At 37.8% G+C, this 144,179-nt stretch overlaps 2 protein-coding genes and 1 non-coding gene across 40 annotated transcripts; 1 reads left to right on the top strand and 2 right to left on the bottom strand.

The window, feature by feature from the left end:
- Nucleotides 1-19,058: 19,058 nt before the first annotated feature.
- IPO8 (importin 8) lies at nt 19,059-86,987 on the bottom strand. Of its 3 annotated transcripts, XM_067008964.1 has the most exons (26): nt 86,655-86,987; nt 80,986-81,067; nt 75,777-75,933; nt 73,044-73,202; nt 71,889-72,045; nt 66,739-66,828; nt 64,916-65,010; nt 64,385-64,469; nt 61,943-62,077; nt 60,175-60,274; nt 56,941-57,017; nt 56,533-56,649; nt 55,271-55,360; nt 53,796-53,961; nt 52,588-52,748; nt 51,635-51,760; nt 49,400-49,466; nt 46,056-46,181; nt 45,355-45,452; nt 40,243-40,338; nt 31,060-31,280; nt 28,343-28,548; nt 24,541-24,744; nt 22,161-22,277; nt 20,926-21,062; nt 19,059-20,774 (listed from the first exon to the last, which is right to left on the bottom strand). In XM_067008964.1, exons 1-25 carry the CDS (start codon nt 86,736-86,738, stop codon nt 20,965-20,967), a joined length of 3,114 nt encoding a protein of 1,037 aa, XP_066865065.1. In that variant the 5' UTR covers nt 86,739-86,987; the 3' UTR covers nt 19,059-20,774; nt 20,926-20,964. The 3 variants fall into 3 exon arrangements, with proteins under 3 accessions (XP_066865065.1, XP_058936966.1, XP_058936967.1); XM_059080983.2 differs by having other exon boundaries at nt 19,059-21,062; XM_059080984.2 differs by having other exon boundaries at nt 19,059-21,062; nt 80,986-81,038; nt 86,655-86,955.
- Nucleotides 86,988-96,990: 10,003 nt separating this feature from the next.
- CAPRIN2 (caprin family member 2) lies at nt 96,991-138,339 on the bottom strand. 36 transcript variants are annotated; one of them, XM_067008999.1, is made up of 19 exons: nt 138,233-138,339; nt 136,620-136,876; nt 134,600-134,662; nt 127,126-127,212; nt 123,135-123,373; nt 121,755-121,837; nt 119,549-119,716; nt 118,558-118,601; nt 116,979-117,653; nt 114,353-114,475; nt 112,440-112,521; nt 111,342-111,397; nt 108,389-108,493; nt 106,939-107,085; nt 103,345-103,513; nt 101,807-101,986; nt 100,998-101,098; nt 99,112-99,175; nt 96,991-97,915 (listed from the first exon to the last, which is right to left on the bottom strand). In XM_067008999.1, the coding sequence occupies exons 2-19, from the start codon at nt 136,860-136,862 to the stop codon at nt 97,347-97,349; spliced, it is 3,198 nt and encodes a 1,065-aa protein (XP_066865100.1). In that variant the 5' UTR covers nt 136,863-136,876; nt 138,233-138,339; the 3' UTR covers nt 96,991-97,346. The 36 variants fall into 36 exon arrangements, with proteins under 36 accessions (XP_066865100.1, XP_066865095.1, XP_066865099.1 ...); XM_067008994.1 differs by having other exon boundaries at nt 101,807-101,989; XM_067008998.1 differs by having other exon boundaries at nt 138,179-138,291.
- Nucleotides 110,233-110,344, top strand: LOC131767561 (U6 spliceosomal RNA). Its single transcript, XR_009338765.1, has one exon. It is a non-coding gene; the product is annotated as a U6 spliceosomal RNA (small nuclear RNA).
- Nucleotides 138,340-144,179: the final 5,840 nt, after the last annotated feature.

Consider the following 144,179-nt stretch of genomic DNA (forward strand, 5'->3'; position numbering starts at 1 on the left):
TAAGTTTCATCTAAATAAAACACAAGGGTAAACTGATGAGAAGTTTTGCATTTCACACAGTTATATTGTGAGCAATTTTAAAGAAAAACAGTGTATTAATAAAACTAAACCTTTTCCTAACTCGAAAGATCGCACATCTTTGCCAGTCTTTCATACCTTAAATGTGACTCTAAAATGCTATGAGATTGGTGAATACAGCCGAATGAAAAGTTCTGACTGCACCTCCACAGACAATTTATTTTAACATCAAAGACACAGAACAATCCCCACCCCCACCCCGCCCGCCTCCAGCTTTCATTTTCTCATCCTCACGTGTTGATTTCCACAGAATGCTGCAGATGCACAGCCAGGCACAGAGAAGCTATTAAAGAGAAATTGATTTGACTCATTCTTTGGCAGCAAAGAAATTCATTTCATGGGGACACCACTCTGTGCAGCATCCCAGCTTCTCAGGCCCCTGCAGTACATTAAAGCCTTGTTTTCAAACCTAGGTCCCTCTGTGGGGCCTTACTTTCCATTTCACCTGAGAGTCAGTTATGTATCTGAGTAGAGTTGCCACGGCACTTCCTGCATGATCTCTTGTGAGCTAAACACCCCATTTCTTTTTACCTCTTCCTCATTTGCCCTGATTTCCTTACATTTCTCTTTCTGCTCACAGCGTTTCTATCACCTCTGAACTATCAGCTTTCTCCCTTAAAATAAAGCACCCTAAATTAAACTCTTTTTTCAGGTTCAGTAAATTCAGGGTAAAGTTAAAATATATTCTTCCCTTGCTCTGGACCCTATATCATTTTTCTACCCCAAAATGTCTTCTTTGTTTGTTCGTTTTGCCTCCATACAACTTTGGCTCACATTGGGGATAAAGTCAACCGAAACCTCTGGGGATTTGTATTCACGGGAATTTTTGTTAAATCAGGTCTCACCCATCTGGCAGCTGTGTAGCCAATTTCTTCTTGGTTTTTGTTTTGTTTTGTTTGCGGTACGTGGGCCTCTCACCACCGCGGCCTCTCCCGCTGCGGAGCACAGGCTCCGGACGCGCAGGCGCAGCGGCCATGGCTCACGGGCCCAGCCGCTCCGCGGCATGTGGGATCTTCCCGGACCGGGGCACGAACCCGCGTCCCCCGCATCGGCAGGCGGACTCTCAACCACTGCGCCACCAGGGAAACCCTGTGTTGCCAATTTCTTAAACATGAATCGAAGGATTCGTACTTATCTGTACTTTATTTCATCTTCCTGACATTAGTCTGAAATTTTAGACTTTGGGGGACTTTTTTTTTTCTTTTTTTTTCTGACATTCATTGTATAAACAATACTCTCTAGCTATTTTAATTGAGCCAATTTGCTGTGAATATTTTCTGATTATTCATTACGTCATTGATAAAAATCCTGAAGAGATCAGAACCAGACAGCTTAGTACCCTCTTTCCAAGTTGATCTCTATCTTGATTGAGATTGTTGGTATAGTTTTTCAACTAGCTATGACTTGACCCAAGTAATTATCCTCCAGCTCACATTTCTTAGTCTTGTCCCCAAGGTTGTCGAAGATACTTTGTCAAATACTGTGATGAAAGCATTCCTCTGATCGAGGCTAATGGACTCTATCAAAATGAGTCTAGAATGCCCTGTTCTTATTGCTTCTACTGACTGCCATTTCTTGTCCTCAGTGACAACAAAACCAGGGGTGTCGTACACCTTCCTAGTATTTTTCTGCAACTGATATTATAGTCATCTATTATTTCTAGATCCAATTTTTCAAAAATTTTTAAAATTAGAATATTATCCATTAACTATAATACTCTAAAGATTAGGCTATACTCTAACAACATATTACCTAATATTTGTGTACTACATTTCAAATATTTTATCACACTTGGATCTCACTAGGATACTTAGAAAGTCCATGTTTGTAAGGATGAGAATACATGGAGTAACATACCCCCAAATGTGGAGAGGGTAGATAATATGGACTTGAGAGTGAATTTTGAAGGAAAACGCAAAAACATCGATGGGTACAAAATATGAAAGTGGAATTTAGAGAGCCTACTGGCCATAGTAGAGAATTTGAGATGGGGGTATATAAAAACAAAGTAAGAAGTTGAACGGAGACTGTATAGAAAAGGGTAGTAAGATCAACATTGGAGTCCAATTTTGATATTGGTAGATAATAGGGAGCAAAAGTAGGTTTGCAAGGAGAGGAACTACGTAGGGTATTGGGGGCTATTAAATACATTCTGGCTATAGTGGCTGAGAGCTTGGATTTGGGCAGAGGGTGGTAATGGACAAAAATCTGTTGTTGAAGATTTCATTGCACTCGGGGATCGTTTGAGTATGAGAGGTAAAAGGAGAAGAGAATTACACAATTAAGAACTCCAGAGCAGGGCACCCAGAGGACTTGAGAAGATTACTTGTAGCCATGGGGAAGCTGGGGAGAAGCAAGATTTTAGGAAGAAAAGAAATAAGATCAACTGTCAACATTGATTTTTTTTCCATTACGAGAGTGGTAAAAAATACAATTGCAAGCTTGGAAAAAGAGAAAACAAAATAAAAATTCACATCTGATCTGTCATCTGAACACGCAACTATTATCATTTTGGTATATCTCCTGCAGGAACTTTGTAGATGGTTCAATTCACATGTTGTTATATTAAATTACATTATATATAATATTACACACATTTTCAAAGTGGCTACAAGGAAGTAAACCACTTTAATAGTTTTTTTTTAGTATTTATCAAGCTAATGTATCATAAGTTACTTTATTCCCTTTCTATCGGTTATTCAGATTCCTTTCAATTTGGAGAAGGGGGAGCAATGAACATACTTTCCAAAAATATATCTTGATTTATTTCTTATTATGGATTCCTAGAAGCAGAATTCCTGGGTTAGCATATATGAATATATTTCATGACTCTTAAGACGTGTTATTAATTTGCTTCCAAAAGAGGAAGTTTCACTTCCACCAGCAGAGTTCAACACTGAAGTCTCGAATGCTAACGGGACATATATACTGTAATGGCATATAAACAACTGAGAGTGAGAGAAATTGAGTCTGTGAATATAGATTTAGGACTTTTCCATATACAAATAATAAATAAAATTAAACAGAAATTCTCCAAGGAAGTGAATAAAAGCGAAGAATAATTTTGGAAGATGAACTTTAAAGGAACATCTTTTAACTTCTCATTTTAAAGATGAGGTGCACAGAATTAAACGGCTTGCTCAAGGTCATGTAATAACAAGTGATGAGGCTGGTGGGATGCGGGGAAGGGAAGAGAAAGGGAGGTCATAAAAGAGACTAATGAAAGTACGTTGCCTTAGAAATTAAAGACTAAAACTTTCCCAAACAGAAAGCACCACTGTGTCAAAAAGCAACAAAGAAATCCAAAAAACTGAGAAAGGAAGATAAATTCTTGGATTTCGAAAAGGGGTGGTCCCCGGCTGATGGATTCTTTTCTGATCCTCCTTCAGCAGTGAGAACCGGCTGTTACCCAGCTTCACAGACAGACTTTTAAATATTTACAACCCCACAAACATTATAAGCTGCCCAGCTCTGCCCCCAGGTGATACTCATCAGCAGTAAAAGAAAAAAAGAAATCAAAGATTTTTATGACTCTGACCACGTATAAATGACTAGCCTCAGGCATGTGAACTATTAAAAAAAAAGAACTAGGTTAATTAACTTAACAGTACATGCAATCAAATATTTTCCTTTCGTGAATTTTGGTCTATGACTTCACCCAGCACAAGAATAAAATGAAAGCTGGACCGATAAAATCTAAATCAGCAGTATAGACCTAGACTGAAGTATCCAGGGTCAATTTCTCTTCTTCTGCAAGTACAACCCCTTGGGTATTTTCAGACAATCGTGCTGCTCTCCGAGTCGGCAAGTCAAAATAAAGTGTGTTTGGCTTTATGGATTCCAGAAACAGAAAGAGGGTCAGGGTTCCTGGAAGTATAGAAAATGAAAGCAAACCTGTCTGAGTATGGGTCTGGAAAAATAGGAAGCTGCAATTACCTGTCACACGGTTTGTTTTTATTCTGCCCTTTCAACGGCTCCATTTCCACGGTTTCCTGACAGGGTTATACCTCTGTGTCTGGCTCATGGTCATGTCACACTTTTTTTTTAATTTTTACAATGCTTGGCATTTCCTCTTTAAAGTGATACTTCTCTTCTGCTTAAATTGTCACTGTGCTATGTTGGCCACACTCTGCTGGGTGCTGAGAAAACCTCAGATTAGGAAAAAAACATTTGCTGGGTAGGTGGGTGAGGAGAATGCCGGATTAAATTATTCATTTCAACTGTGCATGAAAGATGGGCTAGTGAGCAAATACCAAAACGTATTTCTCATAAAATGTCCGTAGTGGTGACAGATGAATGGGAGAACTGTTTTGTAGAGAGCATAAAAGAAGAGGTGTCTCTGCTTTATTGTTTCAATTGGTAAGACTGGAATGGCATGTTTCTTAGAAAAATAATTAGCCTAAACCTAAACTTCCTGGTCCTCAACTTCCTAGCATTGTAGTACTTGGAAAATCAGTTGGTTGTTGGGGGGCCTGACCCGGGACTCTGGGCTCACGTCACGGACCAGCGTGGAAGGATTTCCAGAAGACGGTTCAGACACGTGACCACGACGTGGGGACACCGGGAAAGTTTCCAGGGGTGGTGGCCCACAAGCCCATCTCCCCTTCACTAGCTTGGAATCCCACACCCTACCCCTTCCGTACTGTAGGCATACCCTATTACACACCATCCATTAAGTAAACGCCCATTTCTCCTCCAAGCTCTCGCTACTCGAATCACAAGGAGAGCTTTCCAACTGTATCAGTTACGCCAAGAAAGAAAAGAATTTTCAAGAGTCCTTTACCTTCTTCAGAAGATCTACTTTTCCCTTTTTCTTCCTCAAGAGAAAAAGCACAGCAGAGTGGGTGATTACAACATAAGAAGGTCACGTGCCCTGTGTTCCGTTCCCTCCCCACGGCTCACTTGCATCCTCACGCCACTGTGAACGCTTCTGATCCCTGGAGAGGAGCCCACAGCACAATGCTGCTCCTGGACTTGCTGCTCACAAGGTTAAGTCGTGTGAGGCAGTGACGGGTCGGAGACCCTGGTGAACAGCAGACAGCCTGGCTGTCAAGACTGTTCTGGAGATCACATGGGGTGTTTTTTTAAGTTTTCTTTTCATCTTTTTAAAATTGAAGTATAGTCGATTTACAATGTTGTTCCAGTCTCTGCTGTGCAACAAAGTGACTCAGTTATACACAGGTATATACATTTTTAATTCAAGATGTCCCAGATGTACTTTCTTGTCCTCCTGAACTCAAAATGTCAATAGAGAACACAAATGGGCAGGCTTGGTTCACAACCTTCTAACTTGATGAATTAAATGGAAGATGAACTGCTTGAAATTGACTACTTAAAAATTACTAGACTATTGGGCTTCCCTGGTGGCGCAGTGGTTGAGAGTCCGCCTGCCGATGCAGGGGACACAGGTTCGTGCCCCGGCGCGGGAAGATCCCACATGCCGCGGAGCAGCTGGGCCCGTGAGCCATGGCCGCTGAGCCTGTGTGTCCGGAGCCTGTGCTCCTAAACGGGAGAGGCCACAACAGTGAGAGGCCCACATACCGCCAAAAAAAAAACAAAAACAAAAACAAAAACTGACCTGCCCAAGAAATCTATTTTTATTCTTGTGTATAAAATTGCTAGATATTCTTACTACTCATCTATAAGCAACATAATACAAATTAGGAGTTACACACATTAAGAAATTAAAAACCAGAATAGACCTCAAGAGAATAGTCTTTCTATTTCAACAACAGACAATCAAACTTCCAAGTCAACTCACTATCCACTCTATTTATCTTACCAAAAATATACTGAGTCCTTGCTTTGTGTTTTCAGGTTTATGAAGTTCCTGCCCTGCTGCATATGCCACCTGCTGCATATAGATTTGTCTGTGGGGTGTCTCTTGTCTCCTTCCAGTCAAATTTGCATTCTAAGGCAGCCCATCTGAAAAAATTACTATGCAAAGAATCACCATTCCAATAGGGAAAATGTATACCAAGTTCAGTTATCCAAGTTCAGAAATCACCCTAGGAAGCTACATAGGAGAAAGTTGCCTAGAATAGAGAGACCTGATTCTACTTCCCACTCTGACCTCCTCTTGCCCTGGGATCTTTTTCAAGATTCTAAACTTCTTTGTGCTTTAGCTTCTGTATCTGTAAAAAGTAATTTCATCTATCTGGGTTTATCTCTTATAACTCATAGGGGTTTTAGGTAGCCAAATGATTTTTTTTTTAATTTGCCAGAATCACATGAGATCATATACACAAATGTTTTAATCTATACGCTGCTCTAGACATACGAAAAGTAACATTGTTATAATTATATGGTTTAAAGTCTTAAGTAAATACTATCAAAATAAAATTGTAGCCTTAAAAGAAATGTTCAGGCTTTAACTGGCACATACTTATTTAAAGCAGTATCTTCAACTGCTGTGTTCCAACGTAGAAATTAAGAAAGCCCCTTAGAAATTGCTTCAGGATGATTTTCTTCATATTAATAGGATACAGATACTGTATTTGAATAAATGAGTTACTGATAATCTCAAAAATGTCATATTAGCTAGGATGTTGGCCATCAAAAAATTTTTACTAAAACACCTCAAAAAGCAAAAGAGATTAGTTTTAATTTTTATTGATTATTATATTATTGTATATGCAATTATATTATACATAAAAATTGTCTTCATTATTGTTGCTTTCTTGTTAATTTCTTTGAGGATGAAAGTAAATAGAAAAATGGTCTAAAGTTAGGCAGTGGCAAGGAGAAAAACTTTTAAAGGAAGCTAATTTACAAATAATTGATGGTATGACTTTAATAATGAGGAGAATGATGTGTCAAAAAAGAGAGTAAAGAACTCAAGAGTTTTATAAATAAGCGCTGTTTTGCTCTTACTAACCCGTAAGAGGTTAGAGGGGATCCAGAGAAGGCAGTGGCCCATTATCAACAGGCCATCAAACTTAGCCCAAGTCATCCCCAGGTGACCATGACAAACCTGGAGAGACTCTACAGATCACTGAGGGAGAACATTATGGCCAAAAAATGGTACAAATGATAAATTCACTTTGCAAATTGTTCAGAGAGACCTCAGCATTGCCCATCAACTTTTTAATTAAAAATTAATTGGATGAGATGTGCTCTTAGGAATATTAGCTAATTTCATCTATTTGGATAGTATCAATTTTCTTTCTCAGGAAGAATAATATATATGCATCCCCTTGTTCACTGCAGGATTATTTACAATAGCCAAGATATGGAAACAACCTAAGTGTCCATCAATGGATGAATGGATAAAGATGTGGTATATATACACAACGGAAGACTACTCAGCCGTAAAAAAGAAAGAAATCTTACCATTTTTCAACAATGTGGATAGACCCTGAGGGCATCATGCTAAGAGAAATAAGTCAGACAGAGAGAGACAAACACCATATTATCTCACTTACATGTGAAATCTTAAAAAAACAAAAACAAACAAAAAAACGAGCTCATAGATATAGAGAACAGAATGGTAGTTGCCAGGGAGGGAGGGTCGGGCTGGTAAAATGGGTGAAGGAAGTCAAACTTCCAGCTATAAAATAAATAAGTCATGGAGCTGTAATGTACAGCATGGTGACTATTGTTAGTAATATATAATATACATTATATACAATATATAGTTAATAATACTATATAATACTGTATTACGTATTTGAAATTGCTGAGAGTAAATCTTAAAAGTTCTCATCACACACAAAATAATTTGTAACTGTATATGGTGACAGATGTTAACTAGACTTATTGTGGTGATCATTTCACAATATATATAAATATTGAATCATGAAAGTAATCTAATGTTATATGTCAATTACACCAAAACCTAAAAATACATAACATACAAAATATTATAAATGATATCCTAACTACTGACTGGTTAGAACATGGGGTTAATAAACCCAAAGCTGGAATTAATTCCATGATGGGTATTAGCAACTTTAACAATGGCGGTAGATGAGAGACTGTGCAGGGGGCAGAATCCATTCATCCTCTTTGATGGGAACAACCCCTATTTGTAGCTCAATAGAGGGAGGCATCCTTCCCTATACACAGAGGGTGACATCATGACATTTTCCTTTACCTTTTTCTTCACATAATCTCAAAGCCCATGTTGGCACAAGACTCAATCCATGGACGGTCCTCCCTAATTCTAAATTTAGACCTTTTGGAAATGTACCTTTAAAACAACGAAATGTGTTGCTCTGTGATGCAGGTGGCACACAGAGAGGCGAAATTACCCACCTCGGGTGCACTACGTCACCACAGTGGTGGGTGAAGAGGTCCTGCAGATTCACAGGAAGCTGCAGCTCTTCTGTTCCTCACAGGGAACCCCCTTTGCCACTGGCGAGTAAAAGACCACCAGAAAAAAGGGACTGGAACTGGGGAAATAAGTATGACTTGTGACATCGGGAGGTTTTGGTAACCTTCAAAAAGGAACCAGAATATCTGTAGTGTATCTATTTTATAAATATTAGTATGCCACTCATGTTAGATCCATTTGCCAAGTCACAAAAAAAGTTTCATCTCATGAAAAATCTCTTTAAATAAGCTCTTCCTTCTCATAAGAAATGTAACCAATGAAACTTTTCTTACAAACACACTGTTGTGTGAAAAGTATAAAAAATTATTTGGTACTGTGGTTCTGGGTCATGATTTGACATATTTAGTCAACTTTTCATTTAAAAGCTCAAGCTATTTCTGTGGGTTCCTCTTGGCCATCATTGCTAGTCACTCACACACATGCACACACGCACACAACTGTAAACTGTGGTACATACAGCCCTATGTGTCACTAAATAGATACTGAAAGTTTTTGTCAGGATAACAAATATATATATATATATATATATATATATATATATATATATATATATGTATAGCATGCATATGACATATACATTGTAGTGTAAGGTATTGTTCCTAAGGAATTTTTCCAATGCCGCTATTCAGGGATGCCTTATTTGATAAACTAATAACCAAGTGCCTTCTAAGCCAAGGTCAGGGTGGTTTTGCAGGCTCAGGTTTTGACCGTGATGAATCAGATGAGAGAAGCTGAAAAGATGTCCAATCACATTGTGTCAGAGGAGCCTGGGTGCCTTGAATGCTATCGCCTGTTGTCTGCCATCCACAGCAAGCGGGAGAAAGCACTTCAAGAAAGCCACTCTTTGCAGTTGCGTTTGGACTCAGAAGTAGAAAAAGAAGTGACATAAATAATTCATAAATTTGCACATTGGAAAGACTGAGTAGTCTTGAATATTGTCAAGTGGTATATTATTCTCTTTTGCGGAAGCTTTTCACAGATAAACTATCTATCTTAAACTTCCCTTTGAAAAGGCACGATTATATTTTAGCTCACCTCTAAGCTAAAGATTTCCTGTGGAATTATCTCATCTTGTCCTCGGTGATCTCTATAATAAATAAAGACTAGCATCTGTGCACCGTGTAGCTTGTCATCCCCACGTGGATACATTTAATCTTGATAACAATCCTTCAAAGCAGGTGAATCACCTTCCGTAGAAGCTGTTATTATTTATCTCTATTTTAAAAGCCATGCAACCATAAATTCATGAACAAACTCAATAAATATTTTTGAATGTCTGTTATGCACTAGACACTCTGTGGGCACCAAGAATTGAACAATGAGAAGAAAAAAGATACTGCCTTTATCCTCATGGAGCTCACAGTCCAGAGGAGGAGACAGGTATGAAACAAGTAATCACAAAACCAAGGTAGGGGGCTTCCCTGGTGGCGCAGTGGTTGAGAATCCGCCTGCCGATGCAGGGGACACGGGTTCGTGCCCCGGTCCGGGAAGATCCCACATGCTGCGGAGCGGCTGGGCCCGTGAGCCATGGCCGCTGAGCCTGCGTGTCCGGAGCCTGTGCTCCGCAACGGGAGAGGCCACAACAGTGAGAGGCCCGCATACCGCAAAAAAAAAAAAAAACAACCAAGGTAGGATTTACAGCCATGCTCTCTGATGTCATAAGGAGCGCCCTGGTCCCTGAAGAGCATAGAATCAGTGGACCTGAGTGGCCTGGAAAGTCAGATTTCCCTGTGGAGTGATGTGGAAATGAGGACTGGGTGACGAATAGAAGTTCCAGAGAAAAGAGGGTAGCAAAATAGCACATACTAAGGCCCTGTGTCGACAGTGAATGGCCTCTCCGCGGGATGGGTGTATCTGGATGTTGAACATCATGAATCCCTTGTTCTTCTTTTTTTTTTTTTAACTTTTTTTTTACTGATCACATGGATCATATGGATCATATGGATCACATGGATCAGGAAGTATTACGCAGCAATTACAAACTAATTCTTATGAACTCAAGTCCTAGTGGAAAGCCTATTGGCTGATTTTTATCATAGTTTTCTCAAATGTCAAGAGTAAAGAATTACTTTTAGGAAAATACGATTTTCCTATCTCTTATATCTATCTCTTTTTTTCTTCCTGATTTTTTACTGGTAAATGATCTTGCTTTTTCTCCCCTTTTTTTTTCAAGACAAAAACTACCTTTGATGAATCTTCCTGCCAAGAAGGGCTACAAATTATTTTGGATCTATCTAAGAAAACTGAAGATTCACCATCTCTTGCCCATTTTTCTCCACTCCATACTCAACACTTGTCCACTCCTAACCCTTCCCCTTCTCCTTTTCCCCAATTGCTACCCCCCCCCATTATATGGCAGGAGACTTTCGTTAGGGCTTCCTCCACAGGGAGATCTGGGGGATCCACCTGTCCCTCCACCAGCATATGCCCTTCCGTGGAGAAAACAGAGCAAGGGGAGAGTCGGCACTTTCCCTGGTTTAGCTTCTTGCTTATACTATCACAGCAAATGTTTAAAGGTTTGACTGTTTCTTTCATGTGGGCTTGTCGTCTCGGTCAGCTACTCCCACACCTGGAAGCTCAGCTCTCTCCAGCTCAGCTGAGCTCTTGAGAATTAAACAAAACAGACAGGGCCAGAGGATTCTGGGAAGAGGGTGGAGGAGGAAGCACCAGAAACGAGTCTCCCCACCTAGACAACATTTGCACTTGCAGAACCTGTCCTGTGGGACAGCGCCGCCGGTGCCTCTGGAAGAGAAAAAAGTGATTGGAGGCCTCGCTTGCACACCAGCAAGGGCACAACCAGCGAAACTTTCCTCTCACTCTGAATTCACGGTGGCATATTTGGGGACATATGCCGATAACTCTGCTGCTGAGACACTTGCATCTCTGCAGAAGAAACTATAAAGGGCAACTAGGGAGGGGCGGGCACACAATTAATGTTTTATCCATTTATGCTTGGTTTCACTTAAGCTTCTACTCATACCTTTTCCTACACTTGCCACCAGGGGAATCTAATTCCACCTCTCAGCCTTTAATGTCCCAAAATACAAGAGCCTGGATGCTACAAAGGCAGAGCACTTATTCTTAAAGGAGTGAGATGTTTCGAAGTGGGCAAGCCCTCCAGGGGTAAGGCAACTGGGGAATGCTACCAAGAGAAGGCTCATTTGCGTCTCAAGAGACATGCAATATTTAAGACATACGTAAACTGAAAAATGATCATTCTTGATCTGAAATTCAAATTGAATGAGGTATTCTGCTTTTCACTGTCTGTTGTAAATCTGGCAATGCTCCTTCAGCTGGGAACACTCACCCATATATTTGTCATTTTTGTGCCATGCCATGGAACAACCAGATGGAGAATATTCAAGTCAGCATGTGTCACCTTCCTACTGGAATCTGGCTCCAGTGATGATATGAAAGAAGTAAGTTACATCACCCCACCCTTGAGGAGTTGGAATCCAGAGAACTGGGCAAGTTCTCTGTGCAAGGCAGCCACTCCCCAAATCCTTGTAGACGGTTGAGGGAATGAATGATGCTGTGGGACATTCATAGGATTGCTAGGAATCTTATTGTAAGATTGTAGGAAACAACAGCTACAGATCACAGTGATTTTAGATTGTTTTTAGAGAGCCAGATGATCCTGGTAATAAAGTTTTTTTGGAAAAAAAAAAAGATATTCTGCAGAGAGATAGGAATTCCATTTTGAGGGAAATAAATCTGATTGAACTAAAAAAATCCATACTAGTTGGGTGTGTTTCCCACTGCAATTTAATGAATTAGAAGCTGCAGTTGCTGGCCCATTGTTTATTTGGTTTTCTTCCCTCTATTTGGATGAAATTTGCCACTTGTTCATGGGTGGTCCAAGGGGAAGGTTTTGGAATTAAGGAGAAAAGTGCTGAGTATTTACCAGGCATGAGGCCTGCGCCACATTTTGAGCTGAGAGCCATCAACTGAATTGGATTTCAGGCCCAGTAACATTGGTACCATACTGCTGTTCACCAGTCTTTCTGAAAATACGTTCAACTCCAGTGAAGTCAGCTATAGCTTATGGAGACACAAGCACTGTGGGCGACGCGGGGTGGACAGTGACTCACTAGAGGCTGCCCATAAAAAGCCTGGAGAGGGCTTCCCTGGTGGCGCAGTGGTTGAGAGTCCGCCTGCCGATGCGGGAGACACGGGTTCGTGCCCTGGTCCAGGAAGATCCCACATGCCGCTGAGCAACTAAGCCTGTGAGCCATGGCCGCTGGGCCTGCGCGTCCGGAGCCTGTGCTCCGCAACGGGAGAGGCCACAGCAGTGAGAGGCCCGCAAACCGCGCGCAAAAAAAAAAAAAAAAAAAAAGCCTGGAGAGCAGGAACCCATGCACTCCTGCTGCTGCAGATGACCCCAGCGACCCCCCCCAGTCCCGGAAGCAGCTCTGTAACCAAGCAGGACCCCCCATGCGGCCTTTCCGAGCAGGAACCCCTCCCCCTGTCCTCCACCTGCCTTTGGCCTGTAGAAGAACTTCATTCAGTCAAAGAATAAAGTTAATCAGAGAAGAAAATGGAGAAAGGGAAACAGTCAAGCAAGACAAAATAATGATAATTTAGCCATTAAACAAAGTCAAGGACCTCCATTTCCTCCTCAAGGGCTCTAGATAATATTCTGAGGCGTGTCTTGGAGCTGTTTGGCAGATACTGAAACCCCCGCCAGGTGGAAGAAGTTAACTGTATGCTGCCCACAAGCATGTTGACCCCAGACAGTTTGGAACCAGGATGATGATGCTGACTTGCTATTATGTCACCACCAACCAATCAGAAGCATGTCCACGAGCTGATCACACACCCCCAAACCCCCCTTCCTCTTCCTTTTTTTTTTTTACATTTTTATTGGACTGTGATTGCTTTACAGTGTGTTAGTTTCTGCTGTACAACAAAGTAAATCAGCTATACGTATATATATATATATCCCCTCCTCTTGAGCCTCCTTCCCACCCTCCCCTTTCCAATCCCCTAGGTCATCACAAAGCACCGAGCTGATCTCCCTGTGCTATACAGCAGCTTCCCACTAGCTATCTATTTTACACATGGCAGTGTACATACATTAATGCCACTCTCTCGATTAGTCCCAGCTTCCCCTCCACCCGCTGTGTCCACAAGTCCATTCTCTACGTCTGGGTCTCTGTTCCTGCCCTGCCACTAGGTTCATCAGCACCATTTTTCTAGACTCCATATATATGCATTAATATATGGTATTTGCTTTTCCCTTTCTGACTTACTTCACTCTGTATGACAGACTCTAGGTCCATCCACATCACTACAAATGACTCAGTTTTGTTCCTTTTTATGGCTGAGTAATATTCCACCGTGCACTGAAATGAAGAGTAATATTCCACCCCACTCTCCGCTACTAGAGAAAAGCCCACGTGCAGCAATGAACACACAACGCAGCCAAAATTTTTTTTTTAATGTTAATAAAAATAAAAATATTCCATTGTATATATGTACCACATCTTCTTTATCTATTCATCTGTCGATGGACACTTAGGTTGCTTGCATGTCCTGGCTATTGTAAATAGTGCTGCAATGAACATTGGGGGTACATGACTCTTTTTGAATTATGGTTTTCTCAGGGTAAATGCCCAGTAGTGGGATTGCTGGGTCGTATGGTAGTTCTATTTTTAGTTTTTTAAGGAACTTCCATACTGTTCTCCACAGTGGCTGTTATCAATCTACATTCCCACCAACAGTGCAGGAGGGTTCCCTTTTCTCCACACCCTCTCCAGAATTTATTGTTTGTAGATTTTTTTCATGATGTCCATTCTGACTGGTGGGAGGTGATACCTCATTGTAGTTTTGATTTGCATTTCTCTAATGATTAATGATGTTGAGCATCCTTTCAGGTGTTTGTTGGCAATCTGTATGTCTTCTTTGGAGAAATGTCTATTTAGGTCTTCTGCCCATTTTTGGATTGGGTTGTTTTTGTTTTTTTATATTGAGCTCCACGATCTGTTTGTATATTTTGGATATTAATCCTTTGTCAGTTGCTTCGTTTGCAAATATTTTCTCCCATTCTGAGGGTTGTCTTTTCTTCTTGTTTATGGTCTCTTTTGCTGTGCAAAAGCTTTTACGTTTCATTAGGTCCCATGTGTTTATTTTTGTTTTTATTTCCATTTCTCTAGGAGGTGGGTCAAAAAGGATCTTGCTGTGATTTATGTCATAGAGTGTTCTGCCTGTTTTCCTCTAAGACTTTGATAATGTCCAGCCTTATATTTAGGTCTTTAATCCATTTTGAGTTTATTTCTGTGCATGGTTTTAGGAAATATTCTAATTTCATCCTTTCACATGTAGCTGTCTCACCCTGTCTTTAAAACCCTTTCCCTGAAAGCCTTTGGGTAGCTCAGGTCTTTTAAGCACTAGCTGCCCTGGACTCCTTGCTTGGCACCCAGAAAAAAATGCTGCCCTTTCCTTCACCACAACACAGTGTCAGTAGATTGGCTTTATTGCACACGTGGCATGTGGACCCAAATTTTGTTTGCTAAGAGCACCATCACTTCTCCTCCCGACTGCCCCATCAACATACAAACGTGCTTCTATTTCTTCCATCTTAAATTTAAAATAAAATAAAACTTCCTTTGAACTGTACTTCTCCTGCTCTATTTCTTTTCAACGAAACTCCTAACAAGATTTTTCTAAACTCACTGTCTCTAATGCCTCATCTCCCATTCTCTCTTAGACCTGCTCTAATCAGACTTTCCATCCACCCATTCCCAGGTCCCAGATACTGATCTTGTTAAGTTCACTGCTAACTCCATGTAGCTAAATTCGGTGTCCATTCCCAGCCCACAGTGTAACAGATTTAACAGCAGTATTTGAAACCATTCATGGCTACCCCTCCTTGAAGCACTTCCTTAACTTTCAAAACCACATAGCTGGGGCTTCCCTGGTGGCACAGTGGTTGAGAGTCCGCCTGCCGATGCAGGGGACACGGGTTCGTGCCCCCGGTCCGGGAAGATCCCACGTGCCGCGGAGCGGCTGGGCCCGTGAGCCATGGCCGCTGAGCCCGCGCGTCCGGAGCCTGTGCTCCGCAACGGGAGGGGCCACAACAGTGAGAGGCCCACGTACCACACACAAAATAAATAAATAAATAAAATAAAGCTGACTAAAAATTAAGATAAATGGTAACACTTGAGAACAAATGCCTAACATCTATAAACACAAATGTAAACTGAATCTGAGCTACAGATTTTGTCATATCCAGCTTAGTGTGAAAGTAGAAAATCTACACTATTTTAGGGAAATTTGGGTATCATAGGCAGTCTTCAGTTTCAACCTATTGTAGAATCTTGGGGTGGGGAGAAATCTTGGAGATTACCTAGTTCTGCCTCATATCGGATGTCAGCATTCTATTTCCTGCCAATCCAGGGTATACTATTTACTTTCATAGTACAAAGCATAGGCGAGTGTTTGTAAACAGTGTGTTATCTACAGCACTATAACAAAGTGTCACCAGACTTAGCAGCTAAAAACAACAACTGTTTACTGTCTCACAGTTTCTGAGAGTCAGGAATCCAGGAGTAGCTTACCTGGATGATTAGGATTTAGGGTCCCTCATGAGGTTATTATAGTCAAGATGACAGCTAGGTCTGTGGCCGCGGAAGACTTGACAAATTTGAAGCATCTGCTTCCTAGTTTACGCATGTGGCTCCTGGCAGGAGGCTTCAGTTCCTCACCATGTGGTCCTCACCGTCGGGCTGCTCATGATATGGATCCCACCAGAGCACATGGAGAGAGGAGGGAGAGAGAAAACACACCCAAGATGTAAGTCACAGATTTTCATAACCTAATCTTGGAAGTGACATACCGTAACTCCTACATGCCTTTGCTCTCACAGTCCAACCATGGGACAGTGTGAGAAGGAACAGCCCAAGGGATATCAGAGTTCATTGGGGGTCACATCACGCAGGCTGGCTACCACAAGCAAAGAAGAAGGATCCAACTGGAGTCACACAACTCTAGATCCAAAGTTTAGGCTGTGCCGTATTCTTCAAATCTTGGTTAAAAAGAGAGGTTGAAGGCCTGTCAGAAGCAGGCACAATGAGAAAGTAAACAATCTGCTTATTTAACTTGTCTCTGCCTTCAGAGAATCTCTGGCGATGGTGCCCAACCACAACCCCACGAAGGGACTGGCCAGAGGGAGTGGCCTGGAGCCCCCGCTGTAAGGAGGTCTGGGACCTCACTGGGACACACGGGAGACACGGGGCCGGGCAATGAACCTTTCCAAGTACAACTCCTCCTTTACCTACGAAATGAACACTAGTCTTGTTCCCACCAAAGCAGACAACACCCTCACGAAAAAAATACTTCTTTCTGGCATCTACCAATGTCGAACATTCTAATTTATGTGAAAATGCCCCCAATCCTGGCACCACCTAGCTGAGGGTTGTCCGACATCAGCAGCTGCGGGGAGCTAAACATTAGGAAATTGAATTTGTAGTTTTGGTTATTGGGAATGACCAATATTGGGTTATCTGGCTTGGAAAACTGTAATAAATGCATAGAGTTTCTTATTTTGAAAATAGAAGTATATGATTTTTATTAATAAAAAATCAGTTTCTCCCCAACTCCACCAAATAAATAGAGCAAATAACTTAACAAAGCAGTTAAATAAAGTACTTAAATACTTAAAGGGGAGATCAAATTATTGGCCTCCTTTAAATATATGTTTGACTGTAGCCAGGAAAGCAAATAATTAGATTTTAGGTGGGATATATTGAGTCCTCCTGAATTCTCCAATGTAGCTATTACCAGAGTCTTCTTTGGGGGGACCTGGTACCAATGATAAACCCACTGTAAGCAAAACACTATGCTCGGTGCTGGGGTTTCAGCAGTGAGGAGGTCACAGATTTGGCTCTAACAGCTTATATTGCACATTATTTGATTATAAGTGGGATACATGATCCAAAGTTGACTTAGGGGCCCTTGGAGCAGAAAGGCTTCCATAAGGAAGTAATATTTATGTTCCAAAGTGAAGATGAAGAGGAATTTATCAGGTAAAGGACAGAGGGGAAGAGGAGAAAAGAGCATCAGTGAGCCTGGAGGGAGAAGAACCCAGTGAATTGGAGGTAGAAGGCAGTGAGAAAAGGATGAGAGTTGAGGTAGAGCCAATCAATCACTCAGGGGCTTTGGGGCCACGTTAATGATTTTATCTGCATCCTAAAAGCCGCTGAGAGGTCTTAACCTCTCAGGTTAGTGATACAACCAAGATTTGCGTTTTGAAAAATCATTCTATCTCGTGACTAAGTAAGGGCAGTGAGGTGGGCGTAAGAGCGGAGGTAAGGGGTGAGGGTCAAGCTGCAGCAGGACAGAAAGACTGCAAAGGGGGAGAAGTGAGGGGACTGTCCTCACTCACTAGGCAGTGAGAATGGTGTGTCACTCTTAACTAAGAGCTCTGTGGGGGACACAGGTGCCCAGGAGGCTTTGCTGTGTAGTTCTCATCCCCCCCAGGTTTCCCCTTCAGGCCCAAGGAAGCCTTTTGGAAAAAAGTCTCCGTAAGGTCACTCCTGCCTGAGTTGCTCTCAGCTCCAGGCATGTTCCAAACACTCTGGGAAGCCTCCGACTCCTAGCTCTTGAGAGGCCCCTGTGTACTTGTGAAATCTTTTTGGCAAATTAGGTGATCTCCAAGGTGAACTTCCTCTCAGGTGCCCTGCAGGGAGCATGTGCATTCGCTCACCTCCCCACCTGATGGCAGAGCCTTGTACACCTCTCCTCCCTCTACCAGCACTGCTGTCTGCCCCAGGCTCTCCTGCTGCCCAGCCGCTCGAAGTTCTGTTGCATACACACCTCTACAGGATCAGCCACACTTGCGCCGTTTCTGCTTCTTCCTAAAGACATAGTCCAACCTCTTTTTCATTGATTTTGTGGCCTTACTCACAAGTGAGACGTTTCCAACCCACTTGTACCTGATCTCGATGGAGAGAGTGAAATGGGGACAGGAAGGGTTACCATTTAAGGCTTATCTGATTTTTTTTAATAGATAAAACACACGCATACACACATGTATATATACATACAAATGCCGGTGGTCTCTGATCACATGGCCGAGTTTTCCTAGATTTCCTCCGTAAATTTATTACAATTTTCAGTCTCCCCTGCTGAACAGAAAACTGGACTGTAATTCACTATATTAAATAAATGACATAATTTCGTTGTTTTCTTTCTTTAGAATTTTCACTGATTAACAATTTACTGGTTCAGTGTGGTCTTAACATAAATTAGAGGTGGGGAGGAGGAGCTTATTGTCATGCTAGCTACACATTTGAGAACCAAAAGGCCAGCACTTACCATTCCACTCCTAATTTGACGGCAGCCCATCAGAAAATGGCTCCACCTCAGGCATTTTTTCCTTTCCTTCAAGGTCCTGATGTGGTTGAATGACCTTGCTTTTTCAGAGCTTCTGCAGCTCTTATTTGGACACCTTGGTTGGGGGCTCGAGCCCCCAAGCACTCCTCAGTCTTCAGCTGTTCCTGATGAGCACTTGTTACCCTCCCGGACCTACGGTCACCTTGCTCCAGGTGCCCAGGAGTCAGGAGTACACACACTGATGGGTTTTTATCACCTGCATAAAGCACCTCCACATTTCAGAAAACATTCCACACAGAGGAGTTCAAGATCCTGGGAATCAGTCCGCATTTTATTTTACAGTACATTCATATGAGTTCCTGCCTTTCCAAGGTAATCGTATCACATTCGGGTTAGCACTGCTGGTAACAAAACTGTACAACTACCCTGGCTTCAAAAACAAAGATAGGATGATACACATTAACACTTCTTTCCCTTTAATACTGCAGAAGACAATACATCACAAAAATAACATCACATGCCTTTTACAGTCCAGTGTGAAGGCATGTCACTTATGTTAAAATTAAACCATTTGGGACATGAGGGGAAAAAGAAGGGCTTCAAAGCTGAAGATCTCTACAATCTCCCCCATGCCATCTTTCTCTTCTAACCGCCAGCTGGCGCATTCAGCATCAATGCCTTGGGAGGAGGGGGCAGAAGAAAGCAGGGGATCATTTAACTCTGAAACTCACGGCTTCCTGGGCTACTTCTGTAAAAAACCACTTCAACAACCTAAAATTCTAACCAGAGTTCATATTAACAAGGGATGGTAATAGAGAAAGCACCTGGAGAAAATGCCTCCAGTGACTGATGGAAACTATAAGCCGCAAAACATTTCACAAAAACGGACAACTGTATCATATCCAGAAATATATTCAATTCTGAAAATCCACTTTCGCTTTACTGAATGAAAACACTGTGACCTATGTTCTGGTGTTGAATCAGTTCAGAGAAACAGCTGTAACCTCCACCTGCGATATTTATCGTGGGCTGTCTTGCATCATTACCAGGTCAGAGTGCAGCTGACTGATAGCCCCGACCCTCGAAAAATATAAGAAGCCAAACTGAGTTCTAATGAAAACGAGGACAGATTAGATAGGAGAAAATTCAGATGTGTGAGGAAAGCAAGAAGTTAGATTTACTTGGGTCTTTTTCCTAGATTAAAAAAATATTGTTACAAAATGTTTTGGACCCGGCTCCAACACAGCTGGAATGCTAAGTTGCTGAAAATGCAAGCCCCCATCCAGAAAGACAGTGTGCTTACGTAGCACCTTTCTCATAGAAGTCCAATGTGCTTTAGTGTAACTGTCAATTAATTGCATAATTAAGTACATGGTTCAGAATATACTTGGACTGATTGTTAATTTCAGTGATGAGAGAGTCCCTGCCACTTTGCTGCCAAGAAATTTTTGAGTCCTGAACTTACTGGGTTATGAATGAAATCAATATTCATATAGGCTGACTCCAAAGAAATACCACCCCTTTCGGGGCTGAAAAATATGATGGAAGAGAGAATAAGACACTTCTTAGGAAAGCCACGTCTTTAGGAAACAACACCTTATGAAAAGCCAGAGCCAGTGCATATGGTACAACCCCTGAAGAAAGCCCCCAGCAGCAGTGGGAAGCAGGGGGGGAGCAGTGATGATTTTGAAACCAGAGTGACTTGTAGCTAACTTCCTAACAGTAAATTCACATAGTGAAGTGCAGAATAAGTCAACATATAGCCAAGGTTTACATTGATCTAGAAATATGTTTTATGCCTTAAAAAAAATGGCAATGCACTCCAAAAAAATTGTTTCAGATAATTCATGTACAACAGAAGGCACTGTTATTCGCATAAATCCATTGATTCTGCATGGCAAAACCTGAGACGTGCAATTCCATCCAAGCCTCTAAAGCCACCTTGGTCATTCATCCTTTGGAGCGTATGCTTCGTCCTTTGCGGTCCAATGATTTTGTTGTTCTTTAATTTCATACATTACAGTAGCTGCTTAAAATATATATTTCAGGGTGAGAAAGGTCAAAGGGGATGCAGGGGTGGAGAAAGGTGCTGCCGGACGCCAGGCAGTAACTGGCGCAGCAGGTGGCACAAAAACAGCCCCGGCCCCCCTTGACCCTCTCCCTTTTGGCTGACGTACCACGTAGCGAGGACATTTGGTCAGTTGATCTTCCTTCTTTCAGTTGTTGGTGGGCATAGTCCCAAAGTTAAATGCAGAGAGGACTCCTTTGTTTTCAAAGGTGAAGCCTCCCTGTTGTTCAATCTTCTTCTTTGCCTCTAGCATTTGCCAAGAGAAAGTGGGGGAAAAGAGAAGAGTGTTTAAGGTGACAAAGTTGGAAATAACCTCAAAGGAGCCAGATTCTGTAGAGTTAGTACTGTGAAGGAATATGAATCATGGTATTAATTATTCTGCCCAATTGAACATTAGCCTTTAGTAAACCTGTGTCAGTAAGTATCATCGTCTTGGTGTCTGGGGATGCGGAACCAGCGGACACGGAACACACGGATACAGAGGGCCCGCTGCACCATTTTAACAGGGGACACAAGCATCCTCAGATTTTGGTATCCAAGGCAGGTCAGGGAAACAATCCCCGCACCCCCACACACAGATACCGAAGGAAGACTGTAGTTATATTTTCTATCTTGGAAAGACTATTTGCTAAAACTGAGCAAAATAAAAACAAGGCTCAAAGCTAGTGTCTATTGCTGAAAGGGCACTCTGACTTCTCACATCAGGAGGGCCGATACAGAATCTGTACAGGACTTAAAGCCTAAATCCAAGCAGAAGAACCTGGGTTCTATACTCTAGATTCCTATTCCATGATGTTCCCCACTAAAATACTTTTGTAATTATAAAATCTTCCATTAATTTTCTGGGAGGGACCATAACAACGTCCGTGTAAAATAATTTCTCCAGCTCAAAAACTGAAAATCAACGAGAATCACCCACACATGAAGCCCAACAAATAGAAATGGAGAGTATTTCATTTCTAGGAATACAAGCTCCCTGCAAGAACTCGTAAAATGCTTTTGACCCATCTGCTGTTTAGATGCTTAGGTGGGTGACCCAGCTGATTAACTCTCCCTCAGCAAGATTCATCCCAACTTTTACATCTTACCTTTGGCTCCAAAATAGGATAAGGGTGTGAATAAGACCACCACTAAAGACACATTAACACATGGTGTTTCACAGAGCTAAGATATCATGAATGATTAAAAAGGTCATACAATAATGATAATTCCTTATTATCTTGAAAGGTTGGCCTCTAACAATTTTTAGAACAGTACTGAGGTGCCACCAGGCTCATAAAATGAAAGCTGAATACCGTCACACTCTGACACATGCACTCCGATCTAGAAACCATGCTGGCTGACCTGCTACCGTCCTTCGGTGCTCAGCCAGTGTGTACACCTCCTGTAGCGCCCTCCTCTGATCCTCACTGAGCGGTGCCATCAGCAGTTGGTACCAGGCAGCATCCCGATTCTGCACAGCTGTTGTATTTTGGGGGTGTGTTGAGGGAGAAGGGAAAATAAAGGAGTCCAATGACAATGATTATTTCAGAGAATAACTAATAACACAATCAAATTACAATGAAATGATCACAGACAATAGGTGATAAAACTTATTCCAACAAAGGATTACTCCTGAGTACTCACTTTAGTACTCGACCTACGGGGGGCTATAAAGGAAGGTCGGGACATCACAAATCTCTGCTTGGCCTAGTTCTCTGCTCCCTCCCCATCTCCTCTTCTTCCTGGGTTTTTACAAACTATGAATGCTGCCTAAAATCCAGAGCTTGGGAAACACCTTACTCACTTGTGACCATTGTCCTCAGGAATTAACATGCTACCTGCTCCTTCAGCATCACTTCTATACCAAAAACTCAAATTTGTACCTTTAGGCAAAACTGTTCCCTAAGCCTCCTGGACTTTTACTTTGGATAGCTCACTTCAAACTCAGTACAGCTGTAACCAAATTTAACATTTTACCCCCCAAACCCTCCTTATCTCCCCACTTCCATCACTAGTTCTATCAGTCCCCTAGCCAACCACTGTAAATGACTAACATCTTTAATCATGCTCTCTCCACGTCCAATTCTGTGCTGCTTTCTTGATGTCTTTCACTGATAGGCTTTTTCCCATCAAATGCCATCCTTCCACTCCAGGGCCCTATTACTCCTAAATCAATAAAGTAATTTCCTAACGCTTGGTCCCCGAGTCCAGCCCCCTTCAGTTCTCTTTGGACATCATCATCAGATAATACCCCTGAAGGAAACTATCATATCCCCAAGGTCACCTCTTTATAGAAAAGCATTCAAAAACACTCTAATGGGCAATGGGATGAAGACAATCTCAGTGCAGAATTCAAGACTGGGGGACTTCCCTGGCGGTCCAGTGGTTAAGACCCCTGCTTCCATTGCAGGGGGCACAGGTTCGATCCCTGGTCAGGGAACTACGATCCCACATGCTGCACGGCCAAAAAGAAAAAGGAAAAAAAAAAAAAAAAAAACCACCAGATTTCAAGGCTTGTACGATTTGGTACAATTTTACTACTTCACAGAGCCTTTAAGCAGTGGTCCCTATATGCTGACTGAGCCAAAGCTGGCTGCCTAGCTCTTGAGGAGCATTTTCAAAATACATATCCTGAGATCCCACCCAAGACCTAAGAGCTTCTTTGTTGCCTATGGTGCGCACCCAGGTCTGGAAGTAACTGCTTTAGAGCGTACCCTCCACATTCCAGTCTCCACAGTTACACTCTTCTCTTCCTCATGCTTTGGAATATCATTCCCTGTACTCTCTACCTCTTGTTCCTGCTGAATTTCAATAAATCATAGAGGTGGTTCATTAATGGTATTTGTAACAACCAATACTTTGGCATACTAAATAATGCCAATATATTACGCTACCATTGCCTTGTTAGTAACAATATTTTATACACAAGGATGTTCAATTTAATATTGCTTGTAAAAAAAAAAACCTGGAAATATCTTATATGTCCATCAGTGGAAATAAGCTAAATTATGGTACCACCATAGAAATATGATGTAACTATAAAACCACCAATTTAGTGGGATTTTTTTCATTATAATTTGTTTATAATAATTTTCTAAATGCTTTCATTGGCTTATTATTTACTTTTAATTCTATAAGTTTTCCATTTATATCTCTCATTCTTCTACTGGGTTATTGGTCTTATTCATTTATAGAAGGCCTTTGTAATCTGTGGGTCTTAAGCCTATGACATGTACATGACAAATATTTTCTCCCAATCTTTGAGTACTTTAACTGTATTTCTAGTGTCCTTTGCTGTACAAAACAGGTAAATTGCTTATGTAGTAAAAATCTACTCTCTTATGGACTCTGTTCATTCACATGGGGATTGTGAACTGCTAATAAGTTTATGGCCACAATTTTTAAGCAACATATGTGAGATACTTCATTCTGCAAAAATCCTCATCCATTTATATCTAGAGGATGAGCAATATATGCAGATACTCTTGCCTGTAATTACTTTTGTGAGGATACCCTGCAGCCTCACCCTGCCACTTTACAACGATTAAGGTTGCTGGGATTGGGTGATGGATGTTTCATTATGCTATTTGCTCTCATTTTGTGTATGTCTGGGGATTTCTATAATTAAAAATAAATTAAAAATTTAAAGGGAATCTAAACCAATTTGGGGGAAGATCCCAAAACAACTTCTAATAGGTGGAAATGAAAAACATATCTGAAGATTCAGGGAGTAACAACATACTCAGCAGGGCTTGTGTAAAAAACTGATATTCATCCACACTATTGTCCAGGTCCAGTGGAGTGCTGAATCCCTCAAGGGCAGTTTCTTCCAATACTTCTTCATCCCAGTCATCATCATCTTCCTCCTCATCTTCACCTCTTCCATTATTTGACTGCATTGCTTGAGCAGTTACATTCGTCTCCTCTTCATCACTTGAAATCTCTTCTGTGAATCCATTATTTATTTAAAAGGAAGCAAAACACATAAGGACAAAATATAAATTCCATAAAGAAAATAAAAATTATAAATGACATTCTAGAAATGGAAGAACGGCCAAATAATTTTATGTAAAATCATAAAAATAAGCCTTATCTTTACTGTAGTTGCTAAACTGAAAATGACTTTATCCTCCTCACTCAAAACAATTTCTAACTATCTCTAAAGATGAACATTATTACTGTTTTACTATGGCTGCTTCACATCCATTAATATAACATATACTATTTAGCCACAGATTCCCAAATTAACTTTTTTGTCAAAAAAGACATAAAATGATTATGTATTCAGTGCATGTGTTTTAAATAACAATGACATCCCACTGAGAATTTGAGTCTCTTAGCAATTAACTAAGTTGATTATGAACTGCTCGGAAATGCTCAAATGAAGAGGTCATTTCTGCTAATAGAAACAGAAAAATATAGAAATACAGAGGAAAAATAATTAGCTATATGTGGGTTAAAAACATTGAAAGCTGAATTGTATATCCCCATAGATTCAGTTTCTATTTTCAGGGCTGGTCTGTTCCAAGCAGTTAGTCCAGTATTATAAATAACTGGAAGACAGTAAATGCAGAATGAAATCAACCTAAGAGGAGAAACCTGGAGTAAACCCAAACCAGGCAATATTAATCTAAACCTAGTACTATAAAACACACCATACGGAAACACCTGGATTCAACTGCAAGGTAGTTTTAGGGATAATGCAAGAAACCATAGTTTTGACCACATACATGAAAAAAAAAAAAAATATATATATATATATATATACATATATATGCATAATAACAAAGAAAGCAAGAGAAACCTTCACCGGTTAATCATCCTACACCTCAGTAGGAAATTCAACAAGAAAGTCTGAGAAATTACTAGAAAACTTCCCTCAAGTCATAATAATTTTAACCCATTAGAGAGCAAAGCGAGAAATTATAAAGAATGCAACATACTGAAAAAAAGAACTCTGTGAATGTCTGCATATATTTAGCAAAATAAACAATTACAAGAGACTCACTTCAGAGCTAAAGATACACACAGACTGAAAGTGAGGGAATGGAAAAATATATTTCATGCAATGGAAACAATAAGAAAGAAGGGGTAGCAATACGCATATCAGATAAAGTAGACTTTAAAACAAAGGCTATAACAAAAGACAAAAAAGGGCATTATATAATGATAAAAGGATCAATAAAAGAAGACAATATAACATTTGTTAACATATACACATCTAAATATATAAAACAAATATTAACAGACATAAAGGGAGAAATTGACAATAACACAATAATAGGAGGAAACTTTAACAACCCACTTACATCACTGGACAGACCATCCAGACAGAAAATCAATAAGGAAAGAGTAGTCTTAAATGACACATTAGGTATAGGTAATAGGTATATACTTAATAGGTATCTACAGGACATTACATCCCAAAATGGCAGAATATACATTCTTTTCAAGTGCACATGGAACATTCTCCAGGAGAATGCTAGGCCACAAAACAAATGGCCTACAAATTTAAGGGGAAAGAAATTATGTTAAGCATTTTTTCCGACCACAGCAGTATGAAACTAGAAATCAATTACAGGTAGAAAAATGGGAAAAACATAAACATATGAAGACTAAACAACATGCTACTAAAACACCAATGGATGAATGAAGAAATCAAAGAGGAAATCAGAAAATACCTTGAGACAAATGAAAATAAAAACAACTTTCTGAAATCTACAGGACACAGCAAAAGCAGTTCTAATAGGGAAGTTTATAGCAGTTCAGGCCTACCTCAAGAAACAAGAGAATCAAAAAAACAAACAACCCAGTCCGAAAATGGGCAGAAGACCTAAATAGACATTTCTCCAAAGAAGATATACAGATTGCCAACAAACACGTGAAAGAATGCTCAACATCATTAATCATTAGAGAAATGCAAATCAAAACTACAATGAGGTATCATTTCACACCGGTCAGGGGAATATCAGTTTCTTCAATAATAAGTGGTGCTGGGAAAACTGGACAGCTACATGCAAAAGAATAAGATTAGAACATTTTCTCATGCCATGTACAAAAATAAATGCAAAATGGGTTAAAAACCTAAATGTATAACCAGACACCATAAAACTCCTAGAAGAAAAGCAGAACACTCTTTGACATAAATTGTAGCAGTATTCTGGGGGGTCTGTCTCCTAAGGCAAAGGACACTAAAGCAAAAATAAACAAATGGGACCTAATTAAATTTAAATGCTTTTGCACAGCAAAGGAAACCATCAACAAAATGAAAAGACAACCTATAAATGGGAGAAAATATTTGCAAATGATATGCTACAATAAGGGGTTAATATCCAAAATATATAAACAGCTCATACAACTCAATGTCAAAAAACTAAATGACCCAATTTAAAAATGGGCAGAAGACCTGAATAGTCATTTTTCCAAAGAAGACATACAGATGGCCAACAGGCACATGAAAGACATTCAACATTGCTAATCATTAGAGATAGGCAAATCAAAACCACAATGAGATATCATCTCACCCCTCTTTGTAAGAATGGCTATCAACAAATAACAAATGTTGGCAAGAATATGGAGAAAAGGGAACCCTTGCACACTGTTGGTGGGGATGTAAATTGGTGCAGCCACTATGGAAAATGACATGAAGATTTCTCAAAAAACTAAAAGTATGATCCAGCAATTTCACTGCTAGATATATATCCAAAGAAAACAAAAACACTAATTCAAAATGATACACACATGCCAAAGTTCACAGCAGCATTATTTACAACAACCAAGATAAGGAAGCAACCCAAATGTTCATGAACAAATGAATGGATAATGAAGATGTGGTGAGATATGTGATGGAATATTACTCAGCCATAAAAAAAGAATGAAATCTTGCCATTTGCACCAACATGGATAGACCTGGAGGATATTATGCTTAATGAAGTATGTCAGAGAAAGACAAATACTGTATGTTACACTTATACATGGAATATAAGAAATAAAAGAAACAAATGAATATAACAAAACAGAAACAGACTCACAGATACAGAGAAAAAACTAGTAGTTACCATTGGGGAGAGGGAAGTGGGGAGGGGTAAAATAGAGTAGAATATTAAGAGGTACAAACTACTAAGTATAAAATAAATAAGCACAGGGATATATTGTACAGCACACAGAATACAGCCAACATTTTATAATAACTTTAAGCAGAGTATAATCTATAAAAACAGTGAATCACTATGTATGCTGTACACCTGAAACTAATATAATATTGTAAAGCAACTATACTTCAATAATAAATAGATAAATAAAGTTATGAATTGTTTATTTCTAGAATTTTCCATTTAATATTTTTAGACAACTGAAACCATGAAACCAAAATTGTGGTAAGGGACTACTATAATTAAGTCAAACAAACCCAAAATATTTGTTAAACGTGTAACAGGCCAAGAAATGTACACCTGTTTCATGTTTCCAAATAGACTAAAACTCAAAGAAAACACATACTCAAATCACAATCAATTCTAGCATTCATTGCAATTAGAACACTTTACCATTTTCTTCCATATCAGCTTTCTCTGCTTTTGAGCAATCTTCCCGGTTTACCAGTTGTTTGGTAGCACAGACCTGCTTTAGGCCAAGGAAAAGGAAAAGAATTGAGGGCACAATCTGTCCCACCACAGCATCTACTCCAGGAGGTCGATTTTGCAATTCCAAAAGAATACTCAGTCCTATTATACACATCTTCCGGTCATGATGCCTACAAATTATAAAGGTGAAAAAAAATGTGCACATGAGAAATGAGAACAAATTCCGAAGAAATTACAAAAAGAAATGTCCAAGGTGTATTCTAAGGTTCATTCACTGGAGTTACACAGAGGTATCTCCATTTTGTACTATATGAAATCCTATGTAAATCAAGTTTTGTAAACCAATTATCATCATCAAAGACCTATAGGAGTCTGCAATTAATATGGTGAATCTTGTGTAGTATCAATTTATGATAATACAAATGCTGTATCTGGGCCTTAGCATACCAACTTTTTATTAAAACAAGAATACCTGTACATGACAGCATAAAATTCCTATCCAATGGAAAAAATGAGGAGTCCCTTAGACTTTGTCTTCATTGGATTGGTCTACAAGGTATCTTGGCACATACACTGTATACTAACCCCAGGTGCCAAAAGCTCCTCCAAAAACTCAGCATCTAATAAGCTGAATTTAATAGCTATAAGTAAATATATTAAATGTCCTGTTCTGTAAAACAGGATAAGGAAAATTTAATTCTGAAGGAAAAATGTTTGACCGATATACATTATATACATTTTTGTATGAATGTTTCTTCGAAATTGTTTAAAACTAAAAATGTTAAGAATTAAAAGATTTTCTATATTAGTCTAACACTTAAAATTGCAGGCATGAACAAAAAATTCACTGGTAGTGATTCAAAATGAGAGTAATATACAACAAGCCCAATGACAAATATATTACTAGCTTCTATTATTCTTCATTATTTCCATTGCTTGATTGATTCAAGTTACTAATGCCAAAGAATAGTATACTGTAACAGGAACTGTGCTTGACCTGATGACTTTCTCATCCATGTAGCCTCTAACTAGCAGTGTACACCAGGTGTCAAATGGATCATAGTACAAAAGGTGATTATCGAGTGGGGCTCTGAAGAATCCAAGGGAGCACAATCCAAGCATGCCCAATCTATACAATAGCTGAGGCGGATTTTCTATTTTTGGAAAATTGCTTATAGATGCTACTAACTATAACTGTGAATGAGTAAATCTCTACTCTCTAAATCTTTTTTTTTTTTTTTTTTTTCTTTTGCAGCACGCGGGCCCCTCACTGTTGTGGCCTCTCCCGTTGCAGAGCGCAGGCTCAGCGGCCACGGCCCACAGGCCCAGCCGCTCCGTGGCATGCGGGATCCTCCCAGACCGGGGCACGAAGCCGTGCCCCCTGCATCGGCAGGCGGACTCCCAACTGCTGCGCCACCAGGGAAGCCCTCTACTCTCTAAATCTTTGTCAGAGATAACTTTAAGCACAATTTCCTTTTAAAGTATGCTCTTCCTTTCAAAGCTTTAATAAGAAATCTGAATCAGGGACAAATTCCAGTCTCCTACAAGTAGAAAAATTAGAATACACATAGCAACTTATAACTATGCTCCCCCATTCCTTTTCTACCATCCTAATTCAAGCCCCTCCATCATCTCCCCACCACTTGGCAATGTCCTAACTACTCCTGTTGAAATTATTTTCCCCTCAGTAAATTTTTCTAAATGACATCTTACAAAACTTAAAAAGAACACTAGTTATTTCTAATGTTTTGAACAAATTAATCAGCAATTTAGCTCAAATTCTAGCACAACAGGGTCACTTATATATGTTGGGTCACTTGAGGTGGGTCTATAACTAACTACTATTTAGGATCTCACTTTTCCTATGTTGGGAAGCTAGGAGAGTGCTTCACATAAAGCCAAACTCTCCTACCAGGGTAGGACCTTGACTACAATTAACAATCTTCTGACCTCACATTTGAAAACGGGCTCCAGTGAAGTCTTTATATCTTTATCAGACCAGTACTTTCCTTAGAAACACGACTCTATTTAGAATGTTGTTACCCATAGACACTTAATAGTCATGGAATCCAACTGGATACTTAATTCTTGTCGCCTATAGATATAACAATACACATAAGTCAAAAACAAGTGGGGAATGGCTATACCTAATTTTCAGAGCCTGTGTTCTTTCCAGTAGATTACACTGCTGAAACACATTCTTAATTCTCTAAGAATTTAATATTATGTTAACAATACACTAAAAATAATTCTTAAAGGGCTTCCTTGGTGGCCCAGTGGTTGGGAATCCGCCTGCCCGTGCAGGGGACGCAGGTTCGAGCCCTGGTCCAGGAGGATCCCACGTGCCGCGGAGCAGCTGGACCCGTGCGCCACAACTACTGAGTCTGTGCTCTGGAGCCCGCGAGTCATGACTGGTGACACCCACGAGCCTGGAGCCCGTGCTCTGCAATAAGAGAGGCCACTGCAACGAGAAGCCCACGCACTGCCACGAAGAGTAGCCCCCACTTGCCACAACTAGAGAAAGCCTGCGTGCAGCAGTGAAGCAGCCAAAAATAAATAAAAAATAATAATAATTATTAAGATATAAAAATTATCTCTTTATAAGCTACTATATGTACATATTTAAAAGTCAACTTTCCAGAACAGAAATGCAGTGTAAAATCGAAAAGACACATACATACCCAAGAAAACAATCTGTATCATTCATCCACTGATTTATAAACTGTACAGTTACAGGTCCAGGGTTGTGAGGCAACTGAATTCGTTCTAAAGTATGTAGCAGCAAATCAGGGTTGTAGTACAAGGCAGCAATTGCAACCTGAAGACACATAGTACGAAGCTCACTAGTTTTGACCCCTCGGGTTAATCTCTCCAAAACAAGTTGAACAAAGAGTGGAATGCACTAGAGGAAAAAAGAAAAAAAGAAATCAAGTAACTTTTATAGAAAGCTGAATGTTGGTAAAGTGTTATCAATAAATCAGATACTCTTAATGACAGTGAAACTTTTGCTTGTTTAAATCATTTTTAGAATTATTAAACCCAGAGAGCTTAAATGGCCAAAAAGAGGTCCTACAGTAGTGCCGAAACGTCTCCTTCCCTTTTATGTGAAGATTACATTTAGTTGAAGATTGTTCTACAAGAGTCCACGCTCAAATAATGGCAATAATCCAAATGTAGACTTAGTCACTTCCATGTTTGAGTTAAAATGACTAGGGTGGAATTTTTCTTTGATAAATCAGACTGGAAATACAGCTGACCCTTGAACAATGCAAGTTTGAACTATATGGATCCACTTAAATGCAGGTTTTTTTCAATAGTGAATACTAGAGTACTACACTATTCACAGTTGGTTGAATCCGCGGATAGGGAGAAAACGTGTATACCCAGGGCCAACTGCAAGTTATACATGGATTTCTGACTGTGCAGAGGGTCAACGCCTCTAACTCTTGCACTGTCCAAGGGTCAAGTGTAAAAAAACAAAAATGAGACTAAAAATAAACATGATGTGACCAGAATTTCTCTTGAGAAAAAAAATTCCTAAAAAAGTCACAGGGATGTAATGAACGACATGGTGACTAAACTTAAGAATACTGTATTGTACATTTGAAAGTTGCTAAGAAAGAGTAGACATTAAAAGCTCTCATCACGGGCTTCCCTGGTGGCGCAGTGGTTGAGAATCCGCCTGCCGATGCAGGAGACACGGGTTCGTGCCCTGGTCCGGGAAGATCCCACATGCCGCGGAGCAACTAAGCCCATGAGCCATGGCCGCCAGGCCTGCGCGTCCGGAGCCTGTGCTCCGCAACGGGAGAGGCCACAACAGTGAGAGGCCCGCATACCGCAAAAAAAAAAAAAAAAAAAAAAAAAAAAAAAAAAAAAAAAAAAAAAGCTCTCATCACAAGAAAAAAAATTTTTTTAACTATGTATGGTGATGGATGTTAACTAGACTTATTGTCATGATCATTTCACTGTATATTACAAATACTGAATCATGCTGTATACCTGAAATTAAGATAATTTTATATGTCAAATATATCTCAATAAAATTTTTGAAAAAGAAAATTCCTGTTGGTATAAGTAAAAGACTGAAGAAAAATAGATTTCATACATTAAAATCCTATGACTCCAATTCTAAAATACAATACTGTTTAATTTTATTAGAAATATTTCTTAACAGTTACATTCAATTAAAAGGGATGGGTTAACTGTGGAAAACAGATGGAGATTTCTCAAAAAACTAAAAATACTACTACCATATGACCCAGCAATTCTACACTTGGGAATATATCCAAAAAAACAAAAACAAAAACACTAATTCAAAAAGATACACGCACCCCAAGGCTCATAGCAGCATTATTTACAATTGCCAAGATATGAAAGCAACCTAAGTGTCCATCAACAGATGAATGGATAAAGAAGATGTGGTATATATACACAATGAAATACTACTCAGCTATAATAAAGAATGAAATTTTGCCATTTGCAGCAACATGGATGGACTTGGAGGGCATTATGCTAAGTGAAATCAGTCAGAAGGAGAAAGATAAAAACTGTATGATATCACTTATATGTGGAATCTAAAAAATACAACAAACTAGTGAATATCACAAAAAAGAAGTAGACTCACAGATATAGAGAACAAACTAGGGGTTACCAGCAGGGAGAGGGAAGGGGGAGGTGCAATATAGGGGTAGAGGAGTAGGAGGTATACATTATTAGGTATAAAATAAGCTACAAGGATATATTGTACAACATGGGAAATATAACCAATATTTTATAATAACTACAAATGGAGTATAACCTTTAAAAATTGTGAATCACTATATTGCACACCTGTGACTTATACAATATTGTACAGCAATTATAGTTCAATTTTTTAAAAGGGATGGGCTAAAATGATTTGTGTAAAATAAAATTCTGAGGTCTTAATATAAGTTCATTTTTAAATTAAACTTTAAAAATCAAAGTTTCAGGGGAGAATGGGATGAATAGGTGGAATACAGAGGGTTTTTAGGGCAGTGTAGTGAAACTAGTCTGCATGATACTATAATGGTAGATACATGTCATTATACATTTGTCCAAACCTATGAAGTGTGTACACCAAGAGTACACTCTAGTGTAAACTGCGGTCTCTGGGTGATAATGATGTGTCAGTAGGTTCATCAGTTATAACCAATGTACCAACCTGGCGGAGATGTTGATAATGGGGAAGGCTATGCATGTGTGGGGTAAGAGGTACAGGAGAAACCTCTGTATCTTCTGCTCAATTTCTCTGAGAGTCTATAACTACACTGAAAAATAAAATCTATTAAAAAATAATCAGAGTTTCATGTAAAAATTTAAGACAAATTCAATGTTTCCCTTAGTAAGCCAAACTGTTAAGTACATTAGTATCAGAAGAATACTAGACTTGTTTAGGATGATATATAATATCAAACACATGACTATATGTGGTACTTTTAAGATTGAGATTTTTATAAAGAAATGACTAGTCTGATTAACTCTATTGATTTTGTCTCATATTCTGATATAGAGCACATATAGGACATAGGCTCTATTAAAAATTATTACTGCAGTTAAATAATTACTGTGAATCAATGAAGCCAAAATAAAATGCAAACTAAGTTTGAAAAACTTTTTGATATGCTTTAATAACAAAGCTTCATTTTAACAAATATCTACTATTACATGCAAAGCCATTAAGAATACAAAGAAACTTTGAGGTTTCAAAATTAGTAAAACTAAAATGATCCATTTATATTAAAATAAAGTCAATTATGGGGATTGATTATGCAGAATACCTCCATATACTACTATGGAGTGACCTGTAAGATATATTATTAAGTGAAGAAGGCAAGATGGAAAAAAAATATATTTAGTATGCTACTGTTTAGGAAGGTGAGGAGAGAATGGATATAACTATTTGCTTTTTTTTTAAATGAAAGGATGAACTAAAAACTGGGGGGTAGGGGAGGGTAGAAATGGGGAAAGAAAGTAATGGTAGAGGGGACAGGAATGGAAGCTAGATTTCCCTGAATATACCTTGTTTTGTAAATTAGACTTTAGACTGTGCATGTTTTATTCACAAAAAATTTAAGCAATCCCTAAAAGTTAAAATAAAATGAAATAAATAATCAAACAAACAGGGATTATGTTAAATTACTTTAAAATTTATGATTTGACTTGTTTGGCTATAAATATCCCTCGCATATGAATATACCCTTGAGATAGAAGGAGCTACTAAAAAATCTTAAACTGTTAATAGTAATCATATGTTGGTGATAATATATACATATTAGTGGGGTAAAGTAAGTGAGTAATTATGATGAGAACCAGGATTTTGGGTGTGCGAGATACTGATTAGGATCAATTAGGTTAAGTAAAAATAATGTAGTCCTAAATTTGAACTGGAAATATCTGTGTCTACTTATGATGCATTAATCTTAAGATAATATATTTCCTGTTTCTCTTTTGTGGAAATAAAGACCAACTCAATAGCAAGGAATATCCCTTGTGCAGTCTTGGAGTACCATTTCCCAAGGCAGGGTAGGAAATGTACAAGATGAACCTGGAACATCTAATCACACCAGATAGCAGAAAACTTCCAAAGGCTATGAGAGTCAGGTCAAAAGCACTCATATGGCAAACTCAAGAGGCTCCCACTGGCCTAAGTTGAAAGAACTTTGTATACCTGAAATATACGGAATATATTTGATGTGTATCAAATAAATTTGAATCTGTAAGTTCAAATAATACTAAAAAGCAAAAAAAATAAATAAAAAACCATAAAAAACACCTCACTGGTCATCTTTGGAGGATGCTCCAAAGATGGAGCATAAGTAAACAAACATATTGTCTCAATCATGACAAATAAAGGCAAATTCTCAAACTATGCCTCAGAGTAATCTAATAATTGATGAGAAAACACCTCTCTTCATAGAAGTAATTCCACTCATAAAGGAAGAAGGAATGATAGAATTGGAATATCATCACCAACAGCACTAAGATTATAAGACGAGAGAAAGCCATTCTGTCCCTAGTAGAAATACACAACACCACCTATGAAGTATTCTTGCCAAAAAATCACAATTGAATCCAACCAATCCTCTAGATCTAACTACCAATTTACAGGAAATACTGAGGAATTTAATTCTAAGGCATTACAATCCTTCAGCACAGTAATGGTAACCTCACTAACATAAGACAGTGAGTTAACTCACTTAACTTTCTGACATAGAAATGCTCGGGTACCAAATTTCCAACCCCTCTAACAACCCACTTTTAGGAGTAGAAACCCACTGTACATACATTACATATGAAATTCTTACTTGGTAACTTCAAATGAGTCTATCCAGCTAAAAGCAATTCTTTTATTCAATTCTTCTTTACTACTTACTAGACTCCTCCAAACTGAAATTTCAACTTTTTTCATTTTCTACAACTCTTCCTATTTAACTGTGAAAACAAAGCCATTGGACTTAAGCTTCCACATCCCTTATTTCTACCTCAAGACAGACCTCTATATCAGCATTATCTAAACAGCACTGTCACAACCGTTAATAGATGTTCCTTGGGTGTGGAGAACAAAAAGATTCCACTGTTAAATTAATTTGGAAAACACAGAATACTAACCACTCCCTTAGGCACATTTCCAGATAAAGGCACTAAGAATTCAAGCAATAATGAAATGAATTTTGTTTTATCCAGTTTTCCCTAGACCATTGAATACACTTTTTAATGAACACCTACTGACACCATTAGATGGTCACCATTTGAGTAATATGACTCTATTCCCATCTCCTGGTATCTACACTTTGTTTCTGTGAGAAAGATCATCTATTTTCCAAGGTAAACCTGTGCTCACAGGCTTCTCCCTGCCCTCATCTTATGTCTTGTTTTTTCTGGTGTTTTCTATGCAATGTCTGCAATGACTCCCACTATGAATCTTGTTCTAATCTTCCACTCCCAACACTACTTGCTTAGAACAGAACTAATACCTTCAGACCTCAACCTCACTGAAGATGAAACAGACATTCTCAGAAAAACAAACAAACAAACAAACACAGAATTCATTGCTAGCAGACCTATCCTACAAGAAATACTAAAGGAAGTTCTTCGGGCTGAAAGCAAGTGACCCAGAGGGTAATTCAAAGACAAAGAAAGACAGACATACATACAGACAGACAGACAGACAGAGACACACACACACACACTCCAGTAAAGGTAATTATGTGATTATAAAAAATAGTATTTCTTTCACTTTCTTAACTGTTTTAAAAAGCAATCACATAAAATAACATTTTATAATTGTATTGTTGAAACTATAAAATGTAATATATTCAACACTAACAATACAAAGGATGTAGAAGCAAGATTCTACTGGAATAAGGAAATGACACCAGATGGTAACTTCAACCCACAGCAAACAAATAAAGAGAACTGAGAAATGGTAAATAAGAAGGCTAATATAACAAACTGTAGATATATACTTGGTTACCGTTTTTCTTAGCTTCTTTGAAATAAAATTACAAATAGAAATAATTACAAACAGTGTATTGTTGGGTTTATAAAATATATAGATGCAATATATATGACAGCAGTAGTACAAAAAGGGGGAAGAGGGAATAGAGCGATATAAGAATAATGCATCTATATCTCACTAAAAATTAGGTTAATCTCAATCTGAAGTATATTCTGATAAGGTAAGATATATATGGTAAGCCCTAGAGCAACCACTAAAAAAAATGTTTAAAATAGTGGGAAAAAAATTAAAGGAATTAAAATGTAACATTAGAAAATATGTACTTAATTCAAAAGAAAGCAGTAAAGAAAGAATAGGGGAACAACAAAACATGAGACATATAAATAAAAAATAAAATGACAGATTGAATCTATGTGTAACAGTAGCAACAGTAAATGTGAATGGGTCAATTCAAAGATACAAATAGGTTGGAAGTAAGAGAATGGAAAAAGATATATCATGCAAACAGCAACCATAAGAAAGCTGAAATGGATATACTAATATTATATATACTAACATCAAAACAAACAAAAAGTGTTACTAGAGATAAAGAGAGACAACTTTAATGGTAAAAGGGTCAATTCATCAGGAAGATAAAACCATTATAAACATACATACACCTAACAGAGCCCCCAAATACATGAAACAACAACTGACAGAAATAAAGGGAGAACTAGATAATTCAATAACAGTTGGAGAATTTAATACTTCACTTTTGATAACAAATAGAACAATTAGGCAGAAGATCAGCAAAAAATAAGACTTAATCAACATTATAAACCAACTAGATCTAACAAACATCTATAGAACACTCAGCCCAATAACAGCAAAGTACATATTATTCTCAAGTGCACATGGTACAATCTCCAGGACAGACTATATGCAGGGCCATAAAATAAGCCTCAAAAAATTTAAAAGTAATGAAATCACACAAAGTATGTTCTCCAATTACAATGGAGTAAAATTAGAAATCAGAAAGAATTCTGGTAAATTCACAAACATATGGAAATTAAACAACACACTCCTAAATAACCAGTGGGTCCAGAATAAATCACAAGGGAAATAAGGACATATTTTGAGATGAATGAATATGAACATATGCCAAAACTTATGAATGTAGCTAAAGCAGTGGTTAGAGGGAAATTTATAGCTATCAATCTCTATATTAAAAATGAATAAATATCTCAATCTAATAACCTAAACTTCCACCTCAAGACTCTGGAAAAAGAAGAGCAAGCTAAACTCAAAGCAAGGAGAAGGGAATAAATTATGAGGATTAGAGCAAAAACTAATGAAATAGCAAACAAAAAAACAGACAACAAAATCATAAATTGGTTCCTTGAAAAGATGAACAAAATTGACAAACCTCTACCTCAACTAACAAAAAGGGGAAAAAAGAGAGCGAGAGAAAGAGAAGATAATAATTACTAAAATCAGGAACAAAACAGGGTCATTATTACCAACCTACAAAAACAAAAAGAAATATAATGAAATATTATGAACTGCATGCCAACTAATTAGTTAATTTAGATGAAATGGACAACTTCCTAGAAAGATGCAAACTCCTACATTAACTCAAAAAGAAATAGAAATACAAGTAGACCTATAACAAATAATGAGATTGAATTGGTAATTTTAAAACTACCCACAAAAAAAGCTCACGCAGATGGCTTCACTGCTAAATTCTAACATTTAAAAAACACCAACCTGCAGAAACTCTTCCAAAAAATAGAAGAGGAGGGAGCACTTCCCAACTCATTCCACGAGGCCAGCATAACTCTGATTCCAAAGCCAGACAAAGATACCACAAGAAAAAAAAAATTACAGACCAATATCTCTTATAAATACAGGTACAAAAATAGTTTTAAAAAAATACCACCTAACTGAGCCTAGAAATATATATAAAGGATCATACTCCATGATCAAGAAGGATTTACACCAGGAATTCAAGGTTGATTTAACATCTGAAAATCAATTAAAGCAAAACACCATATCAACAGAATAAAGGACAAAACCCACATGATCATCTCAATAGATTCAGAAAAAGCATTTGATAAAATTCAACACGCCTTCATGATCAAAACACTCAACAAACCACGAATAAACAGGAACACACTCAATCTGATAAAAGACATCTATGAAAAACCCACAGCTTACGTCAGACTTAATGGTGAAGGGAATGCTTCCCCCCCTAAGATCAGGAACAAGACAAAATGTCTCCTCTTGCCACATCCATTCAACATTGCACTGAAGGTTCTAGCCAAGGCAGTTAGGCAAGAAAAATAAAATAAAAAGCACCCAAGTTGGAAAGGTAAAACTCTATCTGCAGATGAGATGACCTTGTGTACAGAAAATCCTAAGAAATTCTCTGAAACTCTATTAAAACTAATAAACAAATTTGGCAAAGTTGCAAGAAACAAGATAAATATAGAAAAAATGTATTTTTAAACACAGGCAATAAACAACTTGAAAATAAAATTAAGAAAACAATATCACTTACAATAGCATTAAAAAGGATAAAATATTTTATGAAGATTTTAACGAAAGAAACTTGTACTTGAAAACTACAAAACATTTTTGAAAAAAATTAAAGATGACCTAAATAAAAGGAAAGACATCTCATGTTCAGGGATTGAAAGACTAAATATTCTCAAAGTGACAATACTTCCCAAAGTGATCTACAGATTTAGCACAATGCCTATCACAATCCCAGTTGGCTTCTTTGCTCAAATTGACAAGCTGATCCTAAAATTCATATGGAAAATCAAGGGACTAGAATAGCCAAAACAATCTTACATAGGAACAAAACAAGAGGACACAAACTTCCTAATTTCAAAACTTACTACAAAGGTACAGTAATAAAGATACTGCAGTCCTGGATTAAGGACAAAAAAATTAATCAAATCTGAATGAGAATCCAGAAATATATCCTCACATTTACAGTCAATTGATTTCACAAAGTGTGCCAAGATAATTCAATGGGGAAAGTATAGTTTTTTACCAACAAATGGTGCTGAGACAACTTGATATCCACGTGCAAAATAATGAATTTGTACCCCTTCCGCAAACCATATTCAAAAATTAACTCAAAATGAATTAAAGACCTAAATGTTAGAGCTAAAACCATAAAACTCTTAGAGGAAAATCTTTGTGAACTTGAATTTAGCAATGGTTTCCTAACTATGATGCCAAATTGCGTTGGGTATCTTTGTATAGGATTTGTACCAGTAAACACAAACTATAGGCTATCTCTATAATTTTCCATCACAATATAAACAAAACATCAATCAGAAATGCACATTTTAAATGTAAACATCAAGTAGGATGTTTTCTATACTTATATTACCTGATCAATTCCCCTTCCTTTGCACTGAAGAATGATGACTTCAAGAAGTTTGGCTGCATGACATTCTGCATCTTCTCCTGCATCTCCACATAGTACCTGCAGTAATTAAAATTTCACTCAGCAGTAAATAGCAATTGCAAAAAATTTAATCAAGTCTACATGAAGTAAATATCACATAAAAATTCAGCCATTAGAATCTCAGTGTTGCTTGCATCATAAGTTTACCCTGCCAACCCAAAGAAGGAAGTTCAAAATGAAGTTCACCTATCTTCTTTATCTACTCTGATTCCTTATAAGGTGTAATAATTCAGTTATTTAACTTTGGATTAATAAAATAGGCTATATGAGTTAACTGTCTAGACAAATGAAGCTTCCCTTTATGGAATGCATCAAAACAATAAAATACAATGAAACCAAAAGAAAACAAAATAATCTTCTTCTTAAACAATTAAATAAACCCTGTGCTTTTCTGTTCCTTTTGAATTCTTGTCTATATGCATCCAGTTTTTCATAATGAAACCATAAATTTAATATTACACACCTTTTAATTTCCTAATTTGGACTTCATAATTTGAAGTACTTTCCATAGACATTATAACCACTTAGGACTATACAGTATTACAGAAGATGAGTATAACAAAGCTTACCAGCCTGTTCCCCTAATGTCAATTCTGTATTTTCACTGATATGAACAATTATACAGTGCACATGTTCATACACCGAATACAGTAGCCTTATAATAAGGTTCCCAGAAGAGAGATTTATAGAGTAGAGGCATGCTTATATTAGAAATAAAGAAATATGGAAAAATTAATAAGGGTTCAAACACAAGACATAAGAAAAAGAACAGACTTAACCCAGAGAATAAAAGTAAGATAGAAATTAGGAATATAAACAAAAAGAGGCACAACAAAGAGAAATCAAAAATAGATTCATTAAAAAAAGACTTAATGAAGTAGACTTTTGCCAAAATTATTTTTAAAAAGCAAAGAAAGCAAAATTTTAAAACATTATGAAAGACTATATAAATACAGATAAAGGAAAGATTAAAAATGAGAATACTATGAACAATAGTATATTCCTTATATATTTGAAAACTTAGATGAACTGGATAATTTCCTAGACAAATACAATGTAAGAAACCTGAATTTAAAAGATATTCCAGATAAAGATGACAGATTGAACATCCCCATTCAATTTTATCCCTTCCCAAAGGCCATTAAAATAAAGGTAAAGATATTTTAGAGGCATATATCCACAAAGACAGAGAAAAGGAAAAAACACACAGCTATAAAATTGCAGAAGCTGCAAAACAGATGGATCAGTGAGCTGAAACATAATCAGGTAGCTAGCAAAACCAAGAACCAACCCTATTTACATAAACTTAAAATTCTGCCTCTAGAGCAGTTTCTAGATCTAGATTCTAAACATGTGGGCTCTGGAACCAGAATGCCTTGGTCTAAATCCTAGTTCTACCATTTATGAGCTGTGTTTTTAGAAAAGCTATTGGGTAGGCCAAAAAGTGCCTTCAGTTTTTTAAGTAAAAATAAAAGACACATTTTTCATTTTCACCAAGAACTTTACTGAATAACGTATTCACCCTTTCGTTCCACTACCTTCTGCCATTTTTCAGGCAACTTCATAATTCCATCTTCCCAAAACTTTTTATCTTTTTGAGCCAAGAACTATTCCAGGTGCCTTTTACAGTCTTCCAGGGAATTGAAATTTTTTCCATTAACAGATTTTGTAAATACCAAAATAAATGGAAATCCAGAGATGCAAAGTCTGGTGAATACAGCAGATGAATCAGAACTTCCCAGCCAAGCTGTAAGTTTTTGCCGGGTCATCAAAGAAACGTGCTCTTGCGTTATCCTGATGGAAGATTATGTGTTTTCTGTTGACTACTTCTGGACGCTTTTCGTTGAGGGCTGCTTTCAATTGGTCTAACTGGGAGCAGTACTTGTTGCAATTAATGGTTTGGTTTTCTGGAAGGAGCTCATAATAGAGCAGGGGTCCCCAACCCCCAGGCCACGGACCAGTACCTGTCCACTGGTCTCATCGCTCGCATTATCGCCTGAACTCCACCTCCTGTCAGATCAGCGGTGGCATTAGATTCTCATAGGAGTGTGAACCCTACTGTGAACTGCGCATGCAAGGAATCTAGGTTGCGCGCTCCTTATGAGAATCTAATGCCTGATGAGCTGAGGTGAAGCTGAGGCGGTGATGCTAGCGCTGGGGGGCAGCTGCAAATTCAGATTATCATTAGCAGAGAGGTTTGCCCGCACAGAGACCATAATAAATCAACTGCTTGCAGACTCGTATCAGAACCCTGTCAGTGAGTGGCAAGTGAAAACAAGCTCAGGGCTCCCACTGATTCTGCATTATGGTGAGTTGTATACTTATTTCATTACCTATTACTATGTAATAATAATACAAATAAAGCACACAATAACTATAAGGCACTTGAATCATCCCAAAACCATTCTCCCACCCCGCCCCCGGTCCGTGGAAAAACCGTCCTCCACGAAACCAGTCCCTGCTGCCAAAAATGTTGGGGACATCGAGGACTGCCTTCCAATCCCACCATATACACAACATCACCTCCTTTGGATGAAGACCAGCCTTTGGAGCCGTTGGTGGTGGTTCATTTTGCTTGCCCCACGATCTCTTCCGTTCCACACTGTTGTACAGTATACACTTTTCATTGCCCATCACAATTTGTTTTAAAAACAGAACGTTTTCATGACGTTTCAGTAGAGAATCGCATGCAGAAATACGGTCAAGAAGGTTTTTTTTCACTTAACTTACATGGCACCCAAACATCAAAGCAATTCACATAACCAAGCTAGTGCAAATGATTTTCAACGCTTGATTTGGATATTTTGAGTATGTCAGCTATTTCCCACGTGGTATAACGTTGATTGTTCTCAATTATTGTTTCGATTTGATCGCTATCAACTTCAACTGGTCTACCTGACCGTGGTGCATCGGCCAGCAGGAAATCTCCTGCATGGAACTTCGCAAACCACTTTTGACACGTTTGATCAGTCACAGCACCTTCTCCAAACACTGCACAAACGCATTTCAGTTGCATTTTTACCTTTCTTGAAATAATAAAGTTTAATATGCCAAAAGTTGCTTTTTTTCTTCCATCTTCAATATTAAAATGGCTACACAAAAATTCACCAATTTTGATAAGTCTTTTTTTAAACTCACGGTGATATGACAGCTGACACATACAATCTAACAGAATTGTTTCAAAGGAAGTTAAAGACAACTAAATGCTACTAGAGCCATCTTACGGAAAAAAAACAAACGCACCTTTTGGCCCACCCAACATTTAACCTCTGTACCTTAGTCCCCATCTGTAAAAAGAAATATAGTAATATACTTATGTCATAGGATTATATGATACAGAAAGAAAAAAAATCAGCCCCTTTTCCCAAAATTGCATTTACTTGGTTTCTTTGTTTGCTGGTTTTGTTGGTTTGAGGTTTTTGTCCCCCCACAAAAGGAAGAGAAACAAAATATAGTACAGTAGCTTACAAAATGGACTCTGGAGCCAGGTTACCAGGATTCAAATCTGGCTCCAACACAAAACAGCTATGTGACTAGGTCAGTTTTCTAAACCTCAGGCACAATGCAAAATGCCTGTCTCCTCTTTGACAAAAGGTGATATAATGTTGTAAAGATTGTATAAAGTGCTTAGGAAGTACCAGTGTACAGTAAGAGTTCAATAATAAGACCAGAAATGAGAAATATATTTACCTACTCGACAAGTAGAAGGACATCACTGTGAACGTCACTTTTACTATATCTGCTATAATACAGAGCAACTGTGAGTTATAAAGGACCATGTAGGATTGTTATGTTTTCTACCTTTGCTTTCTCTTCCCCTTTCCCTCACTAGCAGCTGTCTCTATAACTTAGGAAAAAAACTGAAGACAGGAAGGTGATTATGACTTAACAAGCTGGGTTATTACAGAGCTATATGAGTCTTCAAAAATCGTGATTCTACTCCTAGTGTTTACATGTGATGAAACTTAGTGACTTCCCCAAATCTCCCAGGCTCTTTATAACTGAACTGAGACCTCCATCAGATAAACTGATTATCAGTTCAGCGCTTTGTAACAGTCTGGTACACATCTCTTCTAGGGAGGAAAATAGGTTGTACACTAGCTATCTTACTCCCAATTCCAAGGCCAAACTTAGGTTTCTGGCTATTTGAGCTTTCTAAAATCTGCCATCTCTATGCAATACAGTTTTATATTTATGTATATATTGATACATATATTCACCTAAAAGAGGAGGAAAGCATTAGTCAACAATGATTCCCAGATATAACCAAGAGGGCCAAATCTAACTTGTTACAAAGATAACATAGTAGAAAATCATGTTTGTGCATAAATACAACAGTAGCCATTATGTGGCTTACCAATTATCCTGTATTGAGCTAAATGATGCTGTTTTTCCAACTATTCCAATTTTTTGTCTTATGATATTTATGTTCAAATTACCTATATCTAGTGTCTTCTAATATATACATTCAATTAAAAGAAAAATCAATAATTGACAAACTGTGTGGGATTTTCCTAGCACTCTTTTTTTTTTTTTTTTTTTTTTTTTTTGTGGAGCACAGGCTCCGGACGCACAGGCCTAGCGGCCATGGCTCACGGGCTTAGTTGCTCCGCGGCATGTGGGATCTTCCCGGACCAGGGCACGAACCCGTGTCTCCTGCATCGGCAGGCGGATTCTCAACCACTGCGCCACCAGGGAAGCCCCTAGCACTCTTTTTTAATCAAGGAGCAAGTCTGCATTTTTGAAAGAAAAAACACAAAGAAAATTATTTACCTAAGCATTATAAAGTACACAGCTATAAAAGTAGCCAACATTCTTAAGTATAACACACAATATGAAATTTTCAGATTTAAATTCCAAACTCCATTTGAAAATACAAAATGACAAATATATGTTGATGAGAACAATATAGAACTAAATGTATAAGAAACAAATTGAGAGAGTACCTGAAGTAAAATACAACATTAATAAGTAAACATTGGTAAGTAAACCATTAGTAAGATACACTATGACAAATGATTAGGACATGCTTACCTTTCTACACATTGTAAAAAGTATTTCTAAATGCTTTGGATTTGATAATAAAGTATCTGTATCTATTGTCACATAATTATGCAGAAGAGGCATCATGTCTGGAAAAAAATTCGAAATCCCAGTGAGACTTGAATAACAGAAGTAGACATAAATTATTACCACTGGAAGCATATTTCTGTAGCACCCACACATTACTATCTTCCCTTGCAACCACAAAATGCTAGAAATGAAAGTGTTAAATCCACCTTTTTTATAAATGAGGAAAATGTGGATCAGAAAGACTAAAATGCTCATCATTTATTATAGTGATTGTTATTAATTTTCTTCTTCTTTTCCATAGCACTTATCACCATCTGACATACCGTATATTTGCTTACTTGGCTGTGTGTTTCCTACCCTCTCCCTCCCCCAACTAGAATGGAAGTGTCAAAAGGGCAAGGGCTGTCTATTTTGTTCACTGATGTATTGCTGAGCTTAGAACAATATTTGGAATATAGTTGATATTCAGAAAATATTAATAAATATATGGACATATACTCGGACTGCAAAGTAATTTAAGATACAGTAGGCAATATGGTCTCCCTCCTACTACCTCTATTCCTAGGGCTGGAAAATACTCCTATGATAGCATCACCCTTTACTTGAAAATAATATCTATTTAGACACAGAAAAGCAAAAATGTTACACGGTCAAAGTCATACCTGTAAAATATTCAAAACAATCCTGCTGAAAAATCTCATATAATATACCTAGAAGTTGCCACATTTGAGGAGAAATACCATGGCAGGTTAAACTATATGCCAGTGAAAGAATTTCTTCATAGAATTCTAGAAAGAAGAAAATCTCCAGTTAGAATCCCAGGAAATAGCAAAAATTAAGCACAAAGACCACTCAGAAGAGGATTTAGGCTATACATTCACACATGTTTTACATCTAATGTACTTTTGAGCATCTGTTTCTCAGCATTCACATCTTCAGCTACATCTATTTGCCACCTTCCGTTTCTTACCAAGATCTGCCCCCTACTCAATAAGACAAGCCAAAGATTTGTTTTTACTAAACTTACTTATAATTCTGAAAAATTATATTTTTTATGTTTTGTAATATAAAAAGTATAGTTTATATATATATATATATATATATATATATATAAAACTATATTAGAAATGGATACAAGAAGGAATAGATTATTGTATGTGGCTCCTACACAGGATTTTAAATTTACAAACAATTAATGTTCTTCAGAGAGCTTAACTAATCTAGGTGAAAATACCTGTCCATCTCACATATTTTTTACAAACTATATACTGGACAGTATTTCATCAATTTACAAAGCTTGTAAAATTTGTGCAGTATTTCTTAATTTACCTCAAGACAATAATCCTCAAAGTTAGAAGAGTCCAAAGGGAATGTTCTTGCATTTGTACACATATTTATTATTATTATCCTCACTCAAAAGCAAATTATATCTAAACATACAATCAGAAAACACAAACCTCAATACAAAACTTTCAAATAATTCCTACCATGTCACTGAACAAAAAAGTCTAACTTCAAAGTTTATTATTTTTTTCCCTTCTTATTAAAAGGAACTAATATTCACCCTGGAAGTTTGAATAAAGTTTTTTTATGTAACATTATTTAAAACTTAATTCATTCAAAAGCTAGTAATATAGATATATGCCTTACCAAAAGCAAAATAAGACGGAAATCATAGATACCGGGAAATAATTTGTTATGTAAGACAATCACTTGAAATATAACCAATTGTCTGAATAAAAAATTTCTGAGAGTTCTGTTCAGGAAAGCAAATGCCTCTTCCTAAAGTGAAGTCTAAAAGATAGAAATATTTCCTTTCACATTCGTGACAGCTATGGCATGTGTGCATTACCTGCTACTCAGATGCTCAAGACCAGGACTCTGAATCTTGAGGGAGAAACTAGAAGGCACAAAGCTGTTCCAGTTTTTGGGGGCGGGGGTGCGGGGGACAGGGTCTGTGTTGGAGTCTGGACTATGGCAGGCAGCAGCCTAGGACCCAGTGTTGACAAAGGCAGCAGTGGCCTTCTAAGCAGACCACTTTTATGGCAGAATCCTGGCTGGCTCTGGCCAACTCCAGCCTTCCCACTGCTTTGGTGTGCTACGACTATCCTTCCGCTAAATTCCACTTCTGCTTAAATTGACCGGAAGTTTTTTCATTTACTCTCAACCAGGAAGACTGACTATTAGGGTAGGATGGTTTTACTAACTTTGACTTACTGCATAAAATAGAACAGTTAAATCAGTAACAGCTAAGCCTGGCTTCGAATAATAAATCAATTTCATGAGTAAATTAGCAATGAAAACAGGCAAAGGAGGGAGGGAGAAGTGGGACAATGGAAAGAGACTGGACCACGGACATAACATGGTTAGACGACTGTGGCGGGGGTCCTGGATTAACAGATTCAGCCCATGACATCTTCCAGAACAAGTTTGGTTGTTGTTTTTTTTTAATCTGAGATCTTGCATAGCCAAATATTGGTTCAAAAAGGGTCACTAACATTATGTGCATCAAAGCTGAAAACTAAGAGAGATCAGCTACCACCCTGGGACTAGGGATGAGATTAGAGGAGACAGGCAGCTGAAACCATGGCTTTCTCCTCCGGCCACCACACCCAAGAAATAGGCCCCTTTCCTTTTTTTAACATCCTGATGTTGTAATTGCTCAAATTATTTGGTGTAGGCAGATTACAGAAGGTTGATATAAACTACTTCTCTTTGCTTTACTTTACAGTTTTTTCCTCGATTACTTTAAATTTAAATGGAGATTACATCCTTGCAACTTATTTATTTTATACCTAGTAATCTGTATCTCTTAATCCCCTTCACCTGAAATAAATAAGTTACAATCGTGTAATGCACAGCACAGGGAATATGGTCAATACTCTGTAACTTTGTATGTAGCATATTCTATAAAAATATCAAATTACTACATTGTAAACCTGAAACTAATATAATATTGTAAATCAATTTAAACAATTCACATGTTTGAAGTCCTTAAAAAAATTTTTTTAATGGAGAATTTTCAGTTACAATCTCTTCCATGAATAAGGACATAAGTGAATATACTCTTTTTGAGTGTATCAGAATCTCTGGAATTATGGTGCAGGAATCTTCATTTTAACTAGATCCTCAGTGATTCTTATGCACACCGAAGTCTTAGAACTACTGCTTTATAGCAACTATTTCAAAAGCAAGGAGTACCCTTGGCAGGGTGCAGGATAATCCACTGAGATGGGAGAAGAACGTCATTAGAACACTTAGTGGATATATACATATATATTTAATCTCATGTTTTTACATTTCTATTTTTATGTATGTAAATGTAGTATAGTAACATGTATATTGCCTATAAATAGGTATACAAATATTATTCACATATATTAGAAGTACATGCTCAATTTTTTACTACTGGTGTGAATGATAAAAAGTTTGGAGACAACTGCTCTTAAGCAGTAACATGCTTTTTGTTCCATCTTTCTATCTATACACTATACAGGTTGCATTTCCCTCATGCCCACAAGATTTGGGGCTGGCAACTTCAAAATGCTTGGATGCTATGAAAAAGTTGCCTCCTCTACAAATTCCAATCAGTGTACAACATCCAGCATTAGCTACTGATTCTACTCAGCAGTCAGGCACCATAACAGATAACAGAACAATTAATTCACACTTCTGATAGGGTATATGTCTATCATTTCACATTTTTCAATCCCAGATTAAAGTAACCTCACCTGAACCTCATCCCAGTTCCTCCTTTCTAAAAAACTTTAAATTCTCTGTTCTTTAATAACTCCAAGACCAAAAATTCTTAACTGGATATGTTAAGCTTACCTCTAAATGAAAATCTGGGTGCCTATTATCAGAAAGTATATCTACAAACTGAACAGAATGCAAGCCTCTCTTTCTCAAAACTGTCCATCTTGTTGAACTTGAAGGGCTAAAATGCATTTTTCATCACATTTAAAAATAGTCCCAATTTACCTTTTTATTCTACCTTTGAACTTACCAATTACATGTTTCTGTAAAACAAGATCAATGATCCGTAGACAGATATTCTCTAACTGCTGAGTAACCTAAAGACAAATTTTAAACACTTAGTTTAAAATTCATCATAACTCTTAATTTAATCTATAAATTTAATATTATCCCAACAAAAATACCAACAGGACTTTCCTGAGAAGAGAAATTGAGAATTCTAAACTTCATGTGAAAAATTAAACATGCAAGAATAACCAGGAAATTCTGAAAAGTAGACTAATGATAGAAGTGGCAGTTAAATTAATAACCAAATTAAATTACTTCCTTATCTCATATTTTACACCAAAATTAATTCCTAATATATCTAGGATTTCAATGTGAAGACTTCAGCCATAAAAATACTAAGCATCTGTTCCAGATTTCTAATCCCGCTCTTCATACATTAAGTATTTGTACACGTGTAAATATTCCTTTTAAGGAAATCTTATTTTCGAAGTTTGCTTTTAGGAAGTCAAAGTTCAAAATCATAAGACTGGTAGTCAGGAGACCAAGATTCCAGCCCTTGTTTTGCCTCTAGTTACCTATGACCTTGGTAAAGCCATTTAGCTGAAGACTTTAAGTTTTTTCATCTGTAGGTTAAGGAAGCTGGATTTGATTAGTGCATCTCAATTTTCACCCATGCCTCCCTTGAAAATCACAATAAGGTCACATGCTCCTTTAACTTTACGTGAAATTCAAAATAAAATTAATATCAAGAATTTAAAAATTAAAACAAAAAGATAAAATGCTGTTTTGTCTTCAAACTAATCCTGCTGCTCATGCTACTACTGCCCATCCCCCCCACACACGTATTTGGGGAAACTTGACAAGGCGATGTCTAAGTTCTCTTCAAATTTAAAATGTAAGTTCTACATATAAGGTGAAAGAATAATCCTTACGTAGACATGTAACTTAACTTGGAAATCTCACTTTTGCTGATAGGCCCATACTGTTTCAACAAGCACACAACAATACAATAATGAATACAGAAAAAAAAATTCACACTAAGCCTTTTAGGCAAAGGAAGCCCTGCCCAGGAGGAGAAAACTGAACCATTTTTAAGAACCTGGTAAGTGTCCATTGGTATGTGATAAACACAGGATAAGTCAACAGCCACAGGGTTTAACAATGCTATTTAAAGAACCAGCACCTGCTTCCTAAGTCCCACTGTACAAAATGAGAGCTGCCGTCATTGCCAAACAAGTCAACCGCGCTCACAGAAGTAATGAACACAAATCTAATTGGAGTTAAGTAGAGGCTATATAATATATAATACTTGGGGAAGAGAGCAGCAGGTTTTAGGTAGGGATTAACTGACCTAGTATCAGGATATATCAATTGACTGCAACCCCAAATCTACAGCTTACTAGCTCTGTGAACATGATTCAGACTCTTGATACTACCTGAACCTTGTTTTCCTCTTCTGCAAAAGGACACTACCATTACCCGTTCTATGTCAGGGTGACATAGTAACATTCTATCAGCTAACCAATATGAGAGCACTTAACAAATGTTTGCACAAATTCTTATCCCAATATTGTTCTGGAACTCAGTTTAGGAAAGATGATGTTTTAAGCTCTTCTTCCCTTCCATTCTCAGATATCTGTTACATCAGCATTTTGTTCCATTATTTAAAATTTGCCGCCGTGATTTTTTTTTTTTTTTTTTTTTTTTTTTTTTTGCGGTATGCGGGCCTCTCACTGTTGTGGCCTCTCCCGTTGCGGAGCACAGGCTCCGGACGCGCAGGCCTAGCGGCCATGGCTCACGGGCTTAGTTGCTCCGCGGCATGTGGGATCTTCCCGGACCAGGGCACGAACCCGTGTCTCCTGCATCGGCAGGCGGATTCTCAACCACTGCGCCACCAGGGAAGCCCTGCCGCCGTGATTGAATGGCAGTCTCTCTCTGCCAAGAAGACCAGACTATGGATTCCAAAAAGCAGGGCTCATGTCTTATTCAATTTGATATCCCCCCAAACCTAGCCTGGCGCATAGCAGATGTGATGAACTGAACTAAGCTTAGCACAAAGAGATATACTATATACTTTAAAACCACATGTAATATTTCCCTTCAATCATTTTAATGCTTTCCTTTAAAATTAGAGGGTAATTTTTAAAATCCAGCAACATAAATAGCAATTTAAAGGTTAAGACTTTAAAAGTCATCATCAGTGATCATATAAATTTCAGTTACTATAATGACATAATAAAACACAAAGAAATCCTACCTCTTTATGATCTTCTACAACTGTCAAGATAGTATCAATGGTATGTAAAATTCCCATAGCCATTACGGTTTTGTCTTCGACTTCTTCGTATTCATCACTTTGAAGAACTTTGCCAAATATCTCAGCCTATGAAAATAGCAAACACATTCAACAATTAGTAATGCTATACCCGTCCTTCTCTATAAGTTAGCAAAAGGGCAGTGTCCGGCTTCCCTTGTGGTGTAGTGGTTAAGAATCCACCTGCCAATGCAGGGGACACAGGTTCGAGCCCTGGTCCAGGAAGATCCCACCTGCCACGGAGCAACTAATCCCGTGTGCCACAACTACTGAGCCTGCACTCTAGAGTCCTCGAGGCACAACTACTGAGTCCCGTGTGCCACAACTACTGAAGCCCGTGCACCTAGAGCCCATGCTCCACAACAAGAGAAGCCACCGCAATGAGAAGCCCGCACACCGCAACGAAGAGTAGCCCCCACTTGCTGCAGCTAGAGAAAGCCCACATGCAGCAATGAAGACCCAACACAGCCAAAAATAAATAACAAATAAATACATAAATTCTTAAAAAAAAGGGGGGGGGGAGTGTCACACATCCAAATGTCAGCATAGCTCAAACTTTAAGATAGGCACTTTGCCAAGTGAATCAATGATAGAATCTGTCATGTTTTAAACATAGCCATTTTTCCCTTATCTAATCACTAAAGTGGAATATATATTAGCTATTATAATCAGATAGCAAATAATTAACTTCTGGTTGTCATTAAACCAATAAATCCAAAATCTAGGAAAACTGAAAAGTATATATAGAAATTATTAACTGTCAGAATTATTAGAGCAAATATTTTTATATTAGCATTTCAATTACATGTAAACTGAACTCCAGATTTTGGAGTTTAATTTATTTAGATTATTCAAAGCCTTTATACCAACTGACATAAAACTTTGCCCAGTCTTACCAAGTGTTGAGTCATATCAACAGCAATTGAGGCTACCTCTTGACTGTATTCACATATCATCTTCTGGATAACATTAGTAACATCATCATTTTCTGTCTCTCTAACAATGTGCAACAGCTCCTGCATAATAGGCCTCACGTGTGGCTTCATATATTCCTTAGCTAATGCAATAAAAAACAAACTCAGTAAAAAAAATTAGCCATTGACAAGTGATGAAGGAAAGTAACTTGGTCACAAGGTAAATAACACAGGGTAATAGGTTCTAGATAACATATTTGCTTCACAGTAAGTTACAAAGCTGTACCAAAATAATGCTCACCAATGTATCAATTTTCCCATGAGTAACATAGGGATAATCAGTTCAGCACAGTAAAGAACTGTCCCACCCAAAGTGCCAATAGCACCCACTGAGAAATTCTAATTACACACGTGCTCTGTCATCAGCATGACTTATCAAACATGAATCTGCCATCATGATACAAGTATAAAAAATCATGTACATAAAGACTATGCCCAACACCTATGTGCCTGTTCCCTCCCCCACCCCATCTCTAACCACCCTTCTCCCCACATGTGCTTATGTAACACTGTCCTTCCATCGGAACACTGTTGAATAGAGGTAAAGGTTCATGTTCTTCATAAAGCCGAATTTACTTTCAAAGGTTTATTTGAATTTTGAACAGAACATTCTACTAAACAAACAAATGAGATATGTGTTATCACTCACTAGAAATGCTACTTGCTGCTTTCAGGACTAGCAAAATCATAGAATCCTAGAGTTGAAAGGAATCTTAAAGCCATCTAGTCCAATCCCCCTAAATTTAAACATACGGCATCTAAGTCTTGACAGATCATGTGCCTTGCCCAGGTCTACGTGGCAAGGTAGTAGCACAATCAAAACTAGACCCCCAGGTCTCTTGATTCCCCATCTACCAATCATCAACTTCTTTTCTAATCTAAAATTTTTCTGGAAACCACAGTCAATAGACACTCCTAAAAGTGGCAAGAATAAACTCCTATACAATTCTGAGGGGGCAAAAGCTCAAAAATCCAAACCCTGAACCTTAAGACTTAGGGACTCATCTTTGTTAGGGAAGGAAGTGAACAAAACTACTTGAGAAGACAATGTCAAAAAAATAAATTAAATACACCCTCTAAAAGGTGTGTTTTTATTTTTAATTTTTTTAATTTAAAAATTTTGTCTTTACCTTGTGTCTGGTTAGAAATTAATGACTGAAGAGCAAGGGCAGCTTCAACCTTGACAGGCATCTCCTTATCTTCAATCAGGCTCTTCTTTGCTAGATCAACTGCATTTCTTAGGTTGAGCTCATTATGAAATTTCAAAGAACTGAATGCATGAAGTACCCAACAGGACTATGTCATAAGAAAAAAGTTAGTAGGAAACTATTAGGATTATGGCATTATGTAATAATGTCACACATGTAAGAACTTCTTACTAAGTAAAATATCATTAATTCTACCAAGTGCTATTTGTTTGTTTATTTGTTTTTGGAGAGAAGCATATTAGCCTTAGTTGCTAACATCTGGATTTCCCAGACTTCTTATAATAAAGGCAGTTTTATTACTTCTAAATTACCTTTATGCAATATCATTATTCACAGGAAAAAGAAAACAGAGCCAAATTTAAGTGTCTCTGAAAAAAGAAACCCTGTCAATGCTTTTAATAAATATTATGATTCATAACTTATTTATTATTTATATGCAAAAGCACTATGAACCAACCAATGCTGATATTCACTTACTGGTCTTCAAAACAAATGAATGAAATATTATTTTCCCTTACACTAACTGGCTTAACAAACTTGATGTTTTCACTCACACAAGACATGAAGAAATTTAACTTTGCATAAATCACCAAAGTTTAAACTATTAGACCACAGAATCACATTATCTTTTTAAATTCTCTATGTGCATAAAACACAACTGACAGTAATTAATTTGAATGACTAAAGACTTAACAAGAGAAATACAATTCACAGAGTCTGCAGAAATAACAGCCTACTTATAAAAATACTTGTGTGCCCTCCACATCGCTAATCTACCTTCACACAAATATTTCCCTAGTGACTATTATCTTCTGTTTATAAAATGCTTTAGAGTGGACAAGGCATCTTAACATAAACTGGTTTTAGCAAGACATTTTGTTGGGTTGATACAGTTATAAAAATAAGCACTAGGCTCTTAAAGTTCTATTTTTATTTCTCCATAAAATATATTATTTCTATAAATAATATACACTTAGAACACAAATAAATTTACATGGATTATTATTTTCTCCATTTTATTAAGCATATCTATTATACTGGAAATCACAGTCAAGTTTTTAGCCAAAATATAATTTCCATGCTGTTTTGGACACTACAAATTAATCAGCTTATAAATTTACATTGTACCATTACTGTAACGTCATCCCTCTCACTGAATGTTTTGCATATGCAGCAAGTGAGACTAGGGGAAAAAACAGCTGGAATTAAAATCTATAAATTCCTTTATTCACTAGTTTGCTCTTTATTCAGCTTATGTGACCATAAAAGACATTCTAATTGCCTTCATTTCGCCTCAATATGTGGTAAAAGGTCAACTTATCCAAAAATATTTAGTTCAGTCATTAACTTACAAATGAAGATTTTGAGATACTATAATGGAAATATGGAAAACTTACTCTGGCTCGAAGGTATCCCAGGTTAGACAATAATAATGGAAATACGTGATTCTGCAACAATAATTCCATTTGGTCCTTGAATAAACTCTTCTGTTAGGAAATAAAAATTAAGTTTAACTTACCAATGTCTTTTTCATATGTAAAAATCACTTCCTAATAAAATACGTTTGTTATGACTTACACTTAATATACTTCTATTTACAATTTTGTAAAATTATTTTACCTATATATTGCATGTTTTAAAACAATACAGAAATAGTACTTTAGATATAATTTGATATTGATCTTTCTAGAAATAAATAACACTAAAGTCATTTTGTATCATTTTTTTAATACAGCAACATTTTCATACTGAAAAACTGATGACTAAAAAGTCATTTTTTTTTTTTAGAACTACCGTATGACCCAGCAATCCCACTACTGGGCATATATCCTGAGAAAACCATAATTCAAAAAGAAACATGTACCACAATGTTTACTGCAGCACTATTTACAATAACCAGGATATGGAAGCAACCTAAGTGTCCATCGACAGATGAATGGATAAAGAAGATGTGGCACATATACACAATGGAATATTACTCAGCCATAAAAAGAAATGAAATTGAGTTATTTGTAGTGAGGTGGATGGACCTAGATTCTGTCATACAGAGTGAAGTAAGTCAGATAGAGAAAAACAAATACCACATGCTAACACATATATATGGAATCTAAAAAAAAAAAATGGTTCTGAAGAACCTAGGGCCAGGACAGGAATAAAGACACAGATGTAGAGAATGGACTTGAGGACACAGGGAGGGGGAAGGGTAAGCTGAGACAAAGTGAGAGAGTAGCACTGACATATATACACTACCAAATGTAAAATAGATAGCTAGTGGGAAGCAGCTGCATAGCCCAGGGAGATCAGCTCGGTGGCTCTGTGACCTTCTAGAGGGGTGGGATAGGGAGGGTGGGAGGGAGATGCAAGAGGGAGGGGATATGGGGATGTATGTATATATGTAGCTGATTCACTTTGTTATACAGCAGAAATTAACACAACACTGTAAAGCAATTATATGTCAATAAAGATGTTTAAAAATAAATAAATAAATAAAAATGGAACTATCGGAAAAAAGTCATTTTTTTAATTAAGGAAAGAAAAATATTTAGTCAATTCAATTATGCAGAACGTCACCAGTTTTAAATTATCCATAACTTTCATATTCTCTCATTTGCCTGTGCTACACAGTGTTATTAAGTAAATTAAATTTGAGTAGCTTAACCTTCAATAAAATATCAGCTAGGGAACCAATCACATGCAGGGCTCCATCTTTCTTCCTAGGGTCAAAGTTCGGGTCTGTTAGGATTTGGTAACAGAATGCCATCATTTTTGGCAACACCTAAAGAAACAGAAGAAACCATTTTAGTCTACATGAACTTTTACTGCCTTACTATTGTATTAAATATGATGTACAAATTTTCAAAAATAAAGCCATTTTATTGTGTTCTATCAAGCAATTATAATTAAGAAAACGAAATATTCCTTTTCCCTTACAAGGACAGAAAAATCTTTTTAAAGTAACAGTTTATAACTACTAACATAATTTTTCAAATACTAGGGGCATTCATTAGAGTGTGAAATCAACACAGGCCACCTTTCAGTTTTGTATTTAAAAAGAATAACTATATACCTCTTTTCTTTTCTTTGCAGCAGTATATAAGAGAGTCTGGGCTGCTGTGGTGGGAGAAGCATAATCTTCGAAAATATCTAAGATTTTAAAAGTTTAAACCATGTTAGCAAAAATACAACTACTTATTATAGATTTTAAACCTGATTGACCACTATTCCAAAACCAAGAAATAAAACAGTCCACATATAACACTGGTTTACAGTATAAAAAAGCTAAAGATATATTATCAATGCTCTCATGCACAACAATATTCATCAAATATTTATTTTAAACGTTTTAAAAATATTTTAAATAGTTATTAAATATCTAAATTAAATGTTATTTATTAAATATTTAAATTTTATTTGATGTTTATTAGAATAAACAAATATTTAAATATGTGTTTAATAAATATCAAATGTTTATTAAAATATTCATATGGTTATTTAAAAGGTTGTCCTTTTAAATAATCATATTAAAACAAACAATACATATTAGGCATATCTGTTTCACTGAGGATAGGAAAAATGCTTTACCTCTATCAAAAAACAATAAAAATTTATTTAGTGCTTACTACGTGCCAGACACTGTTCTAGGCTCTGGGGATACAAATATCAAACAAAAAAGGTTCTCATGGAGTTTACGTAGTAAGAGAAAGAAACGAACTGATAATACACATATAGACACTCATACACACACAAGATATTACAGCTGAAAACACTCCATCTCAGACAGGTTAACTAATTTGCCCGCAGTCACACAGTGAGTAAGCAACCAGGCCAGCACTCACATCCAGGCTGTCTTAACATCAAAGCCTGAGCTCCTTCAGTTTTTACCAAATCTAAAAACACCATTATTAATATCGGTCAGTACACTTCGACAGGAGTATTTTGTGAATATAAATAACTGCACATGACAAAAATATAAAAAGAAAACTAATAATGTAATTGTTCTCCCCAGTAGTTATCTAAACATAAAATGTACATATTAAGTAATACCCACTGCATTCTACAGAAGGAAATAATTAAGGAAAAAAGGCACTTTAGCTAGTCCTGAATTATCCATATTCTCTTTTAATCAATAAAATGTAAATTCTTTTTTCTTTTTTTTTTTTTTGCGGTACGCGGGCCTCTCACTGTTGTGGCCTCTCCCGTCGCGCAGGCTCAGCGGCCATGGCTCACGGGCCCAGCCGCTCCGCGGCACGTGGGATCTTCCCGGACCGGGGCACGAACCCGCGTTCCCCGCATCAGCAGGCGGACTCTCAACCACTGCGCTTTAGGGAAGCCCTAAAATGTAAATTCTATCAATCAACACACACAGCTCTTAACTATTATATTTTCTAAAAACTGAGATACTTTCTTATTTGATGTGAAGAATAAGTAAAATAATGGTAGCCTTCTGAAAGTTAAACAAACACACTGCACATTATAAAAACAGGTATCATAGAAAAGATAGACACTAAAAAAATGCCTTACAAAAGACAGAAGAGGGCTTCCCTGGTGGCGCAGTGGTTGAAAGCCCGCCTGCCGATGCAGGGGACACGGGTTCGTGCCCCGGTCCGGGACGATCCCACGTGCCGCGGAGCGGCTGGGCCCGTGAGCCATGGCCGCTGCGCCTGCGCGTCCGGAGCCTGTGCTCCGCAACGGGAGGGGCCACAACAGTGAGGGTCCCGCGTACCGCAAAAAAAAAAAAAAAAAAAAGACAGAAGAAAGACCGGTTAAGCATTCTACTCTGTCAAAGCAAACTAGGAAAACAAAAGCATTAGGAAGGGGAATTAATAAATCATGCATATGTACAATGATTTTCAAATAGAAACGATAGAATGGAAGGATAAAGCAGTGGTAAATATTGTTTCTCATTCACTTGCTTTTCCTGTACTTTGTCTCCAAAGGAAAGAGGCACTTCCTCACTTACTGAATCAAAGAATCTAAACACAAAGCACTGTGAAAACAACATAGCCCGATAATCGGGCATCTATACTAGTAGGCTTAACTCAAGTAACTAGAGACATACGGCCCAACAAGGGGAAAGCACTGTGGTCACAGTACCTTCAGCATGCCTTGGTCAGTGCTAGTCTTATCAATTATTTGTTTCAACATTCACTGAAGGCAGACTAGGGCGGCCAAGAACTTGCAGAGGAATGTGGGGGTGTAGAAGGGATGGCGAATGCAAAGTAAAGCAAGTAAGATAAAGTCCCTGCCCTCAGGTAGCTTCTTCACCGTGGGAGGAACAGAGGTACACACACAAATAATACCTTCCTGTGCTAAGTGCCTGGGTACTCCAGGAAGTGCTTAATTCAAACTGGTGACAAAAGGGAATGAACTTAGGCAACCTACACAATTCAACAGCTTCCTGGAAGATCCAAGGCTAACAGGACCCGCAGAGACCTGGGCCACACAGTGGGGCTCATCGGAAGTAATCTCATTCCCCTGTGGAATACTCCGTCCCTAGGTTAAGGATGCAAACTAAACTGGGGTTCTCCTAAAACATGCAGAAATGCAAAGGATCTCCCAGACCGAGAACAACCCAAACCTGCAAATAGGTATCCCAAAAGGCACAGAAAGGAATGGTCCCTGCAGATCAGCATCACAACAGAAAGAGTTATACACAGATGGCTCCATGACTGCTTCAGCACCCATGAGAGGGATGGACAAATAAAGCAGCTTTTCATCTCAAGTCCATCGGTTCAACAGAACATCAAACTCGCACGAGCTTCAGAGTTTGTCGTGAAAAGCAGAACTCTAGGAATTTAACAAAGTAGTAAAACCTGCTTAAAAATATAACTTTAGGGCTTCCCTGGTGGCGCAGTGGTTGAGAGTCCGCCTGCCGATGCAGGGGACACCCGGGTTCATGCCCCGGTCCGGGAAGATCCCACACGCTGCGGAGCGGCTGGGCCCGTGAGCCATGGCCACTGCGCCTGCGCTCCACAACGGGAGAGGGCACGACAGTGAGAGGCCCGCGTACCACACACACACACACACACACACACACACACAAAAGGTGAATTTAGGGGCTTCCCGGGTGGCGCAGTGGTCGAGAGTCCGCCTGCCGATGCAGGGGACACGGGTTCGTGCCCCGGTCCCGGAAGATCCCACGTGCCGCGGAGCAGCTGGGCCCGTGAGCCGTGGCTGCTGCGCCTGCGCGTCCGGAGCCTGTGCTCCGCAATGGGAGAGGCCACAACGGTGTGAGGCCCGCATACCGAAAAAAAAAAAAAAAAGTATAACTGTAGTTCTATTACTTTACGGAGCCAGTTACCAAATTTCATCCTTATGTACTCGTAGGGATCCTCCTGCCACAGCTCTTCATCTTCATCTTTATAACACATCACAGAAAAAATCACATCTTCAGAGATATTCTAACAAGAGAAAAAAACAAAACAACAAATGGGTATGGACTGTTCACATTTGGGGAACACCAATAATGAAAGCCTTCATGAAGTTAGTTTTCCAAACTATTATATTAATCTTTCCGTTAAGCTTGCATTGGCTAAGGTGAAAGCAGGAAAGCAAAAGCCTTAGGGGTAAGGGGTAGAGATGGGGGCTGAAGAAGTTAAACATAAGATTGTTTTTAAACAACAACTGATTAAAGGTACAGAGAAAGAGATGAATGCTATTCTTTGAAGCAAGAGCAGGGATAATAAAGTTTTACTATCAATATTAAACATACCTAAACATACCTTGATTCTTTAAGGAAGAGAAATAAATATCAAACCAAGGTTATATTTACTATTATATTACTTATTGTGAACATTTTTACATTTCCATTTTGATCCTAAATGTCAATATTTCAACAACATTAACATTTTCTTCTCTTTTTCCATTTTCAACAACTTAATTTCCTACCCTACAAATGCAGGCTTCAGTGTGGGGGGGGTGGGAATCACATCTAATAGCCTCTATGCTCACTGCCGCTAATGCTCTACCAAGCCCTTCTGTGCTCTAACAATTACATATGTAAGAACAAAATTATCTCTTAGCACTTCTTCCAAATTAAGTAATTCTAAGAGAAAAAAATTCAGCCTAATAATCAGAGTTTTCTTACTCCTACATTACAGCCATGTAAAAATAAGGCCAAAGGCATCAAGTAGAAAAAAATGCTATCACAGTTCACCCTTACTTTACAGGCACACAGTAAATAAAATGAAATCTGTATCTTTATTAATTGCAAAGAACCAATCACTATTTGATCAAGGGAATTAGGCAAACATTATTTAAATGTCCACAGAAAACAATGCAAAAGATCTAGTATCTGTAAGACCTATAATAAGATAACACGAATCAAATTATATCCTAGACACCAAAGACAAAGTAAAAGAATTGCTTTACTTTTTAGATACCATCTTACAGATTACAGAATTTAAGAATTCACTGTTTGAGAGGAAAAGATTCCGTTCCTAACATCTTTGAATTACCCAAAATTATCTGTATGTAAATATTAATTTATTTATTAATGGTCCATAATTTTTCATTCCTATTTATTCTTTAATAACAATGCTGATTCTACCTTTAAGTACACAATTGATATAAAAACCAGAAACTTTAACTTCTTTTATAGAATTTAACAATCCAAAAAGAGAAATAAAAACCTTGTTTGCTCATACCTACAAAAGAGAATGGTCATGTATCAGGCTGCATTTCCTGCAAAAAAACACTACCTTAGTAGAGCCCTGGTGACTGTTTTCAAAATGCTATCATACAAAATACCTCATTTGATCCTAGCAACCTTTAGGTAAGAAGGGCAGAAAAATATTATCTGACCTAACAGAGGAGAAACAGAAGCTAAATGAGATTCCAAGCAAGATTAACTAAATCCAAGCCTTCCAACTCATACAACTTGAAAACTTCACTCTTCTCAAATACTTAAATTTCCAGGTCCTTCATATCAGATATAAGACTGCATTCAAGTGAAATTATTAATGGAAACAAAAACATATTAAATATAAAATATGGGATTAGTTAACACTTACCCTGTCCAGAAAAGTTAACCAGAGGATGATTTCCGAGAGCTGCTCCCTGACACTAACCTGTATGTGCGGCTTCATCTGCTTCCAGGTTACAGAATGCACAACGCCTTGGTTGAGATAGTTGAATGCTTGCTGAAGAACACGGGGAGCTACATACTCTTTCTGCCTATATTGGTCTAAAATTTTTAGTAGTACCTACAGGAAAACAGAAGAGAAAACACAGGAAAACATAAACAATTTTAAAGTTAACAGGATGGGCATTTTAGGCATGACATAAAACCAATGCAGAAGTCATAGAGATAAAAATCAACAGATTTTTAGAGAAGTAAATATTTTGTGAGAAAGCACACGAGCTGTTTTAGTTCTTAGATAGGTCCTTGTGATATTGAACTGAAGGGTGTCTCACTGTGGTTTTCAGCCATTTATCCTACTTCTAACCTGTGGAACTACTCAAAATAAGTCTATACACTATTCCACATACTAGCTCTTCAAATAAATTAAGACTCCTGTCAAAGAGTAACAGACTTGACTAAGTGAACACTGAAAACATCCATATAGCAAGAGACACCATAAACATATTTTAATATTTGATAAAGGTGCATTTCAAAGGGAAGCGAAACGGTAAGTTATCCAAAAAACAGTACTGGGACAGCTGACTAGCCCTCTGAAAAAAATTAAGGTGGCTCCCTAACTAAACTTCACACCTAAATAAATTCCAGACAGGGAAATATTTCAACAGCAACAAAAAATGAAACCAGAGTAACTAAAAAAAGAGTGTGGAAAATGTTTATTTTATAATCTCAGACCATGGAAAGTCTTTGTAGAAATACCACAAAACTGAGAAGTTATTTTTTTAAATGCTGATTTTTTAAAAAAGATTGTTTCTAAGGAAAGAACCATGCCCAAAGCAGCTGTGAGGACCCAAGGACACGCAGTCAGAGGCTGCACTACAGCACGGTCCAAGTCTTCCAATTCCCGATCTCCAGAGTCCTTCACTACAGCAAGCTTACCACCAAACTGCTGAATAAATAAAAGGGGTTCTTTTAAAACATGTACTGAATTTATAAATTCAGAACATGAATTCAGTTCAAGTTATATAAAGTTCAGGTTTATAAAATTCGTCAGAAGTCCTACTATCACCTAGAAACTCCTTCTGCAACGCAGGCTGAAAATGGATGCTGCTAAACACAGTTCTTCCTAATACAGTTGCTGTTCACACTAAGTGGAGGTGGTCGCAGATGAGACACAACAGTAAAGAAGAGAACAGTTTCTGATTAAAAAAAAAATACTTTAAAAAATATCAGGAATATACACCTTAAATGACCAAGGTTCAAACAGTTTATGACATGGATGCAACAGCATGAAATTTAAATGTGTGTGTACATACATGTTTATGTGACACTGGAAAACCTCTACTGAACACACTAGAAGAGGGCATCGACTTTAGGATGCTTACTGGGGTTTAACAGCAGTGGAAAGAGCAGAAGACAGAGCTAACCAGCTCCCTGATTATCCTAGTGTCCAAAATGAATGGCTGAATATATAATTTTATTCATCACTCACCACTGTTCCCTACAGACTTTCTCATGGGCCAACAAAATAATCTGTGAGAAAATTATAGCCATAGCTTTCCTGAATTGTTGCAGGTAATTTTTAGAAATGATAATCCATAAAATGATACTAGTCAAAATGATAATCCATAAAAGGAAGTATTCCATCTAAGATGACAGGTTTGAACTTTCTATCATTGACAGTAAAGAAGACTAATCTGCATAGATTTATAAAAAATCTAGAAACACCCTTTGTATCATGAAATCCTTTTACTATGTCTGATTAATCTTTGCTTCCTTAACATAGCCCTGAAACAGCCAATGCTCAATCATTACTGAATTTCATTTGTTGAAATAGAAACAAAAATTTCATGATTCAAATGCCAATATAGATAGTCTTCACACCCATCTATCCTTTGTAGTTTGTAAATATTAACTTGGGATTATTTCTCAAGAACTCCTAATTTTCACTGTACAGAATGGTTCCCAAACTTCCACAAAAATGTGTACGTTCTCAGCTGAAAGTCTTAACTTCTGAGCTCAACTCCTCTTGAAATAGATCAATTCCTATTACCTAAATCTTCTGATATAAAAGCTTAGAACAAAGAGGTAGAGCTCCAAGAAATAGAGGGTAAGAAACTCATGCGAGGTCAGGAAGTTAACTGAAGAACCTGATATAATACTGGCGACTGCTACACAAGTATCAATCAAAAGACTTGAAAGGTTTCAGTCCAGCATCTAGGAGTCTAGAAGGGACATTCTTGCAGTAGCTACCCTAGGACATTTGGTTCTAAAACTGACTGCACTGTATTAGATTCCCAGAGCTGCCATTTCATCCCCTATAAATATGTATTAATTAACATGTTTGTAAACTACTTTTAAATGGATAGAAGTGACTTAACTACTTTCAGTAGCAACCATCCTTCTATTTAAAAAAATATAAGTTTATTACCTGCTGAATTCCCACTGCATAAGTTTTCAAAAAGAATTCAGAAAATTCAAAGTATTCTTTTGTGACATTTCCTGGGCTTCCATATCTTAAAATACAAAGAGAAAATGTTTAAATACTGCAAATTTTAGAAACAAAGCATGCTCACCAGTTTAAATACTTGTTGAAAGATATATTCCATTGGGACAGAAAACTAACGTTTTACCTTTTTTTTCCACAAGCCCCAAAATGAAATTATGATAAGCTGTACTTAGACTCCAAGCCATACTTAAAATTTCAGACAGAAATATCATTTCTCGATCCTTTTTACAGAGAATAGAAAGATCCAGAGAAGACTGTTCACCTCACTATGGTCTCTAAGCCAATGATCACAGTTAAGCCTGCTTTAAAACAAAGCAGAGGGTGACTTTTTGCCCTCTGCTGCTCTAAAGAAAAATAATCATATACTGTAGAGCATCAAGGGACCTATTCAATTCTATTATATCCAATACTGAGATACTAACCATAGATTGTAAATCTAATAACCAGAATTACCGTTCAAAGAGACGAGCGACAATGTGTAATGCCCACTTCTTACACTTCCACCAGACTAATTCTGGTCTGTCGTCCTCATCCGCCTGCTGAGTCTCCTAGGAGGACAAATACACCCAGATAAAATTCCCACATAACGAAAAGGTTTGTGTGACGAACAAAGGCAGAATAAATATTGACACCAATTAAGTAATATCAAATGTGAATTCAGACTGCCAAACAAATGCAAATTCTTACTTTATAGATTGCTAGGTAGGAATTAAACAAGCAAAGCACATTTCAACCAACCAGTGCTGTTGTTTTATCTTCTATCTTTAAAAGGCCCAAATAAAGTGGAAAACAAGACACAAACTACCATATCCCTCAAGGAAACTCTCTGAGATGCCAGAAAAGTTCTATATCTTGATCTGGGTGACAGTAACACAAGTGTATGTTTGTCAGAATTCACTGAACTGTTCACTAAGTTCTGTGCATTTATGGGTATAAACGAAACCTCAACATGATTTGTCCCAAGATATGGGCAAAGGAAGGAATACTGCACATTTGGAGACAAGCTCAAAATTTTAAATATTTGCTATATTTTAATTTAGTTAATTTGATTATTTGAGTTAATTTGATAGATGAAATAAATATAGTATCACTGTTACTACAGATAAAAATGAGACACCATCTTTCACCTATCAAACCAGCAAACTTAGAATTTAACAAAACAGACATTGTCAGTCACTGCTTATTAAAGTATAAGCCAGTGCACTGTTTCTGGAAAGCTGTTTGCAAGATCTGTCAAAGTCTTGCACAGGGAATTATAGCCATTACTTTCTAATAACTTTTAGTGGAGTATAACCTATAAAAATACCGAATCACTACGCTGTACACCTGAAACTAACATAATATTGTATATCAACTATACTTCAATTAATTGATTAACTAATTAATTAATTAAAGATCTGTCAAAGCCTTAAACTCTAAGAGGTTATCCAAACAAAATAATCATGTATGTGCATAAAAATTTAACTACATCCTTATAGTTAAAACACTAAAAAACTAAAACCTAAATATCTAGCAAATGAAGCATTCAACAAAAATAGCACAATGTAAAAAAATTCATAATCATACAAAATATTTACAATAGATTTTAAGTGAAAAATGAACTTCAAAACAGTATCTATCTATACCATTTTTACAAATAAAATGATTGCTCCTCCTGACAAATTTCATTAATGCTCCTTTTTCTGTATACCCTTTTAAATTACTTTTTTTTTTTTTTTTTTTGCGTTATGCAGGCCTCTCACTGTTGTGGCCTCTCCCGTTGCGGAGCACAGGCTCCGGAGGCGCAGGCGCAGCGGCCATGGCTCACGGGCTTAGTTGCTCCGCGGCATGTGGGATCTTCCCGGACCGGGGCACGAACCCGTGTCTCCTGCATCGGCAGGCGGATTCTCAACCACTGCGTCACCAGGGAAGCCCTAAATTACTTTTTAATAAGATTTTGTCAGCATATCCTTTTTAATCACTTCTTCCTACAAAGATTCTGTAATATTTTTTGTAGAGAGAAAAAAAATATGGTTGTATATAAATGCAGAGAAAAAAAGACAAGAGGAATAAATACCAAGTTTTTAAAATGGTTATCATTCTTAGGATTAAATAGTTATTGTTTTACTAATTTTGTTTATCTGAACTTTCTAAAAATGAGTATGTATCATTAATTACTTTTATTACAGTAATTTTTTTTTTTCTAAATAGCAGGCTGGTATAATAAATCAATCTACCACAAACAACCCAAACCCAAGTTTTCCCCATTCCTCTTAGAAACAGAAGGCCTTTCTTACAGGTGGAACAGTCCTGTCAATAATAGTTCGGAAGATCTCCATCCACGCTGTCATTGTTTGGTTATTCACCAGCTGAAGAGGCAATGCATACTGAAAACAAAGGACAACAGCATCAGACAATAATTCCTCCCCTCTAAAAAAATCAGCAATTTATCTGTATTGTAAGGTTGAAATATATGAAACAGTTAACACCTGACCATGAAATTAGTAATTTCAGATGGTTCAACCTAAAATTTAACTTAAAACAGCTCTATAAACATATGTATGTCAATTAAATTTTTTTAATGTAGAAAATATACATGCCATGAATTATTTCTCTAGGCTTGTTTTTTTTTTTTGGCCACACTGTGCAGCACAAGGGGTCTTAGTTCCCTGACAAGGGATTGAACCTGTGCCCCCTGCATTCAGAGCATGGAGCCTTAACCACTGGACTGCCATGGAAGTCCCTAAGCTAATTTTTTAAGTAAAAAATAATAATAATACAGTAAGGCATAATTTGTTCAACTTGAGATTTTAGATAAGTGATTTTTACTATTTACCCCTTTGTGTGTCAAACTTTTCATTTTTCCAGCTTTATTGAGATATAATTGATATATAATACTATGTATGTTTAAGGTATACATATATATAAACATATATATGTTTAAGGACGATTTGATACACATATACATTATGAAATTACTATCACAATAAGGTTAGTCAATACCTCCATTACCTCATAAAATTATCTTTTTATTTTTGAAGTATAGTTTGTTTAAAATATTATATTAGTTTCGGGTATATGAGTGATTCAGTATTTTTATAGACTATACTCCATTTAAAGTTATTACAAAATAATGGCTATATTTCCCTGTGCTGTACAATACATCCTTGTTACTTATTTATTTTATACATAGTAGTTAGTGTCTCCTAATCTTATACCCCTATCTCGACCCTCCCCACCTCCCTCGCCTCACTGTTAACCACTAGTTTGTTCTCTATAACTGTAAATCTATTTCTGTTTTGTTATATACATTCGTTTGTTTTGTTTTTTTTAGATTGCACATATAAGTGATAAGCGTATTTGTCTTTCTTTGTCTGACTTATTTCACTAAGTCCATCCACATTGTTGCAAATGGCAGAATTTCATTCTTTTTTATGGCTGAGTAATATTCCATTGTGTATATGTAGATACACATGCCACCTCTTTATCTATTTATCTATTGATGGACACTTAGGTTGCTCCCATATTTTGTCTACTGTAAATAATACCGCTATGAACATTGGGGTGCATGTATATTTTCAAATTAGTGTTTTCATCTTTTTCCAGATAAATACCCAGCAGTAGAATTGCTGGATCATGTGGTGGTTCTGTTTTTAGTTTTTTCCAGGAACCTCCATACTGCTTTCCATAATGGCTGTACCAATTTACATTCCCACCAACATGTACGAGGATTCCTTTTTCTCCACATCCTTGCCAACATTTGTTATTTGTAGACTTTTTGATGATAGCTATTCTGATCAATATGAGGTGGTATCCAGTGGTTTTGATTTGCATTTCTCTGATAATTAGTGATGTTCAGCATCTTTTCATGTGCCTGTTGGCCACCTGTATGTCTTCTTTGGATAAATGTCTATTCAGGTCTCCTGCCCATTTTTTAATTGGGTTTTTTTTTTATATTGAGTTGTATGAGCTGTTTATATATTTTGGATATTAACCCCTTATTGGTCATATCCTTTGCAAATATTTTCTCCCATTTAGTAGGTTGTCTTTTTTGTTTTGTCAGTGATTTCCTCTGCTGTGCAAAAGCTTTTAATTAGGTCCCAATTGTTTATTTCTGCTTTTATTTCCTTGCCTTAGGAGACAGATCAAAAAAAAATTGCTATGATTTATGTCAAAGAGTTTTCTCCCTATTTTCTCTTCTAGGAGTTTTATGGTTTCCAAGTCTTAATCCATTTTCAGTTTATTTTTGTATGTGGTATGAGGAAATATTCTAATCTCATTCATTTACATGTAGCTGTCCAGTTTTCCCAGCACCACTTACTGAACAGACCCTTTTCTCCATTGTATATTCTTGCCTCCTTTGTAATGGATTAATTGACCATAGGTGTGTGGGTGTATTTCTGAGCTCTCTGTTCCATTCCATTGATCTATATGCTTGGTTTTGTGCCAGTACCATGCTGTTTTGATTACTGTGTCTCTGTAGTATAGTCTGAAGTCAGGGAGCATGATACCTCCCAGTTTGTTCTTTTTTCTCAAGATTGCTTTGGCAAATCAGGGTCTTTTGTAAATTATTTGTTCTAGTTCTATGAAAAATGTCATCAGTATTTTGATAGAGACTATCAAAGAATTTCAATCTATAGACTATAGACTATATAGACTATATAGACTATATAGTCTATATAGTCTAATCTATAGACTATAGACTATCAATCTATAGATTGCCTTAGATAGTATGGACATTTTTACAATATTAATTATTCCAACCCAAGAACACAGAATATCTTTCCATTTCTTTGTATTGTTTTTAAATTCCTTCATCAATGTTTTATAGTTTTCAGAGCATAGGTTTTTTTACCTCCTTGGTTAAGTTTATCCCTAGGTATTTTACTCTTTTTGATGCAATTGTAAATAGGGGTGTTTCCTTAATTTCTCCTCCCGTAATTATCTTTTTTTGTGGTGGAAACTCATTTTAATGACTTTAATGAAAATCTTTACATCATGAAACATTCAAGAAACATTTTTTCAATTACTTTCCTCTACACTGTGGCATGAAACCAAAGTTCACTGTATTACAGTGTGCAACCCCACCCCTACTACACCTTGAGCTACAGGAGATGAGGCATAGCACCTCTGCATCCATGCAGTCCAAAACCTACTACACATTAAGGACAGAATGTTAAGTAAAGCTCACAGTCTAGTTGGCGGGGGAGGGGGAACACATTAAAACCAAGAAATTACAATATGGTATGATATAGACTACAGATAAAAGCAGTATAATGTTGATAAGGGCACCCGTGAGGACCACCTAATGCAGCCTGCTACTATCAGAGACAACTTCCTTGAAGAAGTGATATGCAAGCCAAGACCTGAAGGAGCACAAATTGACCAGGGCATAAAGGGGAAGGAGAATGCTCCAGGCAGAAACACAGTGCCTTAAAGGCTCAGAAGTGACAGAGGACATGATCTGCTTATGAAACTGAAAGAATCTCCATAAGGCTGGAGTGCAAAGAACAAAGCTAAAGCTAAGTATGGTAAAAGATGAGGCAAGAGATGAAGGGTTTTATAGGGCATGGGAAAAAGTTAACATTTTGTTCTAAATGCAGTGGGGAGTCAGTTGGCTTTACGATGGGGAACATAGGAGGAGCAGGCTAAGGGCTAGGGGGAAGTAACAATGAGTTCACTTCTGAACAAACGAGTTCTGAAATATGTATGGAATATTCAACAGCCCTGTACACAAATATTTAATAAATGCTTAGACAAAATCAATTTCACTGTATCATACTTTTTAAAACGTAAATTTTTCTGCCTCTTCCCAAGTTGTCAGACAATCACTTTTTACTTACATAAACACTGTAACTGTGCCTCTTAAAGCCTTCTAAATTTTTGTTTCCAGGATTTCCCACTAAAGAATATTACTGTATTAGCATAGAATAGATTACTAAAATGGTTTAAAATGATGAGGGTTTTTTTCTGGTTTTTTAGGTTTTTAGCACATACATGTTGAGAAAAAAAAATTTATATTTTTGTTCTCTTAGCAAACCAAGTAGAAGTAGAGGCTTTAAGAAAACTATTTCATCAGCCTCTGTCTTACTTACTGATTCCTGGCTATGCTTCTCCCAATGCCGAAAGGGAAGTCTGGCTCTGAATAAATGGGACATTACTATATCTAATGGCAAAACGTCTCAATGAATAAAAAATATTTGCCACAAAGTGATTCTCCTGAGGAAGATTTCCGAACAGAAAAACAAACACAAAAGTACCACACACCTTCCTACCTTCCTACTTTTAAAAAAAGAAAAAAGTGGGTGAAGGAATATGTTTTCCTAGTAGTCTAGTTTCTTCTCTTTTCTCAGATGTGCCTCCTTTCCCCTTCTCTCCCCCCGAAAAAGGCTAAGCTGAAAAAAAAGGAAAATCTGCCTTGAACTGTCTCTATTAAAAGTTTAAAAGATGAGGCTAAAAATATAAATCTTTATTCTAGTGAAATATTCTAGAACAGTACAAAAGTACTTATGTTAGAAGCCAAGAACAAAACCAAACTATCTTGGCTCTCTAGCCTGATGAAACTACCCTCTTGCCGTGACTAATTTAACTAGAAAGCATGAAATAAAGCCTTAATCCACTCAACATCAAACAGTCTAAACTGACAACAATTATTCTTTCTCCACCCAGATCGAAATAACTTACCCAAGTCTTTCGAGGATTAAATTTTAAATATTTTTATATTTAAAACATTTCATAGTTCTAAAGTTCTTTAGAGCTTTCAGGTAAGAAAAAGGAAGTTTTTTGTTTTTTTTTAGGTCTTTAACCCATTTTGAGTTTATTTATTTATTTATTTATTTATTTTAACATCTTTATTTGAGTATAACTGTTTTCCAATAGTGTGTTAGTTTCTCCTTTACAACAAAGTGAATCAGTTATACATATACATATGTTCCCATAACTCTTCCCTCTTGTGTCACCCTCCCTCCCACCCGGAAGTATTTTAAATGAAGGTAAATGAGGCACTCAATCTTGTTTGTTAGCTTTAAATGGGTCAAATGCAAAGAAACTACCATCAATATGATTTCCCAATTAAAAAAAGGAACTCTCTTCTTTTCCTTCCTCTTCTCCTATAATCATAACTAATCTACAGGCAGAATGCTATGGACAGATTAGTCAAATTATCGGGTGTCAGGGAAGTTAACTACCTTGTTTCTTCCATACCCAGACTTCAGACACTGGGGGTGAAAGGCATATGGACACTGAATCTCAGCTCTGCCACTCAGATAACCTTGGACAATTAAGTTGACCTCTCAAAGTCTGTTCTCTCATAAGGATTTTTTTGAAGAAATACATGTGAGAATATACAATATGTAATTTTTAACAATAACTGACACTTACTGAACACTTTCTATGTATCAGGCAGAAATACAAGGCACCGTGTTTGTCTTCTGCTATAGAAACTTACCTGCACAAGTGCGTAAAAGATTTTCAGGATCTGCTTCTGTATTAATACAGAATAATGTGAGGAATCAGGAAGGAGCTGCATGATTTGTTGCTGAATACGAGGCAGAAATATTTGCATTGCTGCTATAAGAGGTTCTCTTTCCTCTGCTTTCTTATATCTACATGCGCAAAGACAAAAAGAGAGAACGATAATTTCTCCCCCCACAAAAGAGCTATAAACAATGAATGAAAAACAATATTTTTAAACTATATAAAGCTAAAACAATAACATTCCAAACACTAGCTTACATTTTCTGTTTGGATTGTTAAAATAAACTTGAAAGGAACTTTGAAAGAGCATATCCCTGTTTTAGGCAGAATACCTAAACTCTTTCTAAAAAGAGTTAGACTAGTTCAAAAAAATCCAAGGCAGTTTTGCAACTTTCCTACATGAATTTTTCTAGTACTTAAATTAATTTTCACATACCACAATTCTTGCTATAAAATACAAGTTGATAAACAGTTCAAATAGACATTCCTATTATATAACAAATAATATGGCGGAAAAAACATTTCTCCATCTACCACCCTACTTTGAGAAGTTAAAACAGTTTACAAATTTAGGTGCTCTTAGATCATCACTTTAACAGGTATAAATCTAAAATATCCTCTAAATATCATTTTAGAAGGAAAACTATAGGACTTTGCATGCAAGAGCAGCAATCCCCTTAGAAGCTAGAAAGCAATGCTATTACATGTGACACCAGTCCCACACCTCCCAAGCAACTTTTATAGAAAAGAAAGTCACTAGCAAAGAAACTTGAACATTTTCTACCTTGCATCCAAAAAGGTAAATGTTTGGTTTACTTAATGATGTGCTTACTTAAATACAAATGTTAAGGTACCTCTCCATCAAAATTTCCAAGGAAAACTGTTAATAAATGGTCCTCTGAAACTAACAAATAAGTTTGAGAAGCACTAACTTAGACATTAGTACATTAGCAGATTAAAGATTCTTTGAAAAACTGTAGTAAATGAACATGTTTAACTGTGTTTAATCCAACATTTCCCAAACTAACCTGATTCTGTAAAACACCCATAGCAGACCCCTCTATGCAATGTAATTCTTTCTACGTAACACGAGGCTGGTATCTTCAGCCAATAGAAATCAACTTACTCATACGTCTTCACCAGTTGATACAGACATAATAAACTGCCAAGCCAGCTTCCACTGCTCTGTGATTGCAAGTAATAGTCTATCTTGTCGACTACCGCTGGCCAGTGACCAGGGAAATCGTATTTAATGATGGCACGGAGACACATTGTTAACTGGACTCTATAAAGTGGAGGGAAAAAAGTCCAAAATCTAAGTAGTTATAAATATCAGGCTTCAAAGACCTCTAATATTGTACATAAAAACACTCTGATACCTATTTACCTATATTATATAGATATTTATCTGGGGTGGAGGGAAGAAGAGCAGTCCTATAAAGAAAAACCTATAAAGTCCTATAAAGTATTTAAAAATAAATTCAGGGACTTCCCTGGTGGTCCAGTGGTTAAGACTTCACCTTCCAATGCAGGGGGTGTGGGTTTGATCCCTGGTCTGGGAGCTAAGGTCCCACATGCCCTGTGGCCAAAAACCCAAAATGTAAAACAGAGGCAATATTGTAACAAATTCAATAAAGACTTTAAAAATGGTCCACACCAAAAAAAAAAAAAAAAAAAAAATTAAAATTAATTCATAAAAAATTTTCCAAAAGAAAGACAATGAATCCACCCCAGCTCTGTATAATTTCCCAGCTTGTTATATTTTGTATTTTGGATATCATATCCTAAGGGGGAAACAAAACCAAAAAAAGTATTTTATCATTTCAACTGGACAAACTTAACCTAAAAATGGCCAAAGTAAGTAAAATGGAGGCCTACATAACAGTGGGAAACATCTCTGTGAGCCAAAGCCTGGAACCATTCATCGTCAGTTCCCAGTCACAGAGTATTTTGCACCTATCACAGCTTCCTGAGATCCTAATTTTTGTATGAAGTAACAAGCATTAGCTGGCAATTCCTGAAGAGGAATGCTGAGAACTATTTCCAAAGAAAGAAAAAAGAAACAGGAAAGACATTAAAAAAAAGAAGAAGAAATCTCCTTAATGAAAACACAAAGTGAAGCTATGAAAGATGTGATCTCATAACACTTAGGTCAGTAATCATTTCCTCAACTGGATCGAACTGTAATTGGGATTGAAAAGAAAGTGAGGGGGAAAAAAATTTCCCTTCTACCAACTATTAGTATGTCCTTACATGGTCACTTGCAAATGGTTGGAGAGTGAATCTAGCTAAATTAGGATTCCACAGCACCGAGAAAAAGATATGTGTTCAGTTCAACAGCAAATAACTTGATTTCACTGAAATGAAACAAACAAATAATGCCTTTTCCTTGCAAAGGATCTTTTCCAAGTCTAATTGCAAAAGATCCTTTGCAATACTCTTAAATAAACTTTGAGAATATTTCGTTAAGAGTAGTTACAGTTAAGCCTTCAGGACATAAAAGAAGCAAAGCCACAAAGAACTGTCTCATAATAAAGATAAAGATAATCTCTTGTGCCACCAGCAGCTGTTCCTAAACAACAAATAGGTCATATTTGTATTCAATAAAACTGAAACTTTTCATTTTTTAAATTTCATCTTCAGGTTAACCCTCTTAATCCTTTCTCAATTCCAAGCCAAGCACAGGATGTTTATGAACAGCCATCCTTTCATACATTAAAGTGTAGAAGCATTGCTTGCAAGATTCAGAGAGATTTGAAAATGTAAAGATTTTGACAAGAAATGGACACAGGATGGTACCACAGGGAAGCCAGTGCCAGATGGCATTTGGGCAACCAACGAGAATGATGATTTTCTTTCCTCAATACTCCTATTTTCTCTTCTTACCCAAACAACTGCACAAAGAGGTGTTCAATGTTGGTCCACCTTTGTCACTGTTATCCTCGCACTTTCTTCCCTTCCTTCTGCTTAGGCCGACGTACACTATACACTCAGGGATAAGTTACATCTAATCTCTTGACGTTAAATAATTTCATTCCCTTACCTCAATTTCATCCATTTCCCTCCCACATTTTCAAAAGAAACCTAATCACTCGCTCATGGTGAAAAGAATTTGTTTCTCCTGTTTTACGACGGCATAATTTTTTTGACTTACACCTCTGCTGTCCACTAAGGGCAGGTACCAACCACATGCACACACTGTAATTTAATCAAAATTAAATTAAAAATTCAGTTCCTCAGTTACACTAGTCACATTTCAAGTACTCAGTTGGCTTCTATGCCACATGGCTAAGTATCAGACAGTGTGGATATAAAAGATTTCCATCACTGCAGAAAGTTCTATTGGACAGTGCTGCTTTATAGCATCTAAATTTGAAAAACCAGAGAGAATTCTTCTGGTTTATATTTTCTCTATCCTGTCTTCTTCAAAGGAAAAGAAGCTCAGTTCATAAAAATGAACAAAAATATAGATAAAGTGTTACAAAAGCTGGTAGGTTAAAACCCCCAACAGTCAATTTCCCCGTATCAGTGAAAAGAAAAGCAGATTATAAAAAGTCAAGAGCTCATAACTAAGAACATAGGTTATTCACATAGCAAGGATCTATACCACAATTTTAGTTAGATTTTTGCCTCCACTGTTTTTGTGGCAACTTATAGAAACTAAATTTTTTTTCCAAAATATTTTGAGGCAAAGAATTACAAATGCAAAAACAAATAACTAAAAGTGTATTCTTTGAGGGCCCACCTTCACTACTTTATCTCTTTTAAAAAACAAACTTGAGGCTGATGATTAAATCCAACCTCCCCCATTCATATATTTTGGGCTTCCTACTAAGCATATAGAAATAGTATAATGTACCTCACTAAATCTGGAGACCGAATTATTCCTTCCACAATATTATCACGTATTTGCTGGCGATCGTTTTCATGAATGTTAAATGGAAATACTGCTTCTCCTGGTGGAGGTTCTCGGTCCGGCCAGTACTGGGTCACCATGTTCTTCAAGTAAATGGCAGCTAAGTCAGAGAAAAAAAATGCTAAAGTAGCAGTATCAAAAAGATGGCTTTCATTCAGCTTTACAGAGCATGAAAGGCTAAACCCTTCAATGCTAAACATGATACCCAGCAAAAATGGAAAATCTTACAGTTATCAATAGCCAAGTGGGGAAGGGAAAATGGATAAGAATTTAAAGTTTCTCTTTAGCTAGTAAAGCAAGTCTAAGCAGAAAACATCTCATTAAATCAAGCTTCCAGAGTTTACATGACAGAAAAATGATCCAGGGACTCAAGTATGCATCCTTAGACTAAATACAAGATGGTCTAAATGAAACTCTAATAAATGTACTTTGAGACCGTAAGAGTCATACTGTTCATAATGCCTAATACTGAACTGACAACACATGAAATTCTACAGTTCTTCATGGAGACTGCTTTTTTGTTTTTTTTCCACTGGCTATTATCCCGCACTACCATTTTGAAATACCTATAGTACTGGTAATTTTTATCTAACCCTTTTGAAATATTTGTCACTTGTCAATAGAACAATAAAGAAAAGGACATCAGCTTTCAAATATTTTTGGAAAATCTCAGGAAATTTCTTACCTGTTTATTTCTATCAAAACATAATCAATGATTCTGTTCCTATTCTTTTTAATCATCATCAACATTTAACAAAAGACTTCTAAAAGAAGCAAACATACTGCTACAGAATATTGATAGGGGATGTGAAGTTTTCTAACCATCCCAGCTGAGCACTGAATGTAAATTAATACTTACTTATAGTGCCATATTCTTACATATACATAATATATATGAATAAAGAGAGGTGATCTGCAAAGCATTATTACTTTGTTCCCTTAAGTCTCTCCTCTCCCTTCTCCCCTCCACCCAATCCTCCCTTCATCTCAATTTTAACATAAACTAAATTGGCTCGTAAAAGCATTATACCACAGAGAATAAACCAACATGTTCTACGTTGGCTATAATACAACAGAAACCCAGTGAAATTATAAACCTGACATCCTACAAGCTCCTCTTTCATTAGTTTTGATTCAACACAGGTCTGAAAAAGACAATTTCACCTAGGATTTCCATTTTTTAGGATAAAAACAAAAATTATTTGAGAGAGTGAAAGGGAGGGAGGGAGGGAGAGAGAGAGAGAGGGAGAAAATGTGCCTATATGTGAGAGAGTTTGGAGTTTTGTCTTTTTTTAATTCAGACCACACAGGCTCTGGACTAAGTACCATCATTTATCCCAGTATATTTATTTTTAAATATTACAGTCATCAGCAATAAAAATACACAAACTGTTGAAAAAACTGAATAAATGATCTAAGAATATGGTCCAACCTGTCAGCAGTTCAGACTGTTTTCATGAGATTAATGTTTGCAGAAAGAAAAATCAAAAAATCAATATATTATACACACCATTTTAATCCCTATAGAACTGGTCTTGAAAATAAAAAACAACTTTCAGACAGCAAAGATACAGACATGGTAAAAATCATGGACTTACTCATAATTCAGTCATTAAGTACTATTAATTTTATAACTAAAAAATATTTTTATTATGGGACACCACAAGAGATATAAAAGGCACAGTGACAAATTTGTATATGCTGGAATAAATCTGCAATTAGTTAAAATAAAATTGAACTTAATGAATAATGTGAGAAGAGAATATTAATCACTCTCATGGATAATCATGGATTACTAAAGATAATGAAGGAAAAATACCAAAAATAACTGGAACTGTACCAATAATCTAAAAATCTCCCTTTAATCATTTAATTCAAGTATCTAACATTTGCCAGAGCTAAGAAAATATAAATATCTTAATTCATTCATAAAGAAATTAAGTATTAAAATTTGCTTTTCTGCAGAATCCACTTACAATTTCAAGCATCTTAAGTTTGAAATTAGTTTTAAAACATACACACGCTTCTCCCCTTCTCAAGCACAATGAATCATCACATACGCTCTATCCTCTGGACCCAGAGCCACCACTACACAGATCAACTGGGCTCCATAACCTCAAAGGGGAAAGTATGCCATTAAACTCTGTGAAGCAGAATGCTGTGCCTTTTTGAGTTGATGTTTTTAAGCTTTTCCATTTTTCATAGTAATTTGGTAGCCCCTCTCTCCTTCTCTCCTTGTTATTACTTTAGTGTGTTAAAGACTAGGAAATAAGGTAACAAAGTATATATATCTAAAACAAGATTAAATAGATTCTGAGTATCCTACAAGTAAGACACATTAGTTTTAACAAAAGAGCTTCTTGAAGCGCTTCTGGACTGATCAGAGGCAACTTTCTGTTTATTTCTAGGTTTTGTATCCTGGAACACTGAGGTTAACCTTAATAATGCTATTAAGCTTACTAATCAAAAGGAAAACAGTGGAGCAAACATCCAAATTTATTTTGTTTGGCTTGCCAATATCAAAATATTACATTTACTTCTGATTTCTTCACATTAAGGTAAATAAAGGACACTCACTAATGAGCCTGCTTGATAATAGCAAGAATATTTTAGAATTCCCCACAAAGAAAATCATCAAGAACTGAATATTTTACAGAACTAAGTATTTCCACTTAATATTAGCATAATTTTTTACAGCTTTATACAGGCTGATATTTTTAAATCAAAGATCATATCATTCTTCTTTAAATGTCATGCTAAAATGATAAATTATCTGAGTGTCACCATCAGATTCTTGGAGCATTTGTATTTTAATAATAGATTAAATAGAACAGAAAATTTATAAATGGCACTTAAATTTAGGTGATAATGTAGAAGTCTACACAGTATATTTCAGACTGTCTAATAAAATGGATGCTCTAAAGCAGAAAGTTGTCCTAATAAATTAGGGCATGATCAACCAAGACAAACCCTGTCATGTGGCTAACAGATTTGAAATCTACATAAACTATAAAGAAAAAATTGCCTTTAAATGCTATTTACATTTTATATCAAAACTTAATTACCTAAGTTATTAAGATTTAAAGTTGTATACAGTTGGTGAGGACACTGGGAACCCAGCATTCTAATGCACTGTTGATAGAAAAAGCAAGTAAATGCAACTTGGTGATAAGATTCAAAATTCTAAATGTTAATGTTGTTAATATTGACCTAGCACTTCCATTTGCTAAAATTTATTCTGTGCAACTATCCGCACGAGCATCCACAGATATGTGTCCAAGGATGTTCATTTCAGCATTGCCTCTATCAAAAACCACAAAAAAGGACAATAAAGGAAATGTCCACTAATAGATTGCTTAAATAAACTATGGCAGTTCTAATTCAAAGAAATATTGAATAATTGTTACAAAGAATGAAGTATATGTACATGCACTGACTTGGAATGATCCCCCAAGGGTATAAGGTTAAATGAAAAAAAAGGAAATTATAAAATAGCATGTGCAGTACAAACAGATTTTTGTTACTTTTTAAAACCAACTTATCTACAGAAAAGAAAGAATTAGAGATCCATGCACCAAAGCTGACGGTAGGTATCTTTGGGGGCGGGATTAAGAAGAATCTAATAGTATAAACTGTAGTTTTGTAATGTTTATATGTCATATAAAGAAGACATATTAATTTAATAAATTGGTTTAAGATCTTTAAAAATACTGTTTCTACAAAGCTTTATGGGAAATTCACAATGGCCCTATAAACACTTAGGTTGTTAAAATAGGTTCCACTTAGCAAAATGTGGTTTCAAAAATGCCCTATTTTGGGCTTCCCTGGTGGCGCAGTGGTTGAGAATCCGCCTGCCGATGCAGGAGACACGGGTTCGTGCCCCGGTCCGGGAAGATCCCACATGCCGCGGAGCAACTAAGCCCGTGAGCCATGGCCGCCAGGCCTGCGCGTCCGGAGCCTGTGCTCCGCAACGGGAGAGGCCACAACAGTGAGAGGCCCGCATACCGCAAAAAAAAAAAAAAAAAAAAAAAAAAAATGCCCTATTTTATAAAACAAAGATTAAATTGAGAATTGTGGTTTCAAAAAACTCACACAGAAGTCTTATAAACCTTATTAGAGTAAAAAGATAATTCCACCGTGAATGTTTTTCCATAGGTTTTTCTTGACCACAAATGGGTCATTTAGAAAATCATACATATTTTTCCAAAACTTAATGATTCCCCACTTTTTTATTCTTTTATGTTCAAGTAAAACTAAATACTTTTATCAGCATGTTTAGTATAATCCCATTTCTATATTGTTCATCTATCCTTCTACCTGAACACATGCAAAGACTAACGCGCACCCAAAGTTAATGACGGTCGTTTCTGAGTGATGAATGTCAGGTAATTTTTTTTCTACATTTTTGTTTCTATTTTTCTATATTGCCCAAATTACTTATTAGTACATATCACTTACATAATTCTTTAAGTCTCTTCAATTACATATTTTTTAATTACCTATTATCATTTTACCCCTTTTATCATGAAATTATTCTCTTTCCAGGACTCATTACACTCTAAGACTTTCTCCATTTTTTAACCTTCTGGGCTCTAATTACCAGTTCATTAAAAAAGCAAAAAGAAGAATAATACAGAACACCAGGGAACTACCCTAAGATCCCACAGACTCAAAAGTAAGTTTCGTGTTTATAAGAATAAAGTCCTGCTTGCCAATCATGTGGTTAAGAACACCTGTGCAAACCTTCTCTCCATGATCTGATGCATGAATGGAACCAAATTAATATATACAAATTCATGGTCTTAATCTATGGGCCCAAAGGCAAGGCCACCAGGAATCATTAAAAATTAAGGAGATAAAGCTATTAAAACTGGGAAAGCTAAAAGGGAAAAATGGCAAGGTTATAGAGAAAAGGAACTGTACCTAGAAGCTAGAAGGGAGAAGAGGAAAGAAAAAGCTATGGGAGATTTAAGAGCTCAGTATGGAGCTCTAAATTTCCAGGGAAAAAGAGAGTGAGTTTTTAAGCCATTAGAAATACTTCATGTGTGTTTCCTATGTTTTCAAAGAAAGCAGGTATTTAGAAATGAAATAAAACGCGAGTCCTATTTTTACCCATAAATAAACTTATAAAGGATAAAAAAAACCAACTCACCTGCCTGGCGCACTGGGAATTCCACATGGTCAGAGACTATAATCCGAAGTAAACTGGGGGCAAAATTGATAATCTTGTAAGACTGAAATTACAAAGAAATATTTTATAAAAAAATAGGGCAATATAAATGAATAACTGTTAGCACCTGTTCCTGAATACATTATTGTCCAAATAAAAGAAAAACTTTTAAAGTGAGAGAAACTCTCCAAAGCCAAATGAAGATTACTAAAATACTCCAAGTCAATAATTTACTTAGAATAAATTGATGAATAAATGAGTAAGAACAATTTTATGTTTTTTGGACATATATTGTCAAAATGCTGTCCGGAAAGGGTGTAGCAATTTACACTCCCAGGAGTAGAATATGTGTGTGTTCATCTATCTAATATAGGGATTAGCATTATCATTCCTTCAAAACTTTTAAACCTTATTCATATTTTAAATTACATTTATTCTAGCTTGAATTTTTTTTTTCCTGTTTGTTGGCTATTTGTTTTCTTCTACAAATTCCTTTTTCCCCCTCACCCTTTTGTAAATGGAATATTTGTTTTATTCTTAATAAATTATAGGGCTTCCCTGGTGGCGCAGTGGTTGAGAGTCCGCCGGCCGATGCAGGGGACACGGGTTCGTGCCCCGGTCCGGGAAGATGCCACGTGCCGTGGAGCGGCTGGGCCCGTGAGCCATGGCCGCTGAGCCTGCGCGTCCGGAGCCTGTTCTCCGCAACGGGAGAGGCCACAACAGTGACAGGATCGCGTACCGCAAAAAATTTTAAAAATAAATAAATTCTAGGAGCTATTTTATGAATTTAATCTCAAATTTTTATTTGACTTATACATTGCAAGTGTTTGTTTCCAGCTTATTTGTGCTTCAATTTTGTTTACGGTATTTTTGACAAACAGGAAAACATGGGCTACAGAAAACAAGAGATCCAACACAGAAGATGGACAATGGCTGTGCATGAGCTATAGAGAGGAACCAGTCCAGACTGGAACAGTGTGCTTCACAAGACAGTGTTGAGAGCTGTCCTCACCAGCTGCTCTCTGTTGCCAAAGCATCTTTTAAACTTAACAATGCCCAAGTGAGCCTGTGCTAATGAACTGCCTGCTGCCTAGGCCCTTTCTCCCCATAGACATGTTCTACTTTGACCTATTCCTGAGTTTGGCCCTGGTAACTTTAGAAGCAAAAAAAAAAGAGAGAGAGGGCTTCCCTGGTGGCGCAGTGGTTGAGAATCTGCCTGCCGATGCAGGGGACACGGGTTCGTGCCCCAGTCCGGGAAGATCCCACATGCCTCGGAGCGGCTGGGCCCGTGAGCCATGGCCGCTGAGCCTGCGCGTCCGGAGCCTGTGCTCCGCAATGGGAGAGGCCACAACAGTGAGAGGCCCGTGTACCACAAAAAAAAAAAAAAAAAAAAAAAAAAGAGAGAGAGAGAGACCAGCCTATTCCTTCTGATCATATACCCTCCAGATGTCTAGTACCTGTCTAGTACAGGCCTGCCACATTCCCAGAGCTTGCACTTGGCCTTGCCCACTGACATTCCCAGAAAAGACTCATACTCAGTGAGGCTAAAGCCAGACCATGACGCAGAGTCTTTTCTGCTTACCTCCTCCCAGGAGCCTGGATCTATGGTGCATCCCTTTCAGCACACCACTAGGTTTATACATACCACTCCATTTTTAAAATTTATCACCTTTCCTATTATTTGTAATAGCATTTATTAAGATAAATGTTCAGGGACTTCCCTGGTGGCGCAGTGGTTAAGACTCCACGCTCCCAATGCAGAGGGCCGGGGTTCGATCCCTGGTCAGAGAATTACATCCCACATGCATGCCGCAACTAAGAGTTCACATGCCACAACTAAGGAGCCTGTGTGCTGCAACTAAGGAGCCCGCCTGCCACAACTAAGACCTGGTGCAACCAAATACATACATATTTTTAAAAAAAAGATAAATGTTTGACCAAAAATTTGGAGAAAACTGGCATCTTTAAAACATTGCTTATTTCCATCCAGGAACATTATGCTTTCCAAGTCTTTCCATATATCCTTCAGTAAAATTTTAAATTATCTTATAATTGCTCTTCCTTTCATCCTGTATAAACCTCAAAATCTTAAATCTGTTGCATATAAAGTAAATTGAAACCACCAGAAATTTAAAGTAGTTTTTAAGAAAACAGATTTCTTTTAATAGCTGTTTACAGGAGTCAAAATTAAAACAGATTTAGCTCAGTCTCACCTTCTACATTTACATTCTTGTAAAATAACTCACGTTTATAACTTTTGAGATACTGTAAGATCCTGTAGTGAATCAATGATTGAAACATATATATTGTTTAGTTCTAATCTACATAGTTTACTTATCATACATAAGTACAAAATAACCTTTACACTTAGATTAATACTACTTATTTGGAAGTAGTTATAGTGGAGACTTTATTTCAACACTGTTGCCATTGTACACATTTTGGAACTCCTCTTTTTACAACTGTTTGACATTTCAGAGAGCTTCTGCAACTTTTTGTCTTCTTTCAGCCTTGATTCAATCAACATTAATTTGACCAGCTAAAACATTCAGTGGTAAATTCAGATATATTCTCATACTACAGGAAAATAGTTTTCCTTACAAATATTTATCCAATTTCCTTTTCTACCCTGGGCTTCAAGTTCCTAAAAAATAATAATACTACTGTCTCTCAATGATTTCTTGAGGATATTTGGTTCATACCTGTGAAGTTTTCTGAAAATAAAGTTTCCTTGCTTATTAGCTAAATTCTGCATTTTATGAGAAATTCATTTAAAGCAAAAAACCTGATGTTTTCCCACTCTGCCTCACTGCTCCCTCAACATTAACTTTTCCAGTCCTCCAACACACCAAGTTGAAGACCTTTACTGAACTTGCTCTTCCCTTTCTTCCTCTCCCAGTTCTTCATCTGGTTCACTTCTTCACAATATCTAGGTCTCTGCTCAATGCCATTCTTCAGAGACTGATCACCCTACTTATACATTCCAACACTCTCTCTAGGGCTTTACTGTCTATAGCACTTATAACCTAAAATTGTATTATTTACTTTCCTGTATCTCCCACTAGGATGTAAGGTCCCAAGAGGGCAGAGTCTTGTAGTGGTGCCTGCAAATAACCCGATAAATATGTTATTCAGAGAAGCAAACTCTCTGAAAGGGCAATAAAAATGATACATACAGATGCATGGAAAAGGAGAGATTCCAAAGCGTGGCAATGAAAAGTAAATATCTTGATTTCCCTTCTGAGGCCATGATTTATTAAAAGAAGACACCTTTCTGGATGAGTTACTGGAAAAAGATATCTACCCATTCGTACTTCCCTACGCTGCTGCTAAAGGGACTGCTGGGCTTAAAGACAATGATGAATGTGTACAGGATCCATTCTTAATATCCTCCAATAAAACTGAAAACACATTTTTCCAGAGAAACAATATCAGATATAGCAATCAAGGAGCCAGTCACTGGTAACAGAAAGATGTTGGCTACAGAAAAATATAGTTCCAAATAAGAATTTATCCTTTGGAAAACAGGCCGTTATGTTTTGAAACTGCCTACTGTTCTAAATGGCAACTGACAAATCCATCAGTACACTGTAGAAACTGCCCCTATTTCTTATGCGGAGAATATTTATTGTGGGGGGACCTAAACTAAAATACTAAATGAGCTGGACCCTAATCATTTATGGTGGATTACCCACCTGTTTATTCAACAAAAAAGGAGGTTACAGTGGTGGTAAAGGATAAAGCATACAAAATCCGACATCAAAACCATGCTTTATTAAAAGGTTATGTGACATTATACTTTGGTCTTCTACTTACAATTCAAAAAAACTACTTAGAGCATATTACAATTCAAAGCATTATACTAAATATAAATGCTAAATGAGTGACATAGCAATAAGCTACTTTTAGAAGTTGCAGAGGAAACTGTGGTCTGTGCTGAGTTGGGTGGATATGGGGCAGGGCAGAGTGAGGTCGGAATGGATTTGGATTGAAATACCACGAAGAAAAGGGTAGCACTGGGTTCTAAATGTCTCTTGCAGTTCTGTAGGCTTTCCTACCTACCTTTCCACTTCTATAAATTCAACTGCACTTATATACGGATGACTCAGAAACAAAGCAAGGGTAGACTAACAGAGGCAGGGTAGTACAACATGATATAGCAAAGACGTAATCCCTGTCAACACTATCAGTATAACATCTGGCCTCATTGTGAAGAGAAACAGGCTAAGTCCCCTGTTCATACTGGGTAGACTGCAAATTCAGCTCTTGCTTTGTTCCTCCTAACCAATGCCTGGATTACTACTCTTCTAGCCAAGCAACGTACAGTACTTTCACTCTGCAAAGCCTGGGACAGGTACTGACTTTAATTTTCCCCTATTCTGAGTGAGAATCCTTTTCTTTTTGAAGCACCAATGCATTCCCTTTGGGCTTCAGTTCAACTCAACCTTCCCTCCAGAGTCAGTGTTTTCACTCTCCCTTTTATCTCTTGGAAATCCTGGATTCACACTTACTCCACCCAGATTTCCCATTAAAATAATCCCTTTCAGGGATTCACAATGGATACCTGCACTTTCAAGTCAACTCCAACCAGGGAAAACCTAAGTGAACTCCTAGAGCAACATTTACTTAGGACAGTCGTTCTCACACTTTAGGAAGCACAGAATCACCTAGCTAGCTACTTAAAACATAACTGGGCCCCACCCCCAGTTTCTAATTCTTTAAGTCTAGAGTGAAGCCCCATAATTTGTATTTCTAACAAGTTCCCAAACGGTGTTGCTCATCCTACGCAACACTTTGAGAACCACTAATTCAGGTATATTCCTTTACATGTTAAGGATTACTGCAACCTCAAACAGCTGTGTCAATCTATCCTGGGGGTGGACCTTAATTCGTTCTTTTCAGTGAGAGGTTTCTGACTCATTCTTACAGGTGAGGAGTAAAATACAAGCTAGAGTTTGGGATCATTAAATTTGGAAATGTCGGTATCGCTGGAACATGGTCAAGGCTAGTTAGTAAGAACCGAGGATGGGGGATGAAAGAAAGTCTCACACATTTTACCGTTTATAAGAAATCCCTACAAACACTACTCGGCGTGTCTTTTCGCCAAGCACTACCACCATAAAGATTGCCTGTTCTTCCCAGAGCACTCTCCCGACAGCATTTCTCCAACGCTCCAACAAAACTCTGCCAATCTGTGTCTAAACGGCCCTGCCACCCCCACAGAAGCAGGCGACGGTCAGGGTTTCCCACAGCAACACCTAAAAACGGCTGGGTCTGCAGAAAAGCCGAACTCAGATTTGAATTTTAAGTGAATTTTCCCACCAAATCAGCGTACTTAAGGAAAAGAAAACACTAGCAAAGCTTGCTAAAGCTTCTTTTTCCGGACCAGGCAGGCTGAACAAACTGCACTGGGGAAGGAAAACGACATGAAAAGATGCAAAGGTGGCCAACAGGTGCGTGAGCCGTTGAGAAAAGATCCGGGGAGTGCGGCGCCACTGGACCCCGGGGCGGGGGTGGAACCCGCCGAGAGACGCGTCGGGGTCTGGGGCCTGGGGCCCGGGGCCCGGGGCCCGGGTGGGGGTGGAGATCAGGGGCGCGGAGGAGGGAGAGTCCGGCGAGCCGGCGGGGGGCGCCGCAGGCCTGCTCCTTACCTGGTTGAGTTCATTCTCAGCTGCAATCCGCAGCTTCGGGTCGATGGTGCCCTTCAGCGCCTGGATGATCCGGTTGAGGTCCATCTCCCCGGGCGGGGGCTCCGCGGCCCCCGGACCAGTAGGCCAGACTGCAGCTTTAGTTTTTCTTTCGACCCTTTCAGCCTCCTCCTCCGTGACCCTTGCACTACCTCACTCCCCACCCCCCGCCACCGTCGCCACCTGCAGCCACTTGCTGCGCCACTCTGACTCCGCGCCCCCTGTCCTCCCTTTCTACCCCCAACAACTCGCTCTCCATTCACCCTTTTACGACAGCCGGTGGGAGGCGGGAGAAGTCAGAAGAGGAAGCCGCGCCTCCTTTACGGCGGCCTCTTCCCCCCGGGCGTGATGCTATGGCCTCCCCCGCTGGCAGCCACCATGCTACTGTACGGAAAGTAGTCTAGGCTTCTTTCCCGGAGGGAAACCGGTCTCGCTGGCTCCGGTAGGCGGCAGTCTTGCTGCCATACGGAAAAGAGCCTCCCGCCTCTTCGGAGATCCGGAAACGAGCTAGCTAGGTCTCTTTACAGCTACATCCAAATTAAGCATATATGGATGGCGTGGCACTTTTTGTTAGTCTGAGCACTCTTTGGGCATTACAGCTGAGCCTGTTCCAGTGCAGACTTATTGGGACCTTGAGATCATCTAGCCCACAGGAGAATAAGGCTCCCTCAGTCTGTGGGAGCCATCATTCATACGTTCACTCACTCATTCACTGAACGAGGTTTTTTTGTTTTGTTTTTCTTATTTATTTATTTTTGGCTGCGTTGGGTGAGCTCTAGGCACGCGGGCTCTAGAGCGCAGGCTCATTAGTTGTGGCGCTGGGGGCTTAGTTGCTCCGCGGCCTGTGGGATCCTCCCGGACCAGGTCTCGAACCTGTGTCCCCTGCATTGGCAGGCGGATTCTTAACCACTGCACCGCCAGGGAAGTCCCTCACTGAACGTTTCTTAAACATGTATTTTTGGGCCAGAGTACTACGATACTTACGCACCACATTATAACAAAATGAATTCAATGCAGGTTACTATGAAGGAACTTACAATGTGATAGAAGAGACAAATGTAAACAGAAAAAATATACTTAGAAAGTAACTGTTCCAGATCAGAGAAACTAACTCTATGCCTGAGGGTTTCTGAAATATTTCCAGATCTTCTCAGAAAAGTAGTGAAAGGCAAGAAAGGGTATACTGTCTCCACCTACTGTGGCCATATCTGGCCCCCAAATTTCAATGGCATAAAAGTATTAAGGAGCTAGTTGTTCCTGAGGTTAACCCAGAAAAAGAGAGTTTAATTACATTTGTAAAGAAGATGACTGTGGGCAAAATACATCGGAAGGGGTGTGATCTTTCCTGGAGCAGGTAATTAAGAGAGATTGGTTCAGCTAACTGGGTTCAATCAGGAGGGTAGAAACTTTGTGGTGGAAAACTTAGCTGCCTGAAAGCTCTCCCCTCTACAGGGGCTGTAAAGGGGGCCACGCCCTTCAGCTGGGTAGCAATATGTCTCTGGTTGCTTCCAGTTTTTCCCATTCTCTACATTTCCATCAAAGTAGTGTTTCTTAAACTTTAATACTGTCATATCCCTTCCTTGATGATTTCCCATCAACTTCAAGATAAAATACAAACTCCTTAGCACTCCAAATTGTTATGAATCATAGTGCCTTTCATTTTCACACTATTTCCTTATCCCACTCTCTTGGACCACATGAATCTAAAACGCCTTGACCTCTGAAATCTTAACTCCAATATCCTCTTTTCAATTTAGGACCTTCTCTTCCATCTCCGTCTCCCTCAATAACTCTATACCGGTTTTCCAACTCAGTCACTTTTCAGCCCTTCCTTAGTCTATCCATTCATGACTACACATCCTTCTCTGCTAATAAACTCCCAATTTAACTTCTCAAGTCTACCCTTGACCCACTGTGCAAACCGACACCGCTACAAATGTGTTCTTTCCTTAGGCTCAACAATCCTATTCCTTTCCTTTGCTCAGTACCACCTTCAGCATCTCAGCAACTGTTCCCACCCTCACGACTCTTCTCAAACTCCCTACCTCTTTCCACAGAGCTCTGCAAAGCCGAACAAAACCACTAGGTTCAAATCACTCAAAACACAAATTAATCTGTTTACCCCTCTTTACCTCCCTGCCTCCAATCTGAACCCAATCTTCTCCCATTTCCTCTGGGACCTTGCTCCATAAATCTCTATTCTATATATTTTTCATTAAAATAGATTCTGAGTCTTATTACACACTTATGGTTGACAATTTGTAAAACCGTTTCCTGTATTTTCAACCTTTCTCTCCACTGATTCAACTTCAGCCTAAAAATATTTCCCCCAGTTAAAAAACAATCTTTTTCAGTAATGCTCTCTAACTAACGTTCATTCTTTTCCAAGGAATGGCCTTCATTCCTTGTCTCTACTTCCTTACTTCCTATTTGTGCTTCAGTCAGCTATTCCTAGGCTTCTGTCTTCATTTCCCCCACTGAAACTGCCAACAAAAGATGAACACTAATCCCTTAGTTGGTATCTAAGGTATGTGCATTTGATCTATGCAAGAGACAGTTTTAGTTATCTTAAAACCTCTCTCTGGTATCTGACACTGTAATATATATATATATATATATATATATATATATATATATATATATATATATATAGTTTTTCAAGATGTTACCATTGAAGGACATTGGATAAAGGGTACACAGGACCCATCTGTATTATTTCTTACAACTACATGAGAATCTACAATTATCTCAAAAAATAAACTTTAACTTACAAAATGTATAATTTCAGAAAGAGATGATGTTCCCATGAAAACTTTGTATGCTTTGAAAAGACTCAGTGAAGTTACTCAAAATAATGCTGTCAAATTAGTGATGTCTGAGACAACAGGAAAACAAACAAACAAAAAAAAACCAAGCATCTGATTCTGCCATCAGATTTCTTTGCAAGTGTTTTTTTTTTTTTTTTGCGGTATGCGGGCCTCTCACTGCTATGGCCTCTCCCGTTGCGGAGCACAGGCTCCGGACGCGCAGGCTCAGCGGCCATGGCTCACGGGCCCAGCCGCTCCGCGGCATGTGGGATCTTCCCGGACCAGGGCACGAACCCGTGTCTCCTGCATCGGCAGGCGGATTCTCAACCACTGCGCCACCAGGGAAGCCCTTTGCAAGTGTTTTAAAGTTGCTTTCCCTAAACTATATCGTTAACTTATAAATGGCTCGTTGTTTATGAGTCCCTTTTTTTACTACTATGCACAATGAGAGGATGTCGATATTTATTAACACATTCACCTTGTTTAAGGTAGAATGTGAGCGAGCTGTATTGTCTTGTTGTAGTATCATGGTTTGCACACGGCTTACCTCTCTGTGTCTGTTTCCTCATCTGCTTCCAAAAGCTACTGTGAAGACTAAATGATATGTAAGTACATTGCCCATGGTACATGCTCAATATTAACTATTATCATTGTATTCTATTAAGGAGAGAGGAGAGACCTTATTCAACCTTTGATAAATGAGACATAGTGAGACAGTCTCACACTATGCCTGACACATTAATTAATTAATTAATAAGTAGTGAATAAATGAATGAATGTGAGAGAGATAAGGCCTCTGAAACAGGATATGCACAGTAGGAATAAAAAAGGTAGGACAGATATGAGACATTTCCCAGGTTGAAGCATCAGAAATTTGTGACTGATACACAAAATAACAAAGGGAAGTCAAAAATGATTCTAGAGTATCAAGCTTTGATGACCTGTGGGAAAACGGAAGTATTATATTTTGGAGGGAAGATGAGTTTGTCTTTGGACATGTTGAACTAGAAGTGCTTATGCGTTATACAAGTGGAGATTTCCAGTGACAATCAGAAAGTGACTTCTGGCTCTCACAGAAGAGCTAGGTGAGAAGGAGGAAGCTATGGCAGGGGGTTAGAGGAAGGAGAAGGGGATGAAGTTAGAGAACTGTGAGTCATCTGTGTATATAGGTTAGTTGACACCATAGAAATGGATGACATTATCCTAGAAATATAGCACAGAGGATAACTGGTATGATTACAGCTCAAATTACAGAAAGCAATTTTCACTCCAAGCACTGCCACTGTGGCCTTTTTTGAGATTTAACATTTCAGTCATCTAAATGGAATATCACACAGCTGTCCTCCCATCTGTTGGCAGCAGCTCAACTGCTGGTCTGTGTTAGCAGGCTTGAATCTAGTCCATACGGTAAAGACAAAATGGGAGTTAAAACCCAATGCACAAAAGTCTCCACCTATAAGTTTAATAATATATCTCTTAAACCATTTAAATGATCTGTAAGTGAACACAGTACGTTAATTTTGATTAAATGCCTCTACTTCCAAAGGGTCTATATTGGCAGAGCTCTACATCATAGCACCTGAAAAACAGGCAAGAGTACGTACATACATCTTATAAATGTAAGGTCTTCAGTATTTTGTTAGTATAATAAAGTCAATGGGATGGTAATTGCCTTTAAACTGTCACATGTAACCAAAAGCCCTGAGTAGAATTTTCTAAAAGAATGACAGACCTCTCATTTAAAGAAGAATTTTTTATAAACAAAAAATCAGTATATATAAGCTAAAGTAATAGGGGGTTAGGAAGTTTCTGATCAGAAGCCAGAAACTTCCATCTCCAAGAAACTAAAATGGTAGTAGTGGGCAGGAGGCATAGAAGCTAAAGAGAGTGGTATTAACTAAGACTGAAAATGAAACATGTACTTTCAAATCAGTTTTTTCCTCAAAATGTCTGTTCCTCGGGCTTTCCACATTTCACATTGGAAAAGCAGTCATCCTGTTCAAATTCAGGACATACAAGAAATGATAACTTATGACAGCCTTAAGTGGGTCCAGTTTATCCAGTTCACAGTGTTTATTCTGCTCTAGTAAAGCTGAGTAGTACGTCCATCAGTGTGCAAAACAGCAATGGAAAATATGGTGAAGGCAACCACACCTGAGAACTACAGAAGAGCAACAAGTACGGTAAGAAAGGCCGTGCTTGTATTTGTTTTTTTTGTTGTTGTTTGTTTGTTTGTTTTTCGGTACGCGGGCCTCTCTCTGTTGTAGTCTCTCCCGTTGCGGAGCACAGGCTCCGGACGCGCAGGCTCAGCGGCCATGGCTCACGGGCCCAGCCGCTCCGCGGCACGTGGGATCCTCCCAGACGGGGGCACGAACCCGTGTCCCCTGCATCAGCAGGCGGACTCTCAACCACTGCGACACCAGGGAAGCCCGCCGTGCTTGTATATGGACTCAAAGCCTGGCTCAGGCACTACTGCTAGTGGTCTTAGAAAGTCAGTCTCCAAGAGTCCCAATTTTCTTATCCCATAGAAAAGCATCTACCTCACCAGGACCATTGTGAAGATCAAATAAGATTACACAAATGAGAGTACTCTGTAAATTATGAAGTGAAATGCAAATATTAGTGGAAGGTGAAAGGTTTTTACGGTAACTCTTCCATGTGTTATCCCGGGCTTAATGATAATTAAAGCAGACCCTCAAGCTCTATCCAAGGAAAGACAAAACAGGGTAAGTACCATAGCAATCTACCATTTTATCTTTAAAATTTTTAACAAAAAGTGATACATACATTTAAAGTTCTATAGTAATATGCAGAATGAAAAATACCTACTACAACCCCTTTTCCTTAAAGCCAACACTATCAAGTTTTGTACACACTACCGGAAAAAAAAAAAAAATTCAAGTTATCACATATATGTGCTTTTAGGAATTTTTACACAAATGATATTTTGCATACACTGATCTATATTCTTCTCTTCTGACTTAACCAGTTTCCTACTGATGGGCATCTAGGTTGCTTCTCCAGTTTTTGCTGTTATAATTAATGCTATACACAATATCTCTATGCATGTACCTTGGCATAATTCCAAAACTACCTGTAAATTCCTAGCAGTGGAATTTCTGGGTTAGAAAGCATATACTTTTTCTCTCTCCAAAAGGTACCAATTTTATTACCATCTACAGTATGAGTGTCCCTTTTCCCACATGCTTGCGAAAATACGCACTTTAAAACTTGACACATGCTTACTGATTTTTTTTTTTTTTTTTTGTAAGTGCATATGAACTGTCTCTTCACTTCTGTGGCTCCTTTTTGGGGCCATCTTTTTCTTGATTTTCTCCCACTGCAGGCAGTCATTTGTCTTTTGACATTATTTCCCCTAACAAGTTTTAGGGGAATAAATTCTATGTGTCAAATCTATCCATCTTTTACGGCTTCTGGGTTTTGTGCCCCACTTAGAAAGCTCCTACTTCTACATGGCCGTTCTCCCCACAAAAATCACGCTACTACAAACCCCGAAATCAACAAGCCCCACCTCAGCATTCAAAGCTGCCAATCATTTTTAGGTGCCACATTTTAAAATATCAACAGTCAACAAATAATCACAAGATTCTGAGCAAATGTAACAATACAGATGTGAGACTAGGACAAACGAAGTGCAGAAATAGACTACAGAGGGAAGAAAGCTTTAAGGAAACCAACTATCCTTAGAATTAGACAATAGTGCAATCACAAAACAAGAATGGAATACACATGTAAGGAACACTCAAGATAACAGATGTGTACTTATAAATTTTAAACGTAGCAGAAATTTAAAATTCTGTAAAAAGGTCAGAAGACAAAATCAAGGAAATCTTCCAGAAAGTGAAATGTAGAAACAAGAGAAAAGATGATATTAAATAACTTATCCAAGGAGGTTTAGCTTCTGAATACTAAGATTTCCAGATATAGAACAGAAAAAAACAGAAGTGTGATAGAAATCAGAGAAATAACTCAAGAGATTTGCTCTCAGCAGATGAAATGGATAAAATTGATATACTTGATGTGTCTGAACATTCATCTTTGTAACCCCTGAGCCAGGTACAAATCAGATAACCCACCTATTTGGGTTTTATGGTAAATTAAAACCCACCTAACTTATTTATTTCAACATATAAGGCCCTTGAAATAAAATGAATAAAAGAATAATGCTTAAGAAACTTACAATTAGTGAGCCTAAGGCCTCTTGAAATTGACAATGGGTAACAATATTTTATCATCTGGCATTCAGCATATTGCACTGGTAGCAAGTAAGCTGTACCTATCAGTTTGTCAACACTTGCCCCAAAGCTGAAAAATGAAGACAAAGATATCAGCCTAATCATTAAAGTGGCAATTAAGAATACCCCTGGGGCTTCCCTGGTGGTGCAGTGGTTGAGAGTCCACTTGCCGATGCAGGGGACACGGGTTGGGGCCCGGGCCGGGAGGATCCCACATGCCGCGGAGCGTCTGGGCCCGTGAGCCATGGCCGCTGAGCCTGCGCGTCTGGAGCCTGTGCTCCGCAACGGGAGAGGCCACAACAGTGAGAGGCCCGCGTACGGCAAAAACAAACAAACAAACAAAAAACACAGTATGTGATGTCAAAGCCCTGTAAAATTGTAGCTATTATGGAGTTTTGAAAGTTTCAATTTAAAAATGGAATGGTTGACAAGATACTTGGTATGGGAGGCAAGTGAGCAAACCTCTCAAAAATATTTCCTGCTTTAAATACCTGCATTTACTCACTAAATAACTTTAGAGGAGGTAAGAGTCAGTTGCTCACAATTCTTAAGGGAGAATTCATTTAACAAAAGACTAAAAGATTTAAAGGGAAAGGAAACTCAGAGGTGAATTTATAGAAAATCTATCTATAGAAAATAGAAAAACTTACTTTATCTCCAGTAAGACAACTAAGAATCTATATATTCAGAGATACATAGTAATTTTATGGAATGCCTTTCCACTTCAGTCATACCTACAAGATCCTCTCAGTAAAATATAAGTTCCTTATACAAGGTCCCTAAATGTGCTTTACTTATCTATGGATCCCCATTACATCTCTTGCAAAGGTATCTAAAATCTGCATGTGTATATCTTTCTGTAAAGACATCTGGACTTCTACTAAAAGCTTCCAGAAGAACTGTGTCTTCAAAAGTTACACTGCTTCAGAATGAAAAGATCTTGTCCATTCATTCCTTAAGTCTAAGAATAATTTTCTAGTTTACTGTCTTTACACTTAGAGAAATAGTATTTCATCCAATAAACTCTCCTAAAACATGAGTATTATCATGAGGGGATACCCTAGTTAATGAATCTCTTCTTGTTGGACACTTACCTTAAAAAATATAAAGAGTCATTCACAATATTTTTTCAATAAATGTCGATCATGTGCAGGACAAAAGACTAATGAGCTGAAGACCCTACTGCAGCAGAAAACAGTGGCTAAAAAAGACTGAGAAAGGCCTCATTGAACTTGATCAACAACGGTTCTTAAACATCAAGTTTTCCCCTCAAGCATTTAATCATATTTCTGCTTTCCTGCATACTTTTCATTTTGTGTTCTGGACATAAAAGCCATTAACGAATTTATTTAACTGGAATACTATTATCCCTAACTCACAAAGTACTTACCATGAATTGAAAAAGTTCCGTTAAACAGTGAATCACATTACATCCTCTGTCTTGAGAGCACTGTAGTTAACACTTAACACCACAGAATTAAACATGGCTTAAGGATTCAATTGCTGAACCCACACCTAGCTCAGAAATATTAACCATAATAATTTAATGCTCTTACACCTTCCTGAGATTATTTAACAACACAGGAGTGAGCAGAGGATCAAAACAAGAACTTTCTGCCTCAGCAAGTGACTTGCTTGGCTGCAGGCTAGGAATGCCCTTTCTCCAACCCTTAATAAACTCTGGAATATTCAATCAAAATGGTTATTTTGGGGCTTCCCTGGTGGCGCAGTGGTTGAGAGTCCGCCTGCCGATGCAGGGGACACGGGTTCGTGCCCCGGTCCGGGAGGATCGCACATGCCGCGGAGCGGCTGGGCCCGTGAGCCGTGGCCGCTGAGCCTGCGTGTCCGGAGCCTGTGCTCCGCAGCGGGAGAGGCCACAGCAGTGAGAGGCCCGCCTAGCACAAAAAAAAAAAAAAAAAAAAAAGTTTATTTTGAATTACTATTCTTTAAAGTAATTGAGAAACATATTTTTTTTTTTTTTTTTTTTTTTTTTTTGTGTGTGTGGTATGCGGGCCTCACTGTTGTGGCCTCTCCCGTTGTGGAGCACAGGCTCCAGACGCTCAGGCTCAGCGGCCATGGCTCACGGGCCCAGCCGCTCCGCGGCATGTGGGATCCTCCCAGACCGGGGCACGAACCCGTGTCCCCTGCATCGGCAGGCGGACTCCCAACCACTGCGCCACCAGGGAAGCCCGAGAAACATATTATTAAGTGCTTAGTAGTAAGAATCATATACAAACTTAAATTGAGACATGAGGATGTACGTCTAGAATGGATACTAAACTCTGGCATTGCCTGCTACACTGCATTCAAGACAGTATATACACAGAGAGCACCCTAAAGTTTTCCGAATGAGTAAAACACAGTTACAGCATCTAACATTTATTAAATGCTTATGTGACAGGCAGTGTGTAAAGTCTTTTAGATAAATTCTTAGCTGAACTTCACAACTGCCCTGAGGCTGATCTATCAACGTCCATTTTGCATTTCTGGAAACTGTCTTTAAAAAAATCTTTGAGGGCTTCCCTGGTGGCGCAGTGGTTGAGAATCCGCCTGCCGATGCAGGAGACACGGGTTCGTGCCCTGGTCCGGGAAGATCCCACATGCCGCGGAGCAACTAAGCCCGTGAGCCATGGCCGCTAGGCCTGCGCGTCTGGAGCCTGTGCTCCGCAACGGGAGAGGCCACAACAGTGAGAGGCCCGCATACCGAAAAAAAAAAAAAAAAAAAAAAATCTTTGAGGTATAATAACTTGCCCAAGATCAGTTACTAAGTGGAAAAAATCAGCACTCAGATACAGCATTGCCTGACCACAGACCCATGCTTTTTGATGACTAAATATTTTACCTACTCAAATTTAGAATCCACTAGAAAGCATAAGCCTTACTGATGGTGGACCAGTAGTACTACCCATGTATCGCCTACTGTATCTTGTATTATTATTCATATAGTAGGTACTTGAAGACAGCTAACTAAAGGATAAAACACGCTACTGCAAAACAGCTTCAAGGAGAATATGTGATTTGGCCAGTGGAAAACAGATGTAATCTTTTGATGAATGATATGTATAATAACAGAGAAAAGTAACTCTTAAAAGGAGCTATTATATATAAAAGGCTTATTTTAAAATAATAGTATGAACCCATGAACAGATTCCCATTCAAGAGTTACCAGTGATGAACACTAAAACTTAAACATTTTACTTCTTAACTAAATGTTTAATCAAGTAAGAACACTGAAGATGCATGTAACTTTTTTATTGAGGCACAACAAGGCATTATAACTTGCCTGAACTTGAGGCAGTTAGTTTAGTAAGCTGAACGTTAATACAGTTAAGGATTAAGTGCAAACAATATACATTCACAGCTTGACTAGCGAGGCTACATCACAATTTATAAAGTGCCAGATTAGTGCTAATTGTCATTCAGCTTGAAATTTTTCACCACGGGGAGGAAAACAAAAAAGTAAGGACCTCCTCCTTCCTCTAGGAATGAACACATTTTCCTAAACCAATCTGTCAGAAGGGCAAGGACTACTTTTCCTTTATTCCCACTAATCAGAACACCATATCCTTTTATTGTCAATTCTGTACTGACTTTCAATCTTGGTAAAGAAGATAGCCTGAAAACGTAGAATATTTCCAACTACTTCCATAAATTGCTCCTCTGTGCAAACGTAACCATATCTGGTCTCCCTGGAAGAGCTGAAGAATTGCATGATTGCTAGCAGTTTCATGGTCTGGAGCACCATCATTGGCATAGGCAGATACCAAGACCTCTTCATTCTTCATGAGGTTGACATACAGTGGCACATTCACTGCCAGCTTTAGCATGTGAAAAATGAAAACGTAAGTGCCATTCACCGGGCAATTAAATCTACCAAGCTGAAGATCAAAAGTTTCTCCCAAGTTGTTCAGAAGAAGATCAAACACAATAGGTTGGTCTAACGTTCCAGGGGCAAGATTGGAGGTTCTGGCTGCTGAGAAGGCAACTCGCATCTGCTGAGGCAGGGGATACACGTGTACTGGCAGTATGGTGGCTGCTGGGTTTGTCACGGGCACATCCACAGGGGTCATGCTACGGGAGTCTCCTTGTCCAGAGTCACCACTGTTAAAGGTTTCGTTGTCTCTTTCTGGGCTGCTCACCTGAGAAGAATCACTCCACCCTGCTGTTTTATTAGCAACAGTGAGTTTCTCATAATGAAGCAGTTAGCTTTGAACACAATATTTAACATTAGTCGGCTACTGAAATACAGATAAAAATACATTTTATAGTAAATTTTTTTTAAAAAGCAATAAAGTATAGCCACAGTATACTCTTCTAGATTTCTCTGACAATAGGCTTTTCTACTACCATGCTAAAGCCAGAAAGGACCTGGATGATTTTGTCCAGCAGCCTCATTTTTTTTTAAATATTAAAAAAATGAGGCCCCCAAAGGTTGGATAACGTAACGGTAGTTATGGTTATAGCAGCGTCTAAAACCCAGGTGTGAACACTCTTTAATTTTTTACCTTTCTCCCATAATGCTGAGCTCTTAATTCCTCAGTGACAAATCTACTCTAAGTATCTAACGGAGAAGGACTCAAGAAAACTGAGATTACATGGAAGTAGCAACCTCTGGAACTACTAGCCTACTAGACGTTCAAACATATTTTGTTATGGTACTAAAGCCCCATAATAAATGCTTGTTCTTTACTTCTAAGTTAATGTGGTTATCATAAAATTTTAATGTTTTCAGTATTGTACAAAAACACTGCTCAGATAGAAGGCAAAGATAATGTGAACAGTGGCTACTTTCTTAAAAGGAAAAGCTTCTCGTTTCTTGTGACAAAGTTAACCTTCAGGAATTCTTGATTTTCTCAGTTACACTGAACCTTTTAATAGTACCTTCACATTTTAAGAAGTATTAAAAGTATCCTGCTTTTGTTCAAGTCATTGTGTCTTAATTGTTGTTTATTCCTATCTATCAATGTACTAAGGGGCCCTAGAGTATCTAGAAGTGCCCATTATTCCAAAACCACCATCCTGAAATATCACCTGAAACTATATCAAGTCAGCATAAGTGAATATGCATCAAAGGTTAAATTATGCTCTGGTGTCAAGCAAATTTAAAACACACACACACACACACACACACACACACACACACACACACACACACACACACACACTTAAATTGACAAATGATTTCCACAGCCCTTCTACTAGTCTAATATCTCCCTCAGATCTTCAGTACAACATTTAAGCAAACTGAAAACCTCAAAAGATGAATGCTAATATACTTTGGGGAGAACCTGACAAAGGATGAAGAGAGATCTAGAGGTATGTTTTGGGTAAATAAACTCCTCAGTTAATTATCCTTACCTCTTGAATTTGCCCGAGGACCACCAGATGTTCCTCCTCGCTTGTAACACTGCTGGAAATTATCCTAAAATGAACACATAATATCTACCTTAGCACCAAAAATGCAAAACGGTAATTAGTTATTACTGGCAGATAAATTTGTAAGACTAAGTCCTCCTAGCCCTTGATCTAGCCTTCTCCAGCAACCAAAGGGGCTCAGATGACACCAAGAAAAACAAATAAAGCCAGAGTCACAGTAGCAATATTTGCTTCATCTGTTAATTAACCTGACAAATCAGATATGTTAATACTTGCAGAAACAAGAAAGCATTTAGAGAACACTACGTAAAAGACACAACGCTAGGTAATGAGGGAAATTCAGAAATATGTCCTGGTCCTCCATGCCTCATCTCAATATAAAAGGAGATGAGAAAGCAAAAATACAGACAATTTCAGTCTTGCTCTATTTATAAACCAAAGTGTGAAGACAATTACAAACTATGTTAGGGTTTTGTTTTGACAGGGAAATTGATAAGAATTATAATGTATGAACGTATTATTGCCTGGAATCTTTAAGAAAAAATGTTCAAGAGGCAACATTTCAAACTGACTCCCAAGTATGGTGAAAGTCAGCCCCCATGCAAGTCATGAAAAGAATAATTAATGGTGTAATCAGATTAATATCAATACATGTAATAAAAAATTTAAACAGGACAAGAATGTATACAGTAAAAATAATAATTAATTTTCCTACCCCAAACTCCCAATCCTCTTCCCAACAGCACTACTATCATTGATATCTTATGTTTCCTCAGGAAGAAATTTAAAGCAGCACACAAAAATACTAGAATACTGGTATTAAAAACAGATAGCTCCATTACTGAAAGACCACATTAACCAAACTTTTCCTTGCACACACAGTACGTGACAATCAAGTAATAACAGTTAATATTTGCATCCTTGATATATGCAAAGCACTTATGTATGTATATGACTTCATTTAATCCTCAGAATCTCTCATAGAGTAATCCTCAACACTTCAGAGTAAGATAAGTAACTCAAACAGATGAGTCTTCACCTAACAGATAAGGAACTAAAGCTCAGAAAGTTTACATAACATGCTCAAGGTCACACAGAGAGGAAACTGGTGAGATCAGAGGTCAAACCCAAGTCATTTAGGTGACCTGGTGTGTTCTCCAAGGTGTGTTCTTCAATATTGCCTCTGCATAGACATCTATCTTACCTCACGTAACCGTAAGCTCCTTTGTATATTAACAACAGAACTCAGTATAATACCACATACATACTTAAAGGTTTGTAAAACTTCAAAACTGAAAATGCTAATGTAGTATAAATTCATATCCATATATGACCAATGACAGGGAGTTCCCAAGGGCTGTTCAAGTGGAATGTGTACCATCCTCCTATCAGTCTTTTATCACATATAGTAAAGAAAATCTGCTGAACTAGTCAATCAGGAAAAAAACAAAATAAAATCAAACTTACAAAAAAGGACTTTCCTATACTTGATATCTTAAAAAGTTAAGCTGAAGGCAATATAGTAAAGACCATGGGCTCTGGAGTTAAGAAACTTGCATCTAATCTTAGTTCTATCATTTACGTGCTGAGTGACCTTAGATAAGTTACTTGTTTCTGAACCCCAGTTTCTCTTCTAGGATGGTGGAGTAAATGAATTAATGCAAACTTAATAAAGTCCTTAAGACCTCCTAAGTTCCATGTAACAGGCAGTTGTCATGTACCCTACTTGGGTTACTAGAAAAGCTTCCAGATCCACTCTCCATATAGTTACAAGAGTGTCTTTACAAAACAAATTACAACTCTGCTAGAGTTTAGTTACCAGCTTCACATCAATTGTACTATTGTTCAGTTACAACAATTATTCTTACCCTTTGGGAATAAGGTGTTCCAGGATACTCTCTAGCTTGGAACTGTAGCTGGCTATAATTTCCATTGGAAATTGAAGGAGGTCCTCTATAGGTATCAAAACCTAATAAACAAACAACTTACATAAAATTATGGGCAAAATTACACTAAACTTTTCAATAGTCTGTTCTACACCACTTAGAAAGTTAAACTGACCCTATAAAGCCATCATTAGATTTATGCCTTCTTTAAGCAAACTCCATAATACTGTTTCCACAATAAAACACACATTTATAAAAAATCACAGACTTCAAACAAGCCAACTGTAGAAATTTACTATTGCTGGGATGCAGGTGGGGTTGGGAAAGGATGGTTGGTTAAGGCCTTGGTCTAGAGTACTTCTGCCAATACCAGCAGTGACTAGAATACTTGGAACTGTATCTAACTTAAAAGCGTGTCACTATCATTGTCTCAAAGTTTTCATCTGTGGTATATACGCTGACAACTAGGAAATGGGCACTGTCTTAAATATGACATGTTTTGAGCCAGCCAAGTCAATTAACAGAAGAAAGAAATTATTCAAATATGAAAACCAAAACTCATCCCTGGAAAAAAACAAAATGCTCAACCTTTCACTACAGTAAGTCACAGGATCGATCTGTTTTTCATTCAAAGAGTTCCTCCGTTATAGACAATAGACATATTAGAAATACCATATTTTGCAGAAATAGGGAATTCTCTACTACATTATAAATGGAAACCACAAAAAGGAACAAGGTAAAGTAAGAACAGTTTGAGTCAAGTAAACATACAAATTTTATTCAGAGCATACCTTTATAACCACCAGGGGACCGATACGAATTGGTTAGTAATCTCCCACCACGAGTACATCCTCTAACAGATCCCCGGCTATTGACAAATGGTTGAGAGGGTCTGGGAAATACATTCGTCTGTGCTGGGTAAAAGGCAAGGCTACCATTGCTTACTTGAATAGTTCCATCAGGATAACTTGCTGCTTAAGGAAACAGTTTTAGAGTCCAAGAGTTAAATGGTAATAAAAGTTTAATATTCTTTATACTTAGAAGTCAGTGTATATCAAAACCTTTAATACAACTTTCTCCCTTTTTTAAAAAAACAGATGCTATTGATATGTATGTGGATATACAGAGAGACAGATATCTCTCTATATATATATATTTAAGTAATAAAATATTATTCAGCCTTAGAAAGGAAGAAAATTCTCACACATTCTACAATACAACATGGATGAACCTTGAAGACATTATGGTGTTACAAAAGGACAAATACTCTATAATTCCACTTATATAAGTTAAGTATTTAGAGCAGTCAAATTCATAGAGTAGAATGCTGGTTGCCAGGAATTACAGGGAAAGGGAAATGGGGAGTTAGTGTTAAATGGGGAAGATGAAAAATTCCTAGAGATGAGTGGTGGTGATGGCTGCATAACAACCTGGATGTACTTAATGCCATAAAAACTGTACACTTAAAAATGCTTAAAATGATGAATTTTATGTTACGTATATTTTACCACAATTAAAGGAAAAAAACAGGCTAAATATGCCAGATCGAGCAGTAAAAGAAAATGAACTCTTATTAATACTGTAATTGAAAAGGAATATGACAAAAAGTATCCTTTATGTAAATCACCTGCCCTATGTTTTCACAGTAGAGGTGAGAAGAGAATGAGGTCATTTGTGGCTAGGTCCAGGGATTTACATTTACTACCTCTTGTGATTAACCAAGCAATTCGTTTGCTCCAGCTTAAGTTTTAGAAAACCCAGTAGGGGCCTGAAATACCAACATTAAAAATCTACAAGTGCTTCTTAAATTGGGAAATAACTACAAAGTTGCCATTCTTTCATGTATGTAGTAGAATAGCATGAACAATCAAAAGTGTCTCCCATCTCTAAGCAAAGAGTAGAATAAGCATACTAAATTATATCTTCACATTAATCAATGCTTTATTACAAGAGGGAAGAAAAAAGGCCAGATAGCCATCTGTGCTAACACGGAGTTAACAGAATGGTTTCAAAACCTTCATAAAAGCGGCTGGATAGTGCCTTGTGCACCTCTACCACTGCTGATGGTAATCAAAGCAATCGGATTTAAAAATAAAAGCCTACTTCAAGGTTAAATCAACCATCTAAGTTCTACCTCTACAAAAGTTAAAAGTAATAAGTGAACTTAACTAAAGAGACAAAAAAGCATTAAGTGTTTCTCAATACTTGAACATGTGAAAAGATAAGGCTTACTAGTCAAGAAAGAACCTCTCAAGTGTCACTACAGACTTCCTTTCCATTTAATTAGCTCTCATCTAAGTCTTCCAAATATGATACACAAAGATCTTACCAGACTCTTGAGAAAGGACAGTTTGTTCTACGTGTATAGCTGGCAGTTGGCACTGGGGTGGTGTCTGTGTACTTGCTGTAGTAAAACTTTGATTGTAGCCAGGTGAATAAGGGGATTCTTTTATTTCTTGTTCTTTACGTGGAGGCAGAGGTGCATTAACATTAAATACCTTAAAAGACAGGGTACACTGAGTCATTTGTGAAGTTTTATAGAAAACAATTAAAGGTGACATTCAGCAAAACTCTGCAACATTCAAAAACTTCTATATGACGGGCAAAGGACTTGAATAGACATTTCTTCAAAGAAGATAAATGACCAATAAGCACATGAAAAGATGCACATCATTAGTCATTAGACAAATATAAATCAAAACAACGAGATTCTACTTCATACCCATTAGGATGGCTATTACGTAAAAAAATAAAAAAATAAATAAATAAATAAATAAAAAACCAGAAAATCTAAGTATTGCTGAGGGTGTGGTACAGCTGCCACCCTCGTGTAGTGCTGGTGAGAACGTAAAATGGTGCAGCCACTGCAGAAAATAGTACAGCGGTTCTTCAAAAAGCTAAATGCAGAATTCCCATTTACCAAGTAGAATTACCAAGTAGAATATGATCCAGCAATTCCACTTCTAGGCATATACCCAAAAGAACTGAAAGCAGAGACTCAAATATTTGTACACTAATGTTCATGGCATTCATACTAGCCAAAAGATGGAAACCACCCAAGTGTCCATCAGCAGATGAATGGATAAACCGAATGTGGTACATGCATACAATGGAAGGTTGTTTCACCATAAAAAAGAAGGAAATTCTGATCCATGCTACAACATGGACGAACCTTGAAAATTCTATGCTAACTGAAATAAGCCAGGTACAAAAGGACAAATACCGTGATTCCACTTATATGAGGTACCTAAGAATAGGTAAATTCATAGAGACAAAGTAGAATAGAAGTTACCAGGGGCTAGGATGGGGCAGGGGATGATGAAAAAGTTCTGGAAATAGATAGTGGTGATGGCTGTACAACACCGTGGATGTACTTAATGCCACTGAATTATACATTTAAATACAGTTAAAACAGTAAACTTTATGTTTATGCATATTTTACCATAGTAAAAAAAACCAAATTTCTATTTGATTTCTGACAGCAGTTAAACCAAGTACAAAAATTAACTCTCCTGCTATTACATTATAATAATGCTTACTGAGAATGAAAGCTATATAGGGGAAAAGGGTACTTTTTCAGAGATTGAAAACAAATGAAAAAAATCTGCCATTTACTGAATTCCTACCATGTAGCAGGCAATGATCTGTCCAGACTCTGGTCATCATCTATAATATAGCACTTCTGTTACTCTCTAGCCCCCTTATCCTGCTCCATTTTTCCTCACAACACATAGCATCTGATATAATATATATATGAATATTTTTCTCTCTAGCCCTCCCACCTCCATAATAAAGTATAAGCTTCTTAAGCACAAAGACCTGTCTATTCTCCATTGTTACAACCCCTAAGAACAGTGCCTGGCTTCATAACTACCTGTTTATTGAATAAATGAGTAAGCAAACAAATAAGAACCAATTTATACTGGATAGAATCCAAACAGGTAGGGAAGACAGACTGGCATGAGCAAAAAGGTATTGCGATGCAATGTGGCATCCTGCATGGGATCCTGGAAAAGAAAAAGAACACTGGTGGAAAAACTAGGGAAATCCAGATGAAGTCTGAAGTTTCACTTAAAAAACATAAAAATAAAGCAGGATAAGTGCTATTAAAAACTTCCAAAATACAATGAGAAGACACACCAGGAGCAACTAATCAGGACATAAAGATTTCAAAGCAGAATAAAAATCTGGATGTAATTTTTTCACTGAAAAACCCAAGGTACCTGCCTCTAGAAACAGGCAATTATTCTAAAGGTTAACTGACTTGTTTTATTGTTGCTGTTGTTATTATTATCATTTATCATTTTTGTCTCTCCCTTGCTACACACACACACACACACACACACGAATATAAGCTTCATGATAAAGGGGACAAATCCGTATTGCCCACTTCCTTACCCCCAGTATCTAGAACAATGCCTGGCATACAGTAATACAATGCCTGCCTCGAAAAATATATATGGTGAGTGAACAAATGAGCCATAGAATTGGAAATACCATAATTTAGTCAATCATTTCCCAGTTTACAGGCATTCAGATGGTCTCCAGTTCAGATTGGTTTTGTTGCGATTGCCTTCTAGTGCTGTTATATACAACGTATCTTCAGGTACTGAAGCATATCCTTAGCTACGAATGCCTTTGTTCCTGTAGTATGGATTCCTCAAGGTGAAACTTCTGTCACGGCTTTATGCTCCCTTTTTAAAAAATTTTAACAGGAAATGCATTTCCTAAAAGGTTGTGATGATTTACTGCCACATCAGCAGTGTATACAACTTTCTTATTTCTTTCCCCACTCTCGATAATGTCAACTGTTTTAATATTTTCCAATTTGTTGAATGAATAATGGTATTTTATTTCAAATCAAAATTTAAAATCTTAAAACACACACACACACAAAAAAAGGTATTGTGACAAGAATGTACAAGGCAAGCCCAGGGGACTGGTCTGGCAAGTTATACCAGACTTCAAGAGTTACTGAGTGTCGGGCAAAGGACTTCCAATTTCATTCTATAATGGACCAATATTTGCTTTTAATTAGGAATAAGAAAAAGTCAGTAAAACCAATGTGGCAATACGGTGTAGGATGGATTGACAGGGATAGAGGGAAAGCAAGGACACAAAGCTGTGCTAGCAGTGGCCAAGCAGGAAGTAATAAGATTAGTGAATTCAGGGGTGTGAATTCACCAGACCATCTCCCTGCGTTGTGCGCGCTTTCCACTACCACTCCACTGGCCCCATCCCACCACCGTCACACGGAAGTACCTGGAGTGGGACGTTAAGCACCATCAGGAAAGGTACTTATCGGCTAAGACTTTTTGCTTTTTCCTAAAGCAAAGTTTTACACTTATTCTACGTTTATAGAGAATAAACATACAAACCTAGTTGAAATATCACCTTAAAAAGTTTTACACTACAATTTGTAGCAGAATATGTAATTCAAAATACCACAGAAATCTGAACAACTCTCCAAAACCCAGATGAGATGAAGAAGAAATCAAATGAAAGTTTCAACAGTGATAGAACACACAAGTATGTGTGCTGTATTTCAGGTTATTGATGCCATGGGAACATTACTACTGTGATATTAGTAATGGTTAGTATTATTAAGCTACTTACAGAAAATTATGTTTCTCACTCATATTTCATTTATTTAATATGGGTCCTCAGCTTTGCCTGCCACTAATTTTCAGAGGGGAAAATGCCCTGATAAAATTTCCATTCAAAATTATTGAGGCTTTGGATTTAATACTCTTCCCACACAAACAGTATTTCCATTGGACAAATGCAAATTCTACCAGCCCAAAAAAGAGTAATAGAAAAGGCAAATTTTTTCACATAGTACCTAATGTAAGAGATGTAAGAGAAACAATAGCTTTTTAACAGGAATAATGAACTGCAATCATCATTCACATTTCATACTCACTGTCTGCATGGCTTGAAAGGGTGCTGTGTTAATAGTTACTGAACTACTACTTGCTGGAGGTGACTGGAAGCCCTGTTCAGAGCCCTTTGACATGGGAGGATTTGAAGAAGCTAGTGAAGACGGTTTCTTGCTTGGGGGAACTGCTGCCTAGGGAGGAGAAATGCAATATCAGCCAATCACCTGCCATACAATAAACAGTTAACTTACACTAAACCCCAGACTGGCATAAGTCAGCAAGTCCTATAGGACGACATTTGGACACAGGAATGCAGAAGAATAGCTTTTGCTTACAATTTCAAATCTCAATTGCTGAGGACGCACACTAGCATTCGCTTTGCACAGCTTGCTGACTACGTGAGAATCTTACTATTAATCAGTCTAACAGACGAGGGGCTGAACTTTTTATGAGTACCTAGTCCTTTTCAAACCCTGTAATGGTATTTTCCAGTTCAGAATCTAGTATTATTCCAAATTTATACAGAAGAATTAGGCTTAAGAAAAACCTTGGGTTAGTTACTTAGTCAGTGTTAGTTTTTCTCTATTTTAAAGTCTTATTAGTGGATTCCTCAGTCAGCTGCCTCAAAAAAGAAAACCAAACCTGAGCTAATCTAAATAACTCTTAACTAAGGGAATAAGCAAGTCCTTAATAGATTATAAAGCCAAATGCTTTAAAAGATATGAAAAAACCAATACCAATGAGATTTTGAAGCAGACAGCTGTGACTCACTAGGTGGCAAACACTTCCTCTTCTTAAAATAAGGAACCGAGTAATTTCAATTTAGACCAAGTCAACACCATAAAAACTAATGCTTACCTTTATTTTCTTATACAATGAACACAAATTCTCATATAATAGTTAACCAAAAAATAATAATAAAACCTAAGAATTGCTAAATTAATCCAAAAAATCATCCTATCTTGCTATATCTAGCTCAAGGATTTGCTCAAACACAGCAAAAACTTTCACTTGAGAATCAAGAGGAAAAACGTAATACTGTCAAGATGCTTTGACAAAATTAGGCAAAAAGAGAATGTAACTCATTCCAATTGAGTCAGTGCTAATATTAAAACTATAAAGTTATTGAGTCTTCTGTTACATGGATGGAAAGATTTTTCTCCTAAGGAGTCCTTCAATATGAATACAGTGAGAAACTTGAACTAACCCTACCCTTACCTAGAAATTTTCATTTTTTTTGACACTAGCAATTTGGACATATTTATTGTTTCTGAAAAGGCAATAATACACTATTAAGTCCCTTTATACAGTAAGGTCACAATAAAGTTAAAGTTACCTGTATAAGTTCCAGGACTACAACATCTATAGAAAGCAAACATTAGTAAGGTAGAAATGTTAAATCATTAAACTGATTACGCCTGGAATTCATACAATAAGCTGGTTCTGCTATTCTTTAAGACAGAAAAGAAATTAAGACAATTGGTCTCTTATTACCTCAGGAGTCTCTGAGGTCATAAACTCTGTTTCAGATCCTGAAGAGGCCTGATCGGTAGTAACCAAGCAAGCATTTGAGCTACAAGTAACTGGAGAAGCAGCAGCCTAAATACAGGAAGATATAAAACATTGTAAAAGGCACATTTTGTTCACTTTATATTTCTGGGGCCCTGGGCTTCCTAACACGTTACTCTCGTTGAGCCATCACTAGTGCCAAGTGGTATGCTAAACACTTTTAATACGTATTAATATATTTAATCCTAACAATAACCCTGTGCAATAGGTACCACTATTCCCATTTTATTCATAATCAGGCAGAAGCAAAGAAAGTTAAGTAATTTACCCAAGGTCACACTAAAATTAAGCAGAAGAGCTAAGATTCAAACCCAAGCAGTCAGCTACATTGCCTGGCCAGGCCTAGTCACCAGAGCTACACGTCTAATCCCATCCTCATTTATCAAGATGCTTGGCCCTGGAAATCTGGGGTCAGATTTTCTATCAGGCTCTCAACAGCAGTTCCATGGGAGATGAGCCCAGGGTACATTAACGCTCTAGGCACAGGCCTGCCAGGGATCATGACAGCTATGCTTTTACTCTAAGTGCTCTCAGCGTCTTAAAGAAGTCGGCAGAAGTATAACTAGAAAGGATAAGCTCTACATAAATCACAATAGCACCAATATTCTAAGAAAAATTGAAGCTAATACATATAAAATACAAATTGGGAGAAAGCACAGTAGGAACTAATGCTGTGACAACTGTAACCAATTAAAAACTAAGAGAGTAGCTAGGAAGGAATGCTACGGCACAACAGGTACTAGAATGTAAGAGAGATCCATAAAATTCTAGCAATGGCAAGGTCTGAAGTGTCGGTACATCTACTCCTTTTATCTAAATGTTTCAATGTGGTTCTCAGAAGCCCAAGTAATAAAATGGGTTAAATAGAAACTAATTAATGGTAACCAAATATCAGAACCGTTATGTCTCAGTGACCTTCTAGAAAGGTTCATCATGATATGCCACTTCTTGATAAGGAGATGGGGACCAAGTTTTACAAAGTCTCATGGAAGACCTTTAAAAGGTCTTATGGAGAAAATTTTGAAATCCTTTAGAGCATTTAATATACCTAAATAAATAGGTATAATTTAGATCTGACCAAACTATTAGAATTATTATAAAATGGTAGTGTTTCTAAAAGTAGGCCTTTCTTCTGGTCCTCTCATTAAAATAATGAGACAACCACCCAAAATAAGTGAGACTGGCTATTGTGGGGACATAACTAACTCTATCGCCAACGAAAAATTCAAAGATACTAAGTTAAGGCAACTTGGCCCACTTGATAGTTAAGCTTTGAATTTTAGTTAAAATTATAATTAAATTCCTTAAAATAATATATATGAATTTATATATATGAATTTTAGTTAAAACGTTAACTTAACAAAAAAGATAAAGAAACATTCTTTAGATTAGTATTTATTTAGAAGTTATGGCAGCTCTTGCTTCCAAATTATTGCTCCTGAAGAAGACCGGCTGGAGTTCGTTTTAAGTACTGCTGAGTAAGCATGATGTTTGAGGCCAGTGGTTCCAAAAAATGGATGTGCAGATTCAACCAGGGAGCAGATTAAAAAGACAGATGACGAGACGACACCCCTGGAAATTCTGACCCTACAGGTCTAAGGTGGTATCTAAAAACAGTCATCCCTCAGTATCCACAGGGAATTGGTTCCAAGACCCTCTATGGATACCAAAATTCGCAGATGCTCAGGTCCCATAGTTGGCCCTTCATACCCGTGGCTCCGTAACTTCGGATTAAACCAACCTCAGACCCGTAGTACTCTATGTATTTAGTGCTCACTTCGGCAGCACATATACTAAAATTGGAACGATACAGAGAAGATTAGCACGGCCCCTGCGCAAGGATGACACGCAAATTCGTGAAGCGTGGTACTCTACGTATTTAGTGGAAAAAACCCATGTATAAGTGGACCCGAGCAGTTCAAATGCATACTGTTCAAGGGTCAACTGTAGGTACTTTTATTAAAGTGACCAAGTGATTCTGATGTAGCCATCCCACAGGCATGCCCTGAGAACTACCAGACTATTGGTTTATCAACAAAAATCTTAACTTGTCACTTGAAAGCCTCACATAGAACCTAAAAGCTAGACCAGATAACATGGAATTCCTTAGTTAAAGCAGTGACTGGGGTGAGGGACCCTGCTTAACAAACACATTTTGAAAACCGAGCTGCATCTTAAACTAAATATAAACCACTGTAAACAAATGTTATTTACTCATAAGTTTTTGGAAGGGAAGGCAACAACTGCTGAACCACCTGATCAAAATATTTAACCTACTGTCAAAGCAGTTGCTGTCTAGAAAATTGCCATAAGGTTTTCAGAGGGATCCTGAGGAAAAAAAAAAAATTTTTTAAGTAATGACCAGAAAACTAGCAAATCTTGAACTTACTATGGATGGAAATGCAATGTGGCATTTACAGATCTCAATGATCTGGTCCCTTTAGAACTCTAAGTGTGTTCTGTGAAAATTAGTTCATCAGAATGTGAGATATATGTAGGCGGGTGGGACTGGCTAACCATAAGTTAAGCAAAATTAGTTTCTTTCTTTACACCCTTTACTCTGCCAATATACTAAGTGACTTAGGTAGCTCAACAGCAAAGTAAGATTCCCAAAGTACCTCCGAATTCTTCAGGATTACTCTTTCCTTACTAACATCAGCTAACCTTCTCTATTATAACAGATGACTTCCCCATGTTTATTAGGGAACCTTTTGAGAACCAGCTGTACTTAATCTAAAAAACGAGATAGCCTTAGAACATTTTCAATTACTTCATTAGGTATATTAGAATCAGTGAGTCTGATCATTCTTGCCAAAGCAAGAGTTTCCTCCCCGAATAGCAAAGAAGAGTACATGAAAGATCAGTCTGGAAGAGTTACCTGTAATGGCTCTTGAAGAAAATCACTTTGATTGGATAGATTTTGTTCTGTAGATGCTGCAGAGAGTGAAATCAACAGTAAACTACTGAGGGAGGAGAAAACTTTATGCATACCAACTGGGTGGAAACTGAAGTTTATACTTTATAAAACAAAGCAGTATCTGGAAGAACTAGCTCCCAAGTCCTTTCTATTGTAGTAGAGCTCTAAAAAGAGTCAGAGAGAATTACAGAAGAAAAGAATACTCGTTCCATCAATGGACAAAAGCAGCATTTCAAGGCTTCCAAAAGAAAAGAACTATGACTTTTAAAAAACTGGTCATTGTAATCTGGATGATAAAACCTGAGCTATCATGAGCAGTAATTAGCTGATACACTTTAAGTTACAAGTGCAGGGGTCATCTGGCTCTTCAGTTTTTTTTTTCTCTTTGATCATGTAAATTGAATATACTTTCCAATTACATAGTTTCAGTTTGGTTTCTTCTTATTAATCTCTATCACTTTTGTTAATTACTCTCTCTTCCTCCTCCTTACCCTACCCAGGAATTACTGGACCAGTCTTCTGGTTGGTGTCTACTGCTCACTGCAGCTGACCTATGGCTTTGATTATGTCATTCCACCTCTGAGATAAACTAGTGTAGAACAAAAAGCCCAAAGTCTGAAGCATCAGACCAGATTCACATCCGGGCTGCATCATTAGTTACTGTGTTAACCTGTGCACTGAATACCACTGATGTAATTTCACTCATAGTTAGGATCCAAAAGCCTCCACACTAGACATACAGAGTTGAAAGAAGTCAAGCAGGTTCTAGTCAGAATTCCCTCCAAGAAGAATATAAAAAGTAGCAAAGACAACTAATATTGTGTACTTCCATTCACCGATCTGGAGACCTTCTCTAAAATGCAAACAGGTCAGTTGGGTACACTGACATCCTCATGGTAATTTACCCCTATGTAACTCTGATAACATATGTACACATTTAGAAAAAATTAACACACAGACATAGTTTAACCTTAAGGTAATCTAGAGCAAAATTATATGTAAAAGAAGTAACTGGAAAAACAGCTGTAGGTCTAACAAGTCTTAAGAATGAGGACATACCTACTGGGCTACCTGGAGTAGCTGAAGGCGGCTGTGATGATGGAATTGCACTTGGAGGTTTGTCAAAATCCAGAATAGATTCCTAAAGACAAGAGTGTAAATAATGAGTAAAAACAAAGATTATCATTTGTTGGTAAAGCTATTACCATTAAATTATTTATGATGTTGTCAACTGCTTATTAGCTATAGGAATCTAGCTAATAACTATCTCAAGATGTTAATAACTTAGTCTTTATAGGAGAAGAAATTGAGAATTAAAAACGAAATCTAAAGTACCTGTCAAACCTTAATACTGTGTCAGGGGCTTCCCTGGTCATGCAGTCATTAGGAATCTGCCTGCCAACACAGGGGACACGGGTTCGAGCCCTGGTCCAGGAAGATCCCACATGCCGTGGAGCAACTAAGCCCGTGCACCACAACTACTGAGCCTGTGCTCTAGAGCCTGCGAGCCACAACTACTGAGCCTGCATGCTGCAACTACTGAAGCCCACGTGCCTAGAGCCCGTGCTCCACCACAAGAGAAGCCACCACAATGAGAAGCCCGCGCACCACAACGAAGAGTAGTCCCCACTTGCCACAACTAGAGAAAGTCCACGCACAGCAACGAAGACCCAACACAGCCAAAAATAAATAAATAAAACAAATAAATTTATTTTTTTTAAAAAAAAGACTGTGTCCTGACTTCCCTGGTGGCACAGTGGTTAAGAATCCACCTGCCAATGCAGGGGACACCGGTTCAAGCCCTGGTCCGGGAAGATCCCACATGCCACGGAGCAACTAAGCTCATGCGCCACAACTACTGACTGAGCCTGTGCTCTAGAGCCTGCGAGCCGCAACTACTTAGCCCACGTGCTGCAACTACTGAAGCCTGAGTGCCTAGAGCCTGTGCTCCACAACAAGAGAGGCCGCTGCAATGAGAAGCCTGCCCACCGCAACAAAGAGCAGCCCCCGCTCGCGGCAACTAGAGAAAACCCGCGCGCAGCAACGAAGACTCAATGCAGCCAAAAATTAATTAATTTATTAATTAATTTTTAAAACAAAGACTGTGTCAAGTGTTAAAACTTTAATAGTAATTCTAAGGCCAAGTTAGGAAAAGAAAACTCCTGACTTGAAGTCTTAAACGTTAATCCTAGCGTAGACTGAGCCCTCATTTTTATTACAACCAATGAGAGGGTCTAATTATTTTATCTCAACCACTAAACTAACTCATGCTCTTAGAGACTTTCATGACAAGAAGGCATCCTCTTCTCCCATCTGCCTATCCTGGTTATCCTAAAAATATTTCCAATGTTTTGAGTACTTAACTTATATACTTACAGTGATCATTTTAGGTCTTTTATTTATCAAATAATCTGAAGAGGTATGCAATTCCCTCACTTTACAAATAAGCAGAAGGTTGGAGGTTAAGTAACTTGCCACAGATTATACAACTGGTAACTCTGGTAGAAGTGGATTTAAATGCAGGTCTAATTCCAAAGCTTAAAATCTTTTTACTACACAAAAATCTCTTATTTGCCTACTTCATCCCTCAGTAATACCATACTATTCTGAAATTCTGTAAGAGTCCATATGACACAATTTAGCATGTGTCATAATGAATGTCTCATGATTATCTACACACAGCAGCAGCAATATCATTTGAGCACTTTAAGCTTCTTACATGTTTAATTCATTTTATTACTCACAACAAACAGGAATAGGAACTATTATCATTTTTTTTTTTTTCAAAAAAGAAACTGAGGCAGAGTTAAGTAACTTGCCTAAATTCTCAGAGCTAGGAAGTGGCAGAACGGAGATTTGTACTCATTCTGGACACCAGAATCTATGCTCTTAACAACTGCATTTAATGCTGCAGATCAGAAGCTAGTAGCCCCGTGACTATCATTTAAGATTCACTTAATAATGACTCATACTTGCATAAAGTTACAAGTTCCTTGAATCTGGGTCATCAGATCCTGCAGTTTTTCTTTCCTCAATACTGGATCCTTTGGAAGGGTAGAGGAAGAACCTACAGGCTGATGCATAGGCTTAGGCACCTATAAGATAAACCCATAATGTATAAGAGTGAAATTCAAATTCAAAAGCCTAATTCAGGAAACTAAGCTTATCACTACATCTTAATGTAATCAAAACACATAGCAGTGCTCATTTACAGATTTATCTCAGGTAAAGGATTTCCACACAAATGCATTTTCTAAGCAATTTAAGCAAACTTTACATGTTTCCTCCTTCAGAACAACTTTAATGGGAAATGTTTCTAAACATCATCTTTTTAAAGGGAAGGCCCAGAGCAACAGAACTTCCTTGATAGAAGTTCTCTCATTATGGACATCAGTTACCCTGTGTCCTCTATGATGAGATGCCACTGACTATAATATAAAACACATCAATGATTTTTTTTCCCCAGGGAAAAAAATTACTACTACCACATTAAATATACATCCCATTTCTAACACATATCTGATTTCAGAAACAGTAAGATGTAAAAACATATACATATATATCCCAGAGTTGAGGAAATATACTATTATATTCTGTTATACAGTAGCTATACTTTGGGGGGGGGGAGGGGGCTACTGATGTTTAGAAGGTGGTTTGCCCTCCTGCTAAATTTCTTAAGATTGCTGAATACCCTGAAATAGACCTCATGTTTATGGTTATTTCTTACAGGTATCAGCAAGCCTGTCCCTACCAGCTCCTCTTCTCCACCTTCTAATTCACTAGGAAGTCACACAGCTAATCTTGTCAACAGTGTCATAAAATAACTGTTAATAGACCCTAAGGGAATATATGAAAGGCTCTTGTAGGAGAAAAGTATGGACTTTAGTGATTTATTTCATGTTATCTAGTCTTTTGGCTTTGAACTCTATTTTGCCCTTGACAGTACTTGGTCATGTTCCAAACAGCTGAGATTTCAATACAGATAGAGGCAAATACTCTACTATACAGAGAAGCGTCCTCTCAGTCACTGAGAGACCCTGTAACTTCAATATAATGATGTCTGTGCCATAAGCACATTAAATGCGTTTTGACCTTTCCAATTAAACACCCTTAATTTTAAATACTATTCAGCAAACAGCACGGTATCAATATTCTGGTACGGTAAAGGTTCAGCACTGCTATACCTAGTGGAATTTTTAATTGCGGTTTTTTAAACAGCTTTATTGAGGTATTAAAATTGGGTTTTTAGATATAAATCTCTCAAAATCGTTGCTATATTACAATTACTGTCATGTGATATCTAGTTAATGAAAAAGGCTATCAATCTTCTGCAGGGGCAGGAAGAAGCTAAAATTGTATTACCACTTAAAGAAGAAGAAAGGAAAATAAAAGGAGACCAAGAATTCTAAAATTCTCTTCCCTTAAGGTAGAACTGAGGTGGGGGTAATTTATAAAATGCAATGCTTTGAATTCCCTAAGCAAAGGGTTTTTCTCCCCCCACCTTTTTTAACTGAAGTATAGTTGATTTACAATATCGTGTTAATTTCAGGTGTGCATCACGGTGATTCAGTTTTGTGTGTGTGTGTGTGTGTGTGTGTATTCTTTTTCAGTCTTTTCCCTTATAGGTTATTACAAAATATTTAGTATAGTTCCCTGTGCAATAAAGTAGGTCCTCGGCAAAATGTTTTTCAAAATGTTAGAGGACCAAAGATTTCCCAGCATGCCTTTGGCTAAAATGGTGTGGAAGTGCAGGAAACACTACTAGATGTATACGGAGAACACCGGGAGGGTAGCAAGTTCACATTTCTTAGCAAACAAGGTGGTAACAAGTCTTCAACAAGTCTGCAATGAAACAGTGGTAAGTAACTTATACTTTAATAAAAGACAACACTAACTAGTATCGTATCCAAGATTATTCATTATAAGGCTTCTTGTCTTACTGACATGGGTTATTTATCATTAGCAGAATGAGGCCTTATAGTTGAACTAAATCTCATACTCCAAACCTAATTACAGAATATTTAATTCCTATACTTTTCATCTGCAGAAGATTCTTTTGAAACAGAAATAGATAACTAATTCAGATCCTTCCCCAACTACTGCTTCTTCTGGAACAGGACACGAAAGATTCCTGTTTCTTCTCCTGACCATCTGTACCTTCTTCAAAGAGGACAGGCTAATTTGAGTGACTATAAATGAAAGAGAAGGAAGAGAATACAGAAAAATGTAACTTCTGTCAGAAAAAGGTCTCCTGCCTTTTGACATGCATTTACATTTCTCACTTCTTCAACATTATGGTCTTTTCTGAACTATCCACTATTTTGATGTTCTATCATGTCATTAAAATTTGAGCATTAAAACAGTATTTTCCAATTGTGGAAATTCCACTTCAGGTTAGGCACAAATGACAGATTAACTCCGCTCCCAATTTTCTAGGGAAAACAAATTATGCATTAAAGAGTTAAGTGAAATACTTAATACATTAATTCAACATGGGTTTTACTGATCTTTTCCTAAAGAGAACTTTTAAATTATCACTACCACAAATCTCTATTTACGCCTACATTGACAGGAACAAATCAATACAAATCAACTCACATCTTTGGGTTCTGTATTAAACTTCCTGGGCAGCAGCTGGTCATTTGGCATGAGGCTCGCTGTAGCTACCCCCCAGGACTTTGGAGAAATCTGTGATTGTGGTGTTAAAGGGTGTTTCTGACTCTCAACATTGTTTTCCCAGGATTTTGGAGTCTCTGGCGGTCTTGAATCCTGTTCTTCGCACATGGGAGCGGTCCATGACTTGGTGATGTCCTGCTCCCTCTGCACAGAAGGTGTCCAAGACTTTGGAGTTTGCTTCTTTGGATCCTGTTCTTTCTGCAGCTGAAGTGGCCAAGCCTTTGGTGTCTCCTGCTTCTGCTCCTCTTGAACGCATCCCACTTTGGACTTCAGGGCTTCTTGCTTCCACTGGCTGGGAGTTGGCTTGGTTTTCGAGACACCCTGCTTCTTCTGCTCTTCCTGCAGAGTGGGCCTGAGTTTTGGAACCTCTTGTTTCCTCTGTTCTAAGGTAACTGCAGGCTTTGATACCTCCTGGTGCTTCACGGAAGACTCCCAAGACTTGAAGGATTCCTGTTTCTTCTCCTGACCATCCGGTTCAGTAAGCACGTCCCAACATTTGGGGAGATTTGGTTTTCTAGCATAATCTGCTTCCCAAGATTGCTCTTCATCTCGTTTACTTGAATAATCTACTTCTGTCATGTAGCGTCTGTTAAGAAACTAAACCACAGGGAAAATGTGCTCAAGTCACAGTCTGTAGAAGACCTTGATGGGAATACTGAACTCCTATGTCCACTGGTCTGAGCCACTGCTGTGCTAACAGGAAACTTCTGACCTTGTCCTACCTGAAAAGAGTATTCTGCTTTTATGTCCATTCCTTTCCCCCTCAATTAACAGAAAGACAAACTTCAAAAGTATACTTCAGAAGTAGCAACCTATATTTGATTCACCTAAGACTGGTAAGCAGTGCACACCGTGGCGCCACATTTGCTTGACTCAGGCTCTTTTACCAAGGTTACTCTGCCTCTGCCAGGCTTAGGACCACCTGATAACTCCCTTCAAGTTAAGGCAGAGGGTAGTTCAACTACACAAAGTCCTACTCTTTACACTGAAGCCTTATGTTTCCTGAATTACCAGCCTTTTCTTTATTCCCATTATATATCAATCATACTGTGATTTTGCTTCTTCCATTCTTTTCGGCTTCCATGAATTCTGATGTCACTTCAAAAAGAGAACAAATGCCCTCTTCTATTACCAATATGAGTAAATTCTGGAAAGAGCAAAATCCCACCCATCTTCAAATTCCAATACAGGGACCAAAACCACCACCAGCAGCAGCTAACACCTGAGCCGTTCTGCGTGCCAGGCCAAATTGTAAGTAATTCAGATTTAACTCCTTCAAACCTCACAATAACCATGAGGCAGGCAGTTATTATCCCCATTTTACGTAGGAGGATAACAGACACAGCTGGGCTGTATATCTTGCCCAAAGTCATTAAGCTAATAAGCTGCAGGGCCAGGATTCAAGCTTCAGCAGTCTAGCTCCAAAGCCTCAGCTCCTAACCACAACATACAAAAGTCTCAAAAACCACAATTGACTGAAAATTACCTTTCAGTACCTTACCTCTTGTGGTTGTATCTCTGGCTGTGCAAGTTCCATAAGAGACTCTGAGAAGATAAAGGAATATTAAATAAGTACTAGGTAAACTACAAGTTTTTTGACTGATTACACTGTAATTCATCCTAGCAACAAATTTCAGAATAGTAACAGAAAAAGGATAGTGCGATTAAGTACATTCAGGGCAGGAGTAATTCTCACTATTGGGTGCTGGTCAAAAGCATGTGGTCTGAGGCTAGTTGAAGCTACTAGCTCTGCTTATATAAGACACTTTTCTGAAGTCAGGTTGTAGTTAAAAACTGATTTCTGACTGAAAATAGGACTATCTCCTCTTACCCACAAACACAGCTTCTTTCAGGTTGGATTTATAGCTCTGGTGCCATAGGGTAAACGAGAAATACTTGAATCTTGCTAGTGGCTACCAGAAGGCTGCTTGGACTACCTCCTTAGAAGGAATATTTTTTAAATAAATCCAGCCTCAACAATAAATAGCAAAGGTGCCATTTAGTCAAAGTATTTCTTCCCCAAGAAAAGTGGAATTTTGAAAAACATTTCTTTTACTGATTTTGGCAATTTTTTTCCTAAATCAATAAGTTAACCTTAGATTATTTACATTCTTGTTCTATACAGTATTGGAATGTACTATAACTCACATTTTAAACAACGGTTTTAAATGGAATGATCCTAATAGTTTAACAAAGAGTTAAACTTTAATAGTTTAACAAAGAATTCAAATTCCAAAAATGCCTCATTTTAACAGTGTACTCTCTTGTAACAAAGTATAACCTAATGTATCTATTAAGGTTGACCCTGTAAATCATGGTAGTAAAGCCTAGAGATGTGTCCTAAACCTAGGCTTATCCTGGGGCAAGTAAAGATTTCCATGCATGTAGAAAATAAAATTAAAATAAAGTAATCATTTTACAATGATTTGACTCATTTTGGTTAAGCGTTAAAAATGCAACCACTATAAAGAATTTCAGAGATCACAACAAACCTGACTCTTTGACAGATTCAGTCTTCGATAATTGTTTTTTCTTCTCTGATTTTATTAGCATTTCTTCCTCCAATGATACCTCTTTCTCCTTAGCATGTTTTGGAACTGGGATACTTTCAAAATAGCCTGAGTTCAACAATTTAGATAGTAGATCTTTCATGTGTTTGTCTAAGAAAGAGTGATTAAGACTTAGTTATCACATAGCCTAATAGTTCATGGAAAATTATTTGGAATAGAAATCCTAATATAATTTTATCCTAGTTGTAGTATGTCATTATAACAGTCTACACTGGGGGTATTCAAAGAACTGGTCGTACCATGAAAAGGAAATATGCAGTCCATCGTTACGTCATGCTGAATCAATATAAATTTTAAAAATCAGAATCCCAAAGTTTAGCAAGTCACTTAAGTTTCCCTGGGTCTCCATTTCCACCATTTGAAAAATGGCTAAAAATCAGAGACTCCAATCAAGGACTCTATCTAGTATGTTATAAAAGCACACATCTATTCCCTGAGCTGGGAGAAAAGTGATTTCTCCCTTTTGCCCCCAAGACATCACAAAAAGCAACTACTCTACCTTCCCCAAGTAATTAAGGCTTTAAGAGAAATAAACAACACAGTTCCTCAAACATAAACTTTAGAAAAACCTATTTTGGACAACCTCTAAAGAATTTTTAAAGTATAAAATTCCATGATTAAGATTTTACTCTTGAGTTATGCTGTATTTTGCTCCTAGCACATCACCATTTGATGATCAAGAAAAATCTTAAAATGATGTTATTAAAGTCACTGTACCATAAATAGGTCTAAAGTCTATTTTATTTTTTAATATCCACTAAAAACTTAATTCCCAAATTAAGCAAAGTTCTCATACTTGATTTGGATCTACTCTTCCTTTCACAGGAATACTATGACACAGATGACTTTTTTTTTTAAATCAAATTTGAGGTATAATTTACAAAATTCACATTTTAAGTGTACAGTTTTAACAGATGTTAACAGTCATGTTACCTCCACCATAACCATGATACAGAACATTTTAAACAACTCAAAAAGTTCCCTTATGCCCCTTTTATAATCAATCTCCTCCCCCTACTCCCTGGCAACCACTGACCTCCTATCATTCTAGTTATGTCTTTTCTAGAATTTCATATAAATGGAATCATACAATATGTTCTCATTTTTTCTCTGGCTTCTTTCACTCAGCATAATTATTTTGAGATTCATACATGCTGTTGCAGTATCAATATTTCATTCCCCTTTTCATTGCTGAGTAGATTCCATTGCGTGAATATATCACATTTTGTTTATTAATGGTCAGTTGGTGTACATCTGGGCTGTGTTCAATTTGGGACGGTTATGAATAAGCTGGTATGAACATTCGTGTACAAGTACTCATGTGAATGTATGTTTGCAATTCTCTCCGGTACTAGAAGTGTAATTGCTTGGTTATATAGCAAGTGCATGCTTAATTTTATAAGAAACTAACAAACTAGTGTCCGAAGTATTTGTATCATTTTGCATTCTAGCCAAGCAATAAACTCCTGTGCTTTAAACTTGAAAGGGCTTAGAAATTGAGACAGTTATTCATACTTAAATATTTTAAAAAAGGAAGAATCACTAGTAACAAAAATGTTTACCAGCTTCCAAGAGTTTTCATTATCCAAAACTAGTACACAAAACTGTGTACTTCACGTCCAAACATCTGTACTTGGTCATTTGGCCAAAGCCTATCTAGGAAGCCAAAAGGACTCTTTCTCTCCAGATCATTTCCGGACCAATAGACAACAGTGTTTCAATAGACTGTGGAGCCAAATCATTCTTATTTTTCCTTAAGCAGATCTGGTAGATAAGCCTTGAATATTAACAATATGTGGATTTAAGATTTGTAAATAGAACAGGTACTACCACGTGCAATAGAGAACTGAACCCCAAAATGGTCAAGCACTAAGTCCCTGGCTCTTGTTCCCAAATCACAGTGACTCGTCACCTCAAAACTCTCCCTAGGCTCCATTTCAGTGAGTACAATTATACAATAGCTGCTCTTAACGGAACTAAACACAGATATCATTCTGCCCATGAATCTAGTATTGTCAGACATGTAAGTTCTGATGGACTGACACAGTTTTGGCCCTCGATATCATACTAAACTCCTAGATGTAAAGTTTAGTATTTACTGCATAAGTCCAGAGTAGAGAAAACTCACATGTCGTTCCTACCACTGCTTTCTCACTACCTTCCAAAAGGTCCCAAAAGTACAAGGATGACTGCTCCATCTGGTCTTCAACGCTGACAAGGAAAAGCAGCAGCAGAACAAAGCGGCTTTAGAGGCACATATATTTATATATGGAGCAGTACAATTTATACAATATAACCCATCAACAATTAAGACATTCAATGTTAATTTTGTGGTTTTTTTTTTTTTTTTTTTTACTCTTTGGAAATGAAAAATTTTAATTTTATAAAAGATGACTAAATACCCATTTATGGATTTCAAATGTAAGCATTTTTCCTTAAAACAACTAAAATAAAGGTTTTAACCAAATACAGCTATTAAGGAATAGACCAAAAAGAGTTTAAAGCAATCAGTGTGGTATCCTTCATTATCAAGTACATGTCCTAGATAAAAAAAAAAAAATAAAAAACAGTGGAATGGAAGTATTAAAAACTGCATTCGTCTTTAAAGAGAGCAGCTCATTTTTCAAATCGTTTCACTTACATTTCACATATTAAAGTAAGCTACATTCCTTGGATCTACCAAAGTGAAGCAAGAGAAGGAAGCATCCCAATAGGTAATGACGAGGGAACAGACTATTGGGATGGGAATAAATATATATATATATATATAAAATATATGGCTATATATAGGTAGTTAAGCGTTTTATCAGGTTTCTTCCTGCACTGATAGGGCTAATTTCTAAAGCAGCTGAAATCTAACTGCTTTTGCACGGCTAACAGACACAGCATTGAAACAACCTGTATCTAATATACCAAAAGCATGGAGCTTCTGCTCATTAGCTGACTTACTCCATCTAAGCAAAAACAGTCAATAGATACTGTAGGAGAAAAAAATTAGGTTGCCTCAATTTGCTGGTTTCATATTTTAAATTATCAGATTTGTTTCTCAGTGTTTACTCACAGCCTAAGAAGAACATTAAATAATTCTTACTTTGACAGTTTAGTGATACTAATCAAGTTAAATTTTATTCACCTCCACTTAAGTACAGTAGTAAGGAGGCAAAGACTCCCAGGTAACACAACAGCCTGATATAATTACAAAAAAATTTTTAAGAATATACATAATTAGTATTATGGTTAATACCTACATAAGGTTAAAACTTGATCAGACATTTTAAAAATCAGTGTTACAATAAAGAAGCAGGCTAATGAGATCATTCAAATTCACTTTCTTACTAGACAGGCTATCAACCTCATGAGAGTCTGGGCAGGCCAACGTTTCCAAAGCTGTATGTGCGCACACACACACACACACACACACACACACACACACACACACACACATATGTACATGCTGAAAAGCTAGTGTTACATGTCCTGTTTCAGGAAAATATTTTCATTAACTTACCTCAGACTTTCATTTCTTTCAGGACAGGTCAATTTTGAAAATTTAATGAGGTAGTCAAGTTCTTTTAAAGGCAAATACACTGCACCATTCAAGCCCCCTTTGAAGTCCTTCTGTACATGTTCCTGCATCAAATTCTGTAATACATACTGAACTTGAAGTATAGTGCGAAGCTTTTTCTTCTCAGCCTCAAGTTTTAGCATGTGCTCCCTTCTCTGGGCTTTCTTCTGCGCTTTAAGCAGCTGTTAAAACAAAGGCTAATTAAGGCTGACAACTCCCCACAACCCACACTAGCAATCCACTAGTCTACAAAAGTCCAGTCCCAAAGAGTTGAGATTAGATGATAAATCTCAAATATATAACACTGACTGTGAAACTGACAAGGTCATTTAACCGCCTGCTTGCTTTTGGAGCTAAAGAAGTCACCGAGTACTTAGCTGGTTTGTCTCAGCTAAGCGAAGCTAAAGAAGTCCAAATATGTGACTCCCAACCCCAGGCTGAATCTAGGGCCTCTACTATCACCATGATGAGACGCCAAGTACCTGTCGTTAATGTCCATATTAATCACAAGGTTTTACTTTTCCATATTATGTACACCAAGCCTTTTTAGGCTACATATTTTAAGAAAATGCTTCAGTTTAGTTTGGGTTTTTTTAAAATCTTATGCTCCAGGGCAAGAGTATTCAAAATGGTTGATTTCCAACCAACCAAAGAAGACTGCCTAAAGCATAAGGAATTGAAAACCAAACAGAAATAAAATGTCTTACAAATGAAATGCCAAAAAAACAGCCACAGCAAACGAGGGTTTTTTAAGCAAAACTGAGAGAGATTTTCGTAATAGTTGATCATGGAAACACACATGGAAAATTAGTGGAATGTAAGTTTTCCCTCAAATGAGTGTGTGTGTGTGTGTGTGTGTGTGTGTGTGTGTGTGTGTGTGTGTGTGAAGCTCCGAGTCTACTCTAAATCTTATAACTGTAATACCTTAAAGTCTGATATAATACGTGGGTCCCAAAAGTGGCTTGTCATTTATAAAATACCAATAACAAAAAGTACCATCTATTTCCACTGAGAAACCCAAAAGGTCTTTTCTCCCCATAGGTGTTTTTCTGTTTGTAATGTTTCCATCGTACTAGATATTTCCCAAGGTATGAAAATTAAGATAACAACAAAAATAAAAACTTTTAGATTTTTCCTATAGATGAGTTACAGTACTTTGATTCAGCATCAACATTTAAAACTCTACAAAAGAGACGTTCATAAATCCTAATCAAGACGGGGGTTAAAAAAAAAAAAAAAAACCTCAGGAAAAAGATTATGACATTATTAATTCCTTTCTACAGGGTATGAAAGCAACTTAATAAATATGACTTGTGCTACTACCAGGGACAAGAGACAATGCCTGAAGATAAAATTTTACGAGTGAGAAATGGGCTGGTTGGGGGTTATGTGGGCGAGGGTATTTTCTTCAGGATGGCAAAGGCTCAGAAAAGCTTTTTCCAAGACCTTAATATGGACTTACACCAATAACACTTACCAAACTCAGCTTCTGCTTGAGAGGAGGAAAGACGATAGAGGTGGCAATTCTAGCTCTCCAAGACAGTGGGATTCCCTTGGACACAGATTCATGATGGTATAAGAAAAGGCAATTGGTGCTGAGGACATCTTCAGGACTATATCACATGATTACCTCAGATCTCTCTTTGGCCACCTCCCAGGGTTGGATTAGGTGTTCTTATGGGCTCAGGTCACCCTGAACTTCCCCTATCAAAGTATCTATTACATGAAATGCTTATCTTTTTCTTTAGCTGCATCCCCCTTACGCTTCAGCTCCATGATGACACGGACTATATCTCTGTTGTTCACCAGTATATCACTAGTACCCAGCATAGAGTCTGACACATGACAGGACCTCAAATATTTATCGATTCTATCAGGTATCAAGTAAGAAACATGCTGTCTCCTAGGTCATAATCAGATGCCATGAAAACCACTGACAGCAGCCTATTCTTATTTATGTGGAAACTAAGAAATCAGGTTACTTCTCTTCTTTCAGTTGAAAACTGATTTAGAAAGAAGAAGATATGAAGTAAACTGCTGTCAACCAATAGCACCGAACCATAAAATTTATTTTCTGAACCATGACTTAGAATGATAAACCCCCAAAGGACAAAGCTCATATCATGAAGATAAAGAGAGATGTGGTAGGCTGAAGGCTTCCAACTTTAGTTTGAAGGGAAAGAAGAAAATGTTACACAAACTGCAAAACAAGCTATCATAGAAGAGGTCTGACAAAAGAAAGAGTTTAGTTTAAAAAAAAAAAAGCCCCCAAATTCCTAGGCTGGAAGGTACATCGCTATAAAAATAGTGAACCTTGGACTTCCCTGGTGGTGCAGTGGTTAAGAATCCGCCTGCTAATGCAGGGGACATGGGTACCAACCCTGGTCCGGGAAGATCCCACATGCCAACTAAGCCCGTGCGCCACGACTACTGAACCTCTGCTCTATAGCCCACACGCCACAACTACTGAAGCCCGGGCACCTACTGCCCGTGCTCCACCACAAGAGAAGCCACAATGAGTAGCCCCCACTCACCCCAACTAGAGAAAGCCCACGCACAGCAATGAAGACCCAAAGCAGCCAAAAATAAATAAATCTTTCTCCTTTTTTTAAAATAGTGAACCTCCATAGGTGCCTGGCACATGGATGGTGTTTAAAAAAAGATTTAAACCTAAAAAGAACATCATACATTGAAAAAAAAACACCTGAGTGGAAAATGAAAATTTGATAGGGTAACTCAGAAAAGAGAGTTAACAGAAATTTTTAAGTATTATAAAAATATACTTCAAACCTCCAACCAGAAGGCAGATATAAAAGATCTCTCTTTTTTTTTTTTTTTTTAGCACAATGGACCAAAACTAAATAAATATAACATATGGGGGGTGGGGGGCGGGGAATCAATCACACAAGAAAAAAAATGACTTAAGTATTGTATCTAAAATAGCCTAGAAGTGTTTAACAACTGTGAAACTAACAGAAAATATTATAATTAAGTGATGAATAAGTAAACTCGACTTAAAGTGTGCTATGGATAACAAAGCTAATATCATCTTAGACTTGCATTAACAGAATTATCCAGAAAACAGAAGGAAGTGTCTCTATACTACACTATTTTCCTTTTAAAAGTTAATTAAGTCAGACATCCAGAAGAGAGCAACTCAGAACTATATTTTACAAGGATTAAGATGGTAGCTGTCTTCAGCTTCAGAATGATGTTTTGGGGTTTTTATTTTTTTTATTTGTTCATTTTTGATGCCACAGGAATGCAGAAGAGAGTTTTAATTCGCCAAACAAGAAAATATCCAAAAAGTAGAAAAGGCTATGGAACATGATCTTTAAAGGGCCATCTAACACGAAGATTCTAAAACAGTGAAGAATACCTCATTAATGAATGCTTAAGACCTCACTATTAATTACTGATTAACTCTGTGGAAGAGAAAAGTTTGAGTTGCCAACACAGAGCAACTGAAACAAGCAGTGGGACCAGACTTAACGCTATTTAAATTTAAGATGAACCACAAATTTTCCTGGTAATAACTACCACGCTCTCAAGAAGAGTCTACCAATAATGCTAAACTTACAAGCCTATGTAATATAAATTTTCAAGCCTATATTCTAAAATGTCTTTAATAAATGTATCTGTCAAAATAGTTTTCATTCCTTCTCAATGATTTCCATAATTCCACAGTGAAATAATACACATTAGATAGCTAACACTTAATTCACAATGCCTCATATTCAGATAACATTTGTGTTGAGACTCTAGAAATCTGAAAACACTAGTTCTTCAGAAACTATACTCCACCCCACCTCCCCCAATAAAATGTCAGCAGGAATTAGATGAACAATAACCAAACACCATTATCAGACACTGATATTTTCTTCAAGATCAGTGGTTAAATCAGTTTTAGGAAAAGCAAAGCAAACATACTCACATCTTGGCTCAGTCCAGAGAAGGTTTTCTGAAGCTCCTTGGCAAATTCTAAGTTATGTAGCACTTCTTCATATTTCTCAACTGCTTCCTACCGAATAGGATAAAAAAAATCAATTCTGTGAACTTCTAAGTACAAATATCTCAAAATAAGTTCCTTAATAACAGCAGAGGAGATTTAAGACTTTAGAAACTAGCCATTTACTATACATACCCAAAAAAAGTAAGGAGAAAGTATTTAATAGAAGTTACATAAAGTTAAATTTAAAAATTCAATTGTTTATGCTAGAAATCTGAACCATAATAATAATAATAATCAAGCTGACTATCTATAAAGTCTAAGGTCAGAGAGGCCTGTGGGTTTTAAGAGCACTGAGCCAATAGGATTCCTCTGTCAATATTCATTCACTATACAAATATATTACACACGTAGCACAGTAAGAATCACACAGATGAAAGCAACCTCAAGAAATTTGTACTATGGTAGGAAAGACTTGTAAATAATTACCTATAACAGACAAATTAAGTATTGTGACAGAAACACTGTATTTTTTTTTTTGGCTACACCGTGCGGCTTGCGGGATCATAGTTCCCCAACCAGGGATTGAACCCGGGCCCTCAGCAGTGAAAGTGCAGAGTCCTAACCACTGGACTTCCAGGGAATTCCCTGTAAATTTAAAGAGGGAAATTTTCTTTGAGATTTCACAGATGAATAAAGTTGATAATTAGAGAAGGGGTAGGTTTTTTTTTTTTAAATTGAGGTATAGTTGTTTTCCAGTGCTGTGTTAGTTTCTACTGTACAGTGAAGTAGAATTCCCTGTGCTATACAGCAGGTTCTCATTAGTTATCTATTTTTTTTGTGGGACTTTACCTCAAAGGGCCATTATGAAACAGAACAAGATGGGGAACTTGTCCAATCAGACAAAGGCATATTACAAAGCCTCCATGGTTAAAATAATATAATATTCCACTTCTGGGTATCTACCCAAAAGAAATTAAAACATATGCCCACTTAAAGACTTGTAAGTGAATTTATATAGTACATTATTCATTATAGCCCAAAATAAAAACAATCCAAATATTCAGCAACTGGTAAATGGATAAGCAAAATGTGTTATAACCATACAAAGGAATTCTAGTTAGCAATAAAAATAAATGAATTACTGATACATGCTATAACATGGATGAACCTCAAAAACATAATGGTAAAAAAAATGGTAAAAAAAGCTGGATGCAAGACTTTATTTTATATGAAATATCCAGAAAAGCCAAATTTATAGAGATAGAAAGCAAATAAGGGCACAAAAGAAAACTTGAAGGGGTTATAGAAATGTTCTAAAACTCGATCATTGTGATAGCTGCATAACTCTACAAATTTACTATAAATTATTGAATTGTACACTTGGGTTAATGTTATAATATATTTATGATACCTCAATAAAGCTGTTTTTAAAATAATCTGATAGTACTACGTCTTTATAAAGGTACAGAACAATAGGAACTCCTGTGTACTACTCGTCTTCGCATAAATTGGTACAATAATTTTGGAAAATAGTTTAACACCTTTACTCTGAAGTTAACTATGGGTATACCCTACAACCCAATGATAGGTATACACCCTGAAGAGATCTTACACCTGTATCTCAATAACACATATAAGACCAATCAAAGTAGAATGCCAAAAAATAAACAACTCAAACATCCATCTATTTACAGACTACTACTAAGTAGAGAAAAGCAAATGAAATATAGCTTCTTGCATCAATATAAAAATCCTAAACATAATGAGTAAAAATGATAAACTGAAGAATATACAGTATAACATTTATCGTAAGTTTCAAAAAAGCAACCCTAACAGATTTAAGGACAACAAATAAGTTCTGTTAAAACAAAAGGAAGGGAATGAGAGGGAAAAAGTTCAAGGTCAGCTTACAGGAAAGAGAGTTCTACAAAGAAGCTTCAGTGTTGTTGCTAATATACTATTTGGGTTGAGTAGTGGGTTCTGACACTTGCTTTATTATGCATCGTAACTTACATGCAATACTTTGTTTGGACTACATATTTCTTAATAAAACAGGTAGAGAGGCCTTCCAAATATAGAACCAAGAATGCACAGATAACATAACCATATCATACAATCCTCAAAGGGATGTAAAACTAAAAAGGAAGACCGCTTCATATCTACTCCCAAATGGTATTAACTTTGACTCAAGAAAATCAAAATCAAATGGGAACTACCTCGAGTTCCCATCATCAAATGTGGATCCATCCTTTCTTTCTCTCTTTCTTTATATAGTGGAGGAGATGTCCTCCCACCTGTGCCCTGGATCCTATTCAATTCTGCCTTCATGGGAGATCTTACTCTGATTCCCTCTTTAATGTCTTGAGCCTCTCCCTCTCTGTTGATGCTGAAACCAGCATTTAACAAGTTCAAGTCTCCCCCAACCTAAATAAGAAAAATAAAAAGTGCCTTTCTGGCAACCACGTCCTTCCAGTCTCAGACATATATCAAAAATGCCTACACAGTTTCCATTTCCTCCTCAGCCCTTATCAACCTGAATTGTTTCCACCAAAACTGTCCTGGCTAAAGTCAGCGATGTCAGTCCCTTCCTTTAAACCTATGGATCTTGTATAGCTCTCATTTTGGTTAACTTCTCAGAAGACTTCAACATAAAGGCATCCTCCTGCTCTACTAAGATCCCTTGTTTTTTTTGTAACATTAACTTCCCATTTCTCCAGCTTTTTATTTACTGGCAATTTTTCCATTAACTATTCTCACCTCAGTTTTTAAGCACTTAAAAAGATAATAGGCCCTACATCATAGAGATGTGCAATTTGAATGATTTCATGTTTATAAAACACTCAGAATGATGCCTGGCCCGAAAGTAAGTTCAATATCAATATTTTTAGCCATTATTATCCAAACATGAAATGTCAGATTTCTTTAGCATTCTGTCTTACACTTCTTTTCTTCTTTCTATAACTCTCACCCGTGATAGTCTCATCTTTTCTCATGGCTTCAATTAGCAGCCTTACAGGTGATAGATCTGTAGACTAAACTTCTCTATGCTCCACACCTTCTCATAAATATTTACTAGATATCTCACCCTTTAATGCTTCACAGGCACATTAAAATCAATGGTCCAAAATTGAACTCTTTATCCCATCCTCCCAAAACATTCTTCTCTCCCAGTGTTTCCAAGCCCAATAAATGGTCTTGCCATCCACCCAACTGTTCAAGCCAGAAACCTGGAAACCACTCTTGGTTCTTCTCTCTATTCCTACACAGTACCAAGCTATGTTGATTTTACCTCTCAAATCCAACTACTTTATTCAAACCCCTCTGCAACTATCTTGGTACCAGCTCCCAAAAGCTCTGACCTAGACTACAGGTGTAGCAGCTGAAAGCATCAAGTACCCTTGCCTTTTGCTCAAGCACTCACTTGAGTCTCGGTTCTCTGTTTCAAAACCAGACCTGAATCAAAATAGATATTAAAGTTACAAATGGAACTCTAAAAAACTTCATTAAGACACTTTTCTTACTATTTTGAAGGAGAAATCTGATTAGCAATAGTGAAATCTTAGAACTCTATAGCTTAGTCTCAGCAGGTTACTTAAGAGTTACTACCAAAAGAGGTTACATTAGCTAGGCAATATAATCACACAGATCATAGAAAGCTTTATTTACCGTGTTACAAATATCTGTTGGGTTGAAGAAGAAGTACCAACTGAATTACAAAATTTCTGGCCAACAATACCGAAAACAGTATCAAATCAAATCTATAGTTATCAGCTAAAGCAGTGCTTGAAGTAATAGTCACAGCTTTAAATACACATAGGTTGGGGAAAGGGGAGGAAACAAATTAAGCACTCAGCTTAAAGACAGAAAATGAAGCAAATAAACCAAAGGAAAGCAAAAAGATAAAAGGCATAGGAGAGAGAAAATAAAAGCTGGCTTTAAAAAAGAATTTTTTTAAGATACTAACTTAATTGAGTAAATGAGGAAATACAACCACACAAAGTTAGAAATAAACAAAGTAATACAGAAATAGGCTTTTATAAATAATTACTTTGTCCCAATCTTTGCAAATAATTTTTTAAAACTGGATGAAATATTAGTGATTTTCAAGGAAAAGTTTTTAAAAGTTGACTCCAAAAACAATAAAAATCTAAACAGATCAATTTTCAAAGAAAAAACGGAGAATATTTTCAAAGCACTCCCACCCAAAAAAGAACCAGGCTGACAGTTTGAGAACATTTCAACCAAACTTTAAAGTATTATGGAAACACTGACACCATATTAATAAAGGATGAACAGGCAGAGCAAAGATGTTTAGGGCAGTGAAACTATTCTGTATGTTACTATGACAATGGATACATGCCATTAGGTATTTGTCAAAACCCACAGAATGAGCTGAACCCTACTGTAAGCTAGGGACTTTGATGACGATGTGTCAGTGTAGGTTCAATTGTAACAAATGCACCACTCTGGTACGGAGCGGTGACAGCTGAGAAGGCTGTGCGTGTGTGATGGGGTCAGTGGGGTATACAGGAATTCTCTCTACTGTCAGCTCAATTTCTAAAGCTGCCCAAAAAATAAAGTACACTAAGAAAAAAAGAAGCAAAAACAAAGGCCCCAGAAGTATCTATATTAAGGTAAACTGTATACAGGCTTAAAGAAACTATAGACAAATACAAAATAAACTGTTAGAATCATTATTTTGCAAGATGAGAAATGAACAGAGGAAGGACAGGGTGAAAGAAAAACTGTATCTTTTTTAATATTTCCTGATTTCTAAACTATGCGAATTACTTCCAACTTTAAAAACTAAACTTAGGGCTTCCCTGGTGGCGCAGTGGTTGGGAGTCCGCCTGCCAATGCAGGGGATACGGGTTCGTGCCCCGCTCCGGGAAGATCCCACGTGCCGCGGAGCGGCTGGGCCCGTGGGCCATGGCCGCTGAGCCCGCGCGTCCGGAGCCTGCGCTGCGCAACGGGAGAGGCCACGGCAGTGAGAGGCCCGCGTACCGTAAAAAACTAAACTTAGAGCTTTTAAATTAAGTACTATACTACTGACAACAGTTCTCTCAGGGGTCAGATTATAGATTTTTTTTTCTTCTGACTCACCTGCATTTTCTAAATTTCTACCTTAAGTATATATATTCCTTGTATGAGATGTTATTTCTCAAAAGTACCACTAACTATATACTTAATCACATCTAAAAACCTAACATTCATTTTATATTTAGTAAATCTATATGTAATAAATATTTAAATGCCTACCATATGCTATAAACCATTCTAAGTACTAGGAAAACAACAGTGAACAGACAAAATCTCTACTTTAATGGAACTTACAGTGTAAGCAAAGGAGAGATAAAACTTTACAGTTTGTCAGAGAAACACTTTTATTAAGAAAATTAAAGCAAGGAAAGGAGCAAAAGAGTGTGAATGGGGGAATGGAGGTATGGTATTGTCAGGACATGCGTTACTAAGATGACCTTCAAATAAAAAGCTGAAGGAGGTTGGGAATGGAACCATTTAGACATCTGGGAAAAAAGCATCCCAGGCAGTAAGAACAGCACATGCAAAAGCCCCAAAGTAGAAGTGTGGCTGGGATGTCTGAGGACCAGCAAGGCGGCCAGTGTTGCTGGGATGAAGCCAGCAGGAGAGACAAGTGCAGGAAATGCAATTAAGATGTAAAAGGAAGTGGGGAGCACACTTCCTAAGGCCTTATAGGACATTTTGCCACCATGACGGGCACCTGTAGCGAGGGACTTCTGAGCAGAGGAATGCCCATCTGACTTGTATTTGAAAAGAATTACTGAGGCTACTATGTTAAGAATAGACTTGGAGAGAGCAGAAATAGAAAAACCTGTGAGGAAGCTGTTACAGTAATGCAGATGAAAGGTGACGTGGTGTGGAACAGGAAGGCAGAAGCAGAATTTATGAGAAATGGTCTGTTTCTGGGTGTATTTTGAAGGCAGAATTGACCAGACTTGCTGATGGGCTAGATATGAGGTATGAGGAGAAAAACAAGCAATTCTCCAAGGTTTTGGGCAACTCCATCCTTCTAATTCATCAAGCCATTAACTGACATAGTGAAGGTTAAAGGAGGAACAGGTTCTGGGAAGCAAAATGAAGTCAAAGATGTCAAAGACAACTGGACATAAGAATCTAGAGTTCAGAGGACTAATCTATTGGCAATATAAATTTGGCATTTGTCAGGATATTACTCAAGAAATCCAAGTTAATACTATAGAAGCAACATGTAGTTGTGAAGGCAGTAATGAAATGCTGAGATTAAAGTTCACCTGGCTGGAGCTCTGAAATATCGCATATCCTCGACATTTCTTACAGAGCTATCATGAGAACCACCAACCTCCCCACTCCCATCCCCTATATGTCCCCAAAGTCAAAAACACTACTGTAACAGAACATTTCCTCCAAGTTTCATCACTTTAAAAGTTATTGAATATACCAGGACTACTTAAAAACAAAGCCATGTTGAAACGCTGCAATGTCCAGCTAAGTCCTTTCACCAGCTATCTAAGCACATCATTCTCCGAGCTCAGACAATTCAAATCTGTGCCTCAGCAAAACTGTAATTTACTACATCACAAAAATCCGAGGGCAGTGAAGAAGAGCCAATATGGCAAGGGAAAAGCCCTTGAATACCAGGACCTATGATTCACAACCAAAAATTTTAGTTAAAAAAGATAAAAGACAATAGATCTACAAGCTAGATCGAATAAGTTTTAGATTAATTTTGTCCCCATCTTAGCCAGGAGATGTGATCAGGTCAAAATGGCAAACATCAATAAAGCTTCTTTTATATTTTCCATATTGCAAAAACTCTCCTTCACCACATTAGATAAAATTTGCAATTACCAGGTATACCATGGGCAAGGTAAACAATATTTTTTAATGTGGTAAATAGTAAATATTTATAGTAAGATTTTTTTTTTTAAGTCCCAATATCTATCTATCAGATAAACATGCCTCCTGAGAAGGAACATGGCAATTCAGGATAGAAAAGCAGGGAAAAAACCATCAAAGGAATTAGGGGGGAGCAACCATAGAAAACCAAGGCAAGCTGTAGTAAATATTCTTTTGTATTTCAGAGCAGAGAGATGTTAGGTTTACAAAAGTAGAAAGCTAGATGATTCCCTGCTCTTCTCCTTTAGTCCACTCTAGTGAAAGGTTAATTTAAATCCACACGTTAACTCTTAGTGATAGTCTACATTTTCCCTCTTATTTGACAACACACACCCCCATCCGTACACCATCTACTAGTACAAAAGAAGTAAAGTCAAAGCTATGAGATCTAATAGGTGAAGACAAAGTCTTTTGAAAAATCCAGTGGATTCTCACTCTTCTTTTTTAGCCTATCAAATCTTTGGTCTCCCCCAAATTCATCTAGAGTTTTACTAGGAAAAGAAAATCAGTAGGTCTGGCCAAAGGATTATAAACCACTTACCAACTGGTCTGGATTAAGTTGCTCTCCATTTTTCAGGCGATCCTTGTAATCTTCCAGTTTGAGCTACAAAAGAGAAACTTGTATCTACTACAACCTGATATAAAATTCTGAAACAAACGAAATACCAGACTGTTCCTTATGGAAACAAAGTTCTTGAAGTTAGCTATCAATAAGGATAACATTTTACGGTGAGGCAAGCAGCCATTGTAGATGAGTTCCAGTCAGGGAAAAAAATATTACACACTATCAACATTACTCTGGAATTACAAAAGTTAAGCAGTAATAAAACCCTTTTCTCTTAATGGCCTCTATAATTAGACTACGTGACACACAGGGATTTAATCAGTCATATGCTCCTAACCCAGTGGTGCTCAATCAGGGGCAATTCTGTCCCCCAAGGATATACGACAATGTCTGGAGACATTTTTTTGGTTATCACAACTTGCGGGATGGGAGGGAGGAAGAAGGTGCTACTGGCGTCTTGTGGGTAGAGGCCAGGGATGCTGAACATCCTACAGTGCAAAGGACAGCCCCCCACAACCAAGAATTATCCAGAGAAGTCCTACTCTAACCTCATACTGAAACTGTTACCTGTTGAATTATGTAAGCATTTGTTCAATAGGGAACTTCCTAATCAAGTACAGAAATGTAAAATACTTCTTTTCTAGAATTATAGTAGCCTCAACTTGAAGCTATTTTTCATATAAAATCTGATATTTAAGTAAACAGATGACAAATTAATTGCATTTATTGTCCACATAATAATCACATGACCCTTTATGGTATTCTAAAAGCAATGTTTAGGCTCCTTCCATATTGGGTTGATAGCTTTAAAATGCTTTTCCAGAAGCTTGAAACAAATGTATAGGTACTGACCAGATTGGTATTCAAATTAAAGAGGCACTATAGTTAAGCTGAAGAGCATAATTGTACATATATATGCAGTTCCTCCACCTGGGTTAAGACATTAATGGGTCTCTATCAATAGATCCTGCTTTGACTAATTTCCCACAGTGGCAGGGAATTTGTGCTGACCCAGGCACACTCACCTTATCACACTTGTGACCAACTGCATGTATTCAAAAGACAACTGGTGAGAGCTAGGGCTACAGAGAGGCTACTAGTAACTGGCTCTTCTTCACTACCTTCCTAGTGTGTGTGTTAGTGGGGGGGGCGGGGCGCGAGGGAGGGGAGAAGGGGGGAGGAATAAAGAGTCACCCAGACTCTTAAAAATCTCTTCACCCTCCTCCATTAAAAGCAACTTTCCTAAGGTTTAACTAGGTCTTGGCATAAAAATATTTAAGAGTTCCTAGGTCCAGATAGTTATTAACTCACCTTACTATCACAAGCAAAAGAGAATCATGACACAACAAAGCTACGTGCAGTACCGTTTCACAGGCTACATGACTCAGGAAATGAAGAATGATTTGGATCTTTACATCAGCATTTACTGTAACGTTAGGCAGATTATAACCCTGAGTATCTTCACAAGGCTCTCTACAATGCTTTCACCTACCAATCTTAAACTATCACCTAGCAACACAAAAATTAGTGCTAAAACATTTTCTGGCTCTACCATCATTAAAGCTTCCAAAGACTGCAGCAGTTATACTGCAATATCAACTGCTGCAGAAAGTCACAAGGAAAACAACCTAAAAAATTCAGACTATTACTCATTTATGAAAAGAAACATTAATACTACACTCAAGGAATTAATCTGATGTAAAGTAGCCAGCTCTTCAAGTATTTCAACAGTAGCATGCATAATAATTTTACTATGAAGAATATTTTTATTCAGTTATTCTGACAAATCAAACAGAAAGTGTTTCATATAGCCAATATTTAGCCCACTTGTACATTTTAGCCAGCTAAATCTCAAGGTTACTTAAATCTTTAGAAAAAAAATCTTTAGGAAGAATACCTATGAGCCCTGAGAGAAAGCAACCATGCCAGTTCCTTAACCCTTATTTAAGATGGTGCATATACAGGGCTGGGAGAAAAAAAAAAAAAAAAAAGTTACCTTCTTTTTCTCGATGTTTCTGATTTTGTGTTTAAGGCATATGAGTCCATTATCAATATATGTCTCATATGCTTGGGAAGGAGAGGCAGCAGAACTGAGAGCAGGCTGCAAGGGACTCGTGGCCCGCTGGCTTTCCCCATGCTGACTGTGGTTCACTTGGGGCTTGGCTGACTTCATATTCCCCTCCTCCGAATGGCCTGAAGGTGACTGGTAACCAAAAGGAGATGAAGAGAGTTGCACCATTGAAACAGATGAGGCTGAAAGAGGGAAGAAAAAAAATAAGTATAAAAGTAAATTACGACTAGAGGCTTTAAATTCCCTGAAAAGTCTAGATCCACGCCCTCAAAATTCTCTTCCACAGCAGTGAGCTCAAAACCTAATGATGCTTTAAATACCACACTTCCATTTCACTACCTTGAAGGCAATTAGTGCCACGCACTGGCGCCTTTACGTAGGCAAAAATCTACAATATGGGGGACGTTTCCAGAAATTCAATTTCCCACATAGGGAGGAAGAGCCGCTAATCAAGCAGTGGCTTCAGAGCTGAGGGCAATCCACATATTGAATAATTTCTATGGTCAAGTGATGACACACAAAAAATAAACCTTCCCCATCGGGACAAGGCAGCCATTCGAAACTCTCTACATTATCCCTCACCGCCAGCCCCGACCCCAATCACTAACAACGACTTTTAAAAGAAAATCCCGAACACACACAATTCTTTTAGAGCTCTCATTCACTAAGTAAAAAGAAACTTCTTGAACAAGAATGCTAACTTCCCTTTGATTGCTCTGGGGCCTATAAGGCAAGTCCGTCACTACTGGACATCTGGAGAGAGGTACTCTCTGAAGCTGCGACCGCCCCGAGTTGGTGTTCAGCTTTGTTTAGACTCACATCCAACCGGTTTAAGGGCTCATCCTGGCGAGTCTTACACCGCCCCGACCGTGACCCTAGCTCCCGCTCCACCCCCGCGCATCGGCGCTATTCCCCCCACTCCCCTTGAGGAGCATCCCCAAAGCAAGGGCACTACAGGCCCCAGGCAGCCGGCGCGGATCCCAAGCCCCTGCAGGGCCCGGGCGAGAGGCGCTTCTACGCGACGGGCCCTCAGCGCCCCGAAGGCAGCGACCCCCCGCCCTCCCCACAGTCCTCCGGACGCCAAAGCACACGGCCGGGGCCACTTCTGCAGGTGCCTCTAGGAGGCCGACCTGCAGTAAGACGCACGGGCCACCTGCCCTCCAGGGCCCCTCCCCGAGGATGCCAAGCCGCCCCTGCACTCACGGCGGCGGCCGCCCAACCCTGCCCACCCACGCCGGCCGGCCACCTGCCCCCGCGCCGCCGACCCTGGCCGCGGCAGCCAGGCTTCACCTCCGCAGGCCGCCGAGGCCGCTGCCGCAGCACGGGCCCGCCTTCGAAAGCCGGCGGGAGCCAGGAGAGCTGCGGAGGTGGACCGGCGCCACCCCGCACTCGCGTCTCCTCCTCCAGTCTCCTCCCTCTCCCTTCCCAGTCCTCGCTGGCCGAGTCTGCGGCGCCGGGCGCTCAGCCGACTTAGCCGCTCTCACCTAGGCCCGCCCTCCACCCCGCACGGGGCTTATATCGGCGCGCTCCGCCCCCACCAGCTCTCCCAGCCTCGGGCCGCCGCTGCCTCCTCCTTCCGGTTCCCCGGCCCTGCAGCCGCCGGCCTCCGCCCGGGGGCCGTTTGCGCCAGGCCCAGCTGCGGCGCGAAGTCGGTCGCGAGAGGGCGCGTTCTCCCAGCGATTGCGCAGATTGCGGGGCACCAGGTGGACCTGCTGAGTCGCCGCCGGGAGCTGGCGGCCCGCAGACCCGGCAGCCCTACCCGACCTTGCTGATTGCATCCAGTAACAATTGGATGTGCGACCTTGAACAGGTGATTTCCATCGCTCGAAAAGCGCAGCGAGCCCTTTGTCAGTTAAACCGAGCTTGAGCCTCTGGTGGTTTAGGTGGGCACTCGTGAAATGCAGGGATGCCTTTGCCCCCCAGATTCCATATGGGGAAAAATCACCGTTTCCTCAGAAAGGACAGCATGTAAGAGCAGAATGACCCAAACCAGCGTTGCCATGAAAACGGAGTGGGTGACTCCGCAGCCTTCAGTAACAAGATTTTATTTAGGCTGTGTCATTTGTTGCTTTGAAACAGATTAATTCGTTGTCACTCAGAGAAAAAGCTGATAAAAATCTTGGTAAGGTTGCATCAAACTAAGAGAAAAGGCTGGAAATACATCAGTATTTCTGAAGGAAGGTATGGTGTTTCTCATACCAAAAGAATAAGAGGGGGGGAAAAAAAAAAGAAAAACAGGACTACCTACCATGTGTCCAGCTATTACACCAAATAGAATTGTTTTAGGTCCTGTCCTTGGGGCTCTGATAAAAGTTATTTAGACTAGCAAGAGAAGAACAGAGAAAAATCAGAAGTTTAATCAAGGAAACCAAAGACCAGTTTTAAAAGTGTTGGGGAAACCTACACAAAAATTATCATGGTTTTTAACATTTCTTGATACAGTATTTTGCCAGTTATTATCTGTGTTCTTTTCAGTCTCTGGTAACCTATTGTGCCTTAATGTTGCATTTTAGCTTTGAATCTCTGAATCCCATATGTGACCTTGAGGGTCAGACAAATAACTACACTGTCCATTTGTTTCATTGTTTACAACCAGAGATAGAGCAGAAGCTGCTTAAAGTGAGGGGAGGAAGCAAAAAAGTGGACAAAGTTAAAAAAAAATGTGAAGGACACACTTCTGGATCAACGAGCAGGCTCAGAGTTACAGCACAGGTTATGCCTGTTGTAGCCTGAACTAATAGTGAACCTCAGAATGGTATTTCAGACATATTAATCATTAAATGTTTGCCTTCTAATTGACCAATAATAAACTATCCCTTGGGTCATACAGATCTAGCCATAGATCCTAAATATTCCACTAAATGGAATAATTCTGAATAAATCTATACAGTTTTATTTCCCAACATATTTCAGAAAATGAATCAAGAATGCAAAAGCAAACATAATTAAATTTCAAGTCCGGTAAGTTACCATCTGTATAAGCACAACATAACATTTGTAGGAGATTGTACCTTATAGATAATGTTGCAGTGATGTTTTCTGAAAAAAATGAAAAAGGTGATTCAGAAAAAAAGCTTTCCTGCTAGAAGAAATCTTTAAAGCCAATGAATCCAGTTTATTTTGAAAGCATTTGCCCCCTCAATTTTTACTTGTTAGGGCTTGTCTTTATTTTCCCCTCCCCCACTCCTTATTTTCTACACCTTGATTTGCCTTGCCAACAGTGAGGCAGTATTTGTGGATAGCCACCTCTAAGCTTAGCAACGAATTACTATATTTAAATGTGATTTTAAAAGTTGTTTCAGATCAATGGGGGAAGAATACATTCATTCAACAAATATGTTTTGTTATGTTAGTTATATCTCAGTAAAGCTGAGGGGGAAACCAAATACTTATTGGGCACCAGATATGTGTTGGGTGATAGGGATACAGTGTTGAGTGAGACAAATATAGCCCCTGCCCTCATGGAGCTGAGTGGGAATTCAATTAAAGCTGCAGGAATAAATAGCAAAAACAACAAACTCAAAATAGAAAAACAAAAATACTAAAGACTTAACAATGGATCATCTCATTTCTGTAAAAACAGCCGAACTTTGCATACCTTGAAAATGTGAAGGTTTTAAATATGCATTGTCTAGGAAATGCATGGTTCCTATAGAAATGGTTATGCTGTAGTTACTTAAAATTAATGTAGCTACATATTGTTGAAGCTGGAAAGATTAATTCACCAAAGGATGTTGAAGCTGGTAGCATATGAGTGGAGATATGAGAAATTATCTTATATATTTTGTTACAAGTGATAGAAATCTGCTTCTCTTTGGTTCTACAAGGCTTTCTGGAGTGTTGCCACAAAAAGGTGGGGAGAAGAGAAAAAAAGAGAGAGAGAGAGGGAGGGAGGGAAGGAGGAAGGAAGAGGAGGAAGGAAGGAAGAAAAGGCTAAGAAAGTTTCTCAGGGAACAGATAACATAGTAAAGTTATTTTAAAATATTGCACTTTCACATATTTTCAGATTCATTGGGTGTCTCTTCAAATACTTGAGGAGAGTAAGTTATGTAAGTGAAGGACTGACCAATATAGCCTTCAGTTAGAAAAAAAAATTTTGCCATAATTCTTTGAAGCATTATAACAGAATTCTTATAGTTTCTAAGGTTAATATTTTTGTGGGCTTATTATTTCATGAAATTATAGCACCACATTCCCAGAGGTTTTGTTTAAACTATTTTTATGGTATTGGAATTAATACATCAACAGTGTTTCACCAGGAAGTCCCTTTGAAATAAAAGTTCTTTGGAGAGAAATGATCAGTTTAGAACTTGTGAATGTGTGTGTGGTTAATAATATCAAGAGCATAAAAATACTATTTGTGTACAACTTTGCAATCATTGTAAAGGGTCAACAGCACAGACCTTGGAACCACACACACCTGGGTTTGATTCTTACTAGATCACAGTGATCTTAGGCAAGTTACCTAAATTCTCTGGGCTTCAGTTCCTTCAGCTCTAAGAGAAAGACAATAATAGCTGCTTAATGGTGTCATTAAGGACTTCATTTCATTTATGAAAAGGCATATCCTCTGCTGAGGTATCTTCATGTGCTTCTTTTCCAACAGTGTGAAGCCCAGCATTTCTCCTGGTATCCTGAGGAGAACTAGAGAATCTTAGGGCTGTGAAACCTTGCCCCTTATTTTAAAGATAAGGTAAATAAAGCTTCTGGACGTTTGGGAGTTTTCTGAGGACCTAAAGAATCAAGGTCTCCTGTCCAGTAGTGCAAAGTGCATTCCAAGCAGCTTCAACCCTTTTCCTTGCTGCTTCCATAGAGAATAAAGGGTAGAAACAGAATTACACTGACAAAACTGGAACCACAAAGAATAAGCAATTAGTGTTACTGTATCGTCAAAGGAATTTTTTTTTTATGTTTTGGCCGCACAGAGCGGCATGCAGGATTTAGTTCCCCAGCCAGGGATTGAACCAGTGCCCCCTGCAGTGGAAGCACTGGGTCTTAACCACTGGACTGCCAGGGAAGTCCCCTTCAAAGGAATTTATTGAATAAGGCATTGAAATATAGTCTTATCTTTTGATCCAATAGCCCTTATATTAGGAACCTCCCCTGTGGAAATAATGAGAGATGCAGACAATAATTTATTTATAAAAATGCTAATCACAGCCTTTTTTAAGTGATGAAAAATTGTAAACAAAAACCTAGGCGAAGTAGGGAAATAGCTAAATAAGGAGACTCTAACCCATGAATTATAATTCAAGCAGTACAAATCTTTTAAAATAATATTCAATGACATGATATTATACAGAGTAAACAAAGGCAGGATAATAACATAAGACATTGAATACAGTTGTGATTTTGTAAAATATTTAATTTTAAATATGCATGGAAAGGCTAGAAGATATTTTCCTCTTTATTTTTATAGCTTTTTTTTTTTTTTTTTTTTTTTTTTAATTTTTTTGGCCATACCACGTGGCTTGTGGGATCTTAGTTCCCCAACCAGGGATCAAACCTGGGCCCTCAGGCCATGAAAATGTGGAGTCCTAACCACTGGACCACCGGGGAATTCCCACATATGTTTATTTTAGATAGCAAAGTAGACCCAAGAAATTTCCCCAAAACATGAAAACTACTACTCTTAATTTTTTGCTTACATCCTTCCAAACTTTATTTCCAAGCAAATATCTATATAATCTTTTTACAAAAATAGGAATGTACTGAACACATTTGGCAATTCAGTCATTTTCACTTAAAATTTGGTACACATCTTTTTATTAAAACAAATTTTAACTTTGTGTGTGTGTGTGTGTGTGTGTGTGTGTGTGTGGTACGCGGGCCTCTCACTGTCGTGGCCTCTCCCGTTGCGGAGCACAGGCTCCGGACGCGCAGGCTCAGCGGCCATGGCTCACAGGCCCAGCGGCTCCGCGGCATGTGGGATCTTCCCGGACCGGGGCACGAACCCGTGTCTCCTGTATCGGCAGGCGGACTCACAACCACTGCGCCGCCAGGGAAGCCCCAAATTTTAACTTTGAGTTAGGTCTGAGTGCTAGAATTTTGTATGATGTTAATTATCTTCTTTTTACTTTCCTGTGAACAAGTTAGAAATTAGAAAAATAATAAATAACACTTTACTTGAAGTATCACTTAGATACCTCATTATTTAACAGAAATGTTAATTGTCCAAATGGAACCACAAAAATAATATATAATAATAAATATTTGATAAATGGTAATCTGTATAATTCTTCCCCCATAAAAGGACAAGAATCCTAAATGAAACATTAAAATGTTACCCTAAAAGAAAGCCTAAAATAGTACAAGTTATTTTGTCACTTGAAAAACTACTTTTTATCCACCATCATATTGTTACCTCAGAATTTCTCACATAAATTATTTACTCATCTTTAATAAGCAATGCATCTTAAAAGAGTTCTATTTTTTTACATGTGACATTGAGAGCACAGCAAAAAAAGAAAAACAAATAAATTAGACCATCAAAACTGAAAAGGTTTTGTGTTTTAAAGGACACCATCAAAAAAATGAAAAGACAGTTCACAGAACTGGAGAAAATATTTTCAAATCACATACCTGTTAAGGTACTTATATCACCAATATATATTATATTATATATATATACAATGTTGTACTTTTTTTTCTGGTTATCTTTTTTTTTCTTCATCTTTATTGGAGTTTAATTGCTTTACAATGTTGTGTTAGTTTCTGCTGTACAACAAAGTGAATCACCTGTATGTATACATATATCCCCATATCCTCTCCCTCTTGCGTCTCCCTCCCACCCTCCCTATCCCACCCCTCTAGGTCATCACAAAGTATCGAGCTGATCTCCCTGTGCTATGCAGCTGCTTCGCACTAGCCATCCATTATACATTTGGTAGTGTATATAGATCAATGCTATTCTCTCACTTCATCCCAGCTTACCCTTCCCCCCCATGTCCTCAAGTCCATTCTCTACATCTGCGTCTTTATTCCTTATATAAGAATATACAAAGAATTCTACAACTAAATAATTTTTTAAAAACTAATTTAAAAATGGGTAGAGAATCTGATTTGTCATTTCTGCAAAAAAGATATACAAATAGCCAATAATTACCTGAAAAGCTGCTCAACATCACTATTCATCAAGGAAATGCAAATCAAAACACAGTGAGATACCACTTCACACCTACTAGAATGGTTATAATAAAAAAGACAGATAGGGCTTCCCTGGTGGCGCAGTGGTTGAGAGTCCGCCTGCTGATGCAGGAGACACGGGTTCGTGCCCTGGTCCGGGAAGATCCCACATGCCGCGGAGCAACTACGCCCGTGAGCCATGGCCGCTAGGCCTGCGCGTCCGGAGCCTGTGCTCCGCAACGGGAGAGGCCACAACAGTGAGAGGCCCGCATACGGCAAAAAAAAAAAAAAAAAAAAAAAGACAGATAATAACAAATGTTGATGAGGATGTGGAGAAATTGGTTGGAATTCCCGTGCACT

Source organism: Kogia breviceps, chromosome 12 (genome assembly GCF_026419965.1).
Source record: "Kogia breviceps isolate mKogBre1 chromosome 12, mKogBre1 haplotype 1, whole genome shotgun sequence".
Classification (NCBI taxonomy): domain Eukaryota; kingdom Metazoa; phylum Chordata; class Mammalia; order Artiodactyla; family Physeteridae; genus Kogia; species Kogia breviceps.

Excerpts from the sequence above, each read along its gene's own strand:
- IPO8 (XM_067008964.1), bottom strand. The coding sequence starts at position 86,738 with ATGGACCTCAACCGGATCATCCAGGCGCTGAAGGGCACCATCGACCCG. Across the intron at positions 53,962-55,270 it reads TGGGATACCTTCGAGCCAGA|TCCTGTTGGGTACTTCATGC; the intron begins GTAAGTTTTCCA and ends CTTATGACATAG. Across the intron at positions 24,745-28,342 it reads AGCTGATATGGAAGAAAATG|AAGAGATTTCAAGTGATGAA; the intron begins GTAAAGTGTTCT and ends ATGGATTCACAG.
- CAPRIN2 (XM_067008994.1), bottom strand. The coding sequence starts at position 136,862 with ATGGTGCAACTCTCTTCATCTCCTTTTGGTTACCAGTCACCTTCAGGC. Across the intron at positions 117,654-118,557 it reads CAGAGATACAACCACAAGAG|TTTCTTAACAGACGCTACAT; the intron begins GTAAGGTACTGA and ends CCTGTGGTTTAG. Across the intron at positions 108,494-111,341 it reads TTCTTCAAGAGCCATTACAG|GCTGCTGCTTCTCCAGTTAC; the intron begins GTAACTCTTCCA and ends TCCTGTATTTAG.